The sequence below is a fragment of the Suricata suricatta genome, chromosome 4, assembly GCF_006229205.1.
Source record: "Suricata suricatta isolate VVHF042 chromosome 4, meerkat_22Aug2017_6uvM2_HiC, whole genome shotgun sequence".
Classification (NCBI taxonomy): domain Eukaryota; kingdom Metazoa; phylum Chordata; class Mammalia; order Carnivora; family Herpestidae; genus Suricata; species Suricata suricatta.
Window position 1 is genome coordinate 60046112 of NC_043703.1, and position 140078 is coordinate 60186189.

Sequence of the window (140078 nt, forward strand, 5' to 3'; positions counted from 1 at the left end):
GGCATGTGACTGAGCTCGGTCAGTACGGGAGGGAATTACATAAGGGCTTAAATCAAGGAGCCGTTCAGCAGTAGCCACCAAATTATTATTATTGTTTTTTAATAGTTTATTGCCAAGTTGGTTTCCATATAACACCCAGTGCTCTACCACCAAATTAGTTCTATCATAACATACTAGTACCTTCTGTGAGAAAAAGATCATTATCCACACAGCTGCTTGTACACACATGGATGGGCTCTGGGAGAATGCATGAGAAACTGGTACAGAGTTTGAGAAGGATCAGGGGCTGAGGCAAGGAGTGGGAAGGAAGAGCTGCTTTTCAACATATAACTTACTGTATAATGCATATACATCACCAAATTCTAAAAAAATAATTGGTTTAAAAATTAAAAAAAAAAAAAAACAGGAGTAAAAGGAGATCCAGAACAGTGACTTGATTGTAACTGGTGTTAAATAATTGTTTAACTGGCAGAGCTTAAAGATAAACTAAGATATTCAAGGACACTTGCTTTAATACAGTATCTTAATAAGTAGAATTGTCTGCTGAAAACAAGATAGAGCCCTCAATCACCTCGTCTGTTGGAAAAATAAAGCCCCAACGATTTACTACCCAACTTCTTTTTCTTGGTCCTAGGTAGGTCTAGCTCTAACTCACCGAACCCCAGGCTACAATGCTAGCTCTTAATCCCTGGATTATGGATTCTATGCTCCTGCCAAAAGGGTTTGCAGAAGCGTTAGAAGCTATTTGTTTGTAGCAAACAATACTCAGAGGTCCCCCTTCTAGACAGGCAGGTTTCTAAAGACACGTAGTTGCGAAAGACAAAGCTTTGCTTTGCACGTAACACAACTTGATGAAACACCAAAGTCTCTGTTGGTTTAGAAGCAACCTCATAACCGTTGCTGGGTGTTTGGATAGTTTTTAAGTGTATACAAATGGTGTGCAAAAACCACACTTAAAAATATGTGTGGTTTTAATTCCATTTTTCAGTGAAGAGGATCTTTGCCGGGGGGAAACCTCTAATGAATGCAAACAAACACGTTGAGGTTTCAGGGCTCCTCAAGCAATCATGGACATTGGAGAGGGGGGTCTAGGGAACAAAGTGTGTCCAGGGAAAACTTTACAGAAGCCCTACTGTTGCCCAATTCTCACTGAATTATATACTCCTTGAGGACAGACATCTGGGACTTACTTCTTTGGCAAGCCCAACAAGACACCGGGAAGGAACTTTTGCTAGCTTTTAAGTTTTAACAAACTATTAGTATAATGTGCATCAGGATTAGAAGGGACTGGGAACAGGGGAGGAGGGGGGAATTCCACAGAGGGGAATCCAAACATGAATTTCAATTCTTTCCTACTCTTTGGATACTCAGGCCCCGTGGACTTTGCTGTGAGGGCCAGGGCTTGTAGAAGAAAAGATGAGTGAAGGAATACAAATGGTTGATTTACCAAGATGGAGCCAGAAAAGAGAAATAAGATGTGCAGAGAGGCCAGCCTGGTGTGAAGACATTGGAAACAGGGTGCCACACTTTGATGGAAGGTTTCAAAGCCAGACTGAAATTGTAAAGCCCAGAAATGACATGCCTTGTAGAAAATGTCCATGACTACGAATCAGAGAGTAATTCTACCATATGCACAATGCAAGGACCTCTAGCCACTTTTGAGAGCTCTTAGTCACACTTGGATCCCCATCATACTGAAGGATACCGCTTGCCCACTTACCCTTGAGACCTCTTTCACCTTGAAGGGTGTGCAACACCCTTAACACCTTAGGAGACAAAAATGATATAAATGCGTGCAATTCTTCCAGCATATAATCTCCACCACATACAACGCTATGCACCTGAACTTTCATAGAACTCAAAATACAGAGAAATCCTAGTTCATACGAGAAAATAGTTAATGATTCTTGGTGTTATTTTATGGAGATGGCATTTTATATCTCTAATGCTCAAGATAATTCTACAAAGAGATATTCTTATCACCATCTTATTGTTGAAACAGACTCAGACTTTTATCAAAGGTCACAAAGCAATTTAAATAACAGCTAGGATTTAAATCCAGCTCAAAAGTCAGCAGGCTATTTTTTTAAAACAACACTTAAGGTTACATTTTCCTTTTAGCCATGTTAATTACAGGAAGAGACTGCCATGCAGAGAAGCAAAACGCAGAAAAACACGGGAAAACGGCCACATCTTACCTGCCACATGGTGAAAGGGCTAACACCCCAGTAAGTGAGCACAGTAGGGAGGAGGCAGAGGAGTGGCCAGGAGCGTGGAGCCCGGCTCCTGGCGTCGGAGTCGGGCCTTTGTCCCTTAGTATGTCACCTCTGGCGCTCTTCGGGACTTCAGAAAAGCTACAGCACAATATGGGCACTCACTCTGCTTCCTCTGATATTCCTAACTACAAGTACATTCAAGGCAACTACATTTACAAGACAAGGCAGGACGCAAGGAGAGGTGGCCATGGCTCTGGCACCTTCCACGTCCTCTATAATACATGTGAATGAGTCACTGCCAGGCCCTACCCTTATCTGAGAAATCCCTGGATGTCAGAGGTTCATAAGGGAGGGAGGCTCAGAAAAGACTGTTTGACTCAAGAAAAGATCCCACATGAAACACCCAGGCAGATGGGCATCTGTCTCTAAAACCTCCACTGAGGAAGAATCAGTGTCTCATGGTTAAACCTGTATGCATGCAGATTTATTAATATATAAAATTGAGGTTACCTATGGGTGAGACTACCTGTTTCTAAATTTTAAATTAAAAAAAAAAGCAAACAAGTGTCACTATTTGTACTTTATCTAAAGCAAAGAAGAAAGTCTTGGGTTTTATATTTGTTTTTACAGCAAGAGAGAGAAAGCATGTGGGGGGGGGAAGGGACAAATGGAGAGAGAGAATCTTAAGCAGGCTCCACGCCCAACATGGACCCAGATTCAGGACTCGATTCCATGACCCTGGGATCATGACCCGAGCTGAAATCAAGAGTCCGACACTCAGCCATCTGAACCACCCAGCTGCCCTAGAAAATGTCCTCTTAAATCACACAATGTAGGCAGCAGTATTCATCTCTGTGATAAAGACGACAACAATGATGCACCGATGATACACACGGTCTTATACTCCACAACACACTTTCACGTATGTGGTTAAGCATCTGTCCCTCCTCCTTGCTGGGAATTTACTGAAGGTGTGTCTGACAGTCTTCAGTATGCATTCCAACCACGTCTGAGCAAACTCGACCTTGTTTTCTTAGCTACATGTAAAATGGAGCAGTAAAAATGCCCACCCTACAATTTTGCAGGAAGGCCTGAAAACTAAAAAGATTTAAGAAGCTAACATAATAAATGTGTGTAAATGACTATGACAAACATGGCTCCTTTGGTCTTCAGCAGTGGCCCAAGGAGGCAGGCAGGGGACTTACTATTTCCACCGTTTAACTGATAAGGAAAAGTAATGATTAAAACTAGCATACACAATCCCCCAGCCCCCACTCCAGCCCTTTCCAACTGTCCTTCCAGGATGTTTCACAAGGGTCCAGAAGGAGCTTCCAGAAACTATTATTTAAGCTGTATTTAATGGAAAAAAATGAACCGACCAAAACTCAGGCACTAATTCAAACACTGATGAGGCCGACTACAGGCCTGGGCTCTGTGTGCGTGTGTGGGTCTCCGGGCTCTGCCCTCCAGGGCCGCCCAGCTGTGGTGCTGACTATGCACTTTCTGGGAAATTCTGGACAAATGTATTGCCTATTTCTTTCTCTGGACCACGGCAAGGAAAAATATTAACTCTTACTGAGAAACTGGGTGCAGTGTATCAATTTTCTTGGGAGAAAAATTGCATTAAATAAAATAAACCAGTCTCAATATATATGCAACAAAATAAAATTTATAAATTCACAAACTGGAAGACCTCTCCAAGAAGTATTTCGATTATTATCTTAGAAAACTTGTTTGCCATCTCACTCCAAAAAGCTCTACTGTTAAAGGTGTCAGAGAATTTCATTACTTTTAACTTACATGTATCCTAACAAATATTCCATCAGACTTCTACCAAATCAACAGCATATTTTTCTGCTTCAGAATCTTCTCTGATAATGCTACATTGCAAGCCCTTTCCATCAAAGACATCTTTTTTTTTTTTTAAACATCTGTGGTGGGTTTTTTTAAAAATGTTTTTATTTATTTTTGAGAGAGAGAGAGACAGCATGAGCAGGGAAGGGGCAGAGAGAGAGGGAGACATAGAATTTGAAGACAGGCTCCAGGCTCTGAGCTAGCTGTCAGCACAGAGCCTGGCACGGGGCTCAAACCCACAAACTGTGAGATCATGACCTGAATCGAAGTTGGATGCTCAACTGACTGAGCCATGCAGGTGCCCCCCATCAAAGAAATCTTACTTAACAGGCCTGTCACTATCAAGCAACTGTCAGTATCTTGGAATATTTTCTATATTTGAATGAAACAGTCTAAGGCCAGAATCATATGGTCATAATTCTCTTAGGTCATTTCCCAGAATTACAAGATCATGATATAAAAGACTGACATTAAAAACATGCAACAGTACCACTGCTGAGAAGAACTATCATAGAAACACTATGAACTCAGATAATTATCTGACAGGAGTCAATGAATTTGGGATTATTTTTGCTAATTATTATTATTATTAATTCCATGTGATTGTCAGATATGGTGAAATAATCCAGTTAGTATCTCATCACATAAAACTGTATTCTAGAATGGCTAACAATTGTAAGTGTTTGCCTAGAATTATAGGTATGATCAGCTAAACATGAGACAAATATGTTTCTTAGGTGCAAATTCATGTTTATAATGTATGCTACCCTATAATACACAATAGGAACTTGCTACTAAATATAATCCTCAGAAAAAGAAATGCAAGTGGTTGATAAACCTTTTATAAAATAATCACAGCATATGGTAGAATGATATTTGACAAGAGAGCCAATACTCACTGGAGAGAAAAAATGGTGCTGGAGAAACTGGACATTCACATGGAAAAGAATGAAAATAGACCCCTATCTTACACCACTCACAAAAATTAACCCTAAATGGATTAAAGACTTAAATGGAAGACCAGAAACCATAAAACTCTGGAAGAAAACACAGGAAAAAAGCTCCCTGACAGACATGGATCCTGGCAATGATTTTTTGGATATGACATCGAAAAGCACAAGCAACAAAATCAAAAATAAGCAAGTGGGACCACTATGAAGTTTCTGCACAGCAAAAAAAAAACCATCAACAAAATGAAAAGACAACCCACAGAATGGGAAAAAAAATATTTGCAAACCACATCTGATAAGAGGTTAATATCCAAAATACATAAAACGCAATAGCAAAATTTATATTTATACACACAAACAATTAAAAAAATAGAGGAGGAAATGAATAGACACTTTTCCAAAGATGTACAAATCGCCAAGGGGTACATGCAAAGGTGCTCAACATTGTCAGTCACCAGAGATATGCCAATCAAAACCACAATGAGATACCATCTCAGGCCTGTTAAAATGGCTTTCATCAAAAAGACATACTAAGTACTAAACAAGTTAACTCTCAAGTAGATCCAAAGTTTGGCTGTAATAGACTTTGAGTAAATACACTGTTGACAATGAACAAATATTCAATTACAAACAACTTTCAGCTTGGTTCTTATCATCCTAAACCAGCTATTACAAATTTCCCTCATTTGAGAATAGTTAAATTCTTTCTAAAAATAATCCTAAATTTAAAAATGGGACTGCAATTAAACCTGATCATACAGATGTGGGTATAGATACAAATGTATATATATATCACATGTGTGGGTGTATGTCCACAAAATGTTAAGTAAAAATGTAAGCTATGTAATACTATGTACAACATGAGCCTATATGTGTAAATAGATACATGTATACAAATAAGGCTAAAGCATATGGTTGCTTACATTTTCTTCCTAATACTTTTCTCTGCTTCCCGTGCCTCATCCTAAATTTGTCTTGTATAATGAGCACATGTTACTTGTGTAATCAGGGTTTTAGAAAAAAAAATAGTTGGAACTGTGCTCCGACAGATTAACTGGCTGACACAGTTGTACCAGACATTCAGAGAGCACCAAACACATCTTGAGTTGGGAATTCTTTTTTTTCTTTTTTTTATATTTATTTTTGAGAGATAGAGCATGAGCAGGGGAAGGTCAGAGAGAGGAGACACAGGATCCGAAGCAGGCTACAGGCTCTGAGCTAGCTGTCAGCACAGAGCCCAATGCGGGGCTCGAACCCACGAACCGCAAGATCATGACCTGAGCCGAAATCGGCCGCTTAACCGACTGAACCACCCAGGCCCCTTGAGTTGGGAATTCTATTGAAAATCATAATTTTGGCAGAAACGATACCATTTTGCGTCTCTACGGTACTCTACAAAGCACTTTCATGATCCCATGAGGTGGGACTTATCATTTCTACTCTGCAGTGGGGGACTCGGAGCTGGAGGAGTCCGAGACTCACCCACGAGGTCCCCTAGACCCATAACGACTGAGCACAGATCTGCACCAGATCGCCAGGACCACAGCCTCTACGCTGGCCTCTACTTGGGTCCTCCTTTCTGAAGGGCTCCCTCAACCAGGTTCAGATTGTAATGGCCATTTAAAAATTAGAATATTTCACATTCAGATATCTCAGAAATAGGCTGGATTTTGTAAAGTAGGAGTCTGAACATTTTAAAGAAATGTCAAGCATTCCCATCCCCAATCCAATAGTTTGTTATCTTAGACACGCTGCTAAAATACATAATCATGCATTTCATAAAGGGCATTCATAAAGTTCCTTCAGCATATGTAAATCTCTTGCATAGTACATTTCAAAAATCTCTTTTCATAAAATTTCCTTTAGCAACTTTGGGGACTTTTGAAACAATAAAACCCACAAGAAACAAAAATAACTCTTAAGGACTTCCAAAAACTTTCCTTTGTAGCTAACTGGTATTTTTTTCCATCCACCCTTATCAATGAAAAAGACCCCACACAAACCCCCAGCCCCACCGGGAAATGCTACTGAAAGACACCACTCTTACAAAACGTTACACTGCCCTACTTTTGAACATGACCTGACCTCTGGGTTAACAAAATGTTCACTTGCTTAAGAAGAGCAGTTTCATTTTGCAGCAAAATGTTCAAAATATTTATTTAGTTGAAATATGGAGACTAACAAAATAAGGTACACATTTTAAAAAACAAAAAGATGGCAAAATTCCATTTTTGTCCGATTTGCCTTTTGGAAAACTTTTGCTCCCCAGAGACTTACAACATATCCTAAAAACAAGCCAAAAAACCCCCAATAGTTACCATGATGGATTCTATCTCTGGAGCTTCACCTTGACTCTGTCTCCCCACCCCAGTCGCACCTCCCTGGTCGTTCATTCGTGGGACATGGGAGAAACCTCCATCTGTAAGCCAGTCCAACTCCCTTGGCTTCTTAGCCCTTCCGCAATTGCACTGACCTGATTGGAACGGATTCCCCGTGTTCCATTCAAAACCTTCTGTGAAAACTCTCCTTCCTCCTCCGAAGTCACTGGCCTGGTGGAGCCCCTGGTCCCAGGGGTCCTCCTGAAGGACCACCGCTTATGGACAGACATGAGGGTCACCTGCGGGTCACCCAGAGTCGCCAGGAAGGATGGCTCAGGGCTCCCGGGTGTCTCACCCCCGGCTTTCTCCATTGCTATGTCCACAGTCACACCTTTACCCACCATTCAGGCAAGCTGCTGCCCCTCACCAGACTACGTGGTGGTCGTGTGAGAAGGAAATGCTTTAAAGGTGTCCTCCTCACTAGCGGGGGGAGGGACCTGTGCTCTCCGTCCTGCAGATTCCCCTCTGCTCCCCTCTGCTCTGGAGCCAGCAGGGGAGAGGCTGCCGGCCAACCAGCTTCTGAACTTGGGCAGGCTGCACACTGCTGCCTATATATTTGTTCTTGTTTACCTACATCCTTCCAACCAATTGGCACCCTCTCACTCACCGCCCTGCTTTCAGTCCCGGGAATCTCTGCACACGGCCCCATGTGTGCCCTCGACCAGCCCTGCCAGGACACTTGGCCAGCGTGCGCAGGAGCCCAGCACACCGTCACCTCCTAAAGCTGAGCACGGTTTCCTTTTGGCCGTGTGCACTCCCAGAAACCCAGCCTTGAGGCAGGAGAGAAATGACACTTCCTTTTATTACCAAACTTCCAGCGCTTTCTTGGAATAACTTCAGCGGCCTCTTCCACAGCTCCAGTGCTGGCGGTGTGCAGCACGCTAGGGGACAGAAGTATTTCCTAGGCAACATGACTTGCATTTTCAAGAAGGTGTAAGAAAGTTCCATGTTTCCTGCAGCTTTGTTTTCCCTTGGACCAACTTGGCTTGGCTTCAGTAAGAACGGACTGCAAAAACTCTCTGGATAACAAAGGCTCATCCTTGTTATCCCTTTTTTATATGTAGCAGGATAGCCAGGAAAGAACCGACAGTTCAGGCTTCTCCAGCCACCCCCACCCCACTGTGGTTCCCCAGGAGGATTAAGAGAAGAGGGCGGTGTGGCAATCCAGGCAGCTTCCCGCTCAGCTGGGCAGCGCTGTCCCCTCCCACCCCCACCGGCTCCCAGACCGGGAAGGAGGCGACCTTGTCCCCCTCGGGAGGGAACGGCTCCGCCAGAAGATAATCCTGGCGACACCACCCCTGCCAGGCTGTGTGGAGTGTCCACACTGCCTACTGGCTCGGGTTGGTGAAAACAACATGCCCCTGGCAGGGGAGGGTGAGGGCACAGTGGCAGGTCCCCGAGGGCATTTAGAACACATCCGATTCTGCTCAAGCTCGCTCACGATTCTGCCTCTTAAGGAGTTACCTACCATGACCCTTCCTCCCCATTACTCCTGCCACTGCTGTCCCGAGAGCTGCTGGGCAAGAGCGCCATTCTCCCTGAGGGAAGGCGGCCTCCCCACTGGCCCATGCGCCACAGGTCCTCGGTGACTGGCTCCCCTTCTGCCTCGCACTTACCCTGCAGGGAAGTGACCACCTGTGTGCTCCCATTGCCAAAAACTGCTCAGCATAGCCAGCTCCAAAATGTATCTCCCTGGCTTCTTATCTTCCTGGTGCTCAGTCAGAAGAGACCCTGATTCCAGTTCTAAGAAGTGCCATTCAAATCAGTGACAAGGAAGGAATGGCATGACTGATGCTAGGGACCTCAGGCCCCAACTCCACGCAGGAGCCTGCCCGGAGCCCATCTATTTGCCGTTGCTCAAATCTTGCTGATTTCTGGTCTTCCTGACAAGGCCCATCAGGATCTGCGTGTGCTTGGTGCTTGCCCACCACCCCACATTTCTTTTCTGGGCATCCTAAGTGTGTTCTCAGATATCCTAAGCTGATCTCTTTGAACACCAGCTATTCTTTTTAATGTTCATTTATTTTGTGAGAGAGAGAGAGAGAGAGAGAGAGAGAGAGCATGCACAAGCGCACATGCAAGTGGGGGGGAAGGGTAGAGGGAGAGAATCCCAAGCTAGCTCTGTGCTAACAGTGCAGAACTCACCTCTGAGCTTGATCCCACACACTGTGAGATCATGACCTGAGCCGAAATCAAGAGTCAGATACATAACTGACTGAGCCACCCAGGCACCCCTAAGCACCAGATATTTTTTAAAGTTTTGTCATTTGGGATAGAAATTCTTCCCCAAAGGTGCCATGTGCCTTTCTGCTGTCTTTTTAAAATCTGAGGTATTATCCATATTTCAACTTTTCCTTGGTGATATGGGATCATTCTAAATATAAATACTACTTCTGTGTTATAGATATGAGAAAAGTATGTTGGTGCTTTTGAATAGTTTATCCTGTTAGCACCATGATCTATGGAAAATATGAGTGCTTTACTGTAAAGTATTTTTCCTTCTCCTAAATGGCTACTCAGACCCACAACACAGCTAGAAAAAGGAGGCTGGAGGGCGCCTGGGTGGCTCAGTCAGTTAAGCGTCCGACTTCAGCTCAGATCATGATCTCACAGTTCATGAGTTTGAGCCCCATGTGCTGTGCTGACAGCTTGGAGCCTGAAACCTGCTTCAGATGCTGGCTGTCTCTCTCTCTCTCTCTCTCTCTCTCTCTCTCTCTCTCTCTGCCCCTCCCCCACTCATGCTCTGTCTCTGTCTCTCAAAAAATAAGTAAATGTTAAAAAAAACTAAAAAGAAAAGAAAAAGGGAGGCTGGGGCTAGGTTGTAATAGGCATGAAGTTTAGACTTTGTCCTACAGACAGCAGAGAATTGCCAGTTTTTAATGCAGAGGCCTTACACGATTATATTTGTGATTTAGAAATATGGTTTGGGCAGGCGTGAGAGTGAAGACTCAGAGGAGAGGGGACTATAGGGTTACAAGGAGCAGAGAAAATGCACAGTAGAGCAGGATTAAACAAATGAGGAGGGCCTCCAGGCTCAGCGATCAAGTGATCGCAGCTGGTGAGGACCGGCGGTGGACAGTGCCGTTTCCAGTTCTGCACAGATGAGGAGGAATGGGGGCAGGGAGGTAGGTCTGGGGTGACAATGGTGGCTTCCCCATTGCTCCCATAGGTTTTAAGGGACCTGCAAAACAGCCAAAGCATAAGCCATTTTCCCTGGCTGAGCATCAAGTCCAAATTCCTCCTTCCAGCGCCTCCCACTTCCCTCACACCTGACCCCCCGGGTCCCCCGCTCTGCTCTGTCCAGCTAATCCTCCTTATCCTTTTAAGTCCTGCTCTCAGTGACTGGCCTCTATTCATGCCAGCAGGGCCTCTCCCTCATGGGAATGCCAGTGTCACAGGGACAGAGCCTCTACTGTGAATGGAAGCCACGTCTTCTCTCTCCAGCCTCCACTGAGGCTGTATCCAGACCAGCCCTGCGCCCAGCGCCAGGACACACTGCAAGCACCTGAAGACAAGCCTCTTCCGTTGTACCAAACCAGGCGATGAAGAAACATCGTCCCCCAGATGTCACATCCGTGCTGATGGAGATGAAGTACAGGCATACCGGAAGGTGCCTCCCACCTGGAACCGCATGGTGGTTTGGCCCCCTTACCGCGGTGCAAGGGCAAACTCATCTCTCACACATTCCTTCCAGAACTACAGGTCTTCAGGGGTCTCCTCGCACTAGTTTGCTTCCCGCATGTGCAAATTATATCAGCGTTTTTCCAAAATAAATTCACCTTGTTTATCTCTGACTCACCTTCTCAGTCTCCGTGGATCTTTGCTGTATAAAAATAAAAACCTCTTTGATGTCCTAAACCGTCCTGTTGAAACCCGAGGAGCCTGGGTCCTGAGGCAGACGGGCAGCTCACATTTCCATGAGCCTTTGGGACAGACAACCTTAGGTGCAAGAGGGCCATCTGGTTCAAATATTCCAGCACTTTGCAAAGATGACCAGCTGAGCCCGGCTCGAGGCTCACCCTGGGTGGGGCTTCCTAGGGAAAACACTGGGCCAGTCCCCCCAGACAGGCCGAGGAGCCCCGGATCCTGTGACGGACAGGACGACAGAACCTGACACTAAGCCACATGCTGGGAAGCTGTGGCCCAGAAGGTTCCCAGACAGAGAACGTGAGCAGTACAAACAGCACATCCTTCACAACGGAGGAGGAATGTTAATAAATGAATATAATTTAGAGCCTGAGAGCCAACCATTCAAGCGCTTATGTGCAACAGAAGACACAAGACACTTTCTGCCCTCAGGAGTTCATTAGCAGGTTAGGAGAGAAGAACAGGAGAGGACAGTGTTTAAGTACAAAAGACATCCTTCAAACACGGGGTGCTCGGTGTGGGAGGGGCTGCTGCAGGCCAGTTACCCTGTGAGACCTGCGGGGGCGGGGTGGTGGCTGGTGGGCAGCTGGTCACATCCCCAGAAACTGGTGGTTTCTGAGACTGAACCAGTTCGCTTACAGTAAAAACAATCCCAATAGTTCTAAATCATAAAGAGACTGCACAGGGCCAGACAGGGAAATGGTTGAGATGGTCAGAGAAAAACCCAACGTTTTACTTCCACAGTTAACTATACACACCTTCAGTTCCTTTGGCTGCCCCGGTCACCGGATGCCCACCAGGCACAACCCCAGCCCTGGCTTCTTCCACGGCCCCAGACTCCCCCGGACTCCGTGTCTGTCTGCTCCCAGCAGAGTGAGGATGACCCCAAACACAGCCAGGCTGGACGGCCACGCTGCCTCAGGACCATGAACCTTGGAGAGGCCGCTGGAAGTCCAACTGTGCACATCCCTAGTCCTCTCCCTCTCCACTCTCCTGGTGGACGTGCCACACCTCTCACCTCTCCCCCTGCTCCTCTGACCTCCACTCCCTTCCCCCGGCCTCTGTCTCTCTCCACTGATGAGCCTGCTTCCTGCTGGACCAAAATAACAGAAGCAATCAGAAAACAATTTGCCAACATCTCAACCACCTGCCCACCTTCCCTCTGGCCGTAGGGTGAACGGTTCGTACCCCCAAGGTCAGGCTCCAAGTACTCACCCCCTCCTGGGTTTCCTCCCAACCCCCTTACAGATCCCTGTCAGAGGCCTTCACAGGAACCTAACTAATCCCCAAACCCCTTAGGGCTGGAGTGGCTCTCGCAGCTCAGCCCCTGGACCCCTTCCCCGGCTATACTCATTCCTGGGTGAGCTCATTCAGTCCAATGGAGGTACCACTCATGCCCAGTAACTCCCCATTCCACACGTATGGATCCAAACACTTGACCAGCATCCCCTGTTGGCTATTTAATATGCACCTCAAATGTTAACTTGCCTGAAACTGAGCTCCTGGTATTCTGCCCCTTCCCTGCTTCTGCCCCAGTCTTGCCCATCTCCTTCCATCTACTTGCCGGGCGAAAACTCTTACGTTAACCCTTGATGAGAACTGTCTCCTCCATTCAAACCCACAGGTAAACGAGCGAGTCCTGCCAGTCCCATGTTTAAATGCACGCGGGCTCCATCCGCCTCTCAGTGCCCCCCGCCACAGACAGCTCAGGTGCAAACCACCAGCACATCTCCCCTGCGGTATTACAATAATCCCCTAGCTGGTTCTTGGCCCCTAATGTCTATTCTCAACACAAAAACCAGGAGTCCCCTCAAAGGGGAAGGCAGATGACTGCAGTAGCTCAACACCCTCCTCTTTTCAACCAGCCGGCCCACAGCTCACCCTTCTCTCACCCGGATCTGGCAGTTTCTGCAACAAAGCAAGTCATGTCCCGGGCCTCAGGGCCTTTATGCCCCCTCCTCCCTCCGCTTAGAAACAGTCCTTCCCCCAACACCCCGGGCCCAGGTGGCTCACTTCCTTACCTTCTTTAGGTCTTTGTTCAAATGTCACCTTCTTAGTGGCTTTCCCCTGTTTACCCTGTTTTCATTTCAAACACTCCCGCCCAGGTCCTTTCCTGCCTATTTTTCGGAGCACTCAACTACCATTCATACCGTAATTTATATTTTACTTGTTTGCTGACTGTCTCTCCATCAGGATGTCAGTTTCACAAGTGCAGGAACCCCCTGTCTGTTTTCATTGCTCACCTCAGTATTCCGAGCAAAACAACAGTGCTTATGCTTATGTTTCTCAATAAATATTTGTTGAATGAATGACAGAAAACCAAACAGAAACAACTCACATATTTGCTTGCTATAAAACCCAGACTGTCAAACTTTCAAATAAGTACTCAACATTCCGAAGGCGCCTCATCCTGAGCGGGCTCTCCTCTACTTAGTCCTTTCCTCCTCCAAGCCAACAGTCTAAACTCAAATACTATGGAGAACAGGCCTTATTAAAAAAAAAAAAAAAATCAACTGGGTAAATCTGAAGACCTAATTGGCTTTATGGAGTATTTCATGCATCAGGCAGCATCCTATCCACCAAGTAAAGAGGCGCTCCAAGGATGGAAGCATTTTAAGGGAAGGACGGTGGGGCCTGAAAGTTGTAAGCAAGAGAAAAGAAAAGATTGAAAGGACTGTTTCAGACATTATCTTCCCCTAGGGGGAAGGGGAGAGGGTCTTACTCTGCCCCAAACCTTATCTTCCTTTAGGGGACAGACAAGACCCACGTAACAGAATACCTCCCTGGTGCTTATCTGAAAATTCCTGACTAACCAGTTAAGGGGTGTATTTCTGCAGGAGGTTGAAACTGCAATCAGATTAGGTAGGAAGCCCTCATTTATATAGTCCTGGGGCCTTAACCCAAGTGATATGATTCTGATGCTGTTGTTTTCTTACTAACAGGCTTCACCTAAAAGAGGCAGTTACTCCTGTGCTTCTTCTCTCTCAAAAATAAGAAACATTTAAAGATAAATAAATATTAAAAAATAAAAATGCTGAAAGCAGACACAAAGTTCTGGTCAATGAAATCTAAGGAAAAACAGGATTTTTTTGAGAGGGAGAGAGAAAGAGAGAGGAAAAGAGAAAGCACAGGGGGAGGGGCAGCGAGAAAGGGAGACAGAATCCCAAGTATGTTCCATGCTATTAGCGCAGAGCCCGTCGAGGGGCTCAAACCATGAACTGTGAGATCATGACCTGAGCCCAAATCAAGAGTCAGACTCCTAACCGACCGAACCACCCAGGCACCCCTCTTTTCAACAGTTTTAAATTAGAAGATGTTATTGTGTAAAATTTCAGCTACTTACTTTCTCTTGGAAAATCTGGTTACCCAAGGCCCTTTGTCAGTAATTGGCCCAATGTGGGGCTTGAACTCATGAACCATGAGATCATGACCTAAGTGGAAATCAAGAGTCGGACACTTAATGGACTGAGCCACCCAGGCATCCCTCAAATTGTCTTTTTTTTCTTTTCATGTCTGTCAGTTATTTTTGTCTGGGAACACATTTTGTGTTCTCTTATTAAATGTATATGTTTATAATTTTTACATTTTCCTGATAGAGTGACTTTTATCATTATAAAATGTTATCTCTTTATTTCTGGTAACATTGTTTCAAAGTCTGTTTTGTTTGATATTAGCATAACCACATAAGAGTTCTTGTGGTTGCTGTTTGCCAGATGTATCTTTCTCCATTCTTTTATTTTTAGTCTATTTGTGTTTTTGAATCTAAAGCTCATGGAACTTTCTACATGTGTAGGCTATTATTAGTAGTAGTAGTAGAAGTAGTAGTTTTTCATTAGATCTGGGGAAGTTTTCAGTCACTATTCCTTTGAGTATTAGTCCTACTTGGTCTTTCCTGGTCTCCCATTACACCTAAGTTGGTGTGGGTAGTGGTGTCCCTATGTAACCAAATAAAGTCCATCTGCCTAAAGCCCATCACCAAGACATTAGGTTTGCAGCAAGGAAAGGGTTTATTTGAGAGGCAGACAAATGAGGAGACAGGAGGGCAAGCCTCAAATCCGCCTGTGAGGAAACTTATGACTATTCATAAAGAATAATGGAGTGTGCGCATCGAGCAAACATGCATATAACATGTATGCTGTGTTCACTTTAGAAGAAGACTTAATATTCAGCCCTGATGTCAAGAGGTTATCTTATATCCTAGGACATGGAGACGGGGTGTGGGCATGCTCCAAGAGCTGGTATAAACTGGATGGGGTCTTGGCTTTTTATCTTGGGTAAGGAAGGCAGGGCCTTGCTTGTTCCTAAGCTGGGACCATATCAGTTGCCCATGAGCCCAGGCTTCTGCAGAGACAACCAGTGGATTTGATAGTGGGGTCTGAAAAGACACAGTAGGTGATTAGTGGGAAAGAGTTCTCTCAGAAACAAAATTTAAACTTTCTGCTGGTTTCAACCTCATTAGCCCTGTGGGTCATAGTTTCAGGAGGTTCTATTAACTTTTTTTTGCATTCTTTTTTCCGTCTCTGTTCTTAGGTTGTTTTATCTCTTCGATCTTTCTTCTTGTTTTGCCTAATTCTCTCAGTTCAGATCTACTGTTGAACTCAACTAGTAAATTTTCACTTCAGTTACTATACTTTGCAACTGCAGAATTTCCATTTGGTTCTTTTTCACAATTTCCGTCTCCTTATTAAATTTCTTAAATTCAATTAAGTTAATTTCTTAAGTGATGGGAGATTAAAAGTCTCTTTCATACCCCACCCAATGCAGCTCTTCCACCGGGCTGTTCCTGAATTACACCCTTTTATAATACATGATGTAAGTGCTTCTCTCAGTTATGTGAACCACTCTAAACAATTAATTGACCCTTAGGAGGGGCTTATTGCAACCTCCATCCTACAGGCAGTCAGTCAGAAGCACAGGTAACAACCTGCACTTGCAACAGGTGTCTGAAGTGGGGAGGCAGGTCTTTGGAGCTCAGTCTTGTAGACCCAAGCTCTTAACCGGTGGGATCAGATGCTATCCCCAGAAAGCTAATTAAGTTAAATTGTAGGACACCCAGCTGGCCCAAGAATTGCTGGGTGTGGGGGAAAAGACCCACACATTGGAACTGGTTCAGAATCACAAAACAGAAGACAGAAACAATCCTATAAACCAACCAGACCTGATATATACAGAGCTCTCCACCTAAGAACAGCAAATATACCTCTTCCCAAGTGCACATGGAACATTATCCAGGATCTATCATATGCTAGGCCATAAAATAAACCTCAATGAATTTTAAAAAATGGAAATAATGAAGTCTGTTCTTCACTCATAACAGAATAAAAAACCAGCAACAGAAAGAAATCCAGGAAGTGGAAATGAAACAGCACACTCCTAATAACCAATGGGTCAAAGAAGAAACCAAAAGAGAGATTAGGAAATTCTTTGAGATGGATGAAAATGAAGACACAACACACCAAAATGTATGAGATGCAGCTAAAGCAGTTTTTAGAGGGAAAGTTATAGTTGTCAATGTCTGTATTAAGAAAGAAGGCTCTCAAATCAGTAACCTAACCTTCTGCCTAAGACACTGGAAAAAAAGACAACTAAACTAAACCTAAAGAAGCAGAAGGAAATTATATTAGTTTCCTAGTATTGCTGTAACAAAATAACACAAAATGAGTACTGGAAAGTTATTCTCTCATAGTTCTGGAGGCTAGAAGTTGAAGATTTTCCTTTTGGGGGGCTCTGAAGGAGAATCTGTTCCATGCCTCTCTCCTACTTCCTGGTGGTTATTGCCAATCCTTAGCATTTCATGCATCACTCCAATCTGTGTGTGTGTAATGAGGGAGCTTTCTCTTCTGTCTTCACACGGTATTTTTATAAGAAGAGCAGTAATTGGATTTAAGGGATGCAGAATCCTGTACAACTTTATCTGAATGTAACTAATTATACCTGCAAAGACCCTATTTCCACATAAGATGACATTCACAGGGCTTAGGACTTCAACCGATCTTTTGGAGGCACAATTCAACCCACAAAACAGAAAACAATAAAGATTAGAGAAAAAATTAATAAAATAGAGAATAGAAAAATACAGAAAACTGTTGAAACCAAAACTAATTCTTTGAAAAGATCGATAGAATTGGCAAACCTTTAGCTAGAATGGCCAAGGAAACAAAGACTCAAAGTATCAGAATGAGAAATGAAAGAGGAGTTAACTATCATTGATCTTAAAGAAATAAGGATTATATTAGATACAATTAGAAACAACTGTATGCCAACAAATTAGATAATTGGATGAAATAGGCCAATTCTAAAAAGAAAACCTACCAAAACTGACTTAAGAAGAAACAAACAATCTGAGTCAACTGTTAATGAGTAAGATGCTGAATTAATAATCAGAAAGCTTTCCAAGAAAAAAAGCCCGAGCTCAGACAGCTTTAACACTGAATGCTATCAAAGATAAATGAAGGAGAATTAATAGAAAATTTTAATAGTCTTCAAAAAAAACAAAAGACAAGGGAACGCATCTCAGCTCATTCTATGTATAAAGCCAGCATTACCTGGATACCAAAACTAGACAAAGACCTCACAAGAAAACTACAAATCAATATCTCATGTGAATATGGACACAAAGATTCCCCAACAATATCGTAGGAAACCATATCCAACAACATATAAAAAACATAACATGCTGTGACCAAGTGGGATCTGTCCAGGAATGCAAGTCTGGTTTAACATCCAAAATCAATTAATGGAATGCACCACATGGACATAATAAAAAACAAAAGTCACACTGTCATCTCAACAGACACAGTGAAAGCATTTGACAGAATCCAAAATCCTTTCATGATAAAAACACTCAACAAACTAGGAATTGGAGGGAACTTCCTCCACCTGATAACGGGCATCTCTAAAAAACCAAAAGCTAACATCGTACTGCATGATGAAAGACTGGAAGCTTTTCCTCTAGGATCAGAAATAAGACAAAGATTCCATTTATGTGAAATCTGCACAATAGGGAAATCTAAAGATATAGAAAGTAGATTAGGGTTGCTTAGGCAAGGGTATGGTGTGGAGGTGGGGAGTGATAGATGAAGGGTGTAGGCCTTGTTTCTGAGGTAATAAAAAAATATTCTAAAACTGATGGTTGTGTTGACTGCATGTATCTGTGACTCTTATCTTAATGAAGCTGCTTTTTAATTTTTTAACTCCTGGGAGCACCTGGGTGGCTCAGTCGGTTAAGCGGCCGACTTCAGCTCAGGTCGTGATCTCGTGGTTTGTGGGTTTGAGCCCCGTGTCGGGCTCTGTGCTGACAGCTCAGAGCCCAGAGCCTGTTTCTGATTCTGTGTGTGTCTCTCTCTCTGCCCCTCCACTGGTCATGCTCTGTCTCTCTCTCAAAAATAAATAAACACTAAAAAAAAGTTAACATCTATTTATTTTGAGAGAGGCAGCACGCACACACGAGCACACAGGCACACTGTTGCTGTCATCGCAGAGCCCAATGTGGGGCTTGATCGCACTACCTAAGATCATGACCTGAGCCAAATCAAGAGTGGGATCTTTATGCTTCACTGAGCCACCCAAGCACCCCTACGCTGTTTTGTTTTTCTTAATGTAGAGAGACCATTAAAATAAGAATAATAAAGGAAAAATCTTAAAGCATAAGGAGAGTGGAAACCTGCAAATTGAATGATTCTTTCTGGAAGACTGAGGAAGGAGAGGGGAGAAATAGTAAAAGAGCTAATGGGAGACACAAGGTAATGGGAGAGATTTTACAATGAAGGCAAATGGCATGAGTTTGTAAACTAAAGGGAGAAGTCTGTAGAAAGAGGGAAAGACTGGGGGAGAGAAAAGACATGAGCAGTAAGAGCTCCAAAACTGGTAGAGAAAAAGGGGTATGGGTCTCAGGCACTGAGGCCCATGAAAAGAAAGCAATCCTGTCCTGAGACTAGATGAGGAAGTGAAAATAGGTTGCAGATCTAAGTAAAATTCTGGAAAAAGATGCACTGAGGGAGGCAGGAAGTTGGAGAAAACCGTATACAACGCTACCCAGTTTTCTTGAAGTAAGCACGGAGGTCATCTGTTGAAAATAAGGAAGGCAAGGATGAGCGAGCAGGGAAGACTTGACCGAGCTGCAAGTTGACAGAACAAGTGAAAAGCAGGCACAGATGGGATGAGAAACAAGAAACACTAGCAGCATCAAGGGCAGGTTGCCTGAATTTCCCAGCAGTTCTGTCCCTGGGGTGTGGCGGCAGGGCCCTGGGACAGGCGAAGGAGGACTCTGGGAGGAAGGTTGGGAGGAAACTTCAGACTCCACCAAGTGGTCCTCCAGGATACAGAGAGGCCACATACAATTTAATGATAATAACAACAGCCTCCATAATGGGCATCTTTTAAAGCCTGTTTAAAAAAAAAAAACAAACAAAAAACAAAAACACCACTGAGTTTAGACAAAGAAAACACACACGCACACGCAGTCACTGACTGAGCCGACTGGACTGAAATAGGCCTAAGACGTTCGTGTTGTATCTTTCAGATTCCAGATTGTATTTATTTCTAAAACTCAAGAGCTCGATGCAGCGTAAGCAAGCAATGAAGGAAGTTCAGAAATATGCTAACAGCAATCCTGAGACGAAGAAGAATAAAAGTAAATTCTCCCCTTTTGCTCTTTGTTTTCCAAATTGCAGTTACAGAATTAAATTGCTTTCATAATAGTCAACGTTTAGCTTCTGTGGGAATAGCAGCTTCGGCAGAACTGCTGCATTCTGAACCCAGAGATTTCAAACCACTGGTGCTTTTCAGTCTTATTTGCTGTGTTGGTTACATCACAATAAAAGCCACTCTCTGCTTTGCCCTCTACTTTATCTCATTGACCTTTGATCTGCTTAGATTTTTTCCCTTTAACTTTAGTTAAAAAAAAGTCAGACATTCGAGAATTCCACTGGGGAAGGATTTCTACTCCTACTGATGCAATAATAGCGCGCATGCCTGAACACGACACTTCCCTGCTACCTATGCTACGGCATCAGCAGACGGCAACATAAAGAAGCACTTAAAACCCAATTCTCTTCCCCCCCCCCCCCGCCAGCTTTTCTTTTTTAATGTTTACTTATTTATTTAGAGAGAGAGACTTTTAGGCAGGCTCCGCGCTGTGAAGTGGGGCTCAGCCTCACGACCTTGGGATCACAACCTGAGCTGAAATCAAGAGTTGGATGCTCAACTGACTGAGCCACCCAGGCAGCCCTCCCCCACTGCGGTTTATTCCCAGTAAACTCGTGTACCAACTACGCTCCATGTTGTTCCTGGAAGGACTACCATTGCCTCAGACGCTCTGGACACTGAGGGGTGCAAAAGACTTCCACTGCCTCCTGACACGACACCTACCCGGGGAACGGGGCCCACAGTTCTGTAGGGCTTCAGCCACCTTGGGTCTGGGTGGGATGACCCCAGCAAAGGCCTCTAAGCCAGTCTTCAGCAGCTGTGTTCCCTCCCAGTTCATTAACCCTTTTCTTCCCAGGAGCACCACACACCATCTCCCCCTGTGCAAACCCCCAGTCTGTGGGATCAAGTCCGAAGGCCTATAAAACAGAGCCTGCCACCGCCACTTTCCAGCCTGTCAAGCCACTCAGGGAAAATCCATCATTCCATTCCTGGCCCCTGGACCTTTGCACATGCTAGTCTCTATCTGAGATGTCCTTCTTTCCATTCTTCTGTATGCCCAGCTGACACGTTTCTCCTTCAAAACTTCATTCACACAACACCTCTTTGTGAAGTTCTTTTTGCATCCATTCCTCCCCAGAAGGGCCAACCACTCCTGCCTGTGAGTGCTATGCTGGACAGAGACGCTTCTGCTCTGGCACCTATGCCTGTCAGCTCCAAGGGTACAGGGGCTGACCTCTACCCACTTTGTGGCATGGCTGCACTTCGATCCTGCTTTGGCCCAGCATCAGAGAAACAGAAGACGCCTCATGTTTGTTGAGTGAAGGCTGAATGAGCCAGCTCGTGAACCACCCTCCTTTCAGGGTTACTGCTGCCCTAGACAGGCCTCTGGAGAGAACACAAGGTGTCGGGGATGGGGGCAGGGAAAAATCTTGCTATAACTCACTCACTCAAGAACAACTGTGGTGCACCTATTATGATAGCTATGGAGAATTTTTTTTTTTCTCTTGAGAGAAAAGAACACAAAGTAAAGTAGAAGAGCAGAAGGAGAGAGAGAGAATCTTGAGCAGGCTTCATGCTGAGCGAGGAGCCCCACACAGGGCTCCATCCCATGACCCTGGGACCATGACCTGAGCTGAAATCAGAATTATATGCTCAACCAACTGAGCCACCCAGGTACATCTGGTGAATATTTTTTAAGAGATACAAACCTGGTCCCTACTTTCAAGAAGCACAGAGTTGAAAGAGAAAAAGGAAAAAAGTTATATTCAGGTATGTTTAAATAATCATACCAGATGGTATGACTAGGTGTCAGGAAGTCTGAAAGAAAATATATACCCAAGAAAGTCAAAGCAGGCTGGCTAGGACTTAATTCCAGATCTCCCTCTTACTAGGTGTAGGACCTTGAACAAGTTGCTTCACCTCTCTCTGCCTCAGTTCCCCTGCCTGTAAAGAGGATGAACTCTGACCTCATATTATACTACTTCCTCTCTTTCTCTCTGTTCCAACCACTCTAGCTTTCTTTTACTGTTCCTCCCATGGAGGTCAGTCCTGACTTAGGACATTGACACCTTCTGGTTCCTCAACCTAGAACACTTCCCCCAAATCTGAACCATTCAGGTCTCTACTCATCCAACCTCCTCAGAGATAATTCCCTGATGACCTGCCTTAAATAGTACCTCCCATCCCATGTCATTCCTAATGCCCATACTGGGATTTATTTACATCACTTATAAGTATCAGAAATCACACTATTTGTTTACACTTTTTTACTTTTGCCTCTCCCACTAGGACATAAATTCCTTGAGGGCAGTCTTAGCTGGATCCCCAGTGCCTAGAATGGCTGGCACAGACTAAATACTAAAAAGAAAAAAATGGTTAGGGGCATCTGGGTGGTTCAGTCGGTTAAGCATCTGACTTTAGTTCAGGTCATGATCTTAGCATTCATGAGTTCAAGTCTCGTATCAGGTGAGCTCAAGCCCCGCTCCGGGTAAAGCGCTGACAGTGTGGAGCCTGCGTGGGATTCTCTCTTGCTCCCCCTTGCTCACTTGCACCCTCTCTCTCTCAGAAAAAAAAAACAAACTATTAAATAAATGGCAATAACAAGGAATAATACCTACATCAAAAGATTTTGTGAGGATTAAATAAGACAGTGCACATAGAAGAATATAAAGTGCTTAATACAGTGCCTAGCAAGTAATAAGCTCAATAACATCAGCTAATACAATTATCTAAAGAATCCAGAAGAGGGTGAGGTCAACACAGGGAGAAGCAGTTACCAAAGTTTCAAGGAGGAAGCATCTTGAGCTGGATCTGGAATGATAAGGATTGTTCTGATGGGTAGGGAGGTGGGGGCACCGCAGGGGGTTACAAATGTCCCCCCTGTCTGAGCCACCCCTCCCCCACATGTGTTTTTTTGTACCTCCATTAAATGCAGAGTCACTGCACTTAGAAGCATCTATTGACCAGCCTCTCTCTACCCATCCATTAATCCACTCTTACCTTTCATTTCTATACCACCAGAGCTTAAGACTAATTTCACTACAAAAGGGTACACAAAAATGTTGTTGAGTTCACTTGAGAAATCTGTAGACCAGCAATTCATGCCCCTGTGTCCATCCTAAAGAAATACTCAAGTGTCAGCATTAAAAATCAGGTACAAGGATGTCCACTACAGTATGGCTTGTGAAGGGGGAAAAAAAATTAGAAATACCCAGAATATCCACCCACTGGGAAAAGATAAAACATACTATGGTATGCATCCGTACTGTATAGAAGATAAGCTGAACAACAAGATAGACGCTTATGTACCGACCTGAAACAGTCTCCAAAATACAGTTCTATGGGGGAAGGGGGAAGTTTGGAGAATACACACTAGTGATTTCATTTACGTAAAACAAGCAAAAAATTTAAAACCACGTATATACAAAACCTACAGATTTCTCTGGAGATACACACACACACACACACACACACACACACACACACACACTTTTTAACCACTACATTTTCAGCTCTTCATGCCTGAAACACATAGTAAGTTTTCAATAAATGTTTGCAGAATAAAGGAAGACATGTAAATGAACAGAAAAGGATTAGGAAGCAGATCTGCTTTTCATGCTCAATATTTCTGTGCTGTTTCCATTTTTAAGTCCCCACATGAATGCGTTACTTGTATAATTACAATGAATTCAAAACAGTTCTTTAAAAACAAGTTTTGGGACCTGGATAGATCAAAGAGACCCGCGCACTCTTAACTTCTCTGGGTAATTAATTTAACCGTCCTGGGCAATTAGGGCTCTTACACAGCAACTCAACACTCGCTTTACAAATCCAGCTTCAGACCTAAAGATGAATGGGAAAGTGCTAGGTTTTAAGTTGATCCTGCAAACCCGTTAAAGGCACGGCACTTCTAAGGGCGTTCTTGTTACATCCCCGAGTTCCCAGCGGCTGGGGCTCTAGCCGCCTGTCTTCCTCTAGCAAACCAGGCCGCAGAGAAAAGTGGGCAGGCGGGCGTGGAAAGTTCTCCAGGTAGTGAGCTCGCGGCGCTCAGGGAGGGAAACTTACTTTGCAACTGGCCCCTACTCTAGCAGTAAACTGCCTCTCCGGTTCAAGCATCCTCCTCCCGAGGAGCCAATTTCTTCTGTGATCCACTCAGAGCCCACAGGTCACCTGGTTAGTGGAGAAGTGCGGTGTTAAAACCCCGGGAGCGCGCTGTGGGTGGCATCTCTGTGGTTTGGCTCTCTCACCCAGGACCGGGTCCCCTGCATTTCGGACCAGGGGATCAGCAGCCTTCGCGGCACCGGCTAGTTCAAAGTTGCGCGCCCAGGCGCCCTGGCCCTTAGGGGGCGCGGGAATAAGCGCAAGAGCAGAGGGTCGGCCTCGGACCTTCACTCACACCCAGAGGCTGCCCTGCCCGTACCCCCTGGCGGGGACCGGTGCTCCCTCCCAAGTCTCCGCTACCTCGGGCCGGTGCGCTGACTCGGTCTTCGGCCCCCCGTGTGTGCGGGGAAGGACAAGAAGGCTGGGGAGCCGGACAGCGCAGAGCCGGAGATGCAGATCCCAGGGCTCGCCAACCGCCCGCGGAGAAGGTGCGGCGTGGCGGGCATCAGCTTCGGGTTCGCTCCGCACAGCTCCCCCTCCGCTCCGCGCTTTGCTCCGGGACGCCGCGGGTCTCAAATGCCACAGCCGTCGCGGGAGTGAACTCCGCACCTGGGAAATCGATCCGAGATACGCTAAGGCCTCCCATTGGTCTCAACGGCCGGCGGGGGGCTTCCAGTGGGGGAGGGGACCGAGGGCGGGTGCGCCGGCTGTCCATCACAGGCCACGCCCTCTCCAGCCCGACTCCCACTAGGGCCCCGCCCATTGGAGGGGCGGGACTCGTGTTCGCCACGCCGAAAATTTGTCTCCTCCCCGGGAGATTCTATTGACTGGAAGGCCGTGGGAAGCTACTACCAGCAGCCAATTGAAACACGCAACCTGACCCATGGGGGCGGAGAGAACACCGCCCGCTTCCTCTGTAGCCAATAGAGAAGAGGAACAGCGAAGCGCTTCCTGAGTTCGGGGGTCGAGGGAAGATGGCGACCACCAAAGGGGGTTGGTGCTTGTGCGAGTTACTGAGGTGAGGAGCTGGTGGTGTGGACTCGCAGGTGTTTTCTGTTTCGCGGCGGTACTTGTCCGCCCAGTGCAACTGAAATTTGCGGGGAGGGGGATCTTCTAGACACGAATCTAGGCCTCAAGGATAGTGAGCGCTCTTCTCACTTTGGAGTCTTCCAATTAGACAGAAGCCGACTGGGTTAAAGACTCAGTTTACCGGGTTTTCTTCGCCTGCCCCACTTCTGGGTGAGGGATGCAGTTTCCCTTCCTGTCTTTTTCTTTTTTTCCCGCGCTCCCAACTATTCTAACTTGTTCATATTCATTTCTCGTTTTCCTTTCTGATTGCGCCATGGATCATTTCCCAAATTATCGTTATCTCTTTTTGGTAAAGAATAAACTGGCTCTTCCTTCTCACTTCGTCGTTTCCCTTCTTTCACTCACCAAAATTGTCGTCGTTAACATATGCTACTTAAATATGTCAACCTTAAAAATAAAACAGCTATCTTACCAGCAAAAATGGTTTGGTTGGTTTTTTGTTTGTTTCGGGAGTAGCAGAGAATTGCATTTCTGGATATACAAGCTATGGCAAAACCATAGGCAAGTTCTACCAAGGAGAGGACCATTGTTTTCTGGAGAAGGAGGGAGTTGAAGGGGTGGGGTTGAAGGAAAGTCTACTGGAGAAAAGCCGGAGTGGTGAGGGGTTCTCAATGGCTGAGTTGCGGTACTCTTGTCGGAGATGCGGCATACAGCTTTCACTGTTGGGGCCTGTTAGTGACAATTCCATCGTGTTTAGGATTCTTCTGTTGGGTGCTGTAATTGACAGTTCTTCATGAAGTTGACATTTGGGTGTTCGGGCTCCTTCTGCATTCCCCCTCCTGGCCTCCTGACTCCCATTTTAGTGATATTTCTCTTTATTTTCACAACCAAAAAGTTTATGTTGAATCCTCTGCTGCATGATCATCCATTGATCTTTATTTCCGGTTGATGTAAGAGTAATCATAAAAAATTTTATTTCATAGGTAATACATTGTTTTTTCTAGAAGAGTTAGGAAATAGAGGAACAAAACCAGAAAATCAGCCAGGTGTGCTACCCTCTGGAGATAACTACTGTTAACATTTTGGTGAAAAAAAACCCAAACCTTATTTTTCCTACATTAGTTGCTGCAGTAGTACTGTATTTTATGGGTCTTGCCATATATATGTAATATATATAACACACATATACATGTATATCTATCTATACATATACATGTATATATATGTTATATATATAACTATTCCATCTACACAGTTCTTTTAACACCTACCTATTTTTGTTCAGGTTGAAATTTGTAATTAACATGATAGCATCCTGAATAGCAGTTTATACATATTGTCTCCAAAGTTCAGGTATTGTTTCTTCATTTTTGTCCCCTCTACTCCAATTTCTATAATGATTATTTAAAACATTTTGAACAGGAAAGTCTATTTTCAGAGGCTTCATATTCTTCCCTGCCATTTGAAATGTCCCTGATTCAGTGCTTTGCACATTATTGTGGCTAAATAAATTTTTGTTGAGTGCATGAGTCACTGTTGATTAGTTACCTTTTAAAGCCTTAGGTTTCTGTGGTAAACATTATTTAATGGCACATATTTTGAGTTTTATATAAATAAAGATCAATAAATAAAGATCAATGGATGATCATATATATAAATATATATATATATTTTTTTAATGTTTGTTTTTGAGAGAGAGCACAAGGTGGGGAGCGGCAAAGAGAGAGGGAGCAGGAATATGAAGCAGGCTGAGAGGGAGGAATCTGAAGCAGGCTCCAGGCTCTGAGCTGTCAGCACAGAGTCCAATGCGGGGCTCAAACCCACAAACTGAGATCATGACCTGAGCCGAAGTCAGATGCCTAAGCAACTGAGCCACCCAGGTGTCCCTATTTTTAGTTATATGTAACAGATTCTAAAAGAGGTAGTTTTGATGTGCAAGTACTGTAGGGTGTTTGATAAATTTATATAGTCTGTATCTTTGAAACAGACTCAATAAAAGACTGGATCAACTTTAGTTATTGGTAGGATTTTTTTTTTCTGATTTTAAGTTAAATAGTTCAAATTGGAAATCCCATCACATGAATCTTTACACTTAAATCATTAGAAGGAAATGCCATAAAAATCCTTGGATTCTGTGCGTCAGCATATTTTAAATTAAATGGGCTTTTAACTTTTCTTGGGAAAGCTGTATGATATTCCTTTTATGAACAGATCGATTCCAAATGTTAAATAATTGACAAATCCTACCACTTCTGTGAAACCCTGTTCATCCTTGAAGGCAGTAGTTCTCAAAGTATAGTCCATAGACCTTGGCAGGTTCCCAAGATTGCTTTTAGTAGTTGTTCAAGACCAAAACTATTTTTATAATAATTTAAGATAACATTTGCTTTCTCACCATGTTTACATTTGCACCAATAGTGCAAAAGTAATAGTGGATAAAACTGCTACTTACTACAAATCGAGTCAATGACATCAAAGTGTATTAGAAGTCTTGTGTTTTTCACCACCGTGCACTTGCTAAAGCCAGTTTTACTATGAATGTCCTTGATGAAACAGTAAAAATTAATTTTGTTAAGTATTAACCTTGAGTTGGGTACATATTTTTTTACTATTCTATATAACATCTCCATACTGAAGTATGATGTTTTTATCTCAAGGAAGAGTTCTTGTATGATTGCTAAGTTTCACACTGAATTAGACACTTTTTTATGGGACATGCTTTCTGCTTAAAAGAATGACAAACTATGGTTCTTCTATCTTGGGTATTTGAAAATGAATGAAGTGACCCTGTCAATTCAAAGAAAACAAGTGACAGAATTTATTGCTAATAATAAAGTTGGAACTTTCAAGTGAAAATTAGAATTTTGGAGAACCTGTATCTGCCATTCAGAGCTTGACCACTTTTTAATAATTCAAAGATTTTCCTGAAGAAATGGGCAGTTATATTAACAGATGTGATTTGGGGGATATTATACAATGAACTGTGCCCACATTTGGAAAGTGTACATGAGTCATGAACCAGTATTTTCCAAATAATCAAGTCATGGTGTTACAAAATCACGTATAGGTAAAAGATCCATTAAAAGGGCAAGATTTCACGTATAACAGTATGAAAAGGTCATTGATTGGGTTTCAAATTCCATGTTACATCTGACCATTAAGAAATTGCCATTTGTCTGATTTGGTATAACATCACAGAAAAATGTTGTCTGAAAAGGCTATTTAAACATATGTCCTTTTCCTACTACATATCTGAGTGAGCTCAGATCTCTTTCATATACTTTATATAAAACAACATATCACTAAGATTGAATGCAGAAGCAGATATGAAAAGCTGCTGTCTTTTGTTAAGCCAGGCATTAAAGAGATTTACAAAAATCTAACACTGATATCCTGCTTACTGAATTTCTTTTTTTGTTTGTTTGTTTGTTTGTTTGGAAAATAATAGAACTTTTTAATAAAAATGTTTTATATTAACATGTAATGGATTTGTCATTGTTAGAATAATTTATCATTTTTTTAAATTCCTTAGTTTCATTTCTGATATGCTAAATATTGGTAGATATAATCAATGTAAATGAATATTTCTCAACAAGTGGTGATTTTACTCCTGCAGGACATTTAGCAATGTCGAGATAATTCTGATGGTCATGATTGGAAGGGTACGATGGGCATCCAGGGGGTTGAGGCCAGGAATGCAGCTAAACATCCTATAAGGCAGAGAGGACAGCCCCCGCAACAAAGAATTACGTGGTCTGAAATGTCAGCAGTGCCGAGGTTGGGAAATCCTGATAGAAACAAAAGCTGTATGAGGTCTTCAGTAATTTTTAAGAGTTTAAAGTTATCCTGAGATCAAATCATTCTAGTTAGTCAAATACCTATTCAAGTAGTAGACTTATTCACATAGGAAATCCCACATGAGAAATTTGTTTCCAAAGTAAATATAAATAAGAAATGTATTTCTGCCAGGGTGGCTCGGTCAGTTAGGCGTTTGTCTCATGTTTCCACCCAAGTCATGATCTCATGGTTCTTGAGTTCCAGCCCCGTGTCAGGCTCTGTGCTTGGGATTCTCTCTCTCCCTCTCTGCCCCTCCCACTTACTCTCTCTGTCTCTCTCTCTCAAAATAAATAAACTAAAAAAAACTTTTTTTAAGTTATTTCTCTGAAGGATTTATGTCTTCTACTTATGGACAATGAAAACTATGCAACTACACAAAATATCCCCATATGTTCTTGGGTCATTAAGCCCTTCAGAGCCCAGTCTGCTTTTCACTACTAAGTACAAACTTAAGAGTCTGTATACCTGTGTCCCCCACCTGTCACCACTTCCCACCAAATACTTGAGCTCCCCGGCCCTGACTTTTCATTACTTAAGATGTAGTATTTTAGTGTTTTTATGTGTTACAAGCTCCCCGAGGGTGTAAAAAATATGAAATTAGATACCAACTATATTGCCCAACCTTAACAGAAAAACATACTTTGAAAAATCATTTTAACATCCTTTAAGAGACATCTGAGGATGTAAAAAATTTTGTATGCAGTCAACAAATACAGATGCCTTCTTTGGGCCAGGCATTATGTCAGTCAGCGTGCAAGTGAGCTTGCTACTGTGCATGGAGTAGAAGTAGGTTGTCGGTGCATTTTTGGCAGCTCATTTAGAGGCACATAGGGAAGGGCAGTGTTCTAGGGTCACAGAAACAGAGCAGATGCAGAACTTGCAATAGAAATGGAGATACCTAAGTTCCTCCGGCCCCAGAAATTGTTCTATTTAGGCAATGTGAGAGGATAAAAATGATTTGCTACCTCATCAAACTTTTAACTAATTAAATGTTCCTTATTGATCATTCAGAAGATGTACTGCTTGATTTCTGTGTCGTCATTTTGAGGGTCAGATGCCATTCCTAATCATGTCTTGTTTAGGCTAATAAGTAAATTTGTCTTTAATCCCTGAAGACATACACGGTTAGGAGAAACTTGCTCAACATTGATTTTTACTGCTGATTAAAAAGTATTTTGTCAGCAGACTCACAGGTATAAAAATCTCTTTTTACTACTAATACGTAAAGTGGATATGTGAAAGTAGATTTTAATTTGTTGTTTCTTTTGAATGGGCATTCTGTTGATTTTTACATTTTTCCTCTTGTTTCAGGTTTTTTTATTCATTATTCCTCCCTGGCCTGACCATATGTGGAATTTTATGCATATGTTTGTTCATTTTCCTCTGGGGAATCAGACTGCTGGTACGGAGAAAGAAAGAGTCCGTAGCAACTAGCAAAAATGGGAAAAATCAACTAGTGATTGCATTTTTTCATCCATACTGCAATGCTGGCGGAGGAGGGGAGAGAGTTCTGTGGTGTGCCTTGAGGGCTCTTCAGAAAAAGTAGGTATGCATCTTTCTCAGCTGGTTTGCTCTAATATTACCTTAAAAAAAATCATTACCTGGTGGAAATTTACCTTTCTCTTGTACCTTATCCATAGCCAACTGTTCTTCAATAAGGAAATAATTGTGTTATGTGCCAGCCTGCCTTACAAGATCCTGTTGAATTTTAGTTGATATGATAAAGAAATGGAAAGTATCTGCCCTTTAATGACAAAATTTAGTGGGGATAACTGTCACCTTGGAAGAATGTGTGGAGAAGTTGAGAGTTGAGTAATAAACAGAAATATACCAAGTAATATGGGGAACACTTTAAACCTGAATACTTTTAGCCCATAGTGTCACACAGGAAATTATCTCTGTGAAAGCATCTGTCTGATTTTAATGTTGATATCATTACCAGTTAGTCTTAAGTTACCATGTTGGAAAGAATATGCTGCTACCTGGTCTTTTAATGTCTTAGGCTTTCTTCTCCCCGCCTGCATCTCCAAACGTAGAAAGGAACGAACATAGTAAGGTACAAACTCCATTTATGGTTTTCTCAGAGGGGAAACTATTATTCTTCCATGGTTACTCTACTTTCTGGCACGTGCCCTTCTTCCAGGTCCAGAGCCTTCGCGCAGAACCCCTTCACTCCGCATCTCTACACTCGGGGCTCATCCTGGCTTCCAGCCACCACCCCTGTGTTTCCTCAGCCACCTTCCATAAGTCCCTAGATTCAAAACATGCTCTTAAATCCCAACTTAATGCCACCTTTCTGAGGCCTTCCCTGCTCCTATTCTGATCACTACTGCTCTTTCCTTCTCATAACTCTGTGCATTAACTTGTCTGCCTGGATTATCTAGCTCTTGAGGGCGGTGGTAACGTCTTGTGATAGCTCTACCCTACTCCCCAGCAAACTCCGTTACTCCCAGCTCCCCTGCAAGGAAAGAAGTCCAAATCCTTAGTAGAGCAGAGAAGATCCTTTTTTATCTTGTTCTTGCTCCATTTTCTTTTCCATGCCTCTGCATTCCTTCAGGTATACTTTGCTCAGCATACTCAACCGGGAGCATCACGGTCTCTCTAGATTCCTTGCCTTTCCACATGGTGTTCCTATATTTCTAAAATGACCTTTTTCTCCTCAGCTAATTTTTTTTTATAGTCTTGAGGTCTTTTATTTCTTTTTACATTTATCATGCCATGAATTCATGGGGAATGGGCTCCAGCAGCTCAGGCTCCTTTCCATTGGTTCTCACACAGCGTGCTTCCCTGGGTGGGGCAGGCTGGCGCTTCAGTTGGACCCAGTACCCTTCTCCTTGGCTTCCTTCTTCTTCTGATCATTTTCCTTCACACGCTTCAGGAAGCTGTCTCAGCTCTTTGAGTGCTTAATATGCTCATTAATTCTCTTAGCAAGGATCTTTCCCTTCACTTGCTTGTTCATGACAGTGCCCACAGCGTGCCCAGTGACGTTGTATGCTCTCCCAGACTCGCCGTGGTAACACTGTGGGGCATCCCTTTCTGAACAGTGCCCACCCATTCCCTTGATGTCCACAACATCATCTTTCTTGTAGATTCGCATGTACGTAGCCAAAGGAACGACTGCATTTTTCCTAAAAGGCCTAGAGAACGTGTAGCAAGTACCTCTCCTCTTTCTCTTTTGTTAGCCATTTTGGCAAATTACTGGAAGATGGCGGTTCCAGCCGAAAGGTCCTCAGCTAATTTCTACAAGCCTCTTCTGACTCAGCATGAACTACCATACACTTTTCATTCCATCTAGAAATATTTATTGGGAACCTACTCTGTCAGGCACTTTTGAATCAAGATTGAATGGTGAACAAAATAGATCATGGATCTTAGATCTTAGTTGGTAGACAAAATAATAGCTAAGAAGAATAATACCAAATCGTGAGAGATGCTATGCAAGAAATTAAAATAGAACTCCATACTTTATTTTTTTAATTTTTTTAATGTTTGCTTATTTTGAGAGAGAGAGAGAGAAAGAGAATTCCAAGCAGGTTCCACACTGAGCGGAACTTGAGACTCGATCTCATGACCGTGAGATCGTGCCCTGAGCCGAAATCAAGAGTCAGATGCCTTATAGACTGAGCCACCCAGGCGCCCCAGAAGTGATTCCGTATTTTAGATTGAGTGATTAGGGAAAGTCTCCAAGGAGGTGATACTTCACTGAGGTTTACGGGACAAGAGCAGCTGACCCGTACTGAGCATTTACTGTGTGCCAGCATTGCGTGCAGTGTTTTACATTCGTCCACTCGCTCAGTCTTCAGAATAACCGCAAGAGGTTGTTACTGTTACCCTCATTTGACAGATAGGGGAGCTGCATTACCAGAGCCCATGTTGTAAGTCAAATGCCACACCGTCTGCCTCAGGAAAACAGCAAAGATGAGAAGAGTTCAAAACAGAGTCCCCTAAGACTGGAAGGAGCCTGTCTGTCGCTTACAGAAAGGAATCCAGTTTGGCTGACCCTGTAGGCACGTGAGCGAGTGGAGGCAGGGCCCAGATTACACAGGGCTTGAGCGAGTGGGGTGAGGAGTCTGGGTGTTATTCTAAGTGCCGTGGGAAACTGTGTGGGTGCTTCAGACAGAGTATATTCTGCCTGTCTGCTGCTGCAGGACAGGCCACCCCAAAACGTCATGGCTGAAGCAAGAATTTATTAGTATCTTTCACCGTTTGGGGACTGACGGGCTATGTTTGGAACCGCGCATACCAAGCGGCTGCACTGAGCTGGCAGCTGGGGCCCGGTCATGTGAAGGCTCCCTCACTAACATACCTGCTTCCTGGGCTGGGACAATTGCAACAGTGACAGTGAGTGAAGGGGGAAGCCCTGGTCAGGCGTCTCTGTCACCCCAGCCTCTCCATATGACTCGCTTGCGCTTGCGCACAACATGGCGGTCTCGGGACAGTTGGACGTCTTATGTCACAGCTGACTTGTCTAGAGCGAAGCAGAAATTACCATCCCCTTAGAGCTTGGCTCTAGAAGCAGGCAAAATGTCACCTTTGACATGGTCTATTGGTAAAAGCAGTCACAGAGCCCTTCATCCCAGGGGAGGGGACATAGAAAGACCATACACTTGATAAGTGGCAAAGAATTCGTGGCCACCTTTAAGCAACTGGAGATGACTATCGTTTTTACATATTATAAGGATCACTGCAGGGGCGCCTGGGTGGCTCAGTCAGTTAGGTATCTGACTCTTAATCTCGGCTTAGGTTGTGATCTCAGGTTCTTGAGTTTGAGCCTTGCTTCAGGCTCTGCGCTGACAGTGCGGAGAGTGCTTGGGATTCCCTCTCTCTCTCTGCCCCTCTGCCTGCTCATGTGCACAAGCTCCCTCCCTCTCTGTTTTTCTCTCTCTCTCAAAAATAAATAAACATTAAAAGAAAACAAAGCTCAGTGTAAGGATCATTCTGGCTGCAGGGAAGTGCAGCTAGATGCTCGTCTTTGAGGCCTGCACAGGATCAAATGGCCATCTTTATCAGCACATCACAGTGTTGCAGTTTTCTGTTTATATATCTGTTTTCCCCACTGAACCCAGCCCCTCGAGGGTAAAGATTCTCGAATCCCTGGATCCTCAGAACCTAGTAGCTCATATTAGATACTTAAGAAATGTTTTATGACTCAGAGAACAACTAAAAACACCATCAGAGCAAATGCCAAAAGCACAAATAGTCATAAGAGCATACTTTTATAGATTTCCATTTTTATTATACCCTATCTAATATATTTTGAGGTAAGCACCAGAACTGGCTTTTAGAATCTCATTGCATTACTCGGATAAAAACACTGAGTAACACTTTAGTATGTATGATCCTATCTAAATACACATTTATTAAATTTTAACTCTTGTTTAGGAGTATGTAATTGATAGTACCATTTTGTCCTGAAAAAGTCAAAATAAAGTTTTTGTGTATTTGATAAAAATGGAAATGTCAGCAACTTTTGTTGATGTCTGCTCTATGCAAACTCTTAGAAGAGGAAATAGCCAAGAACTAGAAGTCTTATTTGGTAGACTAACATTTAACTTGCAGGACAGCAGAAGACTCAGGAGAGAGGATCCGTAGACCAAGTACAATGAATGAAAAACAATGGAAAACATTTTTCTTTCAGTATGAAAATAACCTTCTTATAATAGTGACAAAATAATTATCTCCAACTTGTTCCTTGATATTTACCAAAACGAGTGAAAACTTTAACTCCTACATTCTGTTTTAGGTATCCTGAAGCAGTTTATGTTGTGTATACCGGTGATGTGAATGTCAGTGGTCAACAGATACTAGAAGGTGCTTTCCAAAGATTTAACATCAGGCTCACTCACCCAGTGAAGTTTGTTTTCCTAAGAAAACGCTACCTCGTGGAAGATTCGCTCTATCCTCACTTCACACTGCTGGGCCAAAGTCTCGGATCCATTTTTCTTGGCTGGGAAGCTCTGATGCAGTGTGTTCCTGACATTTACATCGATTCAATGGGCTATGCGTTCACACTGCCTCTGTTTAAGTATTTAGGCGGTTGCCGCGTTGGCTGCTACGTTCATTATCCCACAATCAGCACTGATATGCTCTCTGTAGTGAAGAACCAAAATGTCGTATTTAATAATGCAGCCTTCATTACCAGGAATCCTTTTCTCAGCAAAGTAAAGCTCATCTATTACTATTTATTTGCTTTTATTTATGGACTTGTGGGTTCTTGCAGCGATGTAGTGATGGTCAATTCTTCTTGGACACTAAACCACATTCTCTCGCTGTGGAAAGTCGGGAATTGCACTAATACCGTTTACCCACCTTGTGATGTACAGACCTTTCTGGACATCCCCTTACATGAGAAGAAGACAACTCCAGGACATTTACTGGTTTCCATTGGCCAGTTCCGGCCTGAAAAGAATCATTCTTTGCAGATCAAAGCCTTTGCTAAATTGCTGAGTCAGAAGGTGGCTGGGCCACTTCCTTCCCTTAAACTTGTCCTCATTGGAGGTTGTCGTAACCAAGATGATGAGCTCAGGGTAAGCCAACTGAGAAAGCTTTCTGAGGATCTAGGAGTTCAAGAAGATGTGGAATTTAAAATAAACATTCCATTTGATGAGTTAAAGACTTACTTGTCTGAAGCAACAATTGGTCTGCATACCATGTGGAACGAGCATTTTGGGATTGGTGAGTTTGTCCTTTCAGCAACTCATTCGGTGTCATGAGGTGTCCATTTGGGTTCTCTTGATAAAATAGTAATACTCTAGAAGTTCACATCAGGTCTTAATTCTCCTCCCCCAGTCCACCAAGTAAGCTTTTATCATTTGAGAGCCCACAGGACAGAACAGTCAATAATAATACCTGATATTTATCGACAGCTTACTGAGTATAAGTCGCTGTTGAGATCTTTACAAGTATTATCTGATTTAATCCTCTATGAAACCCTGCTTGATGTATTCTCATTTACATTTTATGAGTAAAGAGACTCAGGCACAGGGGCTCCTGGGTGGCTCAGTCGGTTAAGCGTCCGGCTTTGGCTCAGGTCATGATCTCACGGTTCATGGATTTGAGCCCCACGTCGGGCTCTGTGCTGACAGCTCAGAGCCTGGAGCCTGCATCATATTCTGTGTGTACCTCTCTCTCTGACCCTCCCCTGTTCCCACTGTCTCTCTCTGTCTCTCAAAGAACATAAAAAAAATTTAAAAACAAAAAACAGAGACTCAGGCACAGAGAGGTTTTGAACTTGCCCTTGGTCAGCCACAAGAAGACGTAGAGCTTGGATCCTCACCCAGACAGCCCATGCTTGTACCTACCACAGTTTCTCTGCCCCACCTGACCCCATGTCCGGACTGGTGCAGATTCCTGGCCTTACCTCAACCGAAGGCCCAACTCCACATCCCCGGGTGGCGCCCAGGTGGTTGTGTTTTGGTAAAGCTCGTCAGGTGACTTTATCACACACCAAAAGCTGAGCTGACTGGGCCTCTCACGGCAATTCTCTTGTATCTTCTGTTGATTCCCTACCTGTTATCGGAATGGCCTACCTTCCTCTTTCTGCCAAGATCTCATTATAAGTGTCTGACTTTCATCTCCTTAGCCTTTAATTTAGCCTTTCTTATTTATTCTGGCGCAAATTGCTCTCTCTGACTTCCTGTTGTGCATACATTTGGTATAAAGTCAGGTACTGTCTTGTGTCTCATTTGGTTCAACCTCTATTTCTCAGGTGGCTGCTTTGTGTCCCACACTGCTAAGTGTTCAGGGAAAATGGAAGAACATGAAAGTGAAGTTTCCTGTGCTGAGGCCATGATTTATCTTACCCTCCTGTCTGTCCTTAGTGGGTACCCACTACTAAGCGGCATATAGCAAGAACTTTTTGATTCAGACCTTCTGCATGGGGTCTGACTTCCTGTGCCTCCTTCCTCGGAGACTAACTGAGCATTCACTGTGCCAGGCATGTGACAGGGCTGGGAAAATGACTGGGAGACAGGAACTGTTGTTCCCTTCAGAGACCTCCAGCTCTGCGTGTGATACAGACCAGTTACCCAGCACTTCACTGGACAGGGTGCTAAGTGCTGCCTCAGGGCAAATGCAGGGTGATCGGAAATCACCCAGGAGAAACACCCAACAGATGTGTGAGGTCAGAGAACAGTTGCCTAAGGAAATGGTGTGACATGTAAGCCGGGGCCTGAACAGTAATGGAAGTTAGCCTTGCAAAAGATGGGAGAGCATCAGGCGGAGGCAACAGCATTGCGGCAGGTGGGACCATCGGGCACTAGCAGGTGCACTCAGGGAACTGAGGGTCCCGTGTGGCCAGAGCACACAGGTGGCAGCATGCAGACGGACAGGGGAGCTGGGGCCAGATGAAGCCAGTGGGAAAAGCTAGACGGATTTTGAGTGTCGGATTTAAAAGCTTTCTATTCCCTCAAGTTCACCATGGTCGCGGTGGAGGGGTGGATCGGTGAGGAGCAGGGAGAGCCGGGGAGGAGGGCAGGAGCATGTGTTGGGCTGCCCCAGCAACCTGGGTGAGGTGCTGTGGTCCAAACATGTTAGGCAAACACGCTGAGGGAAACTGAAGCAGGATTGAGCCAGACGTGGTGAGTAATAGGATATGTTACACGAAGGAAAAGAAGAGTCCGAGAGGACCTCCTAGGGTTTTGAGTGTAGACAACTGTATAACTGGTGGGTGGCTTTCACATAGAGACGGACTCCTGGAGGAGAGGCGGTTGACGAGCCAGGTTCCCAGCAGGTAGAGTTAGAATGATCCATGGGACACAGAAGTGTGTGTCCAGCAGACACGTGTCTGTACGAGTCTGAAGTGCAGGTGGGGGACCTCACCAGGAAACACATACTGAGGACTTTGTCGCTGTCTGGGTAGTTACGGAAGCCCCATGGAAGAGGGTCAGGTGGCCTCGGGAGAGAAGAGGCCCTGCTGCACCTGCACGATGCTGGGAACGTGATGGGCTCAGGCGTGGGCAGACGACGAGGAGCCAGCAAAGAAGACAAGGGAGGAGGGAAAGCCCCCAATGCTGTCGGTCATTGGGACTCCTGAAATTTGCTTTTGCTATCTCTTGACATCTTTTATCTTTCAGTCTGCCATCTTGCTAGGACTCTGTAGCCTGCTTTGTTTTGTTATCTGCTGGGTTCTGATTTTATAGACTGTTCTCTACCTGCTGGCCTGTTAAGAACAAAATAGCATTACCGTGAAGCTTAAAAACTCAAAAACTTAAGTTATCTGGCACCGTGCAAGTTTAGTGAGCAAACTTACAGACCCAACAGACATTACATTTCTCACGAGTGTCCTAAAACTTGGAGAGTTTCTGCTCAGCCTCGTTCTTGCGAACACTCTCTAAAAGTTAAAAGACTACGTGGATTTTGTTTCTTTCTCAGGAGTTGTCGAGTGCATGGCAGCCGGCACGATTGTCCTCGCACACAACTCAGGGGGCCCCAAGCTTGACATCGTCGTTCCTCACGGAGGAGAGGTCACCGGATTTCTGGCTGACAGTGAAGAAGGCTATGCGGAGACCATGGCTGATATTCTTTCCATGTCTGAGGAAAAGAGACTCCAAGTCCGAAGGAACGCTCGGGCGTCCGTAAGCAGATTCTCTGATCAGGAGTTTGAACTGGCGTTCCTGTCGTCTGTGGAGAGCTTATTCAAATAATGTCGTATCTGTACAGATTAAAGATATTTTATAGAAAATGGCTAAATGCCTTCAGTCGTTAGTCATTTTTCTAAGCGTTTTCTGTATTGTAAGGAAGTCAGCCTAAGCAGTGCTGTCAGCAGTGTGTATATAGACAGGCTATTTATTTCAGTGAAAATGACAAAAGTCAAAATTACCTGAATTGTTTCAATGAAAAAATTTTAGGTTACTATTTTGTCTCAAATTCTGAAAGATATGGATCTGAAAGAAAAAAACCAACCATCTTAATTTTGCTTACAGTCATGTTTTTCAAATCCTCTTTGTCAAATCACTGTACTTTAGAAACCAGGAAAGAGAATGGACCTTTAGAAAAAAAGGAAATGTTAAAAGGCAAATGGAAGACTGATAATTAATAGAGTAGTACTTTAGAACTGTTCTGAGGGAACGTTTGAATCCTAACTAAGAATTGCGGATGACCTTCTTGAGTCTATATAAAGAGGAGAGAGACTTTGAGCAGGCTTAATCCCGTTGTAACCGCGTGTTGTGAAAAGACAGGCGGGCCACCCCGGGGCCCGCTCGGCTCGCAGAGGCCAGGACGCTGCCGGCAGTCCTTCCCACAGCTCCGTATTTGTGAAATTAGGTTTCTGTTCCGTGCTATCAGTGCATTTGATAAGGACACTCTCATTATCCCTTCACATTTCCACGTCACAGGAGGCTGGGAGCTGGCTTTCAGCTGTTCAGAAGGTCTGAGTGAGATCGCTTTGATAAGGTGTTTTTCTGACAGCGGAGACAGAGTGGCCAGGTCCGTCCACCCAGCCTTTGTTATCAGCACCATGCCTCGTAAGATGACGAGGTGGCATTCTGAAAAGACACCGGGCTAGCAGGACACATGGGCCTGATCCCTGCGTCATCCTTTACAAACGTCTGACCTCTTCGTACTCAAGCTGCTTCTGAATCTTTTTGAAACTCAGATTCTTCATCTATAATTTGGAGATGGTAATACCTACTGATTCCGAGATGGAAAGGCTGCGGGAAATACCTGGAAATTTATCCAAGCTTTTTAAAAGTACCGGTATAAAGTACATTGATCAAAGATAACAATTTATAGTAAATGAATTTTGTAATCCTCCTTATTAATGCATTAGGGTTCAGTGTAGATCAGCGGTTACTTAGCCGGGAATCAGTGCACATTTAACAGGACTCCTGTGCCGGATGACTAACGTGAAAATCCTGTGGCTGTGCAGATGCGCCTACAGAAACCTCAAACGTTTGGCGTTTTCTGCGCGGAGAATTAGCTCCTTCTAGTTCAGTGAACACACCTCTGGCACAGTCCGATACATCTTTCTAAACATTCGTTGTCATGTTAGCTAACATACAGTGTAGTCTTGGCTTCAGGAGTAGTTTCCCATGATTCATCGCTGACATACAACACCCAGTGCTCATCCCAGCAAGTGCCCTCCTCGATGGCCATCACCCGTTTTCCCTGCTCCCCACTGCCATCAACCCTCAGTTTGTTCTCTGTATTTGAGAGTCTCTTATGATTGGTCTCCCTCTCTTTGTATCTTATTTTTCCTTTCCTTCCCCCATGGTCTTCTGTTAAGTTTCTCAAGTTCCACATGAATGAAATAACGTGTCTTTCTCTGTCAGTCTGATACATCTTTGTGTTAGAGGCATGTGAAAGAGGCATGTTTTTCCCTCCCAAACTCCTCTCATCCAGTCACCGACCGCGCCAGCTTCATCATCTACTCCTGGTTACGTCGTTGACTCATCTGCAGGCCACAGGCCACCTTCTGTCATCAGATCAGAAAGTAGCAAAATGGAGGCCCAGGATGATGTGACACACCAACATAGCTTTGGGTGGAGATGATTCAGTTTAGAAAAGAAAGACTGGGGATGCCTGATGGCTCGGTTGGTTAAGCGTCCCAACTTCGGCTCAGGTCATCTCACAGTTCATGAGTGTGAGCCCCCCACATCGGGCTCTCTGCTGTCAGTGCAGAGCCCGCTTTGGATCCTCTGTCACCCTCGCTGCCCTCCCCAGCTCGTGCTCTCTCACTGTTAAAAAAAAATAATTAGAAAAAAAAGAGGGGAGGAAGACTGGTGGACATTGGAGCTGGAAGGAACCCTACAAATCCTCTATGGTCCAGTTTTCTTACTTTCACCTTTACAGACAAGAACAATTTAAAGACCGAAAGACTCCTGCAGTATCACAAAGCTGTTTAAAGACAAAGTCAGGATTATAACCTGGGACTTCTGACTCCAGCCCAGTTCATTTTCTTACCTTACAGTCTTTTGTGGTAACATCCATACCACTGCCCCCTCAGCCTAACCATCTACCTACAGGAAATCATGGGGTTAACGATAAAGAAATTGAAAGGGACTAAGCAGAAGAAAAGGACGCAGTAAAGGAAGAAAGGATTCTGAAATCCCATAAAGCATTTTTTAATCTTGTTTGTTCAAAATTATTTTTTTCATTTGTCACAAGCATCACTGGAAACAGTTTGCATATATGTTCATCATCCCTGTTCCTAATGTGATATGACCTGTCTTTTAAAAATTTTTTTGGAATGACTGATAACCATGGAAAGTATCAAAGCAGTATGTCTGCTACTGTCTGTCTGAAGAACTCCTGAGTGACTGACTATAAATTTCTATAAAACATTGTTTTTGAGTGGTCCAAACACACTATATTTTGAAACAAACGCCATGGGGATTTACATTTTTCTTTCAATTGTGCATAATAAAATACATGTTCTTTGTATAGTCATCTACTTGTATCTAAATAGGACTTTGATTCAGTAGATACAAAATGTTTGTATCTAAGTATGATAGGACGTGGTTTTCATTATCTTGGATATTTTCCTCATATGGTGCATTTGTCCCCTTGCAGTCTCTCAGTTCGGAAGTATTGGTTATCTACTACTAGTGCTGCCAAGATCCGCATGCCAAGATTTTTTTTAAAAAACAAGAAAGAATTTAAAGGTAAAGCAAAGTTGTCTTGCCTCTGGTACCCAAGAAGAATAGGTTGTCATGTTTAATAGACTTTTTTTCTTTTAATGAATATTTCAGGCCTACAAAACACTGTATAACTTCATACATGATAATAATTTTGGAGTTTTTGTTTACAAAGTCCTCTTATAGACCAAATTCTGAGAGAGTAGCCAGCGTAATTATCAATGCTTTCAGAATATTTGTGTTTAACTGTGTGAATGTACCCTAGAATCCAGGACTATAATATGAATAGCTTGTCTGTGCTAAATCTCTCAATGGGTACAACAAAAAAATTAACCACAACAAGCAGTTCGGCAAATTACTAGAATCAAATTATGCCCCTGTAATTTTCCCTACCTCTCCCACTGATTCTCAGCTAATTCTTTTTCCTCTGTCCCCACCCTAAATCTGAGGTTAGCCTTGGCTCCAAAGAAGCATCAGTTCTGATATTTGAGTGCTACATGCTCATTTGGACTATACATGTTACAAGATACTTAAAAGGGAAGTTAAGAGTCGGTACACATTTAAAGAATGATCAGTTTGATAGGTAGGATACATAGTTACCAAGATGCATAATTTTTAATAAAATTTATTCTAAAAACACATCCAGGTGTGATCAGTGGTTTCAACTTAACAAATGTAGTAAAGCCTAAACCCAGAATAAAGTGATCAGTTGGGTCTCAAGAACATGATTTAGGTAATAGTGTACGTAAGGTAGTGAGGTGAACTAGGGGCTGACACAGGTAGAAAAACCTTGAAGATATGTACACTTATCACAATGAAAACTTTGTACTTTATAGCAAAGAATTTAAAATCGTAGAATGTACAAGGCTTGGTGGCTATTACCTAAAGGAGACTTTAGCCAAACATCTTGTCACTGGAGCAAACTTGATAAGCTTATTCTTAAACTTTGACTTTGGACATTCATTCTTTTTTTTCTCTGCATATAACTGACTGGTCTTTGGATCCTTGGGATTTTCAGGAACCAAGTTTCATTCTCCATGCATTCAAACAGTATCTAGAATGAGGATTAAATGAAGCACACTAACAGATTTATTATGCCTTAACCACATAATGTTCTGAAAGTAAAACATGTATACACTCACCACTAAAAGAGTCATAGAATTAATGATGCTTTAATCTCTCAGGGTCATGTGTTACCAGGGTTGAAATTAACACAGAGGTCAGAAATTTTTGAATATGCTCATACTGAGCAGCCTCCCTTGAAGAATGGATTGAAACCCTATACACCAACTTGAAAAAACAGTACCTCAAAGATCACTAGGAAAATACAGGATGCATCCCACAGTTAGGGGAATCTTGATACTTTCCTCACATTTAATAAAATGATATCAAACATAAACACTAAGCAGACCTTAGAAATAATCTGGCCAACCCCTCTCCACCTTGTTTTACTGGCTGAGCAATATATTAATGTGTAATTTTAGTTTTATTTTTATAACAAAGCATGTATTTCTGGCAGAATTCTACCACTTAGAAATGTAACCACTCTGTCCTTTGTAGAAGCAACACAGTAAATCAACAAATATCTATTAAACTCCAGGCACATGTTCAGCACTGGGATTGTTAGAATGTGGCACTCTGCTAAGCACCATATATAAAAACACCAGCATAAGACACAAGGACCAGGTCTCTGGTCCTGGCCTTCAAGAAGTTTATAATCTATACATTTGAAGCCATTAGAAATTAATTCAATAAAACATAATAAAATGAATATTTGGTTCATAATTAACATGATGGGCTTTGATCCTCTCTGCTCAATTACCCTACTCCCTGAAGTGTCAGCATCAGCTTCAAAAAAGTATGTTCAGCATAACTTCAGAAATCCCAAAATCACAGGTTTCTATAATGGCAGATTCATTACTCTAAATGCATCAGTTTGCACATTGTATTAGTTTTCTACCACTGTCTTAACAAGCTATCAAATTTAGTTAAAACAACACAAGTTTATTATCATACAGTTCTGTAGGTCATAAGTCTAAAGTGGACTTCATGAAGCCAAATCAAGAAGGACTGTGTTCTCTCTGTGGGATTCTGGGGAAAGTCCACTGCCTGGCCTTTCCCAGCTTCTAGAAGCTGCCTGTATTCCTGGGCATATGGCTCATTCCTCTGTCTTCAAAGCCAGCGGCTCCAGGTGCATCCTGCTCACCCTGACGTCTCTCTGGTTCTCCCTTCTGCCTCCCTCTCACACTGTTAAACATCCCTGTGATTACACTGCCCCCCCACCCCGTAATCAAAAAAACCCTCCCCTGTTTGCAGGTCAGCTGAGTAGCAGCCTTAATTCCACCTGCAACCTTAATTCCTCTTTGCCTTGTAACAACAGAGTCATGTGGCTGGGTGTGCCGCAGGGCTGGCGGGAAGGGAGGCTCCTTACTCTGCCTGTCACATCTGGTGTCCGAAAGATCTCTTGCTAGAAATTTTAAAGCAAAAACATTAAGTTCTACACTCAAATTACTCAGTCTTATTGTCTAAATTGGGAAAAAAATTAATCCCCCCTGGGATGACTGGACTCTTACACAATTAATATTAATGACTTGTGCCCGGACAGATACTACCGCTAACAGATACTAACTCATTACTTAAGAAAAGTACAATAATCACACTCGTATCTTCTGATGGGCTGTTGATGTTTCTTGGTCTTCATCAGTGATGCATACTTTATCATTAGGTTGAGTAGAAACAGTCTCTAAACCTTCATTTAATTCTGCATGTTTCTGTCTGCTTATCTTCTCTCCTCCTAACTTTTCAGCACCCGTAGAGAAGCCAGGAGTCTCTTCTCTGTTGTCTTCATCTTTAGAAGTAGCAAGTTTTTCTAGGGATTCTATTACTTCATTTCTCAACTCATCTTCAGATTCTTCAAAATTTCTGAAATAAGTTAAAAATCAAATTTATGATATCAAAATAATGAAAAATACATATGAAAAGTAGTTTCCTTTCTCATTTCCCATCCCTGCTTGAGCAATTTAATAGATGCATTTCCCCCCAGGTAATGGATTATTTGGAGTATTTATCATAGCAGTCTCATTTTCCTAAGAACCAAGGTTCGCATAATCAGTATTCTATTTAATTGGACTTGTGTTTGACAACTTTAATTATACTTATTAAAACCCATCTACTCTTATGTTTAAAAGATGAGGATGAGAAGAGAAAAAAGAATAAAAGAATAAAAAACAGCTGCCATAGAGTGAGCCCTTATTCCACCCCAGTGACTGCCCTCGAGCCCCTAACGCACAACTGTGTTTCACCTAATACTGACAACATTTTGAGGCAGACATAGTCACCATCGATTCATAAAGAAGCTGGGCTCAGAGAGACTACTAAAACTTGCCCTAGGTCTCACAGATCCTAATTAGTAGGACTAGGAATTGAAATTATATCTGAGACCTCAACACTGATATTCTTAGAAGAGAAGAAGGCAGAGACCAAGAAAACCATGTTAACAATCCCAAACATCGACGTGGCAAGTAAAGAGGCTGAGGAGGATCCGGTAAGAGCCGAGAGTGTTCATCATGGAAGCCAAGGAGGCAGAGAGTCTCCAGATAGGGAGCGGCCAAATAAGATGAAGACAGAAATGACAGTTGGATCTGGCAATTTCAAGGTGATAGATGACCTTTGCAAGAACATTTTCAGCATGCTGCGTGGCAGGAGTGATTATACAGTGGATCAAGAAAGCAGTAGGAGGTAAGCAAGTGACGACAAGGAGCTTAAACTCCTTGAGGAGTTAATGTAAGATTCTCTCTCTCTCTCAAATAAAATAAAATCAAAATTAAATAAATTAATTAAATTAATAAAATAAATGAAAAAAATAAAATAAAGTGACAGATCACAGATAGGAACAAGGTCTCTGAGAAAGGCTGGGACTCAGAGTACCCATGCCAGACAGAATGTACTTTCAGCAGGAAGGGAGACAGTTTTTTGTCCGAGAAGGAAGTTAGGAAGACAGCAGGCAATGAGGACTCCTGTGGACAGAGAGAAGTCATGGAACTAGACAATCAAGACCATTCCACTTCCAAACCACATGCGGTCTCTGTGAAGTAGGAGGCATGGTCACCTGACCAGAGTCAGGTGGATGGGGGGTGGAGCATGCAGGGCAGAGGGTTTGTAAGGAAGCAAACCAGGCGGATTGCCAGATATCACTGCAACCAGAGATCATAAGTTCGGGGTGGACCAGGAATTCTAGCTCCCATTTGCTAAGCTATCACTACTGAGATACGTGCTTACATGAGGTCACCCTGTGTCTTCACTCTCCTGCAGTCTGAAGTATGATGTGCCCAGGTGTGAGTTCATTTTCATTGTTTCTTCTTGGGTATTGTTTTACTTGTCAGGTATTACAATTATGGCTTTCAATGACTGTAGAAAGTTCGCAGCTGGAACTGCTTTGAATATTGCTTTTCTCTAATTCTCTTCTGGAACTTGCTTTAGAGATATGTTGGACCTACATGACTCCTAACTTCTCTTTCACATTTTCTATCATTTTTTGCTTCAGCTCCATCTTGTATTTCTTAATTCCTTCATTAATTGTACCTATTCTGTTTTTAAACTGTCCTTGAATTTTAATTTCTGTTAGTATATATTTTTTTACTTCTAGAAGTTCTATTTGCTGTATTATCAAATCCTCCTACTTCTTTCTGATAGATCTGCTTTTTCCTTGTATTTTCATGCCTTACTTTAATTAATTTTAATTATACAATATTAATTATGTAAGTACTAAATATTCATAGGATAATTATATTATCTGAAGTTCTTTATGGTCTAATTCAGCTACTTATTGTGGATTCTGTTTTTAGTTGTGAACTCATCTTCAGCAGTGCCTGAGTGAGAACGTGTGAAGTAGCCTGGATTGAGGTGGTATCCCCTCAGGTTATATTTATTTCTTGTAGAGATCCCGGAGTATTATGATCCGCTACTGTCAATTTTAAGGTTGATTTCTCAGTACATGTTTCCAGACAATCCAAGTACTATAAATTCAAACTCTAAATCCAAGTGAAGGCAAATCCAAGCTTATAAACTTCTCGGGAATAACTTTTCTCCCAGAGATTTGGCCAAGGCTGACTGACAAGCCATGTTACTGAGGGTTTTTTCTAGATCCTTGCACGGAAGTGTAGCTCTTTAAGGGCTCCAGCGAGAGGGACGGAGGGAACCCACTGAAGAGAACAAAACGTGTTAGATACACAGGAGGAGCCCAGAGACAGAAAGGGAAGAAAGAAAAATTTAAAAACAAAACATGAAACTTTTAAAACGAAATGAGTCTGTAAACTAAAATTCCAAAACACATGAGTAAATCTAACAGTAAGAAAGATAGGCAAGAAATGTTATCTAAAGTTGGAGTAGGAATTAAATCCAGATTTATTACTTTTATGGAGGATTTTTATAATGCTCTTAAAAGTAAGTATGCTCAAAAAGATAAAACACAGCATCCATTTTTAAATGTTTTTAAATTAGGGGAAATAATTATGCAATAATGAAACAATAATATATAAATATGTAAACAAATAATTATAAATCTTAGACAGGAGATATATAAACATTTAAGTTAAAAACTTAATAGATGATGGGACACCTGGGTGGCTCAGTTGATTAAGCATCCAACTCTTGGTTTCAGCTCAGGTCATGATCTCATGGTTCACAAGTTTGAGCCCTGCACTGGGCTCTGTACCTACAGTACGGAGCCTACTTAGGATTCTCTCTCTCCCTCTCTCTCTGCCCCTCCCCGCTCATGCTCCTCCCCCCCACCTCTCTCTCTCTCTCTCTATCTCTCTCAAAATAAATAAACAAAAAAAAGCTTAATAGATGATACCCAGATAGGTTTGAAAATAGTATTCAAAAATTCACTCAGAATGGAACAAAGAAATGAATAAAAAATATGAAAGTACAATTAGATGTTACTGGAGACAGACTGAGAAGCATATCTGTTTGCAGGACTAAAATGGAGGGAATAAGAAAAACATTTGGAAAAGTAATAAGTAAAAATGTTCCAGAACTAAAGACAGTCATAGTTCCTCACAAGAAAGTGAGCCAAGCAGGATAAAAGAGAAATCCAGACCCTGACATACAACAGTCAAACATAAGAACACAAAGATAAAAAGAAAATTTCTTCTTTCTTCATTTTTTCAAGTACGTGTATAACAGTCATAAAATTAATACTGTGCTGAATAGCAAAGTGAGTCCCAATAAACTTTCCCTAAAACTTTTATCACTAAAACTCAGATGATGGTCTCTGTCCAAAATGCAAATAAATTGGAAATTCTGATTTTAGAAAGTGATTTTAAAATCTGGGATTTAAAAATCCCAGAAGCTTCAGGGCTGCCTGGGTGGCTCAGTTAAGTGCCCAACTTTGGCTCAGGTCATGATCTCACAGCTCGTGAGTTTGAGCCCCGCATCGGGCTCAGTGTTGACAGCTCAGAGCCTAGAGCTTGCCTCAGATTCTGTCTCTCCCTCTCTCACAGCCCCTCCCCCTCTCATGCTCTGTCTCTCTCTGTTTCTCAAAAATAAATAAATGTTAAAAAATGTAAAATATAAAGAAGCTTCAAACCTAAATCATACCATAATAAGAAACTCAGACAGAAATATTGGCAACATATTGGCCAATATCTATTGGTTATATATATATATATATATCTCAAAGAACTGGTACCAAGGCTATGTAAATAATGCCTGTAACCCAGAGAATATAAAGACACCACCACACATACCCATTAGACTGGCTACATTTTTATTTTATTTTATTTTATTTTTTATTATTTTTTTAAGTTTATTTATTTGAGAGAGAGACAGAGACAGCATGAGTGAGGGAGGGTAGAGATAGGGAGAGAGAGAATCCCAAGCAGGCTCCACATTGCCGATGCAGAGCCAGAAACCACAAAACCACAAGATCATGACCTGAGCCGAAACCAAGAGTCAGATGCTTAACTGACTAGGCCACCCAGGAGCCCCACGATCGGTTAAATTTTAAAAAACTGATCATACCAAGTGTTGGTAAAGGTATAGAGCAACCAGAAATCTTACACACTGTTCAACACGGGGATGTAAAATGGCTTTGTTGCAAAGCTGACCACCAGTTTGGAAAATAGTTTGGCAGTTTTTTTGAGAAGTTAAATATTCACCTACCATACAACTCAGTCATTCTACTCCCAGTATTACTCATGAGAAATGAAGTTTGTGTCCACACAAAGACGAGTACAAAAATATTCATAGCAGCTTAATTTATAACAGTCCCAAACTAGAAACAATCAAACATCAATTGTTAGGTGAATGTATTACTAAATTGTGGTATTTCTATATGATGGAATAGCACCTCGCAATAAACAGGAGTGGCTAACTGATACCCAAGCCAGTGTGGATGAATCTCAAAATCATTCTCAAACAGTCGGGTTTTCAAGGAGCTTAAGGGTGTTGCCCCTCAGAATCTAAGCAAAAAGCTCAAGACAGAGAAACGCTTATGTAAAACTGATTTGTGGATCTGGCTTTTGTCTAATGAAGTGAATCCCAGTAATATTTGCAGAAACCTACAAGATTTTTGAAAGAAATATATGCAGAAACGTAGCCAGGTTGATCCGAAGGGGACACAGACAATCCTAATTGAAACGAGGTGGCCGGACTCCAAAATTCTCCTGGCAGGAAGCAGGCTAAGAAAATTCTCTCCTCCCTTCCTTCCTGCCCTCCTTTACTTGCTAGACAGGCTGATTCTAATGTTCATATGGGAAAAAAAAACCCACAAGCAAAACTAGATATAAAAGTACTGAAAAAAGGAAAGTTTTTAAGGGGACTAGCCCTCCAAAATAATAATTCATATTATAAACAATGTGTTTATAATATAATCATTAGACTAGCGATAATAAGATTTGGATGGAAGCACATACAAAAATGTACCATGTCATAGAAGTGGCATTTCAAATTGGTAGCAAAACTAAAGATTTTCAATAAATAGTGTTGGAGTAAGGAGTTATTTGGAAAAAAGTAAAGTTGGAGCCGCAGTTTGCAGTGTAATATGAGTGAAATGCAAGAGGATTAAAATATTTAGGTAAATAGAAAATTAAACCATAAAATTACTTTAAAAATCCTGGTATCATTTCTTATGAAATAATTGATAAACCTAATTAGATAAAAATAAGAAACTTCTACATGGCATGAGCCACTATAAATAAAAGCAAAACGCAAACAAACCTGGGGAAAATATTCTAGAGTCATATAGATAAAACATTAATCTCCTTAAAATACAAACCAATACAATGTTAATGGCCTAATTTTTTAAATGGCTAAGGCTATGAATAATTGTCCCCAGTGAGGAAATAAAGATGGTTCTTAAGCATTTGGAAAGAAACCTTACTCAGAAAAGAAATGCTAATTAAACATAACCTGAAATGTCATTTTTTAACCTATCAGTTGTGCAATGGTCTGTAGGTTTGGCAACACACTAAACAAGAAAATGTGCAAGGTCACAGGCACTTTCATACTCTGTCAATGGAAGCGTTCATAGGTGTTAACCTCTGTGAAGGGCAATTTGACAATATCCAGTTACAAATGTACAGACAAATAGTATGTACATTACAATATATATTCAAGCTGCAGTGTTAAGTGATAAAAGGAAGTTGCAGGAGAGCATGTACACTATGAAACTTTCTATACAACAGAAAAAGAATACACACATACACAAGACCTCCATATTGGCTTACAGTTTAATGGAATTCCTCAGGAGAAGTGTGCACAAGAGGCATATTTAATGGGTTGATTCGAAAGAGGAATTGTGTGGTTGAGGGAAAGAGATAGCAGGAATACTATGACAAAGTTTAACCTCTGAATTTGGAGCCATGTGAATATATTACCTACTTAAAAAGTACATTATAACATTTTTAAAATTCAAAAGACTCCAAGTTTTAGAACGAATAAGAGAGTTCAGTAAGGTTACAAAATACAACATCAATAGTGTTCTATGCACTAGCAGTAGCCAAGCTGAAACACAGTAAAAGAAAAATGAACCCCTTAACAATGATGACAGCAACAACAAAAAAACAGAGGGGGTACCTATATATCGTGAATAAAACTACAAAAATGCTGAAGGATATTTTAAGGAAAGACATAAAGAGATGCAGAACTATACTATATTCATGGATAATCAGATTTATGATCATAAATATGTCAAACCCTATAAATTAATCAACAAATGTTATGTCATTCACATCAAAACCTCAAAAAAGCTTTTCATGACACTTTACAAGAAAAATGCAAAGATGTGTGTGTTAAGTACAGAGCAACAATAGCTAAGACAACTTTGAAGAAAAAGATATGGAGACTGGAGATAGAATATCACTCCTGCAGAGATAGGAAACAATGCCATTGGAAAAGAACAGAGAGCCTGGACACAAACCCTCATGTGTAGTAAAACTTGGTCACCTTAGCTAGTCTCTGACACTATTGTTCAAGTCTCAACAACAGCATTTTCACTTTCTACCAGCATTTCACTCGGGCACCTGGATAGGACCTACTTACGTATCATCATCTTCCGATCTTGGTTGTTCCTCATCTGATTCAATGCCAGAGGCCATTTCCACATTTCCCTCATTGTCTCTAGGAAGCCATTGTTTCAGTGTTCCCACTGTTAAAGAAATAAGAGAGATTAAAGCATCCCAGTGTATATACCTGATGAGGGGTATACCCAAATCCTGTACTGAACATCAACCATAAAGGTCAAACCTTTCACTCATTTCCATTAAATCAGAGAATATGACAGGAATGACAACTGACATCCCAACCATCACACATTGTATGAAGGTGGTAGGCAACACAAGACAAGAAAAAGTGAGAGGAATCAAGATCTGAGGTGAAGAGACGGGGGCGTCTGAGTGGCTCAGTTGGTTAAGCGGACTCCAGCTCTTGATTTCAGCTCAGGTCATGATCCCATGGTTGTGGGGTCAAGCCCCCTGACAGCTCAGAGACTGCTTGGGATTCTCTCTCTCCCTCTCTCTCTGACCCTCTTCCCCTCCTCTCTCAAAATAAATAAATTAAAAGAAGAGAGAGATGAAAAGACAAAGCACTCCCACTTTGGGGACAGATGCTTTGATTGTATAGAAAATTTAAGAAAATCTTCTGTTGTAAAAACATAAGATTTGCCAACCTTATTGGGCCACGCTATTCTTCACTGTCTCTGTAAACTGAGTGTACACCATAGGCTTAATCATTAATGTCTGCAGAGGAAACTCAAAGCACTCACCCACAGTTTTGGTGGTGGGGGTGGGGATGTGGATTTATTGTCGTTATTTAAAATGTGTTCTTTTTCTCTTGGGAAAAAGACCAGACTGAAGATAGTACATTATTTCCTTTCTTTATAGAAGGCATCTCTCAACAACTCTAAGATTCCACTGATTGTAAGACACATTATTATTTTACACACCAATAGCAAAGAAAATGTTCCTGATAAAATGACAAAATGTTTCCTTAGCCCTTGGAATTTGTATTTTATAAACTATTATAAAACTTTTAGTCCTTTCTAAGCATACATTTTTAATCATATATCAGTCTTGTATATTCACAAAAAGGAAAATATAAACAGATTGAATAACATAATTAGAATTCCTCGCATTCAGAATATTACTCCTCTGAATTATTTTTTTATATTATCAATCAAAATTTTTGGATCCTGGGGAAGGAGAAGGGGGAAAAGAGGTGGAGGTGATGGAGGAGGGCACTTGTGGCCAAGAGCACTGGATGTTGTATGGAAACCAATTTGACAATAAACTATTTAAAAAAATTTTTTTGGATCCTGATTCAGAGATACCATAATAAAATGATTTATGAGACATATAAGATATTCTGAATGGCTCTTTCATTAATGTCTGTGTTTTTTAAATTATGATAAGAAGTACATAACATAAATTTACCCTCTTCAGTTGTAAGTGTACCGTATTGTTAATTATATGCATGCTGCCGTATAAGAGATTTCTAGAACTTTCTCATCTTGCATGGCTGAAATTCTCAATAAGTCCCATTCTCCCTCCCCTGGAAAGCACCATTCCACTTTGTTTCTAAGAGTTTGACTTCTCTAAATACCTCATACAAGTGGGCTCATTCAGTGTTTGTCTTTTTGTGACTGGCTTATTTCACTTAGCATAATGTCCTCAAGTTTCACCCATGTGGTAGCATATGACACAGTTTCTTTCTTTCTTTTTTATGGCTGAATACTGTCCTGTGATATGAGTAGACCCCATTCTCCTTATCCGTTCATCCACTGATGGACACTGTAGGTTGCTGAATGAACATGGATGTGCAAAAATCTCTCTCCATTTCTTTTGGACATATACCCAGAAGTGGAATTGTTGCATTATATGGAAGATCTATTTAAAATTTTTTTAGGATCCTCCATATGCTTTCTATTATGGCTGCACTATTTTACAATCACATCAAAGTGCATAAGGTTCTGATTATTTCGCGTCCTCATCAATATTTATTTTCTGGTTTTGTTTGTTTGATTTGGTTTTTTGCTAGCAGCCATCTTAATAGATGTGAAGTGATATCTCTGTGTGGTTTTTATTTGAATTTCCTTGATGATGAGTGATGTTGAGCATCTTTTCATATACTTATCATTGATGTCAAGGTTTTTCTTTTCCTACATAACCTCAACTTGGTGCAATCAAGAGCAATGTTGACAGAGTTTCATACAATCTAAAAAATTAAGAGTTTACAAAAAAATTTAAAATGCTGGCTTCCTAAGCTGGCTTTAAAGCTATGTAGAGCTAGCCTCCTTCTGACTTCTACTTTGGGAATTTTATTACACGTCTACATTAGTTAGCTTTTCCCGAAGAAACCACCATGTAACTTAGTGGTTTAAAACAATAACCATTTATTTAGGTCACTATTCTGCCATTAGGCAGTTTGGACCGGGCTTCGCTGGCTGGCTCTTCTGGTTGAGCCTAATCATGCATGTTCGGTCACTTGCCAGGCCAGCTGGAGGCCGCTGGCCTACTGTGGCCTCTCTTGGGTGGCTTGTCATTTTTTTCCACGTGGTCTCTTCATTTTCCAGCAGGCCAACTAGAAGGAGTTGAAAGATAGACAGGGTTCCAAAAAAAGACCAGCTGTTCCTTGAATACTCAGATTTGGCACATCGCCATTTTTATTCCATCCTACCTGCCTAAGAAATTACAAAGGCCAATTAAGATTTAGAGAAAGGGGAAAACAAGCCATTTAATGATGGAGACGCTGCAAAGTCACATTGAAAAGGGCATGGATACAGGGAAGAGGGAGGGACTATGCTCATTTGGGGAACCTACCGTGACCCACCGCTCCCACGTGTGCTCGCAACCTCCTGGTTCCTAGGGGTCTAAACAGTGTTTCACCTCAGTCTCTAGGAAAAGAGACCCTGCCCACTGCTAACAAGTGGGATTAGACACAGTAACTTTTCTCCAAAGGTGAAACTAAAAACAAAGTGTGGTTTGTTTTTTTTTTTGGTAAACTACTGATGTACATACCTACAAGTAGAAGTTTCACTGCAGTGTAATTAAATATTTACCTACTTTTAATCAATATGCTTCATCCCAAATCACAGCTTATATTGTTTCCTAAAGTGCATTAACGAAATTAATGAACTGATTGGTACATCTCATCTATGAGGTTGTCTGGCTGATTAATGGCAGTCTGAATATTCCACTTGGTATGGGATTCCTAGTTTTTGGTTTCCTGTTTTAGGAAGACAATTTTAGCAGGCTTTTATTTTTTGCTTAACAAGAGATAAGAAAGAATGAATATAGCTAACTATAGAAATGTAAATCAGCTGTTATCAGGATGTGTGACTATGATGTTACCAAGGCAACTATATGGCCTGAAAATTTATACAAGAAACATGGAGGTTACCTTCCCACCAAGGACCCCCTTGGAGTGGTTAAACTAGAACCCAAATTACTGGCCTGAATTAATTATGCACATGTAAACAAAAGTACTTGTCCTCATCTAAAGAGTGTAGCTTCTTTTAGTAAGACTCACCTTTTATTAGTAAGGATGTTATAGAAGTCTTGCTATCTTAAACTTAAAATGAGGATAAATTAAACATGTAGTTGATAAAGTTTCATTTTTTAATGGAATACAAGGCTAGAAGCATGAAAACAATCTATTATTAAGGAGTTGGAAGTTTAAGCTAAAGACTGAAGGGTATTTGAAAAATGCTGAAGTGTATGACCAATAGCTAACCCTGTATAAACTGTGTCTATTATGTCTGCAGTCAAAGTTAGTAAAACTTACACATGCAGAAAAGTCTTCATGAAGATTCTATACAGCTGTAAGAATTATTTTTCACATTGTAATTTCCCTATCCTACTCGATTGCCATACAAATATTGGTAATTACGTGCCCTTGCTTAAAGTTATACTAAAAAATGTGCTGTGGCTTTGGGTTCATTCATAAAGACTATGGCCACCTACTAAGTTCTAGGCACTTGGGATAGAGAGATGAAGCAGGGTCATTATCAAGACTCTCCTAAGTTTACGGTCTAGTGAGGATGACAGTAACGGTAAGAAATTAAAGTGAACTTTAGTTTTACGATCAGAGAGTTATAGTGTCTTGTGGGGTATTAGCGGGGAAGCCAAACCTAGAAGCCTGCAAGGGAAACACGCCTAGATGTTTTCTTAATCATTTAAAGCAGTGGGTCCCCATCAGTGGGACCCAGGCAGTGGTTTGAGGTTTTTCACAGAAATTATAAAAATGCAAATAGATTCACTACTGCATCATTGTAGGATATGATACATATATTGATGAAAGATTGCATGCATTTAACAAATAATTTGAGCATGCATGAATTTAAATGTCAGACTGAATGAATATGAAATTGTCAGAAGCAGCTAAGAGAAAAGGCAGGGAGACCGTAGACAAACTTGAGAATTTACTAGAAATTTTTGGATTAAAGAGAAGCATATCAATATAGTTACAGGGCCTTTTACTCCCTCATGCAAAAGAGCACTTAAGATTCGACTTTACTGCAGACCCCTTTACAAAAAGCCCCCTTGGGTACCATAGGGAAAAGCAGGGAGAGAAAGGTAACCCCCGAGGAAGCATACAGAAACGGTAGGAGGTTCAGCTGAGGGAAATCTTGCAGGAGGTATTATTCTGGCCAGAGAGGCAGGCATTCTAAACCAACAGGGGAGCATATGATGGTGGAGAAATGCAAGCAAACCTCGGCATGGCAACAGGCCAACCCAGTCTTTGAGGTGCTTAGAGTCCACAAAGAGACTGGATTTTATTCTGAGGGTAAGAAGGAATCTTGTGCAGGATTTTAAGCTGAAAAGAGATTTGGTCTTTTTTAGGAGGAGGATTATCTGGCAGGAGAGCAAAGGTTTGAGCTGAAGGAAGAAAAGATGACCGGGGACAGGAAGTCAAGAGGCCACTAGCAGTCAGAGGCAGAGCACCCTGAGCAGATTGCAAAAGAAAACATCTGCACTCTGCTTTGAATGCACTTGTGGAGGCAAATTCCTATTTCCAACCCCACGTGATAGATCAGTTGTTCTACGTGCCCAATGTACAGCCATCCATGCAAAAATACAGGAAGTTCATGAATTAATTAATTAACTTGGTATGACAGACCAAATGAAGAGTTTTATATGATTCTCTCCAAGAATCACAGGAGCAAATGCAAGAAGAGGCATCATGGCTACCAAGTATGACCCCACCTCGGTGTCTTGAAAGAGGAACACCATCCTTCCAACCTGGCCTGCGGTCCTAGCCCTTGGCTTCCAGGCCAAACCAGGGGAGCCCAAAGCTTCCCCCTTACCGCCTCCAGTCCCATCCCTAGGGCCAGTGCTTTAACCCCAGCACAGAAGGGAAGGGAGCAAACAAGCAGGCAATTACACTGCCTTTAATTTGAAGGTACTGGAAAGAGAGTCTTGAAGCAGTTTCTCCCTCTCTCCCTCTCTTTCCTCTTAAGTTTTATGCAACAATGTGTCATGTCAACTGATAGAAGTAGTAAGATCAAAGGACTTAGAAAGACTCCAGACACTCAGGGACTCTGGTCCCCTCTACTGCTCCTAGATTTTAGTCAACCCAGTTTTCTCAGGACCTGACACAGACTTGTGAATCTGTACCTCCTTCCTATCTGATATGATCATTCTTCTGCACATTCTTGAAGACTCGAGTTTCACAAAGATTTCACAGTCTGTGAAGGTGAGGCTTTACAAACTGGCAGACTCACTCTTGGGCAGGAAGGTACCTATCTTACATTATTCTCAAGGTTGCACGTATTTTTGTATCATTCTTTGAGTATTTATCAGCCTCCGTTATATCTAGTTTGCATCTATGCCTCCTTGCCGCCTCGATCTCATGTTCCCAAAACACAGGGTCCCTACCCTTGTTCCTGTGCCGAAGCGCCTGCCTGCCTGTGGCGGCCTCCTGGGTAGCAGTGCACACATGAGCAAAGACAAAATCCCCCTGTGATATAAATTGCCTGAAACTTTTGAAAATGACAGCTGGCTTCCCATAAAGCAAACACAAGCATGACCTTGCTAAAAATCAGAGGCAAAAAAATAATAATAATCCCCCCAAAGCCAAGAAGTTATATTATGATGTATTTTCATTGCCTATAGGATACTAATTTGAGTCTATTGAATAGCTGTCAGAATGTACTGGCAGACAGAGCTAAGCAATACCAGCTCATCATCCACAGAGCCACTTGCCCTACTTACTTATTTTCACCAGTTGTCAACAGATCACATCAAAGAAAGTTACCCCTGTCTTCTCAGAAGCTCGAATCTTTTGTTAGCAGCATTTGGAACAGGTTCGGACAAAGCAAATCAGCTTCTGAAAAGGCTGAGACCTTTACAGTTCTCTCTCCCGGTGAAGGTATTTTTATCCCCTTTCTGCATTTAAAAGTCTCTGACAAAGTTCCTCAGGGGTCTGGTTATGTTTTTAAAAATAAACTGCATACCCAATTCTCCTTCGTTGGCAGAAAATGAGCTGCTTGTTAGACGTGCTGCAGCCAAAGCGTTCATGAAAGTTCCTGGTGCTTCGTGCCGCCACTGCTTCCTATTTCCTGGAACGCCTTTGGTCACCATCTCTTGGCCACCTGAAGAGGAAACTGTGTCACTGAAAATAAAAACGCTTCTTCATTTGAGTTCTTATAAAATCACAGACTGTTAGATGGTGACCTAATCCTACCCCTCATGTTACCTGCAAGAAAGCGGAGGTTAGTGACTTATGACAGACACATAGCCAATGGATATGAGAGTCACTTTTTCGCTTTGTAAACTTGCCACGTGGTGCATTAAAATTTCTACTCTACTTGCTTATTTGAAACGAGGTTTTCCTTCTTATTGTCTCATTGGCTTCAAACGGATGAAATTGTATTACGTTTGCAAGCCCCCTCTTCCAAGTCTGAGGATTTCAGTGTTTTGTAGTGGTATAAATGTACGTCAATTCACACATTTATAAATGTCCACGGTATAGTTACACGTTTCAACTTATAAAAGGGTATAGAGTTTAGCTTTCCTCCAACCACATGTTATCAAGAGGAACATAGGAAATAAATCATAAAATCTTCACCACTGTAAAAATAACACCCAGAGTTTGCTGCAAATGTCTCCTATGGAAAGACTATGACGGAAGCTCAAATGTAAATCAAGGAATTTAGGTTGGAAATATCATCATATTCTAAACTCTCCTAACATTTAAATAGCACGTTGGCTTACAAAGCAATGTTATATGTATTTCTGTACTGCTAACTCTAAACTTTGTGGGATAGCTATCATCTTAATTCAGATTTTATTGATGGAAAAAAACCAACCCCTCCAAGGAATTCCAAGGAAGTAACTGGGCTAGCGTGGAAGGCAAGTCAAGCCTACTGTCCTTCCTTAGACAATCTCCCTCCCCACAAGGAAAGTGCGATTCTCCATCTTCCCTCCTTCTATCCTCATGAACTGGAGTCGTCAGTTGTCTAGCATAAGTAGCAGGCAAGCTTCTCAGGAGGTGGGGGAGATACCAGAACAATGTCTTTAGAAGATATTTGATACCAAATGTATAGGGATTGTACCAAAAAGAAAGAACTGTGGCGTCCAGCTGAGCACCAGCAACAGAGCTGCAGCTGAGGCTTTGTCGCCCCCTGCTGGCCACTTACGCTGGCTGACTGCGGATCCCTCCCGCGGAGTGGAACAGGTGGAGGGAATGTCCCCCGCTGCCATCATCTCCAGGAGAGTCTGAGGGGCTCGCGCATCCCACCGTCTCCTGTTCCCTGCAGCAGCACCAGTACCTTGAATGAACAACTCTGGGTATGAGAAAATGACTCATAAATTTAAAAGCAGCCGAGGTGCAACTAAGTGTACTAAACAGTTCATCAGTTGGTACACTCAAAAACAGAGAAATTACCACCTCATTCTAATACACATTGTTACCGACTGAATGCCTGTGCCCAACCTCCCCTCAAATTCCTACGTGGAAACCTAATGCCCGAAGTGATGATATTGGGAAGTGGGGGTTTTTTGGGTGGGGTGGGTGATGAGGTCAGGAGGCTGGAGACCTCATGAATGGCATTAGTGCTCTTATAAAAGAAACCCCGCAGAGCTCTTCACCCTTTCTGCTGGGTGAGGACGTAGTGAAAACGTGCCAGTGGGCCCTCACCGGACACCAACTCTGTCAGCACCAAGATCTTGGACTTGCCAGCTTCCAGAACTGTGGGAAATAAATGTCGATTGTTTATAAGCCACCAAATTAATGGCATTTTGTTACAGCAGCCCAAACGGACTAAGACATAAATCGTAACTTGCAAGACTGAAATTTTAAACGGGCTTAAAAGCTGTTTCATTTTTATTAGTAATATTTGACTGACTAGCCAATATCTCTAAATGTTAGTAAATATTAGTGACAAGAACGGACAAATTCCTTGGGGCACTTCTGAGGATTTTACTTCAGTTTCCATGGAAATGCAATCAGTTCCATCATCTTAATTTAAAAATCTTTTTATTTATTACTATGTTTCATTATAGGAAATATGAAAAACAGATAAGCAGAAGAAAATAAAAGTTACCCATAATCTCACCATCTAGAGACTACTAAAAATTTAAAAATTTCCCCTTGAATATAGTTTCTGTGTTTTGAAATAAAAATGGGCCTCACACTATGCACAACTTTCATAACTTGCTCTTTCAATTAGCAACGTATCATACTCAGTTTATTAGCTACTTTTCTATATTATCTTTTTTTTTAATGTTTTATTTACTTTTGAGACAGAGAGAGACAGAGCATGAGAGGGGGAGAGGCAGAGAGAGAGGGAGACACAGAATCGGAAACAGGCTCCAGGCTCTGAGCTGTCAGCCCAGAGCCCGACGCGGGGCTTGAATCCACGAATGTGAGATCATGACCGGAGCCAAAGTCAGAGGCTCAATCTACTGAGCCACCCAGGCGCCCCTATATGATCATTTTGAAGCAAATATTCTATTCTGTTTCACGGATGTATTAGAATGCAATTCTTTATAGTTGGCTGTTTAGTTTGCTAGCAGTTTTTCACTATTATAAATAATACTATAATGAGATCATTGTAGCTAAGTGTTTGTGAACATTCATGACTATTTACCTTAGATAAACTATAGAGGATGACAGTTCTAGGAGCTAGATTATTTGCTTTACCAAAGCTTCTCACTGCTAACGTGGACTCTATGACTAATTTGCTCATGATTGTCTTCCTTGTATTTTGAATAGTTAGTCCTTCCCTATCCAAAAAGAAAAACACCAATATTTTCTCTTACTTTTCTTTTGTTGTTGTAATAGACAGTGTAATATTAGTTTCAGGTGTACAATATAGTGATCGAACACTTCCATGCATCACCCGGTGCTCATCACAGCAAGTGGACCTCCTTAACCCCATCCCGTTTAACCCTTCCCCACCCCCTTGCCTCTGGTAACCATCAGTTTGTTCTCTATAGTTAAGAGTCTGTTTTTTTTGGTTTGCCTCTCTCTCTCTCTCTCTCTCTCTCTCTCTCTCTCTCTCTCTCTCTCTCTGCTTTCTGGGTGCTCATTTTTCTTTCTTAAATTCCACACGAGTGAAGTTAATAGAATATTTGCCCTTCTCTGATTTATTTCACTTAGCGTAATACTCTCTAGCTCCAGCTCCATCCATGTTGTTGCAAATGGCAAGGTTTCATTCTTTTTGATGGCTGAGTAATATTCCAGTGTGTGTGTGTGTGTGTGTGTGTGTGTGTGTGTATCACATCTTCTTTATTCATAAGTTGATGGACACTAGGACTGTTTCCATAGTTTTGCTATTATATAAAATGCTACTCTAAATATTGGGGTGCATGTCTCTCTTTGAATTATTTTTTTATATTCTTTGGGTAAATATCTAGTAGTGCAATTGCTGGATCATCGGATAGTTCTATTTTTCACTTTTTGAGGAATCTCCATACTCTTTTCCAGAATGGTTGCACCAGTTTACATTCCTACCAACAGTGCAAGAGGGTTCCCCTTTCACATTCTCGCCTGCATCTGTTGTTTCTGGTGTTGCTGATTTCAGCCATTCTGACAGGTGTGAGGTGACATCTCATTATGGTTTTGGTTTGCATTTCCATGATGATCAGTGACTTTGAGCATCTTTGTTGGATATCTGTCTGTCTTCTTTGGGAAAATGTCTATTCATGTCTTCTCCCATTTTTTAATTGGATTATTCATTTTTGGGGTGTTGAGTTTTTTTAATTCTTTATTTATTTTGGGCACTATGTGCACATGACATACCCTTTATCAGGTATGTCATTTGCAAATATTTTCTCTATTCCATAGGTTTCCTTTTAGTTTTGGTTTTTTTACTTCCTTTTCTAATATATATCCTCATCTTTTACATATAAATTCTTTGGTTTTTTACATTTTTATTCTTATTTTGATGTATCATTACATGGGATCTGACTTCACAATGTTTCCCAAAATTGTTAATAGGCCTAGCAACATTTATTTGATTGGGTCCTTCTTTCCCACTGACTTGTGATGTAACTTTCAGCATACGCTAAGTTATCATCCCTACTCAGATTTCTTTCTAAACTATTTCTTCTTTTCACTGCTTTATCTATGCTGATGCTATTATCATATTGTTTCAATGACTATAATTTATAGAATACATTTTGACATTTGAAAGCATATGTGCCCCTTCACTGCTCTTCTTTTCTAAATTTGTCTACCTAATCTTGAATCCTGAAAACAAGCTGAGGACTGAAGGGGGAGGGGGAAGGGGAAGGGGGGTGATGGTCATGGAGGAGGGCGCTTGTGGGGAAGAGCACTGGGTGTTATATGGAAACCAACTTGGCAATAAACTACTAAAAATAAATAAATAAATAAATAAATAAATAAATAAATAAATAAAGGCTTAATACGGTAAAAATAAATAAATAAATAAAAATTAAAAAAAGAATTTCCAACATTCTGCAACTGCCAAGATGTTCTCATCTTTTTGTGGTTTTGACTGAAACTGACAAAATTCCATATATTTATTTGGAAAGAATATTCCTAATATATAACAGTGTTATTTCTCCCCATTTATTCAAGTGATCTCTAACTACCTCAGTAAGGTTTTATAATGTTCTTCACATGCTCTGCATAATCCTTATGAAGTTTATTCCTAAATTATAGATGTACACACACACTTGCTGTTGTAACTGGAAATGAGATCTGAAAACTAATTGAGAAAAATACTTGCAATCCATATTAAAGGTAAAGCTCTAACTTAAAGAGTCTTATAAAGTGAAAAAATAAATGCCATTTTCAGTGGATAAATGAATGAAAGATGAGAGCACATAATTCGCAAGAGAAATATGGATGATCAAAACACATGGAAAAATTTTTCAACCTGAATTATAATTACAGGAATGCAGGAAGTTTAAAGACCATTTGCAGTATCCAACTGAAATCTTTTTAATCTAAAAAAAAAAAAGCAGATACGTCTTTTGAGACCTACAACTCAGTCTCCTCTTCCCAGCAAACTTACGCAATACAAAGAATAACCTTGGAATTTGTCCCTTTCTCTGCAACTTTCATTCAGGCCACTAAGGGCTCCTGATAGACAAACCTGTAGGCTCTTATTCAACTCACCTCACTTGGCCTTTCTAGTGGATGCTGCCAACCCTGCATCTCCTTCTAGAACTTTCTCTCCTCCTTTGGCTTCACTCTCTCTGGATTTTCCCCAAAATTTGTCTAAACATCATTAAGGTCTGCCCTAAGCTCCATTTCCTTCTGACTCTAGTCCCTCTGCCTAAGTATTTTCGGCCATCGCTAAGGTGATGATGATAATACCATGTGTGTGCTCCAGAGACCTTGACCTGCCCCAGAGCTCCCATCTTCCAGAGCTAGCGGCTTCCAAGCATCTCCAGCTGAAGCTCATAAAGACCTAAACCTCACTCTGTCCCAAATCTAGAGCATTATACCATGTCCACTTACCTCCCTCAGCACGATGTGTGTGCCTCTTTGGTGACAGCTTCATCCATCTGAGTTAGAAAAAACTGGGAGGATCCTTGACCTCCCTCTCTTCCTCAACTGCCACACTCAGAGGTTCACACTTCAGCGTCTATTGTCACCGCACTGCTCTGGCCCGTGCACCTGTCGTTTCCCACCTGAGCTATTTCTCTCCTGCCTGCAGTCCAGCTGCTCCACGCCATCCTTACACTGCAGACATCCTGGTCTCTCCCCATCACAAACAGCATTTAATTCCCTTTGGTGGAAGGTTATCACACAGGTAAAGCCCAAGCCCCTTGGCAGGCCACGCTCTGTCGGAGCAGGGACCTCCCTGACTCTCCAGCCAGCTGGCGCTGTAGTGATGAATAATGTTTGGCCTCAGAAAACAGGTTTCGATCCTCCTCTCTGGCTCAGGATGCTACTGTGATGTCAAGGGCAGACTCCATTTCCACTCGTATCTGAGAGCCTGACCACCTCTCACAGTCCATGCCCATGGAGCTTCTCAGTAAGATGCCTCCTGAACTGAATGAATGTTTTTCCAGCTGGAAATGAGGTGAAGCGTATTATTCTAGGAAGAAGGCCCTGAGCCAAACGAGGGAAGAGGGGGTGCTCCAGGAGGCTGTGTGGATGCCATTATCAGGGGTAGGAAAGAGGGGCACTGGGCCAGGAAAGGTGGGTGAGCACAGGCCCCACAGGGTTAAAGAGATAACATGTGGACTGGTTGATGAGGAATCCTGCAAGTATCATCCAAAAAAAAGTTTAAGTAGAAGAAAACTATAACAAGATAACTCCAGCAGCCACTTAGAGAATGAAGGGGGAAATACTGGAGAACAGGACACAGGGGAGAATAAGGCAGTACAGTGAGGCACTGGAAAAGCACAAGTTAGAGATAGCATTTATGAAGCACCTACTACGTGCTAGGTACTTTATATCTCAAATTTCTCTTTAGTTCCTGTGTGGCAAGTACATTATCCCCGTTCCTAGAAGGAAGCAAGGTTCAGAGCACTGCAGTCGCTTGCGAAAGGTCACACAGTCAGAAAGTGGCAGTGCTGGCGGCGATCGGAACCCCATGCACTCACTATCACACCACACTGCTGGGAGACGACAGGGCCCTACACCGGTGGCCGGTGGCCGAGGGGATGAAGGAGGAGGAAAACTTCAGCGACATCTCAGAGGTGAGCCCATCCGCGGTGTGCGGCAGGGACAGTCAGCCCACTGCTGGCAGTCCCCAAAATAAAGGATGGATGGGAAGGAAGAGCTCCAAAATTCAAGGGGACAACTCTGAGTCTGAGAGGCTAGTGGGACTTGTCCAAGGAGCAGATAATGAGAACATGGGTGGCGTGGAGCTGCCGGCTGCCCAAGGAAACGGCGCAGAGCAGGTGCCAGGGCTCTGCCCGGCTAGGGACCATGGGGCTGGGCAGGTGACACTGGAGTTGCAGGTGAATGAGGCGAGGACTGTGATGGATTGCTAATACAACGTTCTTTCTCATCTACCGCTTTCAAGGGACACGACACGTACCTGCTTCAGGTAGGTTTTCAAATGCTTTGTCTGTATAATCTTCATACTCCTTACTCTTCCTGCCATCCTCAAAGGTCAAAGTTTCATTTTGCACATTCGTTGCCTGCAGCAGTTCCACAGTGTTTCATGACAAATAAGCCGTATTTTGAGGAAAACACATCTTAAAGAAATTTTGCATGTGTTCCTGGTGATAACATTCACCAAGCCACGTAAGAAGTATTCAACATATGTATATTAAACAAACAAATGAGTCACGTTTTAAAACTGGAACTATGCTGGAACAAGACAGAAACAGGAATGTTTTTGTTTCTTCTCCTTCTTTCTCAACAGTGATGAGCGCCAATCACAGGGCAACTTGATCTTATCCAGACTTCCTGCCTTCAGGACTATCCTCCTGCGGCTCCATTCTATAGAAGTCTCAAGGTTAGCCATCCACGCTCTGCTCTAAGGGCACAATGTTCCCAGTCAGGTCCCTAAAACTGCTCCTAATACACCCCACTCAACACTAAAATGATCGCCCAGGTTCAAGCACATCAAAGCATCGATTAACAAAGGGTGAAGAACCCTGACACATAAAACTTTTTGACTCAACTCCTTTGCACAACGGGCTAACCTCAGCACGTGGCTTCACTGAAGTGTCTGGATGTACCACTCCGACCCAGAACTAGGTCCCTGGATCTGCCCGCTGTGGTCCTCATTGGAGGGGGACCCTAAGACACCTAGTGGTTAAAGAGTGGTGAGAGTTCATTATCACCGCTCAAAGAAGTCTCCATGCAACAAAATGCTGATAAGAATCTGAAAGGTACTGAGGATTTTGAGGGCAGGGAAACTGCTCCGTATGGTGCCGTAATGATGGATGCGTGTCACCGTATGTCTGTCAAAACCCATCGAATGTACCAAACCAAGAGTGAGCCCTGATGTGAACTAGGGACTTCCGGGGATTCTGATGTCTAGGTTTATCAGGTATAACAAATGTCCCACCCCGGGGCGGGAAGGCTGCGCATGGGTGGGAACCAGGAATAACGGGGAAATCTCTGTACCTCCTGATCATTTTTGCCACAAACTCGAAACTGCTCTAACACATGAAGTCTATTCAAAACAAAAAATCTAAAAGCAATGATAACATTTAAAAATTTTTTCAGCTAATGAAGAACATGAATGAAAGAAATTACGTATCAGATGTGACACAGCAACTATATAACACGTAACTTCTGGTCATTTACAAGGCAAAGTTAGTGTCGGTGAAATGGAGACATAAATCAGTTGATTGTGATTTGTGTTAGCAGGTCTGGGCAAAAGCAGGATTAAAAAAGATGTTGAACACAAGTAATAAAATGAGGTTTCATTTATTATATTCGTGCATTTATCTCTATATCAATGAGAGCCCAAGTGCACAACTGAGATTTATCCAAAGACCAGCAGAAACTTATCAATAACTAATTAAGACCTAAAATAAATGTGCATGGTTTCAGGGTATCTGCTTAATGTTTTAGGTGAGTAATTAGTTGCTGACTATAGTTAAGTCTTTTATTTTAATTTGGCAAGGACAAATAGTTAATACTATGAGAAAATCATCTGTTTATAAGAAAAGTAAATTAGATTTGAATGCTCCATCTAAGGGGAAAATCTCAATGAAAAAAAGGATAGGAAGATAAAAGTCCTTTTGGAAGACTCATTTGAACACCAGAATTCCTTCCAGGAAGATTTAAAAAAAAAATTCTCCCTAAGGCCTATTGAAAAATGTCATTAAATGTGCTATTGAGACACCATTTTTCTCATACTTATTAATGGAAATAAATACTTAATGGCATACCTCTGCCTCTTGGAGGGTGTCTTCATCAGAAATACATTGGTTTAAACTAATTTCAAACTTCACTCCTCTCTAGAAGAAAGCAACGAAAATTACGTTAGTTTAGCAATCCAATAAAAATGTTAAAATTACAATTCCTATTTGACATTACAGATACTGAAAACCATTAATTGAACATCACAAAATAAGGCAATTCCATAAAATAGTAGGGGGAAAGTCCTGTAGGCAACCCAGACTGCAAGGTGTGGGCCCTCCAAGAAGCTGTTTAATACAACACTGCAAGACCAAATGCTTATTACCTTAACTTTACAGTTTTGTTCTGGAATTTTACTTTCCTTTATGGTCTGAGCTCTCATTTGTTTCAAGTCTCTTTCAATACCCTGCAAGTTTAGAGAAAAATTGAAATCTAGCATTTAATATTGATCAATGAGTTTCACAACCCCTGAATTCACAGCATGGTCTGTTTACATTACTTGACTTCTGGATTGAATCCCATGATTAATTTGAGCATAAAAACATGCCTTTGTAAAGGAAAGTTGATAACAATTCATTAAAACCTTGGACACAGCGTCCATGAACTTGAAATAGTAATACATTGGAGGGTGGCATTGCAATGGCAAAAATTTCATAATGTGACCCTGCTTATCACTCTGGTCCAGTACAACCTAATCTAATTCAAGAATGTAATTTTGGCTACAGGATCCCTCCCTTAAGAGGCTTATGATCACAATCAGGAAAACTAGTGCACTGCTCGCAATAGTAAAAAGGAGGGAGAAGGCTCTAAAAATTGTGGGGCAATTTTGAAGAGAAGAATGTGAAAGCAGATGGCAAGAATGTCAAAGGAACAGGTGAGAGGTGAACGGTAAGTGCTGGGCTCTCTCAGGTGCATTCTGGGGGCCACTGCACCTCTTCCTCAGTGCAACGTGTCAGCAGTTCCCATGGATTTAAGGGCCACCCTTATGCAAGGACCCTGAAATGCTACCTCCAGGGACACTCTTTCCTCCCCTCTGAGCTGCAGGCTCACCTACTCAACTGCCTACTTAGCATCACCTTCACCTTGACGTTCACTCCACACATTCATACGGAGTGCCCACCGTGGGTCGGACACCGTCCTACACAAGGGATTAGTGCAGTGCATGTGACCAAAGATCTCTGCTGATGTGGCTCTTCTGTTTTACTGGAATAACATAGGTAATAAATGAGTTAACTTAGCAATGTAATTCCAGAAAGTGCTAAGTGCTATGAAGGAAATAAAACAGGGCAATAGCACAGAAAATGAAGAGGAGAAGAGCAATGCAGGAAAAGCCTGTCCCGGCATGTGATGGAAGCCTGGAATGATGTGACACCTTGCGTATGTGAAGGTCCGGGGACAGTATGTTCTGTGTGCAGGAGCACTGAAGCAGGAGCCCTGACGCAGGCATACAGTCCCTCAGACTTTCTCCCACTCAGTATGTCCATCACAAGCTTGCTCCCCTCACTTCCCCATCTTAGTAAATGGTATTACCCCTTTTAGGTCAGAAACACAAGAGTCTATCGCGTGTGTGTGTGCGCGAACGCGCACCTGTTGATGCTCTCTTCTCTCCACCATGTTACACAAGGTCTCTATCATCCTTCCCTTAGAATTCATTGCTGCCTCGTCTGCAGGTACATGGCATACAGCACACATTACTTTGAATCATTAATACCCGCTTTCCCTGCAGCCCTGGGAAAGGCATGTCTCTGCCTTGCAATATTACGAACTCCGAAACAGGACTGGGACTTTTGTGTCTTACTGATTTTGGGAAGTTTCCCGTTGAGATTTGATTGTGGGGTCTGGTTGTCTCAATTGTACAAGAAGTGTCCTATTGCTTTATTTTCCTTAAAATTCAACCATCTCAGACTCCCAAACCCCATCCTCCTGACTCAGTCCACTTTAGAGCTCCCCACCATCACATTGTGGAAGGTCCCAGGGCAAAACCTCCTGGGGGTGGGGGGGGGCTTTCAGTCTTCACCCAACATTGGCCCCCCTTCAGTCACCCTTAACCAAGCCCTCCTGGCATCTTGAAGATAAAGGTAAAGACCTCCCAGAAGGGGGAAAAATCTTCTTAAGAGCCATTTGGTAATTCATCTCTACCCAGTTCCCTCCTCCTACCAAAAACGTAAGGTTGAAGTGGAGACATTAACCATCAGATTTCTGACCGAGGTGTCTAAGACACTGATTCGAACACCATCCAGAAAGCTGAACTCTCATACACACACGACAGTCCTTCTCAAAGGTGGCTGCACACTAAATCACCCAGCCAGCTTCTGAAAATAGATGCCTGGGCCCCACCCCAGACCACCTCGGGGAAGAGCCTAGGCATTTGAGTTTTTAAGAACTTCCACACTCAGCTCTCCTGCACAGTGAGGGGTAAGAACTTCTGCTAGAGGAGTACCTAGGTGCCTCAGTCAGTTGAGCACTGACTGTCGGTTTTGGTTCAGTTCATAATCTCATGGTTCACGGCTTAGAGCACCACATCAGGGCCTGGAGCCTGTTTCAGATTCTGTGTCTCCATCTCTCTCTCTCTGCTCCTCCCCCACTCATGCTCTGTCTTTCTCTCTCTCTGTCTCAAAAAAAAAAAAAAAAAAAAAAAAAAAACCACCCAGGCTAGAGCCACCTCACTGGGAAACACATTATCGCCTTATAACCATCACCTGTACAGGAGCTTCTTCCTCAGGTGCCTCTTGGTGATCAGGCAGGTCACTTTTCTTCACTAAATAGGTTTTATTACTTATTTTTGAGTCCTCCTAAAAGTACAAATTACACACAGTCAACAGGAGTGGTTCTCTGTGAGTTCGCAGGTCCACACTGAGAACCGTGGCCAGTTTTGAGAGGGATCTAGTGAGGAAACGCTCCCCTCCCACTGCGCAGGCGCCATCAGTGGGCGTGGCTGCACAGCGCTCTCCTTCTGGCTCCTTCCCCCTGTGGCCGCGACATCATCTCCCGTTGACATATTCCCCGCATGTATCTTTCCTAGCCTTTCTAGAAAAGTCTGCTCTCTATCTTCCTGGACTCGGGTTTCCCATCACAGATGTGCCTTAAAAACAAGGTGGATGATGACTCAAAATTCCCCACCATTAACCAAGCCTCTGCTCTGGGAAGAACCATCTCCAACCTTACCCCCTCCACGACCCCAGTCCTAAACCTCTGCGTGGTTCCTGCAGCATGCCCTCCCCCTCAGCTCCGCCTCTCAAACTCTGCTCTTCTCAGAGCAGATTAGACCCCACCTTCCTTCTTCCATGAAAACTTTCACTGGGCTCATCCTTACCCCTGTGCACTGATTATAACCATATTCAGTTTTATCGATCATTGTTCATACATGCCATACCTTTCCAGCTTTTTTGAGGAGAAATACGTATGTTAGAAAGAGTAGAGGTTTCCAAATCAGGTATTTAGTCTGCCTGGTAATATCTAGGTGACTTTGGATGAGTCACTAACTTCTCTATTATGGGAAGTAAAATTAGATAGTGTGAAGACTCTGGTTCAGAGCCTGGTACATATAATTGAATTGTACCATATGCTCACTTCACTTGTGTTAATAAATCTATATGCACTCAGGTCTGGGGGAGAGGGAAAAAGAAACCGAGTTCAACAGTGTGGCCAGTTGCACACATGATTGTGAGCTGGGGGCCAGCAGGGTCCTCACGGGCCTCAGAACCACAGGCCTCTCACAGGAAGAGCATTCCAGGGCAGTGAGGGTGGCTCAACAGTTAAACATTAGTGTGGTTTTCTTTTTTTAATGATTTATTTATTTTTGAGAGAGAGAGGGAGAGAGCATAGCAGGGGAGGGTCAGAGAGAGAGGGAGACACAGAATCCAAACACAGGATCCAGGCTCTAAGCTAGCTATCAGCACAGAGCCTGATGCAGGGCTCGAACCCACAAACTAAGATCATGACCTGAGCCGAAATCAGATGCTTATGCTTAACCGACTGAGCCACCCAGGTGCCCCTCGCATGGTTTTCATGCACCGTGGTCTAGAAACACAGCTCTTCTGGAACTCTACTGAAGAAGTGGTGATCTGAAAGATGGAAGAATTAGTTTCCAAAGCGGCACCTTTACGAGATTTTCATGAATTGTCTGGACTGTGCTCAAATGTGGCCTGACCAGACTTTCAAAACTTACCCGTGCATCTGAGGCTATGCCAGCATTGCTGAATTCAGTAAGTGCTCTTTTGTCCTACCCTACAGGCATGGACTTACTTTCTGCTTTAAACTTGGTTCTTGTGTAAAGTAACTACTCAGTCAATAAGTACTGACTGAATCATGAGGAAAACAATGAACAGGTATTTTTAGTAATAGCCATTCCTAACAGAGACTCTCAGAGACCCTCACTGCCGTGCGTAGTCTCAAGTACACCATAAAAACCGGATCTGTCGGCTTTCCTATTAAACGGGTGCATGACAACATTTTATAATTTCTGCGAGGAGAACATTACTTTTGAAACCCTGCTCAATTTAGGTAGATCTAACGCAGGAGTACCATGTTTCCTTCAGGAGAAAAAATGTATTCACCTCCAGTTCACTCCCTATCTTCTTTCTAATTTCCTTCATGTCATGGTGGTACTGTTGGCGTATTTCCTCCAGCTGCTTCCAATATTCCTGGAAAGCAACCCCGAGTCAGAAAGTGTAAATGTTGGTGAACCACTGAACAAAGTAATCTCTGTACAGCCTACAAATTTAAAGAATGTGTGATAAACAGTAAGAATCCGAAAACCCACTCTTCCTAAAGATGATGATCTGCCTACATTCTAGCTGTGGTGCTTCCCTCCCTGTGACATCGATAGGGTGGCTTGGGGTGATCTCACTTTTATAGAGAGATGTGCTCAGGGCACACCATTACTTTATATAGCCCACTTTTACAGGTCGGGTTTCATCCCCCCTCGAAAAGATAGTTTGGAGTCCTAACCTCCAGTAGGTCAGAATGTGACCTTATTCAGAGACAGTGTCCCTGAGGATACAGCCAGTTAAGCTTAGATGTGGTCCTACTGGGGTAGAGCGGATCCTTAATCTAACATGATGGGGGGTCTTTTAAGAAGAAAGCCACGTGAAAGCAGAGACACAGAGTGACGGCCTTGTGATGATGGCCGACATTGGAGTCATGCAGCTGCAAGCCAAGGAATGTCAAAGTCAGCTGACAAGCCACCAGAAGTGGGCAAAAGGCAAAACAGGCTCCAGCTTTCAGAGGGAGCTTGGCTCTGCTGCCACCTTGACTTAGGACTTCCAGCCTCCGGAACTGGGAGACAATCCATGTCTGTCGTTTTAAACCATCTGGTCTGTTGTACTTTGTGAAGGCAGCCCTGGGAAACTAATACAAATTTCAAAAATGTTAATGACCGATGGTTACTTTATCCATCCAAGCTGAACAGCCTTATGGGCTTCACCATGTCACATTCTCTGAGGAGGTGAGATAGGGGTCTCCATGTTCCCTCAGGCCCCCTGCAGGGAGGTTCACACGAGTGTGATCATCAAGTGCTATGCAAGAGAGCTCTGTCTCTCAGGGGTGCTGGGGACACTAAGAGTAGTATGCAAACAGCACAAAAGTCAATGGCAAGTACAGAGGGAGCCCTGGAATCAGACCACACTCAACCTTTTCCTTCGTTTTGTTTCTCCTGATCTGCAGCTCCTGGAATCTAGATTCTTCTCCTTTACTTCTCAGCTCTTGTCTCTGGTTGGGATTTGGCTCCACAGAAGATGGACGAAGACCCTATCAATCGAATGAGATAATTTATAAGCATACTTCTTCTCATTTGAACTTTGACCTTTTTCTGTAAACAAGAATCATATCCTGAATCACACTCACTATTTGGGAGTGAGCAGAATTTTCTTAATTTGAATATGAAATACTTAAAAAAGAAAATTAATAAAATCACGTGTTGTTGATCCCCAACAATCGATATTTTATGCTACCATGTGAGACCCCGAGATTCATTTTCCGCACTGGTAAACTATAGTTGTGAAATTAAAGTTCTGTAAAAGTGGAGCCATCGCTGGGGCACCAGGTTAGGGAGGGGAACAGAACTAGAGCTTTTGAGTAGTTCAAAATAAGAGTAATAGAAATGGAATGCATATCCAGCCTCCTTCCACCCTGAAGAATAAAGGTTAAACTTTAAAAAGCTAACTTTCATTTCAAATAAAATACAATAGTCACTTTTTAAAAGTGTGTAGTATTCTAGTAAAACAGAATCAAAGAACTGTAGCACTGAAAGGGACCTCAAAGCTCACCTACTCCCAATTATAAAAAGGAAGCTGAGGCTCGAAGAGGTTATATACCTAAGGTCACACAGCAAGGGATAAAGCCAGGAAAGAAACGAAGCCTCCCAGACATGATTCAAGCCTATTCCCATTATTCTTCTTTAGCTATTAAGGGGCGCCTGTTGGCTCAGTCCGTTGAGCATCCAACTCTTGATTTCAGCTCAGGTCATGATCCCAGGGTCATGGGGTTGAGCTCCACATAGGGCTCCACACTGAGTGTGGTGCCTGCTTAAGATTCTCTTTCTCTCTCCCTATGCCCCTCTCTCCTGCTCACATACTCCCTCTCTCTAAAAAAAAAAAAAAAAACCAATAAAAACTGGAGAAGGTGGAGAATAGTCTTGAGCTTCCATGCAGAATGCACTTGGACTTAAGGACCCATGAATATCTGTGAACAGGAAGATCCCGATTGCCTCTGATAATCGGTAGTTTACTTACCAACTGCCTTTCCACTTTCAACTTATATTGTTGAGCTTGAAATTTCCTCTGAAGGTATTCAGCAGGCCTTAGAAAATAAAAATGTTCAGCTTGAGTGGAAAGTTCTACTAGTCTTAGGCACCAATATGAGAAGGGGATTTTTAATTTAGGAATTAAATTCACAGTTCACCTGTGGCTTGAAGTGCTGAGTTCAAGAAGTGGTTCAAAGTTATAGAGTGCATACTTGTGTGCTCAGGAAGAAAAGGAAGCAAAGAGAACTGTACCAACCAGGGATACAGGAGATGATACCACAGAAAAATATTCTGATGCAGTGATTTTTCTTCAGGACAGAAGCAATCCATCCATGGCCTACAATATGTTGGAGGGAAAAAGAAAAATCCATACCAGGGAATTCTCATGCTTTGGGCAGGCATCTGATTGATAGCCTTGTGGCCCTGATTGGACTGCCAGTTGCTTGTCCATTTCCTGCCCTACCCTCTGAGCTCCATGACACCATGGTTGTGTGCCATTTCTTCACCTCTACTCTTCATGCTGGTGCACAAAAGAAAGCTCCCAAGAAAATACCTGCTGGACTTTCAATATGTCTTTTTTAATATGTCTCAAATGATAATCTGATTACAATTCAGTTGTTGTGAATAGTAATAATTTCTTGGTTAAATAACATGCATACAACTATTTTTCTCACTCCCAGATGATGGAATTTACTAGAAGAAAAAAACAAAATTCAGGAGTATGAGTTTCTGCTCGTGGTTCAAGGGCTCCATGAAAAAGAAGACAAGCTACATCAGATTTGAGATGAAAAAGGGCAAAAGGAACTATGAATCAAATATTCAAGATGAAGCGTTTGGAAGTTCTTCTTGAGTTATTTGTGTTAGGAAAATTTGGAAGGGCCTCAGAATGAATGTTGATATGTCAAAGTATTTTCAGAGGACCAAAGCTTAAGTTAGACTCTGACATTACCATTGACCTGGTGATGGACTGTGGCTTTCATCCTGTTTATAATTCTCCTCCACTCCAGAATCTTTTGGAGAAACACAGTGGTAACTTGGCTCATAAGCTCTCTTCCTCAACACGTCAAGTTGGGCATAATAATAATCATAATGCCCACAGAGTGCAGCAAGTTCGGGTCTTCCTACCATTTTTATCTGAAGGATCAAAAAGAAGAGGAAAGATTTTGAAGACACACAATTAAAATCTATACTAATTGACAGTTGGATAGTGACCATAGCTAAGACAAGGCACTAAAAGTATGTTTTGGTTGTTTTTGCTCTAGACTAGTTTTCAGAGGAAAATCATCTTAGAATCCCCAAATCCTGGAACTGGAAAATACTTTAGAAGTCTAAGCACTGCAGCCCAGTAGTTCATCAGTTTATTAAGGTGTGACTAGGAACCCTGCACACTACCGACAATACTTCGCCAGTGAGTATGCCTGGTCAGCCCAAGATCTGAAACTAAACTCCGCATTATTATTTTCTGTTCTTATAAACTTACTTAAATCTTGTTGTACTTTATGGAAGAATAAATGGTATTGTGCCTCTCACAAATTTGGGGGATCACAACATTTTTAGGTTCTGATAAACTGACTAAATAATGTCCTCCTGACTTGAAGGAAAGAAAATGCTGAATCATCAGTCCCTCCTTCCAAGTAAACACAAGGAAAGGCCTTATGGTCCCAAGCTTCTCCTCACCGCCTTCCCAACCAAAACTGAATGACAGAAGGAGAACCAGAAACAAATGTTTGTCTTGGAGTTCAGGAAAGGTCACCCAGCTTAAGCCAAGAACCGGGCCAAATTAACACATGAAAACCAGTCAGGACCCGGTTGCTAAATAGCAAACTAGGGTCAGTTTAACATTTATCAGGACAACTCTGACTACTTAACAGATGATAACAAAAGAGAAAAAAAAGTTCAAACCATTGGGAGGGCTTCGAACTGGTAGCTGGAAATATAAATAATCAAACGAATGGTTTAAACTGAAATTTCCTCACTGTGAAGAAGTAACACATGATTTTCTCTGTTTCTTTTAATGCTCTGTGGTTCATATATATATGTTAATTGAACCATACGGAATTGTAGATATTGGACCATTTCTAACTTACAAAAAATAGTAACTTCATATAGTTTTATTTAAATATTAAAGTAAGTATATAAATTTTGGTTTATTAGTCTAAACAAAAATTATATGTTTATTTTAAAAATCTTTTAAAATGTGATGTATGTTTCTCAGTTTTGCAGTTTTACGTATAATATAACCCAAAACAAGGTATTACCAAATGCTTGTTGAAAAATGTCTAGAACTAGAGAAACATATTGGAAGGAAATTAACACCTTATTTAGTGTTTTCTCTAAAATCCCAAATGGTAATGAGAATACCACAGGTGGTCAATGTGGAGACCCACTCATTCCATTGCATTAGCAGAAACCTTCAACAGATTAGAAAAAGTTGTTCTCCTAATTTAATCCATCCTTGAATCTTTCAGATGTTTTTTCTCTCCTAGGAGTCTGCTACACAGAATTCTTATTCACAACATACTTTTAAATTTCTTTTTTTAAGTGTATTTATTTATTTTTGTAGTAATCTCCACACCCAACGTGGGGCTTAAACTCACGACCCGAGATCAAGAGCCGCATGTTTGTCCAACTGAGCCAGCCAGATGCCCCGACTTTTAAATTTCTTCAATAAAGTTAAACCACAGAAGATTAACCAAAGAGCAATAATTTAACAAATAGTTTCAAAATCTATCTATACACCACCACATTTCCTAAAATGTCTATATAGCAAGTAAACACTTAGTAAAAGTATTTCCAAATGGTCCTCTAATTATACCATAAGCCTTCTTTAAAAATACAGGTCTTCAACAAAAAGACAATAACCACGTTATCTTTTATGTACCAGAAGCATTTCACCAGCATCAACTAAGAGATTCAATGCCCTGCTGATGTGGGATTCAGATAACTATGCATAAAGTATCTCTAGGGAAGAAAAATCATTGATTTTATAATAAAAGTCTCTCAATTATATATAACATGTTAGAATTAAGAGAATGAAATGCATAATGTTTGGAGCTCCTGGGTAGCTCAGTCAGTTATGCATCTGACTCTTGATCTCAGGTCAGATTTGATCTCTGGGTCATGAGTTCGAGCCCTGCACTGGACCCCACGCCAGGCTTGCGGCCTACTTAAAAAAAAAAGGGAGCATAATGTTCTCTGTGGCTATCCTACTCACTTGTTCTATATAGAAATACGTGATTTCTTTCAACAAATTAAAGACTTTTGAGTTGTAAAAGGAAAACTAAAACCAGTAGCTAGAAAACTTATAGGAAATTACAGTATTGTTTTTAAAAATATAATAACAAAGTTATCCAGTGAAATACCACTTGGATGCCCCTCACAGGAGGATTTAACTCAAAGTACAAAATAAGGAGACTCCAAAGTAATGAGCTTGTACTTCATGAACATGTGCAAGTAGATGCGTAGAGCACGCCACCTGCTAACAAACCGGAGAAAGGGTTTAGTACAACTTACGGCCAGGGGCTTCCGGGCTCCCACTGGTGGTCTCCATTCATTTCCATACATCTCCTTCCTTTTAGCTGGCACTGATATCCTTGATCCTGGTAGGCACTTTCCCTGGAATCTCACTTTCTGTACTTTAGAATCTTATTTAACCAAAATAAAACAATCAATTTCTTTAAAATGTTCACATTTTTATATCGATGCTTGTGAGAGCAGAAACATAGCGACATATTGTAACACAGTAAGCTAACTTTAGTCGGAGATATTTAGACCCAGTGGGAGAAGTGCTGATGGAAAACTACCGTGCATTTAAAAAAAAAAAAAGTGTTTATTTACTTATTTAAGAGACAGTGACAGAAAGGGAAAGAGGATCTGATAGTGCAGAGCCTGACACGGGGCTGGATCCCACAAACTAACTGTGAGATCATGACCTGAGCTGAGATTAAAAGTTGGACCCTTAACCGACTGAGCCACCCAGGTACCCGGTACCATACATTTTCTTTGAACAGAGAAAAACATTCTATCCAGGGTTCCTTCACATATTTCTAGTAATATATAACACTACTTTTTCAAAAATTAGGGATTTGTGCTAACATTTACAGGAACAGCATGCATCAGATATGTCCAAGTCATTGCACGTTGTCATCACAGGTTGGGTTACAGGCCACGCCCCTCATGCCACATCACTGTTTGCAGCATATGAACAGGTTTCAAACATGTCTGTGTTTGTCACCATCAAGCTTTTTTCCCGTTTTCCTTTTTCTTGTGTTAGAAATGTGGACAGTCCACTTTCTCTCCCCCTCCACTTACCTACTTTTGAAATATCAATCTAAGCCCGCGTGTGACAGCACCAGACCAAATTACACATGGCAGAGGGACCCATTCACTCTTCTTCCCTTGACAACTTTCCTCAAGTTCAGCTTCTCTATCACAGTAGATAGATTTCCCTGCCACTGACTCCTTGGACAGACATTCGACTTCTCCTCACCCTTTCAGTTCAGACATTTGCTTATGACTAAGTCTGTGCTGCTCTTACTTCATAACATCAGTGGCATGAGTAATTTTGTCTTCTTTAATGTCTGTCAATCTCTCTCTCCCTCTCTCTTTCTTTCTCTCACACACACAGAGCACATCATCAGCTGCCTCCTGAAACCACCCCTAAAATTGTTTTTCTATTGATCATTACCATAAAGTATCACCTGCTTCCTTCAGGGGTCATATAATAAGAATCATACTGTTACCAATTACGTCTGAGGTACTAACTTCAGCTCCAAGGGGCCTTTGCAAGAGAATTATGAATCGCCAGTCCACCCTCTCTGTTTTTAAAAAATATGCTTCATCTCATCATCCCAGGTCTGTCTGTGAACCTTCTCTTACTCTCCGTCCCTTTCCTATGCAAAAGTTAGGATTCTACTTTTTTTTTTAAGTTTATTATTTATTTTGAGAGAGAGAGAGCACGCACACACACATATGCATGCTGGGGAGAGGCAGAGAGAAGGAGAGACAGAATCTCAAGCAGGCTCCACACCATCAGCTCAGAGCCCAATGTGGAGCTCAAACTCCCAAACCATGAGACCATGACCTGAACCAAGATCAAGAGTCAGACACTTAACTGACTGTGCTGCCCAGGTGCCCCATGATTCTACTTCTTCAAGGGTCTCTTTATTCATAAATCCACTGCTTCCTGAAGTTTCCGAACTAATGAGAAGAGAGGACATGAGTGCTCCAGATCAGGCATGAGTTAGACATACAGGCACAACCACTAGTCACCATCCAACAAGATGATTTTTCTCCTGCTTACACTGCTCATATTTTTTAAACATCCACGTTGGGTGTACTTGGAATTTCCATGCTAATGTTGCCAGCCATATGTTATAACTCACTGTGTGAGACAAATGTCAGAAATGTGTTCACATGGTTCAATCCGTTCTTACCTTGGATCCCCTTCCCTGAAGGTTTAGAAGCCAATGATCTTGCTTTACGGGTGTTGCTGTGACTGAATTCCTCCTGAATGACCTAAGACACAACACATGTGTCAAGGACCTGCCAACCAAAATCTCTGTCAAAATCCACACAGAATCACCTCAAAGCTCACCTCAGGAGTCACGTATTTGGCAAGAAGATTCTCCAAAAAGGGCCTTTTCAAAATGGAATTAATAGATGGCCGATCTCGGGGAGATACTTCGAAGAGCTGCGCTATCAAGGCCTGCAGGTCACGGGAAAACCTTGGAGATATCGGGGCAAAATGTGCTTGACAAATCTTCAGAGCCAGCTGGTGTAAGTTGTTTCCCTCAAACTGGAAGGGCAAGGAAGGATGATACTAAATCAGAGAAGGATTCAGTACTAGCATGTAAAGTAATAGCAAGAAACAAAACAGTTTCCAGCTGGTGCTCGCCCCATGGGCGGGCATGCTGCAGGGACACGCTGTGACACTCGGGGGGGGGGGGGGGGCTTTGCCTGTCGCCCTCAGATTCCTGCACCCCAGAACTGAGGGTGCTGAAATGGACTGCCTTCCTTCTTCTGGCGGAGGGGCCCTTGTGAAAGCAGCCCCTTTGCCTCTGCCCAATCCGGACTTTTTAAATAAACAAAGTGGAATTTGAGAATTTGAATCTCAACAAAAACAAAAAACAATGTTTTAAAGCTTCATTTGGAAGCACTATGGTCCACCCTAAATTGCTTTCATCAACTAATATTTCATGAGTAGACTTTATAGTCAGTTACCCAAAGTGATGTCATGTTATGTAAAACAAGGGGTTTTTTGTTTCAATTTTTCTTATTATCAAAATAATACTTATTCATTCTAAAAAACTAGAAGGTATAGGAAGCTACACATAGGGCAAATATACATAATTTTCCCAGACGGTGGTATATTTCTTTCTAGTCTTTTTTAAAATGACATTTACTAGGGCACCTGGCTGGCTCAGTGGGTAGAGCATGAGACTCTTGACCTTGGGGTTGTGAGTTCAAGGTTGGGCATAGAGCTTACATTAAAAAAAAAAGAAAAGAAAAAGTAAAATAATGTTTATGGAGTTGAGGTCATAATAACATGATATTTTACATCTTGCTTTCTAAATTAATATGACATAAACATTTCCTCAACAATTCTTAATACATCAGAAAACCTCCCATTGGGTGAAGCCATTGGTTATTTACACATAATAATAATGCTCAGCAGCCTAGGGTGGCAGAAAAGATGTGGTTTTGATCAGGCCCTTACTAGCTGTGTGACCACTGACCATAATAGTCATAATTAATAATAACAGCTGTGCATTATTAAAGAGTTAACACATGTATCTGTGTATTATGAATCATGTAAGAGTTCACACAGCAGCTTTAAGACTGCTCGCCTTAGGAGGACCCACTTACTTTGCAGGTCCTGGGCTGGCAGCTGGGAACTCACAGTTCAGGAGAGTTCCCACCACTCTCTACACCGTTTGTGCACACAATCTGGTTGATGCTGAGCAACTGCTCTCTCCCTGGGAGTCTGGAAGCTTGGTATATGCCAGATATCGGGTGCCTACGTGACCAGTCCCGTATAAAAGCCCTGGGCACTGCATCTCTGAAGTGCTTCTCTGGCTGATGACATGTCACATAAGCTGTCACAACACACTGCTGGAGAAATTAGCGTATCCTGTGTGACTCCATTGGGAGAGGCTCCTAGACGCTTGTGCGTGGGTTCCTGCAGACTTCACCCCCATGCACCTTTCTGCTTTGCTGAGTATGTATGTTCACACACAATGTATTTATTTTTATTTTATTAATAATTAATTTTTAAAATTTATTTTGAGAAAGAGAAAGAGAGAGCAGGTGAGCAGGGGGGAGGCAGAAGGAGAGGGAGAATCCCAAGCAGACTCCTCATTGTCAGCACAGAGCCCCACGTGGGGCTCAAATCACAAACCGTGAGATCATGACCTGAGCGGAAATCCAGAGTCAGACGCTTAACCAAATGAGCAACCCAGGGGCCTCTTACACAATTTATTTTTCATGAAAATATGCTATGTATACTATTCTCTAACCTGCATTTTTTACTTTGTAATATAAGTTGAACATCTTCCCATGTCAGTATATATAGGTTGATCATTCATCTTAACATAAATTTTAATAATCTAATAACGCCAAACATTAACCTTTTTCCTGTCAAAAGTTAATTTCACTTACAGTTTCAATAATTCAAGATTAATTTAACAGTTAACATACTTACCGGATGTTTGAGTGTGCAAAGCTCATATAAGACACAGCCAAGAGACCAAATATCCCTGGGGGAGATAAGAGTTCACATGCCAAGAAACATCCATCATTCTCAATTAAAGGCTTTATCATCACAATGCTTTGTATTTATGTATCTTTACAATTTTATAGGTTGACCAGTTATTTTAATTTTTTTATGTTCATTTATCATTGAGACAGAGAGAAACAGAGCATGAGTGGGGGGAGGGGCAGAGAGAGAGGGAGACACAGAATTTGAAGCAGGCTCCAGGATCTGAGCTGTTTGTGGGCTCGAACCCACAAACCGTGAGATCATGACCTGAGCTGAAGTCAGATGCTTAACTGACCAAGCCATCCAGGCGCCCTTAGGTTGACCAGTTCTTTATAAATATGTTCAGATACATTAACTATTCTTATTCCTAAGAGGAAAAATTAAAACAATATGGAGTTTGTCAGAATCCCAGTAGAGGAAAGGTATATAAACTTTGCTACAGTCTGAGGGCTTGGTGTTTGCTTCAGCTTCATGTGCTCAAGAAAATGTGTGCATATATGGGGTTTTGAGCAATTTGGAGGAAGGAGGCAGGACTCAAACACGGATTTGTTTTGAGTCAAACGGTAAAATTGGATTGATTTAGGAAGGTATATTCTACTCCAGCCTATTGACAGAACCAAAGTTCTATTAAGTGAGGACATGGTATTTGGTACTCCATAAACTGAACAATGTGCTGGCAGTATAGGACTAGAGACTTGCTCTTTCCTTTGTATTTATATATGATTGGATTTATAAGGAGTTACCTTATACAACAAAAAGCATCATTAAATCTAAAATAACCAAAGAAAACAGAATAAGAAGTGAAAAAGTCAAAACAAGTACAGGAAGGAAAACGGCTCCACGCCTTAGCAGCACTTCCTCTCTGTGCAGGAGGAGCAGAGAAAGACATCCTACAGGCTGGAGGAACTGAAGGGTAGGAGACAACTGCCAACTGCTTCCTAGCATGTTTCTAAGAGTTTTTAGAAACTCACTGGCCACTTCCCACCATCACACAGAACTTGGTCTTCGCCAGTTCATCCATAGGTCCGCGTCCTCCCCGTCCCAGAGCGCCCTCTGCAGCCAGGGCGGTGCAACAGGGCACGCAGCCACCGCGCTGGATGGGGACGTCTCACAGCACCTCGAGTGTGGCGTGGACTAAAGCGGGGCTAGCCCGCTGGTTTTTGCTAAGATCTTCCAATTATCAAAAGCACCAAATCAGCTTACATAAATGTTAATTCAACTTCTTAAAAAGCAGCACAAGGAAACAAAACAATGCTGCGGACCCAGGGCTCTTCTTTGGACGGTCTGCCCTTGACCCAGCCTGCACCAGCTGCCTTGCTGCGTAAATTGAGGCCAACCGGCTTCTTGGTATTAGAGGCTATTAAAAAAAAAAAAAAAGCCCGTTACTATTCTTTTCTAGAAATCTCTGCCATCTGGGCTTTGCCCTCCACTTATCTCTTGCAAAGTCAAACAGCCAAACATCTCTTGGGAATTTTCCTAAACAAATGGAAAATTAGCTCCCAGAAGGAAGTCAGTCCTCCTGATAAGCCAACTAGTTCACCTTGCGCCAGCTTGGAAAAGCGGATTTTTCCCCCTTCTCCTTACATAGAAATAACAACTACTTTCTGTTCACCTTTTACTAAGGTGTAAATCAATACCACTCCTGAACAGTGGGCTCTGGTATCATATTCATAAAACTAGTTGGGTTTTAAAGCACGAAGATGCCTTCACAATTACCTGGCCAACACTCTCTGTTACTGCTAGGGGAACTGAGGCCACAGAAATGAACTGACGTGGTTGAGTTGGTGACAGAGCCTGACCCAGGGTTCTGCCACCAGACCTCGCCGCCTTCTATCTGACCCGTCCACAACACTTTCCTGGGTTAGGCTAAATAGCTTGAGGAGGTATGAAAATCAAATAGAAAGACAGATATCATACTGACCCCAGTTTTCAATGTTCTTTTTATCACTTGCATCTTTAAGTGAAGAGAAATATCTTTCTTCCAAATAAGTTCAAAAGCTTCAGGGGACACTGAAGCGGTCAGAAACAGTCACTGGGGTCCCCATTTCACACCCGAAGAAAATGAAGTTATGTAAGTACCATAAGAAAGAGAGAACCCACCAGTGTTCACCGAGATTTTCAAACCAATAGCCGGTAACTCACGTTTTATTGTTGTAGGGTTTATTCTGACAGATCTCTGGGGACAGGTAGTAAGGTGTTCCAATACAAGTTCTAGCAAGTTCCATGGAACTAGCAAATTACATTAAATAATAAAACAACATGGTTTGTAATTGAGTAAGAAAAGGCTTAAGACACAAACACACAAGAAAAAAAGTATAAAAATGGATGACACAAAATTTGATGAAGCACATATTGAAATAAATCAAATATACTGCATATTAATAACAAGAGTAATAAAGTTAGTTGACTTTTAAATTTATAACTTACCTTCCCAAAATCAACACACAAAACAAATGTATGGCTCAAAGAATCCACGAAGAAGTACAAGCATTATGTTATAAAACTCTTAGATGTAGAAAGAATTCCCCCTTTCCAAATACCAAAGTAAGGCAATCTCATGACTTAAAATTTGGAAAATATGGAAGTGAACAAAGAAGAAAAAAATTACCCACAATATTACTATCCCAAAAGAGCTATTATTTAAAATTTGAATATATTTCTTTCTTGTCTTTTTTTCCAGGCATATTTTTCATATGGCTGTGATTACAGAGTATTTAAAATTCAGAATTCCATTTTTGCCTTCATATACCAAGGTTTGATCTCACGCCATCAAGAAATCTTCGAAATCATAAATACAAATGGCTACATAATATTCAGGTACATGCTTGTGCCACAAATTTACCCATCTCCCAATTATTAAGCATGTGAGTCATTCCAAAGTTCAAACCATCCCCTTTGAACAAATTCCCAGGAAGAGAACAATTGAAAATCTCCTGATTCTTATTACCACCAAATTGTCTTCCAAAGCAGTTGCATCAATACATTCCCCAGAGCCTGTGTGAATTTGCCTGTTTCACTAGATGCTCGCTAGCTTTATGCGTGTTCAGCCCGGCTCCTTTGATAAATCTCTCTCGGACTATACAACACTGCCACCGTCATTCTGTTACACCAAGATTTATCTTGGAAATTTTACCCTCAAATATCCTCTGAATGATTTAAGGCATTTATAGAAATAGTTATCTCAAATTATCTGGAAGCCACGCTTTTAATATCTTCTTAATTCATGATACCTAAAAATACATAGTTTGGCTCTTATGACTAGAAAGGACAAGGGTTTTTAAAAGTACTTACTTGTTTAGAACTCTTGCGATCCCGAAGTCCCCGAGCTTTGCAACCATTCCATTCTTACTAAGAAAAATGTTCTATAAATAGAGAAAGTGCTATGTTGTTGGAGACATTTCAAGAACACAAGAAAGAGCAGGGTCTGTCTTAATCTTCTCTCTGAGCTCTTTTACCTGTGCCTTTATGTCCCTGTGTAAGATCTTCCTGTCGTGAATATATTTCAGTCCTAGAGAAATCTGCACAAACCAACTCAGAATCTGTAGAGGGAACATAAAACAAAACCGGTCAGTAGTCTTGGTGGTCGTTGAAATGTCTTCATGATAATATGCAAAGAGAGAGAACTAACACATCCGTGCATGTGTACTTACATGAATAACACTACAAATTATACCATCGCATCACATTATTCTCTTTTTATAGCTAGAAAAATGGAGGGTGCAAAAGGCAATCTGGATGTGCTGGTATCAAAGGGAGCCCCATGTAACAAGAGAGAGAAGTAGAAGCAGGGGACAGAGAGAGGCAGTTCATGATTTTCATTTTTCTTAACACTAGTTTGCTAACTGCATTAGGACCATAGATAAGCAGCATTTCCTAATAACCTTGGTGCGATGAGTGTTTCCTTTTCAGTGGAAACAGGGTCCCCAGGGCAGAGAGGGAAAGAAAGAAGAAGCAGAGAACGGTGCGGTTATTAAAACTTTTAGGGAAATATTAATATATATGTATCTAATATAAAAACAACAAATATTTTACTTTGAACACAATTTCATTTCTTAGTCATGATTTTATTTTCTCTTAGCTGGCCATGAACATCCTTGCAAAAATGTATTCTATGCCTGTAAAGATTTCCTTAAACTATTCTAAACTCTCATTGGTTCCTTGGATGCCAGATTACACAGAAAAAGGAAAACAAAAGGAAAAAAAGCTAGATTCCAGATGCTAAGACTCAGTTATTTTCATTCTTTTCCAACAAAGGGAAATGTAATTCAACATTTTGTAGAGAAAAGTATTTTTATTAAATGAGGAAAAATAATACCTGGATAGGAAGAAAGGAGGGTTTCTACAAATACCGAATTTAATATACAATGCAAATGAGGATAGGAAGAATGCTTGATTAAATTTGCAAACTTTAGAGAAACTGATTTCTGAATTATTTGTCCATGCAGACTATTCCATTGGAACTCTAGGAGAAAATGACACAGGCACGAGGCTCGTACATGGTAAAACAGGACAAAGAAACAAATGGCCAAAAGAAAGATGGCAGGCCATTCCTGTGCACCACTCCAGGCAGCGGCCTGGCCCGTCCCTCACCCAGGCCCGACTCAGAGTCCCTTCCACACACACACACTTGCAGTCTCCTTCATGAGTACGGTTCCCAAGGGGGTTCCAGAGAAGAAAAATGTGTTTGTGCAAAGAGAGCATGGAAATTGAGGCCATTATTCTTCACCTTTTCTCTCCTCTTTCTTCATAATCAATGAAACTAAATAGCCAATTGCCACGAAGGCCTTCCATGCTCCCTAGCAAAGTGGGATAGCTATTTAAAAACAGTGTACAAAGTAGTAAAAAGAGAAAGAGGAAAGTTATAAATATGTCACATTTGAAATGGCTAAGGAACATCCACGTTCACATTTTTTTTGGCCGTGAAGGTTTATCTCAAGGACATCCTACATGAGATTGTCCAAAAATACAACGCTATCTTTTCCCAAAGTTCCCTCTCAAAAAGAGATTCAATTTCAGTTCAATTGCAAACATGTTCTGGACTAAATCTATCAAGATATTGATCCACTGTTTTATAGTTTAAATTTCTCTACCAGCAATCATGCTGTATGTAAACACAGTCTATCACTTCAGGCACTATAAATCTAATTGCCCCTAATACAAATTAAAAGGCAATATGGAGGTGTTTTTTTTTTTTTACCTGATCTTCGCTAAATAACACTCCCTGTTGTCTGTGGATCCTTTTCATGAGATCCCCTCCGTCACAATACTCCATCACAATAAACAGCCTATTGTTCTCTGTAAGAAAAGGCATCATTCATTACCTTTCATGTTCTCAAAGGTGGAGAATATACCAGAAAAATGCAGTATACGATCATTAAAAACCCTGCCTGTAGATGGACTGGGTTCTCATCCCTCTTTGCCACTTAGCTCTGTGACCCTGGGCAAGTTACTTAAATTTCTCTGTGTGTCATTATCTCATCTGTAAGGTGGAGATAATAATATAGACACTCCTCAGAACTGTCGTAAAGGTTAAACAAGTTAATCCATGTCAGATGCTTAGAACAATGCCTGCATATAATGAGAGTTCCATAAATGTTAACAATTATTATTAACACATTCCTGCAAGATGTGAGAAATCTTCTGTAAAATAACAGCCAGGAGTCTTAATCAAAACCCCAGGAAGAATTAATTAATAGACCTTCGAACTTGAGTCTAACCTTTTATTTATGTGGCACTTACTCAACTATGTTGTTGAGAACAATAGACACTCTTCTCAGCTGACCTCTGCCTGACCTACTTTCTAGAATAATGGGCATTCTCCATTCCTGCTGCTCACTCAGGGCTCCCGCTGGTGGCCTCTAGACTCTAGCGTGCCCAGCTACCTCTGTTTCCACTAATCCTCACCAAGATCATTGGGTGCATTCCCAAATCTGCTTTGACCAATTATACTTGTCTTTATAATTATTGCACAAACTGATGAAATATGAATGGAAAGAGAGAGAGGTGATTATTTCTGCAAAACCTATGGTGACTACTGTGGAGAACTCAGTACAAGTGAGTAGCTTAAGAAAAAATGCCATCCACCTAAACATTGGAGAAGACAAGTGGAAAATAACCAAGAAAGCTTTAAAAAGATTGTGTACCCAGAGCATCTGTAAATTCTGACTCCACTCTAAAGAAAAGAAATTGGAAATAAGAAATGGAGGGGAGTCACCTATAGAAGAAGAAGATTCAGAACTCTATGCAATGAGCCTGTAATAAAAGATGAGGCCTTGGTCTTACGTCAAAAGTCTGGCAGATGGCTGTGCACTTATAGATGAAAATAAGTGCGTGTGTATGATTTCCTGCCTAACCGGCCTTTCCCCTCAACCAGCCAGCTGTCAACGGTGCTGCTCTTAGGAAGTGGCTTCTACTCATTCACTTCTCCTGCTATTTTGTGGGGGTTCCCTGCAGATAGAGTCCACACTTGGCTCTTCTGTATTCCCTGCACTTAGCGCAGTAGAAGGCACATGGAAGGGGCCTAATCGAGGCTGGTTAAGTGGTTTCATAAAAACATGTAAGGAACACAAAACTATGGCACAAAATCAGGCTTATAAGCAGGGGTTAATCTTCCTAGTGTTTTGCCCTGTAGTGACTAAACATCCACTAAATGCCAGAATCTCTTACCAAGTAGCTATCATTTGCTACCCACCACCCCCCGCCCCCCGCCTCAGGTAGCTTAAACCAATTTTAACGTCACCGTGAGCATCCTGACAGCACCTGCCCTCGGTTGTGGTTGTGTCTAATTCACAAACTCAGTGTTTCTTTCATGTAACACTTCGATGTCCACCTTCTTAAATGGGACAGATCCATTCATTCATCAACAAACTTGTATCGAGGACATGCCAAGGAATGCGGTGCTGGGAGTAAAAGGTAAATAAGCCACCCTTCCTGCATAAGGAGTGGGCCATATACTTGGCGAGTCAGTGAGTACACAGGAGAAGAGGTAAGTGGAAGTCTGTGCCCTGGAGGGCAAAGGGGACAAGAGACAGTCGAGGACAGACTTGAGGAGTCCAGGAAGGTCTTAAGAAGGTGTTTCCTGACACACCCAGTCGCCTAGGGATCAGTTATTTTCAGGAACGTATTACTTTTAGGAGAACGGCTTTTTCCCATAGCTGAGTCACTGAAAGAAAGGGCTGCCATAGTGATGAAGGGATGGCAATCTCTAAACATTGGAACAAAGTCAGGAACACTAAGGAGAAAGGAAAGAAACTCCCTTTCCACCAACCTACAACTCACCCGGCCTTACACTGGCTTCCCGTGAAAGAAATTAATTGGCTGGTTCAGGAGTAATCATGGCTGAGCCATCTTAAACTACTTGGGTCAGTGAGCATCATTTGGCTCTAAATATCCATTTTTTCCCCCACTAGCTACTGTTAATTTCATACTGAAATGGAGTTAGAACTGTCTGGAAAGATCATTTATGTTCTCAAATTTTCCATCCGTTTAAGCAATGTAGGAAGGGGGAAGAGGTATAAGAAATGATTATTGTTCTCCTGGCCTTCAATCTCCTTGACGGAAATAAAGAATAGAATACACTGGCATTAAATACAGCATATTATATGCCACGGGAGCGAGAGTTTGGAGGTGCTCAGAGCAGAGGGGAGAGAGGGTCTTAAAGCAAGTGTAATATTTGAAAATGCAGAGAGGAGGAAAAGGATGCTCTAAAAAGGAAGTACCAGACACACTGTAGGGCAGCAACTTCTGAAACTACACAGCTCATGGGTTATTGACCTTCAAAACTATTGAGGAGCACTAATAGTAATTAAGTAATTTTTCTATTGTCAAATTCCAACACTTATAAAATGATTCCTGTAATGAATTCATTCTAAACCACACTTTTAAAAAATTAGGATTGTATCTTATAGATCTTGGCATCTTCTAATTGGTTGCTGTGGGCACAGCAGTCTTGATGTTATTACCACCTGCATAAGTTTTACACTTTTACACCTTAACCAATTTAATTTGCTTATGATTGCCTTTTTATGTATGCATAAGAGTCATAGAAAGCAAATAAGCCTAAAAAGGTTCTTTTAATACCCATTAAATAAAAAACTGTGATTAAAAAAAGCACTGTGTTATAGTCTAATAGACAGTATTATTTCTTGTAATTAGCACATAATGATGCATCTTATAACCAATGGTCTCTAGATTTGATGAAATCTCATCCACTACTACCGTCATTTCATAATAAAAGCATTTTAGCACCCCAAGTTAAGAAGGGACACAGAATCAGCATAAAGAATAAAATACCCAGGAGGCGCCTGGGTGGCTCAGTAGGTGAAGCGTCTGACTTTAGGTCAGGTCATGATCTCAAGGTCCGTGAGTTCGAGCCCTGCATCAGGCTCTGTGCTGGCCACTCAGAGCCTGAAGCCTGCCTTGGATTCTGTGTCTCCTCTCTCTGTCTATCCCCTACTCATGCTCTGTCTCTCCCCTCTTTCAAATAAATAAACTTTAGAAAAAAAAGAAGTTTAAAAATACCTCCTGCTATTCTTCATTGCTCATTGTACCCTACTCACACTGACTTCCCACAGGGCTCAGTGCCAGGTGTAAGATTCTATACTACTTATGAGCCTGTGACTATTTCATGGATGCTGGGACATGCAACTCCTGGGCCAGACGCAAAGGACTTTATTACCCTTGGCAAAAGCAGGAGTCAGAGCTTCGTGTTAGCGCTTGTCCTCTGTGTCCCCCAAATTCCACGGAGGTACAACACGTGAGCTAAACACAGAGTTTAGCATGGCTCTTCAAGTCTTCACGCAAATGACCACGCTATACAATGTGCTTATTAATTAAGTTTACAATGATTGTCCATCCCTCCCCACCCTTTCTCCTGGGCCTGTGAGCTCCACAGTTGTTAGCAGGCAGGAGTCTGAGATGGCCCCAGTTCACACACCTTGTGGAGTCCCTCCCCCGGAGTGAGGGTACGCCCTGTAAATACGATGGGATATCACTCCCATGGTTATGTCACCTCATACAGCAAAGGGGGTTTTGCTGATATAACTGAAGTCCGCAAACTTGGACTTAATAGGAAAGGAGATTTTACTGGTGGGCTTGACCTAAGCACAAGAGCCATCCAAACCCAGGTCTAGAGGTCAGAGACAGAGGAAGTGAGAGATTCCAGGTGGGAGAAGGCCTATGGAAGGGCAGCTGGCCTCTAGAAGCCCATAAACACCCCAGTGGAGTAGATGAATTCTGCCAGCACCGTGAACAAGCATGAAAGAAAACTCCGAGCCTCCGATGAGATAGCAGACCCAGTTGAGAGCGAGACCCTGAGCAGAGAATCCAGCAAAACCAAACCCAGACTCGTGATCTAGAGAGGTTAGGAGAAAATACATGGGTGTTGGGTCAAGCCACTGAATTTGCGGTCACTTGCTACACAGCAGTGTATAGGTATACTGGCCTATTTTGTTCACCGATGATTCCCAAAACTTAGAACGTGCCTAGCATATAATAGGCACTTGATACACACTTATTGAAGGAATCTAAGTGGAATTAACTTAGCTTCAGGAAAATCTCCCTGCATTCCCTTATAATTCATATGTTGCTTCAAACTTATAAAAAGTTCATTCCTTCTATAGACAAACATTTACTGAACTAGAGCCATAGTTCTGTTCAGAGACAAGCTGTTGAGGATAAACAAAGGCTTTATCTCAACTCTGAGCCATGCCCGGGCTACAAAAGGCTTGGTGGCTTTCAGGTAAGCTCCATGTTTCATGTCCCAACAACCTGCAGGCAAATCCAGATGTGCTCACAGCTCTAGTTTTCCTAAACACACACTTCAAAAACAAAAAATAAAGCTGCCATGAGCAAGTTTAAGCTTACAATATAAACAGACTCAGTAGAGATCATTCATCCTGTTCAAATGACCTCTGGTTTTGAAAAAGTATCTGTGGCAATGGTCCTCAAATATCTACTTTGCATAAAGACATAATATGTCTTTTCACTCTGTGAAAGTAGTCCTCCATGTACTAATCAGCAAATGTGTATTAAGCACCTACTATGTGTTAGATGCTGAAGATCCAGTGCTGAGGAAAGGATTCAATAGATCTACTATCTTACAGGGACCATCTTACACCAATTCATACTTGTAAACACACACACACACACACACACACACACACACACACGTGTGGAGGTGCAGGCAAGGTCAGGAAAGGGGGCTCTGATGGGAACTGTGATCTCGGAGAAAGCCTGAGCATGAGCAGGTGTTAGCCAGACAGAGGGAGTGACAGCAATAACCCAAAGAATGAGGAAAAGATGGTCTTCTGGCTTGTTGGGACTCAATGAATAGAAACATTGGGCACTTTATTCAGAGGCTGCCCTTTAGAAGTTGTTCAAAACAGAGGCGCCTGGGTGGTTCAGTCGGTTAAGCCTCCAGCTTCGGCTCAGGTCAGATCTCACGTTTGTGGGTTCGAGCCCCGCGTCAGGCTCTGTGCTGACAGCTAGCTCAGAGCCTGGAGCCTGCTTCCAGTTCTGTGTCTCCTTCTCTCTCTGCCCCTCCCCCTCTCATGCTCTGTCTCTCTCTCTATCAAAAATAAATAAAACATTAAAAAAAATTAAAAAAAAAAAGAAGTTGTTCAAAACAACCCAACTCCCTGCTCACATGTACTGCTCAAGTCCCAGGAAGTCCTCAGAAGAGCCCTGAGGACTCTTTCACATACCCAGGAGCTGAAGAGAGGACCACACAACTATGAATGCAGGCGTTTTACTTTGTGAGAAACATGGGGCACCTGGGTGTCTCAGTCAGTAGAGCATCCAACTTCAGCTCAGGTCATGATCCCACGGTTTGTGGGTTCGAGCCCCACATCAGATTCTGCTGACAGCTCAGAGCCTGGAGCCTGCTTCAGATTCTGTGTCTCTCTTTCTCTCTGCCCTCTCTCCCTCTCAAAAATAAATAAACATTTAAAAAATTGTAAGAAACAGTAGGGGCTCAGACAGTAGGGGCTAGACGGTGTATTTATGTACCGATGTCTACACCCCCTGAGGGTCCTTGAAGGCATCTAGGCAATATTCCTGCTCCATTAACTCCTTGGGACCTGTGAGTTGAAGCACCCACCCCGTGCTGGCGGCTGGCACGGGGATGCTCCATGGCAACGTGTGCACGGCCTTACACACCTGACACATAGTACACGTGTTTATAGTCTGTCTCCTCCAAGAATGGAAGCTCCAGGAGGACAGGACTTTCTGCCTGTTTTGCTCACGGTTATATTCCTGGCTCTCAGAACGATGCCTGGCATGGACAGCACTCAGTACAACTCTGTTAAGTGAATGAATGGTCTCTGACCAACGCCCCTGTTTTGTTTAGTATTTTTACCTCGGGAGCCAAGTGGTGAATGAAGGCAGAAGAGATGTACTCAGGCGTCCACAGGGAGGGGATTGCTGCCTTTAAAGCTTTCCCCCTTTGCTTTGGCTATTTGCTTGGCCACGGCGCGGGGCCCTTGGCTGCCTCTCTGTCAGAGGACTGGGCAGCCCCCCTGCTGCCCCAGCCCACGCAAAAACTCTGAGAGGCACCACGGTATCAGGGCTGCTGTGTCAACGGGACCCTGAGCCCAGAACAAACGTGAGAAATAGGCCACATATCCCAGCAGGGCTCCTACGGTGGTGGCATGGTGGGCTCTGCGTCTCGCTCCTTTCTCTCGTTCAGAACAGCACGGCGGTGGCTCCGCCACCAGGGCCCCAGACTTCAGGTCCTGCCGGCTCACAACCAATGTGCAGTGTGAGAAATATATGTGTTCTACTGAAGGCCACAATTTAGGAGTTATTACCAGACCAATCATTAACTATTTGAGACGGTAAAAATTAAGGAGAGGTAGGAACACTTGAGCAACCTTAGGAAAGTTGTCTACAAAAAACCTCACTAGAGAAGAAGTAAAGTCAATGCCTCAAATTACCATTAGGTAAACGGGGAAAACGAGTCTGTTTACAAAACTTAGTTTACACCCAGCTCCCAGGAACGCATCCCATACCCCTTATAGAGGTCTGCATGACTACGCGTTATTAAAACACTTGAAGCATATTGGAAAGTCAAACCTTGAAAAGAACTGAAGAAGGTTACAATGTTGGGGTGCTTCATCTTTGCCAGAAGAATTACTTCTTTCTCTGATGCTTCTTTTTCTCGGGTGGACATCTAAAGTATATTAAGAGAGAGAATAGTCTGTAAAGATAACTTGCTTTCAAGAACATGCTTTCTGCTGTCATCTGAAATTCTCCAGAATTTCACTGGCTTCTAATGCCACTTCTGAAACTGATCTACAGTGGCAGGAAATGACATTCCTAGAATTAGCAGAGTGGATCCGTATCCAATCAATGGTTTGTGACAATCGTAGACAAGAAAATAAATATTTCTGGTGAAGGTGTGCTGTCTTAAAGGCTCAGCTGCATTGGTAGCATTGTGTTAATTATTCAGGCATCTAGGGGAAACTTATTTGAATATTTATCTTTCAGCAGCAAAGACTTTCTTTACAAAAATGCAGTGTTTTAGCAGCAATCACTGCTGAGAATAATCAAATGAAATCGTAAAGAAAAAAGTCATATATCACTCAACCAGACTAGTATAATTCTATATTAAGAGGGCCACACTTTTCATTTGCAAATAAAAATTGTTTCTTGTGACTTTATTTCCAATTTAGTGTTTTCTTACAGTTCGGTACATCATCTACGGACAGTAGTTTTCAATTGAGTTGGTGCCAGCGGGAGTGGCTACCCTCCACTTTCACCTCTTCTTTCTCGTTCTCGACACTTCGCCATGCTTCACCTGTCATTTCATCCTGGGCCTCTGGCCTCTGCAGGTCTCCAGTTCCTCTCCACTGCTCCCTCTGTAATGTTCTTCCACACTGGCCCACACATGAGGTGGGAGTTCCCAAATTCCTCATCCTCACTGAGATTTAAGAATTTTGTAAAAATTACGTTCTCAATCCCAGCTTGACTGCCTCCTACCTATGTGTCCTTGAGGAAGTCATTCAAATCTTTTCAGCTTCATTTCCCTCCACCCGATTAAACTGGTACACATGAGCTTCAAAACAAAAGGAACTGGGGCGCCTGGGTGGTTCCGTCGGTTAAGCATCCGACTTCGGCTCAGGTCACAATCTCATGGTTCATGGGTTCGAGCCCCATGTTGGGCTCTGCACTGACAGCACAGAGCCTGCTTGGGATTCTCTTTCACCCTCTCTCTATGCCTCTTCCCTGTGTGTGTGCTCATGCGCGCATGCTCTCTCTCTCTCTCTTCCTCCTCCCCCGTCAAAGAAATAAGCATTAAAAAAAAAAGAGAGAGAGAGAAACTGACATATTCCTACCAGATTGTTAGACTTGGCTACTCAACTACTTTAATTTTAACTATTTTTCAAAAGAACATTATACACAAAATCAAAAGGCACACATAGGTAGGTCACTGCATTTTTACAGTTAGGTAGAAGTATTGGCAATATATTTGACAAACAGTTCTGTATTTATAATATATGAGGAGTCTGGCAAATTAATAAGGGAAAAAAAGGCAAACCTGCCAATAGAAATATGGCAAAATGCAAAAATGGACAACTCACAAAAAATAAAAACAAAAAACACTGATAAACAGAAAATATTCAACCTCATTCAATAATCAAAAGAGCAAAGATGAAAACAATATTTTATATCATGTCTCACTGAAGACATGGGCAAAGACAAAAAGAATGTTAATATGCAGAATTATCCAAAAAGCAGCAAAATGGCACTCACAGACTTCTGGTGTTAAGTATATAAATTGGTAAAATTTTTCTGGGAGGTGCTACAATATGTACTAAGAAACTTTTAAAATGTTCTAGTGTTTGACTTAGTAATTTTTCTAGAAATTTATCCAAAGAAAATAATCAGAAATGTGCTTGAGCATTCTCATATGAAAAATCTTCATTGTGTGTTTTATTATTAGTTTTTTAATTTTATTTTTTAAGTTTATTTTGTTTATTTGAGGGAGACAGAAACAGTGCAAGTGGGGGAGGGGCAGAGAAAGTGGGGGAGAGAGAGAATCCCAAGCACAGAGCCTGATAAGGTGCTTGAACCCACAAAACCACAAGATCACAACCTGAGTCAAAACCAAGAGTCCAACACCCAACTGACTGAGCCACCCAGGCACCCTTATTATTAGTTTTTTAATTACTATCATAATACACACTTGTGATTTTAAAACCTATCTGAAGCCAGACAGAAGTGAACACAATGGAAATGAAACTTTACCTTGTCCTCTAATTCCACGAATTCCTACGCCTTAGGTGCAATTGCTGTTAATTGCTAAACCTTTTTATAAATATTTTAATTTTTTTAAGTTTATTTATTTATTTATTTTGAAAGAGTGGGCAGGACGGGGGAGAGAGAGAAGGAGATAATCCCAGGCAGGCTCCACATCACCAGTGCAGAGCCTGACGCAGGGCCTGAACTCACAAACTGTGAGATTATGACCTGAGCAGAAACCAAGAGCCGGACACTTAACTGACTGAGCCGCCCAGGTGTCCCAATTGCTAAACCTCTTTATTTAATGCACGTAGAGGTAAGCACAGGTACATAGTCTGTTTCATAAAAATGACTCACATTAGGGGAGCCTGGGTGGCTCAGTTGGGCAAGTGTCTGACTCTTGATTTTGGCTCAGGTCATGATCTCGCGGTTTGTGGGATCGAGCCCTACACTGGGCTCTGCACTGACAGCACAGAGCCTGCTTGGATTTCTCTCTCCCTCTCTTTCTGCCCCTCCTCACAATTGTTCTCTCTCTGTCTCTCTCTTTCTCTCTCTCTCTCAAAATAAATATATAAACGTAAAAAATGATTCATATTCTACATATTATATGGTATTTATTCATATCCCCCAAATCAAACATACGTGTCTGAAAATAGAAGAAGTTAAATGATGGTCTTTTTAACCTGATGTCGTATTATGCAGTCACCACAAACCAAGGGAGGCAATGTGTTACAGCAGAAAGAGCACAGGGAGAGATAGAAGGATCATGAAGCAAATCACTTAACACTTTGGAGCCTCAGCCCTTTTACTACACAGTGAAGCAATAGATCTACCTTTAGGGTTGTTGTGAGGATTAAATAAGTTGATACAGGTAAAGTACCCAGGATGGTATAACATATGGGCACCCAGTAATGGTAATCATTATCACTATTATTATGAACATTTAATATTATTACGAGAAAGCAATTACATGAAAACATTGAATGACTTGAGAAAATGCAATATATTGCTAAGTATAAAAAGCTGCTGTAGAAGAATATATCTACCATGGCACCAATCATTACAACAACTTATAAAGTGTTTATACATTAAAAATAGCCCAGAGGTGGGGCGCCTGGGTGGCTCAGTAGGTTAAACATCCGACTTTGACTCAGGTCATGATCTCATGGTTCATGAGTTGGAGCCCCGTGACAGGCTCTGTGCTGACAGCTCAGAGCTTGGAACCTGCTTCAGATTCTGTGTCTCCTTCTGTCTCTGCCCCTCCCTTGCTCGCACTCTGTCACTCTCTCTCAAAAATAAACAAACATTTAAAAAAAATTTTTAATAGCCCAGAGGGGCGCCTCGGTGGCTCAGTCACTCAAGTATCTGACTTCAGTTCAGGTCATGATTTCATGATCTCATCGTTCTTGAGTTCGAGCCTCAGGTTGGGCTCTGTGCTGACAGCTCAGAGCCTGGAGCCTGCTTTGGATTCTGTGTCTCCCTCGCTCTCTGCACCTCATCCCCAACTCATGCTCTGTCTCTCAAAAATAAATAAAAACATTAAAAAAAAAATTTTAAATAACCCAGAGATGGAGGGGCACCTGGGTGGCTCAGGCGTTGTGTCCAACTTTTGATTTCAGCTCAGGACATGGTCTCTTGGTTTGTGAGTTTGAGCTCTGTATCAGGCTCTATGCTGACAGCTCAGAGCCTGCTTGGGATTCTCTCTTTCACTCTGTCTCTCCCAGCTCACACGTGCTCTCTCTTGCTCTCTCTCTCAAAATAAATAAACTCTAAAAAAGAAAAAATAGCCTGGAGAGAAACTCACCATAATGTTAATAGTGACTAAGAGAAAGGTTATAAATTATTTTTATTTTCCTCTAAATGGTCTTAATTTCCCCTTCGGTTCTTTTCAAAAACTTCTACAATGAACATTTTAATTTTATAATCAAGAAAATATACAACATATTTTTGGAAGCAAGAATCAAAAGCATAGTGCAGCTGGCTGGCTCAGTTAATAGAGCATGCACTCGTGATCTCAGGGTTGGGAGTTCAAGTCCCACCTTGGGTACAGAGCATACTTAAAAAAAAGAATCAAAATAATACACTTGGTAATAGCAGGATAACGAGAGAGAAAATATTAGAGTTTGGGCATCTGTAAGAAAATAAGCAATTCCAGTTCTGGCATTTAGAGTTTACTCCATGGACAGGCACTGAAGATGTGAAAAGAAATATAGATTTCTTCAGCTAAGAAGTAATGAAAAACTACATTAGGGGAGAAAAGGGAGAAAGTAGTAATCCATGCTAATATTGGAACACAGGCATTGCTAGGTGAATTTAATAACAGACAGAGAAATGGAAAAGCGAGAAGAATGAGGCCTAACATAACATTCTCCTTAGTGATGGGATGGGGACCAGGGCAGCTCGTGAGAAAAGGGAAGAAAGAAAATCAGTGGTGTATTAGAAACATATGGTCAATTTTTTATTATCTAAACTAAAGAACGGGAGAGTCACTATGAAGTGCATCAATATACATTCTTAAAGAGGATTCACTTCCCAAATAGTTTCTTCTTTACTTAGAATTACACTGGTGTTATAATTCCTATGTACCAGCTTAACAAGAGTTAGAAGGTCTGAAAGTATCTATCCACTGAATTATTTAAAGAAAAAATTTTTTAATGTTTATTTATTTTTGAGAGAGAGAGAGAGTGTGTGAGCAGGGGAGGAGCAGAGGGAGGGAGACACAGAATCCAAAGCAGATCCAGCCTCTGAGCTGTCAGCACAGAGCCTGATGCGGGGCTCGAACCCACAAACCACGAGATCATGACCTGAGCCAAAGTCAGATGTTTAACTAACTGAGCCACCCAGGCACCCCTCTCCACTGAATTATTTATCCAGTAACAACATACTGAATACCTACCAGTGCCGTGTGCAATACCAAGACAAATAAGGCCTGGATTCTGCCTGCACAGAACACGCAGTCTAACAACAGGGAGAAGGCATGGACACACAGCCCCCCAAAGCACATCAGAGTGGAAGGCAATCAGCACATAACAGCACGATGGATAAAAAGCTATGGGGTTTACAGAGAGAGAGATTACTTTGAGTGGGAAGGTCCTGGAAGGCTTCCTGGTGCTCAGCTGTAAACAAGTGGGATCTTGATGCTTGGAGATAAGCCGACAAAAACTCCCTTGATATCCAAAATCTACAAGGAACTCACCAAACTCCATACCCGAAAAATGAATAACCCAGTGAAGAAATGGGCAGAAGACTGAACAGACACTTCTCCGAAGAGGACATCCAGATGGCCAACAGCCACATGAAACGATGAGCAGCATCACTCATCATCAGGGAAACACAAATCAAAACCACACTGAGATACCACCTCACACCAGTCGGAGTGGCTAAAATGAACAAATCAAGAGACTAGAGATGCTGGCGAGGGTGTGGAGAGACGGGCACCCTCCTACACTGTCGGTGGGAATGTAAACTGGTACAGCCACTCTGGAAAACAGTATGGAGGTTCCTCAAAAAACTATCATTAGAAATTCCCTATAACCCAGCAATAGCACTGCTAGGGATTGACCCAAGGGGTACAGAAGTGCTAAGGCATAGGAGCACATGTACCCCAATGTTCATAGCAGCACTGTCAACAATAGCCAAAACATGGAAAGAGCCTAAATGTCCATCACCTGATGAGTGGATCAAGGAGATGTGGTATATATAGGGGCGCCTGGGTGGCTCAGTCGGTTAAGCCTCCGACTTCATCTCAGGTCAGATCTCACGTTTGTGGGTTTGAGCCCTGCATCAGGCTCTGTGCTGACAGCTCAGAGCGGAGCCTGCTTCCTGTTCTGTGTCTCCTTCTCTCACTGCCCCTCCCCCCTCATGCTCTGTCTCTCTCTGTATCAAAAATAAATTTAAAAAAAACATTAAAAAAAGATGTGGTATATATATACAGTGGAATATTACATGGCAATGAGAAAGAATGAAATATGGCCATTTGTAGGAAAATGGATGGACCTCGAGGGTGTCATGCTAAGTGAAATAAGTCAGGCAGAGAAGGACAGATACCGTATGTTTGCACTCATAGTTCTAACAGGAAAACAGGAGAAACCTAATGGAGGACCAGGGGGAGGGGAAGAGGGAAAGAGAGTTGGGGAGAGAGAGGGACGAAAATCATGAGAGACTCTTGAATACTGAGAACGAACTGAAGGCTGAAGGGGGAGGGGGAGGCGGGGAAGGGGTGATGGTCATGGTGGGGGGCACTTGTGGGGAAGAGCACTGGGTGGTATATGGAAACCAATTTGACAATAAAGTATTATAAAAAAAAAAAAAAAGAAAAAAAAACTCACTTGAAAGAAAGAGCCCTATGGGTGAGCACCCAGGCTAGGGTGCAAAGGGTTTGCCATGTGGGGGGGGGCGGGGGGGTGCTGGAAATGGAATGTGGAAATCTTCCACAATCAGGAAGAGTGTCAAAACTAATCTGAAGAGTGAAAGAATATAAAAGTGCAGGGCAAAAATTACTCATAATCCCACATTCCACCTACACCATGGCAATCTAGGACATCTTCTTTTTACGTATGTGAATATATGTGTGGGTATATATGTGCCTAGAGAGAGAGAGAGATAATAAGTATTTTTACATTGTACTCATCCGGTTTTCCCAATTAGCAGAAGCCGTGGTATTTCTCTTGTCAATATTTCACCTACAATATGATTTCTAAGAGCCGTTTCATTTTTCATAAATTATGTAACCAATGCGTGCTGTTAAACATTTAAGTTGCTTTCTGACTACATCTCTGAGGGTTTCCTTTGAATAATCCCCCAGAAGTAGAGCTACTAGATAGTATGATGTATACTTTTTTCCTTTCCTTTTTCAAAATGAAGGGGCACCTGGGTGACTCAGTCTGTTAAGCAACCGATTTTGGCTCAGGTCATGATCTCACGGTCTGAGTTTGAGCCCCATGCTGGGTTCTATGCTGCCAGCTCAGAGTCTGGAGCTTGCTTTGGATTCTATGTTTCCGTCTCTCTCTCTGCCCCTCTCCTGCTCATTCTCTCTCTCTATCTCTCCCGCTCTCTCAAAAATAAATCACATTTAAAAAATTCAAAATGAAGATAGTTTTTTCTGCTTATACAAATAATACAATTCATGGGGCACCTGGGTAGCTCAGTTGGTTGAACATCTGACTTTGGCCCAGGTCATGATCTCGCTGTTCCCAAGTTCAAGCACTGCATTGCGCTGTGTGCTGACAGCTCAGAACCTGGATCCTGTTTCAGATTTTGTGTCTCCCTCTCTCTCTCTCTGCCCCTCCCCCACTCATGCGCGTGCGTGCCCGTGCGCTTGCTCTCTCTCTCTCTCTCTCTCTCTCTCTCTCTCTCTCTCTCAAAAATAAACATTAAAAAAATTTTTTTAACTTCTGACACTGCAGAAAGGAATGGTGGAAGTGAAATCCCATCATTCAGCAATAATCACAATGTGCCTATTAATGTGTGTGCCTGTGTAACATTAACAGTACATGTACACACACACATACACATATACACCTATGTTCTGGCGGCCTGATTTTGTTTTCATCATTACAACATACTGTGGACCTACAACAGAAACAGGGCACGGATCCTTCCAAGGCTTTGGTACACATTGAGTTCCCTTCAGAGTGATTCCAATTTACTTTCCTACCAGTAGAGGGAGACAGTGCCCACTTTCTCCACTTTTATACTCTTTCTAATCCTTCCCAAATGTATAAGCATGAGATGAAGAAATGTATTTATTGATTTAAATTTCTTATTTTACTAATGAGTAAGTATGATGACTACTTCAGTTATGGGTTTTTTTTCTTTTTATTCATTTACAAAAGGCTAGCGCCTTTTGGTCAATACTTGGCAAACATTTTTGGCATTGTCAACTTTCTTTCCATTTATTCACGGTGTTTTTGTCATACAGAAGTTTTATGTTTTTATGTATCAAATATGACAAGCATCTACCCATCTTTTCCTTTACAACTTCTGTCTCCAGAAGGTTTGCAGACATGACTGGAGCATTATCAAAATTTTGCTACGTGAAAGTCAGAGCCATGACAAAGCCACTGAGGTAACCCAGGGAACTGGCAAAAGGAATAAGACAAACTCAAGGGAGAGAAAGAGCCAACAGCATTTAGGAAGTAACTGGGTGTGGAGGGAGAAAAAACTCAGAGATGACCCCACAGTTTTGAGCCTGGGTAGCACCAGGACACTAACGTTATGAGCACAGCGCAGCACGGAGCAGATGAAATGCAGAACCGGGGTGCGGGAAGGTATCAGCACTGGAGAGAGAGCTGTAAGTGTGGTCTGCTACCTGGTGAAGTCTGCAGGGAGGCGACAGCCCAGAGAAAGAGTCAGCAAAGAACAGATGGTTGGGACAGATAGACAACAAAAAACAGGGCGGCCTGAGAAAGAGCAGCCAGATAAACGAAAGGGAGTGAGCAGAATAATGTTGCAGAAGGGAGCGCGGACCGGCCGCTAGAGTGAGAGGACACTGGTAGACGTATGCCACGGAGCCATGGAAAGGGACTTACACTGGTAAATAAAGCATTCTCCCTGAGGCTAGCCATCTACACCAGAGGTTTTTTTTTTTTTTAAGTTCATTCATTTATCTTGAGAGAGAGAGAGAGAAAGAGAGAGAGAGAAAGCATGAGTTGAGGAGGTGCAGACAGAGGGAGAAAGAATCCCAAGCAGGCTCCACACCGTCAGCACAGAGCCCAATGCGGGGCTCGATCCCGTGAACCGTGAGATCATGACCTGAGCCCAAGTCAGATGCTTAACCAGGCGTCCCTACACCTGAGCTTTCATGTAAGTTTGGGAAGTCCTTTTTTTTCTTTTGCAACTTTTAAGAATTGTGGTAAAGTCTATAGAACATAAATACATATAGCATTTTAAATGTACAATCCAGTGGCATTAAAAGTACACTCACACTGTGCAATTTATGAAGTCCATTTTGTACAGATTTGGGGTTTTTTTAAAGATTTTATTTTTAAGTGATCTCTACTCCCAATGTGGGGCTCGAACCTATAACCCAGAGATCAACAGTCACATACTCTACCAACTGAGCAACTGAGCCAGCCAGAAGCCCCATTTTGCACACATTTTGTAGGGAAGGTCTTCTGCTACCCTATCCATAAATCCTCCAGAAGGTAACGAGCACGATTTGCCTTAAAGTTAATTCTAGTGTGCCATGGGCATTGCTGTCCCAATATGTTTTGAAATGCACACATCACTAGAGAGGGTGACACAAATGCCACAAAAATTATTCCTTTTCAATGAAATAAACTTCATTAGTCTCCGAAATCAGTAGACTAACAAAAGTACGTTGTTTCCCTCCATTCATTCAATGCCTTCAATAAACATTTTTGAGCACCTACCACGTGCCAGGCACTGTCCTACATGCTGAAGGAGACACACAATAAATGCATGAAGAGATAAGTGAACAAAGTAATCCCAGATCATTAGAAATGCCACTCAGAAAATGGGGCAGCGTAATAAGGCGTGATTAAGAATGTGCTGCCACCTCGCTGGCCTGTTTGGGGAAGGCGTCTGTGTGGAGGGGACCTGATGACGAAGATGTAGTCAGAGGAAGAGGACCACCCTATGGCTGGAAAGTCGGGCACTGGAGGAGGAGAGACCTCACAGGCCTTGCAGGCCACCCTCGAGTACCACAGGAGCCAGATGCTATAGTCTTATTTTTCTTTTCTTCTTTTATTTTTCCTTTTCTTTTTTTTAAATAAAATCATTAGTTGCTGTTTGGACCACAGACTTAGGAGTTTGAGCAAACAAGTTAACTGAGGCTTAAAGTTCATACAATAAAAATAAACAAGCAAACAAAAAAAAGTTTCCTTTTCACACCGAATTAAAATCCAGCTGAATATAATACTGAAACTGAATAGGAATGTGAACTTCTTCACTTTACCTTTGCAAAATCGATCTCCTTTATAACACAGTGCTTGCTATCTGATTTCCCTTTAGCCAAGAATGCTTTCCCAAAGGCACCTTCCCCAATGGCCTTAATCACATCGTATTTATCCATGGTCGCGAATGCACGGTGGCTTCTGAAACCAGAGTGATGAAATTTTATCACACACCGTTCAGAAACGTTAACAAAGTCACAAAACCTATCACTACAACGTAAAAGAACTTATTTTGCTAAAATTTCCCTACCAACCTCACCAAGACAAAGTTGAATAACTTTCTTTGTGGCCACAGGAGACAACCAGCGTAAAACTGCTTTTTGGTGGAATCAGAGGTCAGACTCAACTTTGATGTACTGTAGTGTTGTGATCTTGGGGAAGTCACTTAATCTCTCAAAATCTCACTTCCCAATTCCTAAAATGAAAATAACAATTCCTGTATTTGCAAGATTGTTCTGAGAATCAAAGATACACCACCTAGGGTCTTGGCATCTCTATAAAGCAGAAATGTCTTTTACAGTTCGGCCCTTCTCAATGGAGACGTGCTGCCCCCTAGGAAACGTCTTGGGAATTTGTGGAGGTTTTTCTGTTCTCTGCAGAGTTGGAGAAGCACTGTGGCATTTAGAAGTGGCTTTGACCCTGGGATGCTAATGTCCCGCGAAGCGAGGGGGCAGTCCTGAAAATAAAGGACTATCCTGAGGCCTTACAACTTTAGCAAATCCCTACACACATTCACGTGCGTGGAATAATCTGTTTATAATTATCTGAGGCTAGAACCAAATTCCATTTTACATGTAAATACAGATTTTTTTTTTTTTTTTTTTGCAGTTTTAACGAACACTGAATTTTCGGGAAATGCAACTGCATGTAAATCAAGGCTTGACTGAACTTTTTGTTTGGAGCATAACCATGAACCGTGCACCGGAGTCGAAAATCACGCCCCCCGCTGGGCGCGCTGCCCCTGGTAGCCGAAACCTAACAGCGGGGGACTGTCACCTTCAGGTGCCTCCCTGCCCAGGCAACTTCACTACTTCTTCTTTGAGTGTGGACGAACCAAGCCTCTGCAGACCCAAAGGCACTTTGTTGCAAACGGCTGCCTTGCATTTCCTCTTTATAGTGCAATTAGGGCATTATGCGTGAGCAGGCAGGTTATGTTTTCGGTAATTTGTGTCAGGGTAGGAAGGGGGACGACTGGGTGGCATGGGGCTGGGAACCAGCTCCGCTGTCGGGGCGGCCTGGGACACCCGAGGATCGGGTTTTGAGGAAGATGGCTGCGGAATCGAACTCGAGGGCACCAGCGCGGTTCCTGCGGACCGCGACCCACTGCCCCGGCAGCACCGGTGGTGGAACCCCCCAGCTCTCAGGACAAGCCTTCTCCTTCAGGAGCCCTCGCGGAGGCGAGCTGGCGCGCCGTCTGGAGCTCGGCGTGCTGCGCGTTGCCACGGAGACCGACGCGGGCCCAGGACTTCGGACGGCTCCCAGGCAGCCCCCGTTTACCCCGCGGGGGCTCCGTCCCTTTCCCTGCTGCTCTCGGAGCGCCGGGGACAGCTCGGGATGGGGATCCAGGGCGCCCCGCCCGCAGCGTACCTGTCCAGCCGACTCCGCCGGGCAAGAAGCGTCCCCGCGGAATCTGGGTCCCGGGACCGCCCGCTTCCGGACCGCCGGGGAGGAGCCGCGCGGAGCAAACTGCTAGGGAACGGTCTACGCAGTCCACCCCGAAGAGGGAGGGCTCCGAGGCCGGAGAGTCGGGAGAGCCGGCCGCACCACCCTCCTTTGTCTTGTGTCGGGACTCCTGTGCGGATCCTCGGTCTTGCGTACTAGACGCTTTGCTGGGCAACAACCCAGCAAGGTTGTGGTGTCCAAGTTTTCCGAATGAGCTAAATTGAGACGAGAGTGTTTTGTGCAGGGTCTCAAATACCGTCACGAGATGGAGACTGTTTTGTCTACAGCTGGCGGCCTCCAGGACGTTCTTCTACAAAACTGGATGCCCCCCACAGGCCAGCAAACAGGCTCCCTTCCCCTCCTTCCCATCCCCCATTCTCGATTGCACACCAAGCGGCTAAAACGTTTCATTACGTGTCTAAGTAGTTGAAAAGGATGTAATTTCCAGCAATTATAAATATTGACACAAGTAAAACATATCCAAAGGAATCTAAAAACCATGGCAATTTGAAACCATCAATTATTTTTTTTAAAGTAAGATTCTTTTAAGAATCACAAAGTTGATATCATTTCTTTCTCTCCTTAAACTCATATCCACATAGGTAATGTTTTTCTGCTTCAAAGTTATATTGATCACCTGCCATATAAATGAAATTTATATTTCCTGATCCGAGGCTTTTATGTTTTTCATTGAATTATTAACATTACTAGTAGTATATAACTGGTAAAAATAAGATGAATCACATTGATAATCATTAAGCATAAAAAGTAAAATTACAAAAAAAAAAAAAGTAAAATTGTACTGGAAATTCATCTCTTAAAGATGTCAATTAGTTTTTCTCTTCCTACCAATTAGTATCCATAGATGAATGCTAACTTTCTGCTGGAATAGACAAGGTTCAACAATGATTCTCTTGCTTTTCTTGCATCCCTCCCTTCCTTTTTTTTCCTTCCTTTTTCCTTCCTTCTTTTCTTCCTTCCATCTGTAAGTATTAAGAAATCTCACTCATTTAAATAAACAGGAAATGGAAGTTTTGTTAAAAGTGTACCTCAAAAGCAAAACTCTGTTGGGGCAACTGGGTGGCTCAGTCATTGGGTATCCAAACTTTGGCTCAGGTCATGATCTCACAGTTTGTGAGTTCGAGCCCCACAACAGGATGACTGCTGTCAGTGCAGAGCCCAGTTCAGATCCTCTATCCCCCCGTCTCTTTGCCCCTCTCCCACTTCTGCTCTCTCAAAAATAAATTTTTAAAAATTTTTTAATGTTTATTTATTTTTGAGAGACCGAGAGAGACAGAACATGAGCATGGAAGGAGCAGAGAGAGAGAGAGGGAAGAGACGCAGAATCGGAAGCAAGCTCCAGGCTCCGAGCTATCAGCATAGAACCCGATGCGGGGCTCAAACCCATGAACTGTGAGATCATGACCTGAGCCGAAGTTGGATGCCCAACTAACTAAGCCACCCAAGCACCCCAAAAATAACAAATTTTTAAAAATAGTAAAAGCAAAACTCTGCAAAGCATCTGACTTTTTAAAGGATTTGCTGTCCAATCAAGACTCAGTCTCTCAATAACTAAACATAATTCCAGGTTCCCTTTGTTTGATGGTGTGTAAATATTTACATCCTGGGGCAATGTTAAAATTTGAGATGCCTAAGAGGTACAGAAACCATATTTATGGAAGCTGAGTATCTGGAACTATCCTTAAAGCAATCCCCGCCTACCTTAATTCTTGAAAAATCTTCAAGAGAGGGGTTTTTTAAAAAAGGAGCTAATCTAAGGAACTCTGGGAAATGATGTTTTAACTGAAACTGTAAGGCTAAAAGTGCTAGAAACACTGCATAAGCGCTGTACTCTAGTTGGGAAATTTGTTTCTCACGGGATTATGGGTTAATAATTTGGAAACTGCTTTACTTCTGTATCCTGGGGTTGAGCAGATAGGTGGATAGGGGATGGTTCGGGTAAGGCTTCTCACTAGCAGAGAGAGAAACTAAAGAACGGGGTGCGGGGGGGAGGCTAGGCTGAACTTGTGGCACCAAATTAGACTGGAGCCATCACTGTGAACTCACCCTTAGCTTAACACACATGCAAGTGGAGAGATTCAGAACTACAGTTGTGTGTGTGTGCACAGGACAGTAAACACACGGATTTCCTAGTGCTGTCTGGTGAGAGGGCCGAGGAGCAGTGACACCTTGGTAGCAGCAAGCACACCTGGCAGCCAGATCCTGGTTTCGAAAGCAATGAAAGGAACCAAGGCTCCTAGGAGAAATGGCCGATGCTGGAGCTGGCACAGAGAAGATTCGAGATGAGCCTCCACCATCTTCTTGAAGTACCAGCAAGTACCAGAAAGCGTTCCCAAAACACAAAAGAATGAGGGCATGTCAAAGGAACACAGAGGTAACCTGAAAAACTCCCAAGGGCCAAAGCTAGAACAATGTAATCAACAAAGCAAATGAGTAAGCACTGGATCACAGCCTCTTCAGGAGGCACAGCTTGATTTCTCCACAGCTGAGTATGGGCTGGACTTGGTGACTCGCTTCGAATGACAGTTTAACCTTGTCGCAGACACCACCTTAACCCAGGGACCAACGCTAACAAGAGCAGTAGTAAATCAGGTTGAAATCGTGTACTCTCTCATGAGATGTGATGGGAAGGGCACTTCACCTCCATCACATGAGAAAAATACCCGACAAACCCAAACTGAGAGACATTCTACATATTCCTCAACCGGTATTCCTCAAACCTCTCAAGGAAAAATAAGGAAAGATGGAGAGACTGTCAGAGAGCAGAGGAGAGTAAGGATGACTAGATATCTACGGGTAAATAAAGTGTGTGGGGTGAGGGGCTATATCACGGCTTTTGTACATGAAGAATTTTTTTAAATGGTTTAAATCTACAAGATGCGCGTATTTAACATTTTCAGGAGATCCTCAGTAACCGTCCTGCTGTGGATTCGGCGACTTTCCAGCTCTTCCCGTGAGCCTGCCCCCCTTCTCCTCGGGCTGCTGCTGTCTGCACACTCGCGTGGAGATCCCCTGGGAGGAGCCCCTTTCGTCTATAGTGAAATATCTCACCTCACAACATCTCAGTGGGGAATGACGACGGAATGACAGGACATGGCATGTGTGTGTCGGGAAGTATTAGTGCCTGATACTTCCCACCGCTGGCCCATTTCTTTCTCCTGCCCATGACTGCTGACTTCAGACGAGCTCTGTAGTCCCCTCACCCCTTCCCATGGCTGCTGCGCTGACCTGGGCGCTCCTGTGCATCCTGTGAGGGGCGTATTTAAGGATGGTGGGTCGTTGGGGCGCCTGGGTGGCTCAGTTGGTTAAGCGTCCAACTTCTGCTCAGGTCATGATCTCCTGATTTGTGAGTTCGAGCCCTGCATTGGGCTCTGTGCTGACACCTCAGAGCCTGGAGCCTGCTTCAGATTCTGTGTCTCCCTCTCTGCCTCTCCCATGTTCATGCTCTGTCTCTCAATAATAAGTAAAACGTTAAAAAATAAATTTTTAAAAAGAACGGCAGGTTGTTGGTGAAGATCACTGGAGATCATAGATCACTACCCAGAAATAGGTCTTACTGGAAAACTGGACAACATCATTATGGTCTAATTAAATTTATTTTGATTCTCAAACCTTTAGGAAATGTAAAAAGAGTTATGCAGCAATTAAACACAAATCATAACAATTGCAGAAATAACACTATGGGCTGCTGCCATGGTCTGTGGTCAGGAAGGCCCACATGAGGAAAGCATTATTACCCTCATCTTAGAAGTGTGGGCCTTTGGGCTCAAAGAGGTTAAATAATCTCCCACAATCACACAAGCGGTAAGCAGCATGCCACTTGTGTCCTGACTACAAGCCGGAAGCTCAGAGCCATTCTTCCACACCTTCTCTCTGAGTTCAAAAACTCATGTTAACAGATATTTTCAACTTTGTGATACTAATCAGGAACAGTTTTCAATATTCAGTTTCAATCTCTGTCTAAAGAAAAATACACATCCTGTGAGCTGATATCATCCACACACGAACTCCTCACTTCAAACATCTATGCCATGTGACGCCGGGGCGCTTCCTTGGGCGTCACCCGTCAGACACCCCCTGCCAGCCAGCTAGCCGCTTCAGTTCAGACACCCAGTCAGGGGCGTCGTCCTCCTCCTCAAAATCCCTGTGAAGAAATAGTTTGGACATTAAGCCTCCATGTTAAGGACGCAGCATTTTGTTTCTGATGGCTCAAAACAAAACGCCACCATCACATATTTACATTTTTGAAAAATGAGCTCCATGAGGCAAGTGAACAGAGAAAAACATTGCCATCCCTTCCACAGGATTGCTTCTTTCATGTTTCTAGAACATTTGCAAATAAAATGCAACATATTAAAAAATAGTAAGTCCAAGCTGAAGGATCATAAGCATATGGCTCTGTCAGAATTCTATAATAATCCTGTAACACAGTACCATCCCAGACAAAAAATCAGGATATAAATATTCATTTGCGATGTCAAGTAATATAACCTATTCTTGCAAGGCCTGAAATTAAGGTATAATTTACATCACGCGCGCCAACTAACACCATCCTGGGACATCCCAACATACGTGTCCTCCGCATCCAGTCTAGGCTCCAGTCTCTCTGGGTCCAAAGTGACAGAATCGTGGCCTCCATCCACACTGTCTGGGGCTTCCGATTCTTCATGCAGGGGGCCCTTCAAGAACTCTTCTGACTCTTCAAGAGAAATATTAACAAATTATGCCAATTTTAATAGTCTTTACTTCTTTAGTGAACATAGGACTAAAATCCACCAAAAGACTGCTGGCTAACTGAGGACAATGCCAGGCCTGTATTTCTTCTCCCCACATTACACAGAAGGATTTCTGGCATAAAACAGGCCCATGAAGCATCAGGAAGGGCATTAAATTCACAAACAGTACTTTCTTCAAAAGAAGAATTTGGAAAAGTACACTTAAAACCTCCAAATATAAGAACCTCTATTACAGTTTCCTTTGGATGGTTGTATTACAGTTGTTTTCCCTTTCAGCTCCCCATCCCCAACTTTTCCCAAAGGTGGGGAAGAACATTCAGGAATGGAGACCACACATGTGCTTTCAAGAAATTTTCTAGATGGCAACTGCTTTCCGATATTTGCTCACACAACAATAACCTAACACAAAAATGTGGGCTAAATCTTTATCAAACCCTTCGAAACAGACCTATGACAGAGTTTCTAACGGTGACTTTCCTGAAATGATAAACACCTTTATTGTTGGACCAGAAACAAACTCCAGGGCCTACAACTGCTAAAACAAAATTCACAACCCTTAACCTTCCGGAACCTTCCTGAACACCTCCGACCTCGGCATCCACCTCTGCCCAGGGCTCCAGTGACGCTGCGGGGTGGTCCTATCAGAGCACACGTCTACAATTCACCTACACTCCTCCCACACGCTCACGTGAGTGCTGCACTCCCCCACACGCTTTCAGGGAAGGAACTGGGTTTTACTCTTTTTTTAAATCTTAACCTAGAATATGTTAGGCACTCAATAAATACTGACCAAATAAACAAATACAACCAAACTGGTTACAGTAAATACAGTCAAGACTTGCCGCATGCATAGTTTGGCATAATTTGTCTTAGAGCTTAACCTAGCACAGTGGCTTAATCATTGAATGACCAAATCTATACACACATGTACACACACGTAGACACACCTTTAATGCACTGCTTTGGCCTAGATTCCTAAAGAGAGTATTATAAAAGGTGATTTCGTGCAGTTTTAGGGAAAATGTCCGTAGAAACAATAAAAAAATCAAATCCTAATTATTTCTCTCCCTTGAGCTCTATTCAATATGGCAGAATTAAAGCACAGAGTAAAAGAAATCCTGAAGGGCCTCAAAGTTTACTACGATGAAGTCTGAACTAAAGTCAGTAAAGCAGTGGTGTATTTGCATGGTAAAAACAGGCCACTCTTTGTTGAAACAAACAAACAAAAACAATAAAAAGTAATAAAGGGGCACCTGGCTGGTTCATTAGACTGAGTTTAAGCCTCTGACTTTGGCTCAGATCATGATCTCATGGTCTGTGAGTTGGAGCCCTGCATCTGGCTCTGTGCTGTCCGTGATCCTCTGACTCCCTCTCTCTCTGCCCCTCCCTGCTATCACACCCTCTCTCTCTCAAAAATAAACATTTTACAAATTAATAAATAAAAATTAAATAAAAGTAATGAAACTCCATGGGAAATCTTAATTCCAGCTCAAGAATATATTTAAGAAAACCTAAAAAATACAATGTTATGAATCATTTCATAACTTTAAAATCAGTTATAACTTTTGGGGTGCCTGGGTGGCTCAGTCAGTAAAGTGTGAGGCTTCGGCTTAGGTCATGAACTCCCAGTTCATGGGTCTGAGCCCCAAGTTGGGCTCTGTGCTGACTGGAGCCTGCTTTGGATTCTGTGTCTCCCTCTCTGTTCCTGCCCAACTCACACTCTATGTATCTCTCTCTCCAAAATAAATAAAGATTAAAAATAATTTAACAAAATCATTTATAACTTCAAAATCAAAGTCTCTGGGAGAGGTGAACGGGGAATTATTTAATGGGTACGTAATTTCAGATTCAGAAGATAGGGAACATTCTAGAGACAGATGGTGGTGATGGCTGCACAGCATACATGTATTTCATGCCCCCGAACCGCACACGTAAAAATGGCGTACATGGTAAATTTTAGTTTATGCATATTTTACCACATTAAAAAAAAAATCAAAGGGTTTCCACGGTTACGTAATAGACTTGAGTCACCTGGTCTATATATTGTGTATGTCTGAAACGCCAGGCTAAGATCAGCATTCTTGAGGATGTTCATCAAAGTTTCTGGAGTCTCTCTGAGCCACTGCTTACGGGTGCTATTTTCACTGTACTTTATTACAGAACCACCTAGTTGTGAAAAAGTAACAGTTAAAGCCATGTAAGAAAGATGTTCGGCATTATCTTCTGGACTATATTTGAAGCTAAGTTAATTATATTTTACTCTCTACTAAAATCTATTTCACTCACCTCCATCAGCACTGCTTTGATGTGTGACACCAGAAGTCTTTTACAGAGTGATACTAAAAACGACAAGAGCAACGTCTAGCCCATTGAACCATTAGAAAACGTTCTATAATGAGGCACCTGGGTGGCTCAGTTAGTTGAGCGTCTGACTTCAGCTTAGGTCATGATCTTGCAGTTTGTGGGTTTGAGCCCCACGTCAGGCTCTGTGCTGACAGCTCAGAGCCTGGAGCCTGCTTCGGATTCTGTGTCTCCCTCTCTCTCTGCCTCTCCTCAGCTCACACTGTCTCTCTCTCCAAATAAATAAACATTAAAAAAATATTTTTTTAATGTTCCATAGTTACACCATTTGACTGGACTACTGACCTCTGTCATCCCCTGCCCCTAAACTGGGGGGGAGAATGGTTGCATTTTCCAAAGCCATGAGCGCTGTGTTAGGCACGTTTTTCTCCCACTGTCGCCTGAGAGGACTTGGTGAACTGGATTTCTTCAGACGGACAGATTTATCTGATTTCAAAATGTTAAAAAAGATGGCTAAGCACATTATTTATTCAATGAGATGCACACATATACTCCAACAACCGTACAGAAGCCTTTCTGTTCTCTTCCAAACTCACCTCCACTCACAAGAGCATTCTTCTAAGTCTGCGTAGTAAAGGGAATGAAAAAAACCCCCTCCAAATGCAAAGGTAAAGCTAATCATTAAAGTGAATTTTAAGAAATATTTATATATTACACACTGTGCAGAGAATGAAGCCCTGGGAAGTTGCATATTTCTGTACGTGGTTCCTATGGTAGAGAGTGCAACAAATGCTGCTTTTCTAAAGGCTCTTATTAATAAACACTAGTCTCTTTTTTTATGAGTAATAAAATACTCCTGTACCATTAAATAACTTGTCACTAGACAAGCAAACAAAATCTGCTGGTCCACTTGCTTATGATACCTACAGCCAAGTAAGGTGAAAATTAGTATTCCTTCCATATTCCCCAGTTCCTCACACGATGATTCAATTTTGAATAACTTACCTTTCTCTTCATTTACTCTCCTCAGTGCACTTTCAACTGAATTTTTGTTAATGCTTTCTAAATCAGTGTGGCTGGACTTTCTACCTTGTTCTTCCTCTTGCTTTAAAAGAGATTATAAATAAAGATTAAACAAGGCTTGAATTGCTACAAACAAGGTAAAGTATACAAAGTCAGCTATCTGAATTTTAAATAAAGATTAATGAATTAAAAAACATTAATAACTATAGAACCCCATATATAACTGTATGTAGAAGCCAAATACATCATACATATGTGAGTTAAAAACCACATACATACCTATTTATGTATATTAAAGTCATACCCATTACTAATTATTAATAATGATCTTTGCAAATAGGAAGAGGATACACAAAATCACAGAGGTATTTGAGGGGTCTTTATAGAAGCAATGAGTAATGAAAATTTCCAGTACGGTTTTCTGTACTGGGTTTTTCATGCTGGAATACCAAAGTGAGATCTTTTATCAAGTTGCTATATATAGTCAAAATGTTCAGTATTTTTCTAAATTATCTAAGCTTCTGATTTCATGAAGTATAAGAACGCACTGTCTAGACGCCACTAAATCTGTATATATTTGAGAAGGACGTATCCGGTGCCTAGACAGTTTCCAGCATATAGGTCCTCCATGAGTTGTTGAATAAATTAACCAGTAGGCTGTGGCTGGCACATCATTCCTAATTTCTATACAGCGGTTCTCAAACTTCTCTCCCCACATGGCTAAGAAGCCCCAGTAGACAAAGAAGTCAGAATCTCGGCTGGGTGGTGGTGATGAGCAGTTTTAAAAGCCTTGAGAGGGACACCTTGGGTGGCTCAGGCAGTTAAGCATGGACTCATGGTTTTGGCTCAGGTCAAGATCTTGCGGTTTACTGCGTTTAAGCCCCACGCCAGGGGCTGACAGCACAGAGCCTGCTTGGGATTCTCTCTCTCTCTCTCTCTCTCTCTCTCTCTCTCTCTCTCTCTCTGCCTCTCCTCCACTCACACTGTATAAATAAATAAATAAACTTTAATAAAGGGGGAGGGGTGCCTGGGTGGCTCAATCAGTTAAGCATCTTACTCTTGGTTTCAGCTTAGGTCATGATCTCACTCTCATGGTTTGTGAGTTCGAGCCCTGCGTCAGACTGCACTGTCAGTTTGGAGCCTGCTTGGGATTCTCTCTCTCTCTCTCTCTCTCTCTCTCTCTCTCTCTCTCTCCTCTCTCTGTCCCTCCCCTCTCATCTCTCTCTCAAAAAAAAAAAAAAAACTTAAAAAAATATTTTAAAAAAAAGCCTTGAGGGGAATCTGATGCTCCATTCCCACTACCAGTCACACTGTTCCACAGACAGTGGCCTCCAGCACCACAGCTCTGCCTGCCGACCGTCACATCCTGCCGGTTTCCGGGTCCTCCTTCCTGCCTCAGCTCTTCCGTTACTGACTTACTTTCTGGCTCTTTCTTCATCCTGCACACATTTCGCCCCTCTTCATTTTGCAAGAACACGTGGAAATGTCCACTACAGGTAGGTATTAAAATGACAGTGGTGGGGTGTCGTGTCCCGCCCCAGCCAGCAGGGTGGAAAATCCTTGTGGGTTCTTTTCCAGTGGGGGCACCTGCGTGACTCAGTTAAGTGTCTGACTTCAGCTCAGGTCATGATTTCATGGTTCGTGGGTTTGAGCCCTGCATTGGACTCCATACCAATGGGTGGGATTCTCTCCCTCTCTATCTCTCTGCCCCTCCCCAACTTGTGCTCTCTCTCTCTCTCTCAAAATAAATAAATAAACTCAAAAAATAAAATAAAATAAAATAATACAAAATAAAATAAGACACTGGTGGTCACCTACAACAGGAGCCACAACTATCTGCAAAGGTCCCTGAGGAAACTTTTAGGGGGCTGGGATTTCTAGATCCTGATTGCGGTGGTGGTTATAGGACTGTATAAAATTTCCAAAATTCATCAAACTCTATACTAATGGGGAAATTTTATTGCTTATAAATTATGCCTCTATCAAGCTGAGGAAAAAATAGATATTCCCACACAAATTAAAAAACAAAGTACAGGTGCGGGATCTATTCCATTTGGCAATGTAATGGTGGGATGCTGTTATGTATTTATGGCCAAATCTCTATCCCAAATTAACAAGTTTAATTACTAGTACATTCCGTAAGTAGAAAAATTTGCTGTTAGTGCCACATTTTTTCTTTCTGGAGTTAAAAGTCTGATTAAAATGTTGAGGAAAGATAAAACAATCATCAGTAGGACACGAGGTACTGAGTTGGGCATGGTAACACCAGGAAGCGGATCCACTGCTCCCACTCAGGACCTGACTGCAGTTTTTGTTTCAAAGAGCACCCAGCCACCCAGGGCAAACACGACAAACAGGACCTAGAGTGCAGGCTGAAAAATGTCAACTTGCTTTCTCGGATAATGGGGAGGCACCAAAAAGTTCCTGAACAGAAAAATGTCAAGATCAAATTAGAGATCTAAGTATTACTGAGCCATAAAAGGGAAAATATTCTGATACGGCCTATAACATGGATGAACTTTACAAACACGAGGCTAAGCAAAAGAAGCCAGACACAAAAGGACAAATATTGTATGATTCCACTCCTAGAAAATATCTAGAACAGGCACATTTATAGAGACAGAAAGTAGAATGGAGGTCACCAGGAGCTGGGGGGACGGTATAGGACAGGGACGAATGGGGAATTATGGTATAATGGGCGGAGTTTCAGTAACGAGTGATGAAAAAGTACTGGAAACAGAGCCTGTTGATAGTTGCACAACATTGTGACTGTAATTAATGCTGCCGAACTGTATGCTTAAAAATGGCTAGAATGGGGGGCGCCTGCGTGCTTCAGTCAGTTAAGCATCCGACTTCGGCTCAGGCCATGATCTCCCAGTTCATGGGTTCGAGCCCCGCATCTGGTTCTGTGCTGACAGCTCAGAGCCTGGAGCCTGTTTCAGATTCTGTGTCTCCCTCTCTCTCTCTGCCCCTACCCCACGCATGCTGTCTCTCTCTGTCTCAAAAATAAAGTATATAAAAAAAAATTTTTTTTAATGGCTAGAATGGTAAAATTCTATGTGATATATGTTTTGCCACAGTGAAAAACAAACCAAAGCCAGACTAAAACAAGATTTTCATTACGGAAAGCAGAAGAAAGTTCTCTCACATCTATGTTGAAACCACCTGTCATCAAGAATTCAAATGAAAAAACAGGGTTTTGGGGCAAAAAAAAAAAAAAGCAAACAAGAAAAGAAAAAACAAAGCAAATGAACCAATGACCGGTGATCTGAAGTGGATCAGTGGCAGGGCAAGACAACAGCCACCAACGACTTCATGTGCCAAAGGATGAAAAACTACTGGCCAAGGCGGACCAGGTGCCAGTCTTACAACAGGTCACAGCCCTGGATGGTACCCAGGAGACAGGTGTTTCATAAACATAATTTTAAAGCACTTACCATTGTGGTCGCCTCACTTTCCAAAGCTATCCTGATTCTGCTGGAGTCTGCTACAAAAGAAAAAAGAAGGTCAGAAGAGAAAGCATGTAAAGGCTCACATTTTTAAGTTCCTAATGTGATTTGCATAAAGTTTGAAAGACAAGTGAAGACAAGTTGTTAAAGTCAAAGGGCCAAAGCATTAGCCTGAATAGTGATATCAAGCTTTTGTAATGAAAAAAGAGGTGATTAGTAAGGTTTAATTCCTAATGTTGACATCTGAAAGATAGCATCCTATGACTTACCCCAGCCCATATAGGCACTAGGAGTAAGATACTCTGCATACCTGCAAGGTCATTATCATCTTCAGCTCAGGCTAGCTGTGCAGTCTGTGCTTTCCCTGCTTTCTAACAGGTGGAATAGGTATCCTTCATAAGAAGAGAGTTGCTTCCTTATCTACATCAGCCAACTATGAAAAGAGCCCAAATGCTCATCAGTTGATGGATAAAGACGTGGTGTATATATATAATGGAATATTACTCAGCCATCAAAAAGAATGAAATCATATCAAAAAGAATGAAATCTTGCCATTTGTGGGGCGCCTAGGCGGCTCAGTTGGTTAAGCGTCCAACTTCAGCTCAGGTCATGATCTCATGGCTAGTGAGTTTGAGCCCCGCAACAGGGTCTGTGCTGACAGCTCAGAGCCTGGAGCCTGCTTTGGATTCTGCGTCTCCTTCTCTCTATGCCCCTCCCTTGCTCATGCTCTGTCTCACTCTGTCTCTCAAAAATAAATAAACATTAAAAAAAAAAAAAGGAAATCTTGCCATTTGCAATGCTGGACAGAGCTAAAAAGTATTATGCTAAGTGCAATAAGTCAGTCAGAGAAAGACAAATACCATATGACTACATTCATATGTGAAATTTAGGAAACAAAACAGATGAACATATAGGAAGGGAAAAGAAAAAGAGAGGGAGGCAAACTATAAGAGACTCTTATCTGTCCAGGCACCTGGGTGGTTCAGTCGGTTAAGCATCTGACTCTTGATTTCAGCTCTGGTCATGATGTCATGGTGAGTGAGTTCGAGCCCTGCATGGGGGCTCTGTGGTGGCAACGTGAAGCCTGCTTCGGATTCTTTGTCTCCTTCTCTCTCTGCCCCTCCCCTACTTGCTCTCTCTCTCTCTCAAAATAAACATTTTTTTAAAAAGAAAGAGACTCAGGGCGCCTGGGTGGCTCAGTCTGTGGAGCGTCCAACTTTGGCCCAGGTCATGCATGATCTTACTGCTCGTGAGTCTGAGCCCCATGTCAGGCTCTGTACTGACAGCCTGGAGCCTAGAGGCTGCTTCAGATTCTGTCCCTGTGTCTCTGCCCCCTCTGCCACTCACGCTCTGTCTCCCTCTCAAATATAAATAAATACTTTTAAAAAAAATTTTTAAAGAGACTCAACTATAGAGAACAGAGAGTTGCTGGAGGGGAGGTGGGTCGGGGATGGGCAAAATGGGTGATGGGAATTAAGGAGGGCACTTGCTGGGATGAGCACTGGGTGTTGTATGTAAGTGATGAATCACTAAGTTCCACTCCTGAAACCATTATTACACTGTATGCTAACTAACTAGAATTTAAATAAAAATCTGAGGGGAAAAAAAAGGAACTGCTTATTCCCTCCCAAAGTGTTCGCAGGGTCAGGGAGAAGGCTGGCTCCAGCTGCCTGTGTTAAGAGTGGCTGATTTTCCCTGGCCGAGCTCTGCCATCCGCGTTCCTCATTCATCCCACATTTTTAAAAACTGCTATTGAGCATCTGTGACGACAGGCGCAGGGTATAGACAGTGAGTACATCAGACACGGCCCCCGGCCTCACACAGTGTGTACTGTTCGGGCTGCTGACTGCTGATCGGGGGCAGACGCCGCCAGACACAATCTGACAGGGCAGCACCTCCCCACCGCTTTAGTCATCTTTTTAGAAATCATAACACGAGGGGCATTTGGGTGGCTCAGTCGGTTGAGCGTCCAAATCTTGATTTCGGTCATGGTCTCAGGGCTCATGAGTTCGAGCCCCGCGTTGGTCTCCTTGATGACAGTGCAGAGCCTGATTGGGATTCTCTAGCCTCCTGTCTCTCTGCCCCTCCCATGCTCATTCTCTCTCTCAAGATAAATACACTTAAAAAAAAAAAAAAGAATTTGTAAAACTACGCTTAGCCAAACTATCTTGAAACTTATCTTAGACTGTTTATTGTTGTTGTTGCCCAGCATTCTAAAACTAATTTGCCATTCCCTTGGGATGTGGACAAAAGCTACAAATCAGTATGTAAAGTAAAATTAACACTAAAGCAAACTGCTGAAACAAAGGGAATTGGCCGCCCCCTAAGGAATGGAGAAAAGGCTGAATTACCAGACCAAAGGGCTCACATTACTGGAAGGATTGACATTCTTACAAATATAACATGTAAAGTTTAACTTTCAGAAAACAATTCCGTTTTTGAGTGTTTCTTTTGGAGTATCCAACACGAGGACAATGAGCACCAAACAATGGAGATTTTGCAGTATGTGCCCACAGTGACTGGATGATCTACTTCTATTTCTCTCCTCTCATTCTGGTCACATCTACCATCTTCACTTGGATCTCATCAGACGGAAGGTCTGAATCACCGATGACAAACAAAAAGGAACAAAAAGGGGAACCTGACTGGCTCAATGGGTACAGCACACAAGTCTTGATCTCCGAGTCATAAGTTCAACCTATGTTGAGCACAGAGTTTAGTTAAAAAAAAAAAAAAAAAAAAGGGGGCGCCTGGGTGGCTCAGTTGGTTAAGCGGCCAGCTTCGGCTCAGGTCATGATCTCACGGTTCGTGGGTTCGAGTCCCACATCAGGCTCTGTGCTGACAGCTAGCTCAGAGCCTGGAGCCTGCTTTGGATTCTGTGTCTCCCTCTCTCTCTGACCCTCCCCTGCTCGCACTGTCTCTCTGTCTCTCAAGAATAAATAAAAAACATTTAAAAATTAAAAAAAAAAAAGGTACAATAACAGCTTTGAAAAAATTAAGAGATGACAACTCCTAAAGAGACAATAAATTACATTTGGAATGTGTTCAAGATTGACTAAAGACATATGGAAATTATGTGCGGCTATTATGAGGATACTTCCAACTTCCGTAAAGACTGTTTTTAAAATGTTGTTTAGCAGATCATTCTTTAGAAACTTAGGGATAATTTCCTGGAAGATTAACATTGTATTTTCATGGTCAGATTCCTAGGCTAGCCCACAGAAGCCTTCTGCCTGACCAAAGTAAACATGGCACTAAGGGTGAAACAGAGAACAATCTTTACATCGCTAAAATCTCCAAACTAGGCTTTTTGATTCCTAGCAAACTAAATATATAAGACTCAGTACACAATTACATCAGAAATAGCAATAAGAACATTTTGATTTTCAGGAGTATCTCTGAAATTGTCTCTAGTAACTTGAAAATCATATTTTTTTTGTTATACTAAATTTTAAAAGAACACTTAGCAAAAAATAAGCTTTCCAAAATTCTTACTTTTTCTTCTTGGTGTACTATGCCTAGAATTTTTGGTTTCTTCTAATACCTGCTCACCATATTCTGTGATGATCTGAAAATTTAAAGTAGAGAATTTAAAGATGTGGAACACGGTTTTCCAGAAACACTGCCATAATGTCATTTAATTATCAACATTCTTCCCATGATTATATTTACAGTTGAAAAGTAAAAATGCTGGGCGCGTGGGTGGCTCAGTCAGTTAGCGTCTGAGTTTGGCTCAGGTCATGGTATCACACTCGTGAGCTCAAGCCCCGCATCAAGCTCTGTGCTGGCAGCTCAGAGCCTGGAACCTGCTTTGGATTCTGTGTTTCTCTCTCTCTCTCTCTCTCTCTCTCTCTCTCTCTCTCTCTGCCCTCTCCCACTCACTCTGTCTCTCCAAAATAAACATTTTAAAAAATTTTAAGAAAAAAAGTAAAAACAGATAAGGAAAAATGCCATTTAGAAAATACGTATCATTTACGCACACAAGTAGATATTTCTATGGGTCTAGAAAAAGACTGAAAGCTTACACAAATCCTCCCTATGATTATTCTCAGGGATCAGCATGATGGAAGGAAGGGAAGAAAGGAAAGGAACCACGTGTTTTTTAAATACGCTTCTGCATTAATTTGAATCTTTACAAGCATGTACAACATGTTGGTGTGTTTAAAAGATAACGAACCATTTTACCACCCTCAAAAACTGCTCACAGTCGACCCAATGTGTGTCATACCTCTGGGGGTAAGCACTTGTGGACCAGTCGAGCCAAGGAGCCTCTAGAGAGAAGTGTTGTAGCAGAAGGGCGCTGTGAGGGGTCCCTTTTGAACATCTGCCTGATCAGATGCTGCAGCTCACTGGAGTACTGAGGTGGCAGTGGCCTCAGGGACCCTTGACATATTTTGAGAATAAGATTTTTCCAGCTATTTGCCTGAAACTAAGAGCAGACACAAGGGAAGAGCAGAAGCAAGGAATCATCAGCTCAGCTGAATTCTTATGAATCATTTTAACTTTATACATGTATCTGCTGCCTGGTTATTTTTCCTCCTGGAGGGGTGCGGGGGCCTGGGGGTCCTTAAAGTACTATTCGAAATCTCAGGGTGGGCTCAGAAAAAAGGTGAGCATAAATCGTGCAAAACCTCCCCACCTAGAGACAGTCCTTGGGTATTCTCTCACTCACAATCAATGTGTTTGCAGATACACATTTTTAACATATTTTAAAAATCGAAGTAATGCATACATGTAGCTTAAGAAGGCAACAGTACTAACAGCCTTATGATAAGTGTAGCATCCCTTTGAACCTCAGAACACCCCAGGCCTCCCAGTTTGAGAATCGCACTCTACACCTTTCCAGCTTTAAACTTTACTGCCAAATCCCTTTTACCTTTCACACCATCAAAGTAGCTATTAAAATTTGATAAGCAATAGAATGGGATACAAAATGACATGTCAGAATAACATTTAAAAACTCTCCACTGCATGATAAACATTGGAATGAAGATTAGAGGTTAGTTAGCCCTGGTAATACTCATGCACAAACATGTTGGCATTCTGCCTGGGAAGGGCACTACCCTATTGATGAAATATACAAGTGCAGATAGGGAAAAGGAAAACAAAATCAACATACTACCAGGGACAAATTCCGATAGTAAAAAATAAGAGTGAATCTGCTTTGTCTTAGGCTTTGGAACTGTTATACCAGGTTTCTGCCTTTCCGAAAGGTTTGAGAACTACTTTTGCCTCAAAGCAGATGAGCAAACAAACTGTCAAATATTAGGGCCTTACAATCCTGAGTTCTTACTCTTGCTAGAAAAAAAATACAAACATGTATATGAAAGTTTACCAAAACAAAGAGACAAAATTGGGGGAATAAAGAATATAATCATAAGTAAGATACTGATATTTTAAAAATAATTTTATCTGGGGTACCTGGGTGGCTTAGTCAGGCTGAGCATCTGGCTTCAGCTCAGGTCATGATCTCATGGTTTGTGGGTTCAAGCCCCATGTCAGCCTCTGTGCTGACAGCTAGCTCAGAGCCTGGAGCCTGCTTCAGATTCTGTGTCTCCCTCTCTTTCTGACCCTCCCCTGCTCACGCTGTCTCTCTCTCTCTCAAAAATAAGTAAAACGTTAAAAAAATTTTTTAAAGTAAATAACTAAAAATAATTTTATTTGTATACAACAGTGGTTTTCCACTTGAGCTACACATTAGAATGATCTGTTTTAAAACTACTACTGTCCAAGACACACTCAAGGATTTTAATTCAATTACTCTGGCAGAGGCCCAGACATCACCATTTTTTTAAGGTTTCCCAAACTGTTGTAATTATGCAGATGGTGTTAATACACCACAAATATCCAAGGAAGACAGCCTCTTAATAGCACATGCCTAGTGGTGGCGAAGGCTTTTTCCCCATCATTCACTCTCATAGGTTCTCAAGCACGTCTGTAAAGATGCTTGGTAGAGGGGGATGGGGACAGGTGAAATAGGTGAGGGGGACTAAGAGCCACAGATCCCCAGGTATGAAATAAATAAGTCACAGGAATGAGAAGTACAGCATAGGGCATATAGTTGGTGATACTGTACTAAGTTTGTGCAGTGGCAGATGGTAACTACAGGTACAGTGAGCATTTTGTAATGTACAGAACTGTTGGATCACTATGTTGTCCATCTGAAACTAATATAAGACTCTATGTCAACCATGTTTCAATTAAAATTAAAAAATTAAAAATTAAAAAATGCTTGGTTAGAGCCATGTTTCAATCTATGCCCAAGGACAGATTTCATTACTACTCAAGGTTAATACCTAATAGGGAATGGTATTGTTAGTTCTGTGTAATAAATAAGTGCTAATTAAGTAGAGAAAGCTATTTAACCTCTTTTTTGCTAAACTGTTTCTTAAAATATCTTGAAAAAATAAATACAAAAATAATTTTTTTCACAATAGCCAAAAGGTGAAAACCCAAATGTCCAACAACAGATGAATGGATAAGCAAAAGGTGGTATAAACACACAATGGAATATTCAATTATAGAAAGGAAATTCTGACACAAAAGGAAAAGTAGTGTGTAATGTCACTTACATGAAATATCTGGAATATGCAAATTTATGGAGACAGAAAGTGGATGAGCGGTTACCAGGGGCTGACGAGGAGGGACAGGGATGAGAAGTCATCGTTTAACGGGTACAGAGTTTCTTGTTTGGGACCACGGAAAAGTTTTGCAAATAGGTGGTAGTGATGATTACACAATATTGTGAAGTAATCAATGCCACTTAAAGTGGTTAAAATGGTAACTTTTATGTTATATATATTTTATCAACATAAAAAAATTGAGAACAGCAGCAAAAGGAAGGAAGGAAGGAAAGAAGGCAGGCAAGCAGGCAAGCTAAATATAAAACCACAAAAACTAAATAATGGAAATTTCCTTTTAGTATATGCTACAAAAGGGGCTCAAGACAAAGGTGATAGCAATGGAATGAAAACCTGTGTATGAATTCACCTGTTAGAAGCTGGAGGAGGGTCAGTAATGTATCCTCCAGACTGAGAAGGTATTTTACTACCAAAAAAACGAAGCAAGTCATTTACACAGAGTTTGATGCGGGTAAGTCACAGCCCAGCCATGGGCCATGGGCGGGCGGTGAGTCGGGAGGCGGATCCAGGCACTACACAACCATTCTCCGCCCCCGCTCTCCACCCCTCTCCACAGCTATGCAGATCTTAACCCCAGCTTTTATGGAGTGAGGGGCATGGTGGTGAGGCCACAAGGCAGTTATCTAAAGTGGTACCAGCTGTGAGCCAGAGGGAGGAACAAGATGGAAGGCCAAAGATGGAGTCCATGCGGTCAGCACTCCTACATCACCCTAGGGAAGCAGACTGCCAAGTGGTATCTGGTACATTCCTGAGGGCGTGGCCAGATTTTCCACTTTGCACACCATACTTACTGGATGCTTAAGGGTACAGAGCTCATACAGAATGCATCCCAAGGACCAGATGTCACTAGAAGCATAAAGAAGCAACGTAATGACAAATGGGTTATGAGCGACTATATGAAATATAAACAAATAAGAATAAATATCCCAAGTAATTCCCAGCTATTAAAATAAAACACATGATAAAACAATAAAAAATTTAAAAAATATGTGGTAACTTTGGTCTAACACTTAGATAGTTACTAACAGGGATGTTCACAATATAACTTTCTGCTCCACAGCACCTACCCCTCCAAATCAGGGTGGTCCTGGTATGATTTCAGTAGCATAAGGTACAAGAGGGTGGATCTAAGGACTCAGACTAGCACAGCTGGAGGAAGGACTTTGGAAGTCACGCAGTGCAGCTCCCACTCACACCTGCGCACAACCCAAGGCCCTGCGGCCCAGTGTGCTACCTGGGGCACAGGCCATCCCTGCTGGCTGGCTCTAGGGGACAGCCGTCTTCCTTATCAGAAGCTAAACTTTGTGTTACCTGGGAACCCTCACCACTCCCCCCCACATGTTAGCTCTACGTTCCTAAACAAAGAGAACAAGCCGACTTACTCCTCCACAAAACAATTCTTCAAAAATCAGAAAAGAGTTCTCCAGTGTGCCCCCCATGCCCACCCTTCTGCATACTGAGCTTCCCCTCTTCCGACACCCTCTCACGCCTGGTCGTCATGCCCCCAGACTTTTTCTATGTGATATTCTTTGCCTTTTAACTAATGGCTCTGATCAACCATTTACCCCAACTTTTGATTTTTTTTAAATTTCAAACGTACAGAAAAGTAAATGCCCACATGGTTTTTTAGATCCCCAGCTGTTCACATTCGCCGCGTTTGCAAGCCATGGCCCTCTTCCACATAAATCTGAACCTCCTGAAGAAGAGACTGCGACCTCAAAGCCTTCACCCCTGGGCACGTCAGCATGTATCTCCTAAGAGCACAGATACTCTCCCTCATAAACACAAAACCATGATCCAAGAAATGTAACCTTAATTCAGTAATATTATGGAATATTTGTCCAAACTCAGATTTCCCCAGTTATCCCCATTAAGTATCTTGACAGCTGTTCTATTCCAAGTTCACTCAATTTTACTCTTAAAGGAACCTATTCAGTCAGGATTATCATACCTTCCCAGAAATCAACTCCATAGAAGGTAACAAGAGCCTTTGGGTGTTTCTACTTCTAGGAATTCATGCCAGAACTGTGATAGAGAATAATGACCTATCTTTATGCACAACAGGTGTATTAATCACAATACTGTTTGTGATGCTGAAAATTGGAAATATATCATTAGACCAACAATATTTATGAAGAGTTTAAATACGTGGTGAAATGAATGTGATATAATGCAAAAAAAAAAAAAGGAGCCAAGTTGTATATAGAGTACATAAACTGGGTTTAGCAGGGAAAGTGAATGGATGGAAAAAACACCCAAATGTTATTAGTAGCAGGGAAAGAGTGGTAACAGCCATAACCTTTCTTGTAGATCTCTATATTTCCAATATTCTCCCTGCTCATCCACTCCATCCACGGGCACGTGTTACTTGTATTCAGAAAAAGATTATCTTTTAAATCATAAGGCCTTAATATTCTCCCTGATAATTAACTAACCAATCAGTCAAGTGCTTATTATCCAGTCCTGTAACATTAACTCACTGACATAACCCAGCGGTTCCCAAATCCCGCTGCACATTGGAATCATCTAGTGATCCGGGAAAACTACCGATGCCTGCTTCCCACCCCCAGACATTCTGATGTCAATGGTCAGGTTGTAACCTGTGCTTGGGGGTTTTTAAAAGCGGGAGCAGCAGAGTTGTGAGAAGCAGTGTTATCATTCACATGGTCTCCAGACATGACTAGCCTTTCCTTCAGCATTTACCTTTGGCTCCTTTCAGCTCTGATGAAAATCACTGGGAAACTATGACTTTCACCTAGAAGCCTGGGCATTCTACAATGCTTTCAAATATGTATTTTTAAAAACCAAACTTCGCTGAAAGGCTCCAGTGCCTGTTGCCAAGCAGTGATGCTTGCATCAAATTAAGTGCATTACTTACCTTTTATTGTTATAAGGCATGTTTTCCCAAATTTCTGGGGGCACATAGTAAGGTGTTCCCACATATGTACAAGCAAATGCCATAGGACTGAAACCACAAAAAGGCAAAGAATGATTACAGGGCATTCCTGAAGAACAGATGTTTAGATTGCTGTCACTGCCACAGAATAGAAGTACATGCCTGGAGAGAAGACGGGCAGATCCAAAATCTCCCAGTTTTACTTTTCCATTTTGGGTGAGGAAGATATTCTGCATTAAAAAAGAAGAGCTCAGATTATGTCTTCCATCATTCACACAGAAGCAGAGATCTCCGGAGAAGCTGTCTTTCAAAGCCCACTGACCACAGAGTAAGGGGAGACACGCTGACAGCCGAGTCCCTGAGGGGAACACAAACGGACCAGATACCCCCTTCACAGCTACATATTCCGCTGCTTGGGAATTCAGGATCCCTGCTTAGAATCCAACAAGTGAGCATAAGATTGTGTCAGCAGACCCTGATGGACCGCCTGGGAGCCTGAGGCAGGGTGACCCCTGGGGCAGGTCCAGGTCCGTGTCATTTTCCATTGTAGTAAGCAGTCGCAAAGAGAGTGTGGAACATATTAACATATACTACTAAAGCGATTTCACCATTGCTCTCAGGTAGTACCTTACTTGGCTCGTATAAACGTTAGGTTGACAAATATTTCTAAGCTCTAAGCTAACTAAAAATGTCCCAGAAGGAAGCAGAATAACACAGAAAAAAAGCTGAGTGGAATAGTTTTTGTTTCTGTTTTTGCTTCTAGGCCCCACAAGGTATTCCGCTTACCTTGGACTTGATATCTCTGTGCAACACACGTTTCCTGTGAATGTGATTTACTCCAAGGCACATTTGTGTAAACCAAGTAAGTATCTGGAAGAACAAAGGACGCAGTAATTGCAGGAATGAACCAACTGGTTCGTGTTAACCCCGAATCTCAAAGAATCAGCTGTAGGCCTTAGCAGACCTGTGTTTTCTGTAATGTAAATACAGAATTCCTAAAAATTACATAGTTCAACTAAGATTCAGAAAAACTCTGAAACCCATGTTTCGTCATCTTACATATGATCTAAATAACAACTTAGTTCAATAAAACTCTCACTATGGTTTTCTTGAATTTGACCAAATAAAAGTATTTCTTAAATACAGAATGATAGTTCACCACTAAGGAATAAATACACTACGAATTTTTGTAATTATTATGTCAGATTTTCATTTTCTTCATCAGAATGTGCGTAACTTAACATTAAAAAATTTCATTCCATTGTCAACAATCCTGTGAGGTCAGCATTTTCTGCTCATAAATCCCCAGTCAATAGTAGTCAAAATTTCGAGATGCCTAGGGGGCCTATTTTTAAATGTCAGACTGATTTATTTTTTCTTTTTTTTTAATGTTTTTTAAATGTTTATTTATTTCTAAGAGAGAGAGAGACAGAGTGCAAGTGGGGGAGGGTCAGAGAGAGCTGGAGGCACAGAATCCAAAGCAGGCTCCAAGCTCTGAGCTGTCAGCACAGAGCCCCATGTGGGGCTCAAACTCACCAGCCGAACTTGCCAGCCGTGAGATCATGACCTGAACAGAAGTCGGATGCTTAACCAACTGAGCTACCCAGGTGCCCTGATTTTCTTTTTCTTTTCTGCTATGGAGATTCATTCCTTTGACGTCAAGGTTGACCTCCTTCTCTGGAACCCATATTTTTAATATCACAACTTCTAAATGAAAAATATTTACCTTCATAACATGCATTATGCCCAAAATCAAACTAAATCTCACTAAGGTTGTTTGGTTAAATATTTTCCTTAGTCAATTCATTTCAATAGTATTTGTTACACAAGTTTCCATTAAAAAGGTAGGAAGTACTAGACAAGAGAATGCACTAAGCTATAAAAGGAAAAAGAGTGAGAATAGGTACTCTCAAGAAAAAGGAATTTATGCTTCATTCTCTGGATGATCCTGTAATGCAAAATAAATCCATTCACCTTCTAAAATTTCAATACAACACAATGGTAATTTATATATGACAATATGACTCAAACAACTTTGAAATTCTTCTAAACACAGAAGTTTTATTTCTTGATATGAGTGTGGAGCCTGCCTAAAATTCTCTCTCTCTCCCTCTTCCCCTCCCTTGCTTGTAATCACTCTCTTTAAACTAAAAAAAATATATGTATTTTTTTAATGTTGATATTTTATCAACATATCTATTTAACTTCCTAAAAATATCTCAGGCAGCCGGATCTTGAACACATAACTGCAGCACTGATATGGAAATAAGCTGTTTCTAATAAGTGGATCAGGTAATCACAGGTACAATGCCTTCATTTGAACTTCTACAGATTTTACAAGGAAAGTTTGCTTCTAAACCTTGAGAGAAACTATGTAAGTCGGTCTTTTACCATATCTTCAGGAAATAATTTTCCTTTCTGATGCTTAATCTTCTGCATTAGGTCCCCTCCGTCACAATATTCCATCACAATATATAGGTGTCCTTCAGCTAAAAAAAAAGAAGACTCTTTAGGAAACCTGGTGGCCATAAATCAAATTCCACACCGCATGCATTTGGGGGAATTCATATTTACCTTCAAACGATTCTTTAAAAGCAACAATATTGGGGTGTTTCATTGTGGCTAACAGAACAGCTTCCTTCCTAGAATTCTGTGTACCAGAGAAAGACTGGAAAAAGATTTTAAACAGCATAAATGTAATACTTCATTTTAAAATAGATACCTTTACAACAATACAGTATATAGTTAACCCCTGAACCACACGGGGGTCAGGGGCAATGGCCCCCATACAGGTGAAAATCCACATGGGACGTTTGACTCCCCAAAAATGTAACTACTGATAGCCTTGCCAAAAACATGCACAGTTAACATATATGTTGTATGTTTCATGTGTTATATACTGTATTCTTACAATAAAGTAAGCTAAAGAAAGGAAAATGTTATTAAGAAAGTCACAAGAGACAAAAAAATACATTGATACTGGACTGTATTTATCAAAAACATCCTTACAAGCGGACCCGTGCTGTTCAAGCCCGTGTTGTTCAAGGACCAGGTGTGGTCTGTATACTTCAATGCTAGATGCAGTTTTATAGCATTGCACTCTGACCCAACTTAACGTTTATCAAACTCTAAGAGAAACTGTGGTGATTTTCAATTATGGCTATATTTTGCATGCGTAAGCTGACGCCTAATATCCTTAGAAGTGTAGAATGTAAACCAGTTTTAACAGGAGCCTAAGAGGGATGCCTGGGTGGCTCCATCATTAGGTCAGGTCATGACCTCACAGTTGGTGGGTTTGAGTCCTCCTTGGGCTCTGCGCTGACAGCCCAGAGCCTGGAGCCTGCTTTGGATTCTGTGTCTCCCTTTTTCTCTGCCCCTTCCCCACTTGTGCTCTGTGTGTGTGTGTGTGTGTGTGTGTGTGTGTGTGTCTCTCTCTCAAAAATAAATGGACATTAAAAATTTTTTTTAACATGGGTCTAAGCATAAATGATTTTGGGAGCCAGGATGCCATTAACAATAGTATGTCCTGAAAGGAAACCTGGGGGCTGTGTGTTTTACTGTCTGCATCACGTTTCCAGACCACGGGCCTAGATGAGAAAGGAGACGGACACGTCCCCGCAGGAAGGATGGAAGGACATGATGTGCAAAAGAAGCTTCCAAAGCTCTTTGTCCCCTCACCTGCTCTCTGAGGACAGAATCCTGAATGACTTACATCTTTCTGTGTAGAAACTGCCCTTGACTGCATCCTAGCACTTGGGTTCTCAGAGCACCGGCCACCCACTAGGAGCTCCTTAAAAATGCAAATGCACAGGCCCACCAGGACCTACTCAGCCAGAAGCTGGGGCCCAGCAATCTGGGTTTTAACCTTCAGGTGACTTCGAAGCCCGCCTGAAAATCACTAAATGAGGTCAAGACCGCAGTGGGAAATACAGTTCTGAGAATTTTATTAAAATATATTGTTTTAATTTTTTTTCTTATTTATTTTTGAGAGACAGAGAGAGACAGCATGAGCAGGGAGGGTCAGAGAGAGAGGGAGACACAGAATCTGAAGCAGGCTCCAGGCTCTGAGCTAGCTGTCAGCACAGAGCCCGATGCAGGGCTTGAACCCACGAACCGTGAGATCATGACCTGAGCCGAAGCCGGACGCTTAACTGACTGAGCCACCCAGGTGCCCCTAAAATATATTTTTAAAAGATTGATCAAGACATTATCAAGCAGCCTCCACGGCACAGATGCTTTTCCATGACAACTCTAATACACACTGGTAAGTCAGCACCTTCCTCGTCTTACAAGGAAACAAAACCCAAAACTGAGCCACAGAATAGGCTCCCTGAGACCAAGGTTAGCATTTTCGATTTTTGCCCTTCATTGTATTTTTATGCCCATTTTCATTAATCTGGCACCTGAGCTGCTGCTGGCAAAGATTCCTACCCTCTTAGGTATGCAGAACTGGAGATTATTACAAATTATTCATGGAGATAAAATAAACAGCAATCACCACCTAGACTATTTTTCTCCCTTACTGTTAATTACAATATCCGAAAGTCCATATAAAATATATCAATACAGCCTGGCTCCATCAAAAGTGCATCCAATGCTTGATCTTGGGATCATGAGTTTGAGCCCCCCATTGGGTGTAGACATTACTTAAATAAATACAACTTAAAATATATATATACATCAGGACCTTGTAAACCTAATGTATAAACCCATTACATCTTTTGCTCGCAAACGCAATTCCATGTTAAATCTCAAGAACCTGTTGCCCTGGACAAGTTGCATGTACACCTGCACCATGAGCTAGCTGCTTCAGGAGGTACCTTGGGAAGCCTTATCTCCTTCATGGCAAACATCTGCTTACTGTTCTCTTGCTGAACCAAAAGGGCTCTGCCGAAGGAGCCCTCTCCGATCACTCTCAGGACTGCGTAGCCATCCATGCTGAGGCACCACACAGCCCCTCCACTCGCTTTTCCCAACCTGTATTCAAAACAGAAAAAATGTACTTTCAAATGGCAGAATCAATTCAAATAGCTTTAATCACCATAACAGGCCCACAGCAATTTATTCCTTTATTCGTTGAACAGGTAGAGCCCTAACGCCAGCTTTAATAAATCCTGAATTTAAAAAACATTTACAGGGGCACCTGGGTGGCTCAGTCAGTTAAGCGACTTGATTTCAGTTCCAGTCATGATCTCAGGGTTTCTGAGTTCGAGCCCCACATGGAGCCCCATACTGGGCTCCACACTGATGGCGTACCTGGGATTTTCTCTTTCCCTCTCTCTCTCTGCTCCTCCTTCAATCACGCTTGCTTGCTCGCTCTTTCAGAATAAATAAACTTTAAAAGTACATTTACAGAGCTGTACTGCATTTATCAAAAAATCCACACATAAGTGAACCCAGGCAATTCAAACTGTTTTGTTGAAGGGTCAAGTGTACTTCAATGCCAGATGCAGTCTGACAGCACTGCACGTTGATCTCTCATGGTCCTGCCACCACAGTCACCGACCTCCACAAGGGTAGGGTGCTGAGTCTCTCAGAAAGAGTTCTGCTGGCACAAGGCAGAAATATCCAGAGGTGTTAGGAAAATGGTATTTAACTGAAGTCTGAAGGATGAATGGAAGTTAGCCAGGAAAAGAGAAGAGTGATGTAGGCAGAGGGGTTGCCATGTTTTAAGAGCAACAGAGACTGTGTTCAGTGCAAGGAAGTGAAAGAGAACTGTAACAGACTGGGAAGGCAGACAGGGCCTTGTACGAAGCTAAGCCAAGCTCAGGTTGCTGGATTTTATCTTTGGGGTAATTAATGTGCCATCTCTGAAGGATTTTAATCGAGAGCACATTAGAAAACTCACTCACTCTGGCTGCAGAGCAAATGGACCGCACAGGGAAGGGGACAGGAGGGTTGGAGTGGGACTCCAAGAATAGAAAAGGCAATAAAATAAAATAAAAATAAAAATGATGATGGAGTAGAATAGGGTGGTGGCAACGGAGATGAAACAAAAAGGAAGAATGCAGAAAGAAGTGGCAAGGGTTTTGGCAACAGATTTATGGGGAACAAGCTGGGAGAAAGGACGAGGCGGACTCGCAGGTTTCTGGTATGAACTGTGTGAATGACTCCGTTCCCTGAAGGAAAGGAAAACCACAGTGGTTGCATACGTGTGTTTCTGTCAGCGGGAGTGTGGCAGGGGCAGGGAGAGACCTGGTAAAGGGAGACATGTTCATTTTAGGACCTGTTGAGTGGGGATACCTGAAATAGAGAAGAGACCAGAGGGGAACCTGTGTGGCTCAGTCGGTTAAATTTCAACTCTGGTCATGATCTCAGGGCTGGTGAGTTGGAGCCCCACATGGGGCTCTGTGCTGACAGTTCACAGCCTGAAGCCTGTTTCTGATCCTGTGTCTCCCTCCCTCTCTGCCCTTCCCTTTCTCTCTGCCCCTTCCTCGCTTGCTCTCTGTCTCTGTCTCTCAAAAATAAACATTAGTAATAAAAAAAAGAAGAGATAAGCAGAACTTTTGAACTTCAAGGTCCCTTTCTGTATTTCTAGGATGAAGCAGCTAGCTGAACGGTTCAGAGGTAAAGCAGAATGAATATAAAGTTCCTAACATTTTGCCTACTACAGAAGAGACCCAGCAATTATTATTATTATTAAATAATAGCTATTACTATTACTAAAACTGTAGAAAGATGCCATTTTTTTCACTGTAGGAAAAAAACCCACTAGAATGAATTAGCTTTTAGAAAGCTTACTCGTAGTATCATTTTTGTTTTAAAATCACTCCACAAAGAATTATGAGGCAAAGAGAGCACTGCAGATAAAGCCAAAATCACAAACCAAAACCTACATAGTACAGCGATCTGTAAAATGTCATTTGGATTCATGTGTATCATAGAAGGACCCGGAAGCCCCAGACATTTCTGCATATTGACCAACTTAGATGTACTGTGTTCAAAACCGATTCTTTTCTAGAACAGTCAAGTGTTTTCGTGTATTTAGGGAGCTGAAAGAAAAAAAGTTGTTTGCCACTATTGAAACTGACTCTTGGTATTAGCCTATTTAACAAGGAGGCCAAGTTTTCCCAGATTTCTATTCCTTTATTCTTCAGGGTCTTTATTTTATGTAATGGACAGTAACCGATAAGCAAGGGCAACCACTGATTTTTCTTAGCTGAAAACCGACACTTATTTGGTCGTTTCTGCCCATATTTGCCCATTCCTCAATATTAACACCTGTATTTCAGTAAAAGACCTTTATATACTCTGAATGTCCCAAAGTCCCTCTGCATGCCTCTCCCAATCAAAAACTAGTAAAAGTGATTTGCAAATAGCCAGAAATGGAAGGACAGGTGAAAAACCTTGGGACTCAAGCTTAGAAGCTTTTGCGCGGCGACCTCACCGTGAGGCAGGCCAGCCGCGCCCAAATCATTCCTCCGAGAGAACCGGCGCCACCTCGCGGTCCTCCACCTGCGGGGCACCTGCGCAGCACCTGCGCCCCGCCGGGCGCCTAGAGGGCCCGAGGCTGCGAGGGAGGGGGGAGGGGACGGGCGGGCGAGCGGCCCAGGCCCGGGGCGGAGCGGGGGTGTGGATCCCCGAGCGCCCAGAGCGGGTCTCCCACTCGCCCCCCCCCCCGCGAGGGCGTCGCCCGTTCCACGGGCCCCAGGCCACCACTGCGGTCGCGCTTATTGATTGCTCCGGAGTCTCCGTGCCTGGCGGCGGGACCGCTTACCAGCTTCCCCAGCGAACCGAGCCGACCTCTCCTTCCGAGCGTTTCCGCAGGGCGGGCCCAGCAGGTCGTCTCTCCGGTTGCGGGTGAAAAAAGGTTCCCGGGTTGGGCGGGAGGGGCTGTTATCAGAGTAGCCGGGCCTACTAAGGACGCGCTTTACAAAATGTTGATCTACGTTGCTCTAGAACAATGCCAGTAATATTGAGGGGAAAGTATCTCCAGGCAACATGAGTTTTGCCTCCTGCTTAAGCGAACAGCTCATATAGACCAGTTTCTTGGGCCCAGCATTCCCCTTACTAGCTGAGTGATATATTGGAGGAGAGTGGAGAGGGGAACAATCCCTACCCCCCCACCCGCCCATCCCCTTTGTCTACCTCCTTCTCCCTGGAAGTTGTGGATGTTAGGTTCTAAGGCAAAGGGCAGTTACTAGATTGCAGGTGGAATCAAGGCTGCTAACCAACTAATTCTAAAACATGGAGATGACTTGGGATTCTCCAGGTGGGCCCAGTGTGATCACAAGGTCCCCTTCAACTGGAAGAGAGGGACAGAGTACTGGTCAGAAAGATCTGAAGATGGAGATCGGGCCATCAGCCGAGGAATGCAGGAGGCCTCAAGAAGCTGGAAAAGGCCAGGAAATGAATTGGCCCCTTGAAGTTCCAGAAGAAACACAATCCTGTTTATACTTTGTTTTTAGTCCAGGGAGACTGAAGCCAGACTTCTGCCTTGCAGAAGAGAATAGCTTCATGTTGTTTTAAGTCACTGTGTGGTGATTTGTTATAAGGACAAGTCTAGAAAACTCATACAGCAAGTCATTAAACCTTTCTGTGTACAAGCATAATACCTGCCTCACAGGACTATTGTGAAAATCAAAATGGGTGTACGGTAAAACCTTGGATTGCGATGAACTTGTTCTGCCAGCGTTCTGCAAGACAAGCAAACGTTTATAATAAATTTATACTTGATAAATGAGCGAAGTCTTGTAATACGAGTAGTATACGATGCTGAATGTCACATGATCACAACTGAGCCAATGATTCTTCCTCTCTCTCTCTCTCTCTCTCTCTCTCTCTCTCTCTCTCTGGGGTTGTGGGTGACCAGATGCTCAGTCTCAGGCCGTGGTGTTTGGCAGAAATCATGGATTTTTCAGAACATTGGATGGTGCCCACAACTGACACTGGTGTATTTTTCATCACTTCCAAGTACCTATTGTGGTAGGGTCCCCTCCCTAAGGAAAGAAAAACAACTCTCAAGGCAATCTGGCTATAAGTGACTGTATCCCTCACGACCTTGTAACATGAGACCACTTAATCAGACTACATGTTTGTGCGTTACCATATATGGGAGACAAAGAAGTAAGAAATATATTAAAAAACTACCACGTGGCATCCGGGGCTCAGTTCTTTGGGTACGAACGCAACTGAGCAGTGTAGTCATGAATAAAGTTGCTTCCAGGAAAGAAAAGCCTCCATGACATTACTCTTTATGCAAGAATCCTGCTACACTGTGGACAGTCCTTTGTTTTTCCATAAAAGAGTAAGCTTAGGAATGCTTTGATTCATTCTACATCATTAGATAGGTTCTTTGTTAAAGTTGCACAAAAAGAAAAAGATTCCATTGAGCCAATGGATAGCAGTGATTCTGTTACTGATATTGAAAATTGTCCTACACAATATCCCTCCTCTCTCTTGTCTCCCTCACACCAGCCACAAAGGTTTTCAAAGGTAAGTGCACCTCATTTATTTTTCTTTATGTTTTGTATTTCTTTATAATTTTGTACTATATTAAGGTATTGTTATCAGGGTTTTTTTTTAATGTTTATTTTTTTGAGAGAGAGAGAGAAACAGAGCACGAGCCAGGGAGGGGTTGAGAGAGAGGGAGACACAGACTCCAGAAGCAGGCTCCAGGCTCTAAGCTGTCAGTACGGAGCCTGATGCGGGGCTCAAACTCAGGAACCGCAAGATCATGACCTGAGCCAAAGTCAGGATGCTTAACTGACTGGGTCACCCTGGCGCCCCAGTACTGTTATCATTTTTATATCAATATTTTTGGGTTGTGGAATGAACTGAACTATCTGAGTTTCCATTATTTCTTATGGGAGATTTGCTTTGATATACAAGTGCTTTGGATGTTTCTGGAACAAATTATGCCTTGCAAACCAAGGTTTCACTGTATTAGAATATGTACATATTAGGACAGCTTCTGTTTGTCATTGTGCTGAACATGTTCACCATAATATGGCAGAGTTAATATGCTATTATTCTATCAAGTAAAGATAAAAGCAGGGTCTCGGGAGTATAATGGTCTTTCTGAATGGCCATCATCTGCATTGGTTGGTTTCAACTAAAGAAATGAAAACAAAACTACTGTACGTGCCTATGCCCAGAATGCTAACAGCTTAAGTTTCCATGGACTAGTTAATGCTCCTGCTATTCAAGCCTCAGACACAGACCTCAAGCACTTTATATTCATGACAGCACTGGGGCAAAAGTCATAAAACCGCCCAACTCTTCTTTCTCGCCCAGTGTTGATAGTCATAAGGAAATCTTTTATCTTGTTCCAAGAATGTATCAGTTGGCTAGGCCTGCCCCAACACAGTATCACGAACTGAGTGGCTTAAACAACAGAAGTGTATCCTGTTACAGTTCTGGAGCCTGCAAGTCCAAAATAAAGGTGTCAGCAGGATTCTTGCCGAGGACTCAGAGAGGGACCTGTTCTGGGCCTCCCTGGCTTGTAGAATGCCGTCTCTTCCCTGCGTCTCCACTTCACCTTCCCAGTCATATTGGACTAGGAGCCAACCCTAGACCAGTCTTATCTCATATTAATTGCATATGCAAAAATGACTCTCTTTCTAAATATTGTCACATTCTGAAGTACTGGGGGCTAAGACTCCAACATAACTTTTTTGGGAGTGATACAATTCAATCTGTAACAATCAGCAAGCACAGACGAGTGAGTGTGGGGAAGAGGAAATAGTGAGAACAGATCTAAATCCTTTTCTCTATAGCTGTTGCCAAGCTGTGGATCCCGGGCAGGCGAGCTTCTGAACTGGGTAGTGATTAGAAATAAAATATGACTATACATATACAAGGTATTAGACATCATTTCAAGTGAATCAATACATGGGAGGTGCTTAGAGTAGGACTAGAAAAGGATGTTAGCTAGCAACTCATTTTACTCTCCAAAACACCCCTGAAGTTACAATTATTATTTCTGGGGTGCAAAGTGAGTTTTTTTGTGTCAGGTCCCACAGTAATAAGTGGTAGAAGTAGAATTAGAACCCAGGCAGTATGGTATGACTGGAGTCTGAGTCTTTTTTCTTTAATTAAAGGTTCTGCACTGTCAGCACAGAGACTGATGCAGGGCTCGAACTCACTAACTGTGGGATCATGACCTGAGCTGAAATCAAGAGTCAGATGCTTAATCAACCCAGGCACCCCTCGAGTCTGACTCTTAACTACTATCCCTCAGTGTTAGATGTTGCTTTGCAGCAGTAAAATGTCAAAAGCTGACTGAATTACAAAGCTCCCATGTAGTCGTAATGTTTCATTGATCTAGGTCAATGAAAAGTTCCTTGTGACTTAGTACATTAGAGAAAAAGCAAGTTGTAAAATCATACACAAAGTATGGTACTATTTATGACGAACAAAGCAAAACAAAACCTACAAAATCCACATGTACACATATGTGTTTATATGTGTGTAAGTCTGTGTATATGTTAAATACACGGGAAAAACTTTGGAAAGTTACTAACACTAGAAACATTTAATAAGGGTGGTGTGGGGTATCTGGGTGGCTCAGTCAGGTAAGCATCTTGACTTCGGCTCAGATCATGATCTCATAGTTCTGGTTCTGTGGGATCAAGTCCTACCTGGGGCCTGCTTCGGATTCTGTCTCCTCTCTCTGCCCCACTCCCTGCTCATGCTCTTTCTCTCTACAAATAAACTTTTAAAAAGCGGGGGGGATAGTGTGATTGGAGTGGAGAAATTGTGCTTTAGTTGAGCAACTGACTCTTGGTTTCGGCTCAGGTCATGATCTCACAGTTTCGTGAGTTTGGTTTCAGGAGAACAAGCCCCACGTTAGGCTCTGAACTGGCAGGGTAGAGTCTGCTTGGGATTCTCTCTCTGCCTCTCCCCTGCTTGCTCTGTCTCTCTCAAAATAAACAAATTAAAAAAAAAAAAACCCAGACAGGAGTCTCTCTCTGCCTTGTAGTTACTTCATCTTTATGTTTACTGGTGACCTTTGCTCCCTAACCTTCATTTGGTCACCCAGTGCCTCATATTTACATATTTCAGGTATATCTACATAGAAAAGACTTTCAGTCCTGATTCCAAATACCTTTGGAAATACCTATGGGAAGGACCCTGACAGTGCAGATTGGGTCAGATGCCCATGCTGGTGAATCAACCAGGGTGACAGCCAGATAAAGAACACAAAAATGACAAAGGCAATTATCTCTACTCTACCCCTTGGAAACATGAGGTTCAACTAAGTAACTTCTCCATGATCACATAACTTCTAAGGGAAGGTAGGAGCTGAGATTTTGAATGTAGATCTACTGGACTTTAAAGCCGATGCACCATATATCATATGCTTGGAGATACTTATGTTGGAACAAACCTAGGTCAGACATGATAACGGTTCTTAAGCACCTGAAAAGGAGCAATTACCTATGTCTGTAAAGGTCAGCACTAGGAGTATTCAATTTTTTTTTTATGCTTAATTTTTGAGAGAGTGAGACAGAGACAGACAGAGTGTGAGAGGTGGAGGGGCAGAGAGAGAGTGAGACACAGAATCTGAAACAGGCTCCCGGCTCTGAGCTGTCAGTACAGATCCTGACGCAGGGCTTGAACCCAAGAACCATGAGATCATGACCTGAGCCGAAGTTGGATGCTTAACTAAGCCACCTAAGCACCCCTGCACCAGGGCTATTTAAAGAGAGATTTTTCTGTAGTTAAAAGGGGGGGGGGGGGTAAAGCACTCTCTGAAACTTGTCCAAACGTAGAATAATTTATCTCAAGTTCCCAACCACTGAGGTATTTGAAGCTATGCTATATGGCCCAATGAACCATATGGTATGCTTATTATAAAGCTGGGAGTACAAGCCAGCTTGAAATTTATTTCAAAATGGTGTATTTTGCACTATTCATACAAAGTATGAAAAAAATAAGGTAAAAATTAAGACAAACCTTTAGATAGACTGATAATTTTTCATAAGGAAATACACCCTTAAACATATATTTAAGTCTTAAAAACTCCAAGTCATATCTCACTATAATGTATTTCAAAAGCAAAGTTCAAATTCATTCACTGTGGTTAAACTGCATTTCATAAACAGCATTTGTTGAAATAAATGTCACTGAAACGGAGAAATACAGATATATTTATTTATAAATATTAGGTACACAGTTTATGAAAGAATAAAAATCCTATCTAGAACATAAAACAAGAGAACAGAGATAGGTGCTATTATACAAATGGAATGAGTGAGATAAGACTGTGATTTTCAAGCACATTTATATTACACAGTTTTAAAACTAACATATCTTTGAAATTGTAGAATTGGTAGACGATGTATCTAAGGATTAGTTCAGAGACTTACAAAACAATTTTATTGGTGATATTTACGTGTAGGGAGTGAAATGGTTTATTGTATAGAACTATCATGTTTCAAGGGGCATGACTTAACAATAAAGTTTTTATAAGAAACTATTAGTTATTTTAGAAATTCTACCTAAATTAGAGTAACATTCTATATTCCTGCTCTAATTCCATTCTAATAGTCTACAACTATATCAAGTGAAATGATAAAAGTTAAAATATTAGCGTTTTAGATAGTCAAATTACAAAAGGAACTAAAGAAAGAAACTCAGATTGAAAGTTTCCAATACCCACTGAGTTTGGCACCTTGTCTTTCTTACTACAAAGTATCTGCTCTTAGACATGGGGTCACCCTTCCTTGTGACCTCAGCTACAGTAAAAAGGAAAGAAGCCAAAAGAGACCACAGACCCACTCAGCACTGGTGGAAAGCAATGGCAAGGAGCCAAAGCACAACAGACCACAGCAGTCTGCAGAACAAGAACTCCTTCCATGGCTTCACATTTGAACGCACTCACTCTACACATTACACTTATTGACTTTTGTACTGATCTAGAGTTAAGGAGAGGCAATGAAAAGTCAGCATTCTCTTTAAAGGCTGGCATGTATACTATAAATTTCAAAACATGCCTAGGCAAATATATAAATTTTATCTGGAACACCTTTTCCGATGATGCAGCATTACTGTGCTTATATTTAATGACTAAAAATTTATCTCCTCTAACTTAAGACTATTTGAAGTGAACAAGCCAACATTATGATGACACTTGTTTGTATCCAAGGAACGTAGTAAACCACTTGGCAAATTTACCATCTTAGAAACTCCCTCTGCGAAGATCGAAAAGGTAGGCTTAGCTTTCTGCTGCCCGGAAGGCACTATCTGCTATCATGTAAACATCACTAAGAGAGCTTCCTGCCAGCGATACTCCGGTACTTGACTGGCTCGTAAGAGACACACAATACCACAACAAGCAAACGGAATACCCAGGAACAATAAAAACCCCATTTCTTATCATCGCTTTATTTCTCTTCTACTGTTCCAGGCTCTGAGTACATCGGGCACAGCGCTGCATTGGGACGGCACACAAAAGCATCGGTTTCACCTTCCAACACTGTTAATTCTTCCAAGGAAGACACACAAGGATAATGGTCTTTTAACATATCTGGCAGTTTACAAG

The 140078-nt window shown here is 42.1% G+C and overlaps 4 protein-coding genes and 1 pseudogene across 7 annotated transcripts in view; 1 reads left to right on the plus strand and 4 right to left on the minus strand.

Annotated features, from left to right (window-relative positions):
• The first annotated feature begins 24948 nt into the window (after nucleotides 1-24948).
• On the plus strand, nucleotides 24949-38564 carry ALG11 (ALG11 alpha-1,2-mannosyltransferase). Its single transcript, XM_029938593.1, has 4 exons — nucleotides 24949-25030; nucleotides 30190-30420; nucleotides 34622-35553; nucleotides 38251-38564. Exons 1-4 carry the CDS (start codon nucleotides 24987-24989, stop codon nucleotides 38520-38522), a joined length of 1479 nt encoding a protein of 492 aa, XP_029794453.1. The 5' UTR covers nucleotides 24949-24986; the 3' UTR covers nucleotides 38523-38564.
• On the minus strand, nucleotides 31557-33301 carry LOC115290376 (annotated as a pseudogene).
• A 2360-nt stretch (nucleotides 38565-40924) lies between the features above and the next one.
• NEK5 (NIMA related kinase 5) lies at nucleotides 40925-103200 on the minus strand. The gene is made up of 22 exons (XM_029936822.1): nucleotides 102864-103200; nucleotides 92777-92873; nucleotides 85902-85999; nucleotides 84160-84243; nucleotides 83996-84066; nucleotides 82847-82933; nucleotides 80648-80702; nucleotides 78542-78742; nucleotides 78381-78462; nucleotides 76459-76589; nucleotides 73895-74079; nucleotides 72935-73001; nucleotides 71835-71951; nucleotides 70760-70846; nucleotides 68903-68995; nucleotides 66529-66609; nucleotides 66233-66301; nucleotides 64411-64522; nucleotides 58601-58722; nucleotides 57406-57532; nucleotides 50997-51102; nucleotides 40925-44375 (listed from the first exon to the last, which is right to left on the minus strand). The coding sequence occupies exons 1-22, from the start codon at nucleotides 102978-102980 to the stop codon at nucleotides 44108-44110; spliced, it is 2457 nt and encodes an 818-aa protein (XP_029792682.1). The 5' UTR covers nucleotides 102981-103200; the 3' UTR covers nucleotides 40925-44107.
• A 4921-nt stretch (nucleotides 103201-108121) lies between these two features.
• NEK3 (NIMA related kinase 3) lies at nucleotides 108122-133348 on the minus strand. Of its 4 annotated transcripts, none has more exons than XM_029936825.1 (16): nucleotides 133308-133348; nucleotides 130411-130567; nucleotides 128165-128258; nucleotides 127982-128079; nucleotides 126377-126460; nucleotides 125753-125820; nucleotides 125573-125659; nucleotides 123486-123540; nucleotides 120282-120482; nucleotides 119549-119621; nucleotides 116042-116088; nucleotides 112587-112686; nucleotides 111927-112067; nucleotides 111312-111446; nucleotides 109117-109243; nucleotides 108122-108688 (listed from the first exon to the last, which is right to left on the minus strand). In XM_029936825.1, exons 2-16 carry the CDS (start codon nucleotides 130525-130527, stop codon nucleotides 108604-108606), a joined length of 1512 nt encoding a protein of 503 aa, XP_029792685.1. In that variant the 5' UTR covers nucleotides 130528-130567; nucleotides 133308-133348; the 3' UTR covers nucleotides 108122-108603. The 4 variants fall into 4 exon arrangements, with proteins under 4 accessions (XP_029792685.1, XP_029792683.1, XP_029792684.1 ...); XM_029936823.1 differs by having other exon boundaries at nucleotides 116042-116091; XM_029936824.1 differs by lacking the exon at nucleotides 133308-133348 and adding an exon at nucleotides 132978-133287 and having other exon boundaries at nucleotides 116042-116091.
• Nucleotides 133349-138668: 5320 nt separating this feature from the next.
• The window catches only part of CKAP2 (cytoskeleton associated protein 2), a 15699-nt gene continuing 14289 nt past the window's right edge, over nucleotides 138669-140078 (minus strand). Inside the window, exon 10 of the mRNA XM_029936827.1 lies at nucleotides 138669-140063. Within this exon, the coding sequence (XP_029792687.1) occupies nucleotides 139921-140063 (143 nt within the window). The 3' untranslated portion in view covers nucleotides 138669-139920. The remainder of the gene's footprint in view (nucleotides 140064-140078) is intronic.

Bases quoted from the DNA above. Each gene is read 5' to 3' on its own strand.
- ALG11 (XM_029938593.1), top strand. From the start codon at position 24,987: ATGGCGACCACCAAAGGGGGTTGGTGCTTGTGCGAGTTACTGAG. The intron at 30,421-34,621 runs GTAGGTATGCAT...ATTCTGTTTTAG, and splicing joins TTGAGGGCTCTTCAGAAAAA to GTATCCTGAAGCAGTTTATG. The intron at 35,554-38,250 runs GTGAGTTTGTCC...TTTCTTTCTCAG, and splicing joins GAACGAGCATTTTGGGATTG to GAGTTGTCGAGTGCATGGCA.
- NEK5 (XM_029936822.1), bottom strand. From the start codon at position 102,980: ATGGATAAATACGATGTGATTAAGGCCATTGGGGAAGGTGCCTTTGGG. The intron at 70,847-71,834 runs GTTGAGTGTGGT...GTTGCTTTCCAG, and splicing joins GAAACAAAACGAAGGAAAAG to GAATATTGGAAGCAGCTGGA. The intron at 51,103-57,405 runs GTATGCAGTTTA...TTTCTTTAACAG, and splicing joins TGCCAACGAAGGAGAATTGG to TGGGAACACTGAAACAATGG.
- NEK3 (XM_029936823.1), bottom strand. From the start codon at position 130,527: ATGGATGGCTACGCAGTCCTGAGAGTGATCGGAGAGGGCTCCTTCGGC. The intron at 116,092-119,548 runs GTAAGAATTTTG...TTTCTTTTGTAG, and splicing joins TAGTACACCAAGAAGAAAAA to CAGACTCCAGCAGAATCAGG. The intron at 108,689-109,116 runs GTATGTTGGGAT...ATTTCTTCACAG, and splicing joins AGACTGGATGCGGAGGACAC to GGATTTTGAGGAGGAGGACG.